Here is a 144,179-nt window from a genome sequence, read left to right as displayed (position 1 = left end):
ACTTTTCCATCACTTAAGAATTTTCTCTTGACCTGAAAATTGGATTGTCATCTCAAGATGGATCATGAAAGGAGGAAACATTGCTCAATGAAACAGTGGGAAGCAATGTCAGGGTGTGTGATGTTCATCCATCACTGTCAAAGTGTCTCGGGAACCATCAGTTTCTGCTGCCCTTTCCTGCAGCCACCTCTACATGACCAAGCTACTCCAGGTGATGTAGAACAAGCCCTGGGAAGGGGGAACTTGCTGGAAGAACAGAAAGCAAGGCAAGAAGGACAGATTTCTTTTTTCTTTACCCTTCTGACAAGTTTGGGGGAGTGTTGAGCTCACTCATGTCCTTTTTGGGGCTCTGCAAGGGAGATGATGCTGAGAAAGCGATGGAGGAACACTTTTTATCAGCTCCATGTATGAGGAGGTACCACTTTGTCCTCATACCTGGCAGGGCAAATGCAGCTTGGGAAGCTGGGCCTTATTACCTGGCTCCAGACTTTGCATTAACCTCTGCATTTCAATTCACTCCTGCTGCTGAGCAGTGCCCAGAGCTGAGGATTTACAGCGAGAGTGTTGACATGGCTTTGAACTGGGGCTAGAGACTTAAACTACAGCAGTGGTCTTCAGCTCTGGAAGAAGCACTGCATTTATAAAATTAAAAGGAAAAAACAATGCCAGTTAACCTGCAGGCCTACTCCCTCTAAAACTGTGTCTGCTTTCATCAGGAAGGAGGAGAGGTACATTTGTCAGTGCAGTGTTAAACACGAGATGCTGAGTTGCCAGGAGGAACATATTTGTTATGACAGGCAAGATGAAGTATCCACTGTCTTTTAACCAAGTAAATATTGCAGGACTGCTCATTAAAATGCAGAGATCTGTCTTCATCAGTTGTCCCCCCCCTTCTGCAGTTCTGAATTTTGAGGTGGTGAGTGACTGGAGAGGAGTTCAGCTACCAGAGCTTGGATGAGGCAGTGTGGGATTTCCCTCTGCAGCTTTTGCTTCCCCATCATCATTAAAGACAGAATGCTTGCCCTGTGCACATGAAATTAAAAATTAGTATTTCCAGTGAGAGAAAAGTGATTACAGAATGAGAGTGGAAAGGGAAAAAGAAGTATCCTACTTTTGCTGGTTTGGAGATAACTTGGACATGATGAAATAAAAAGTGATGCAGATTTTCAGATTCAATCCCTCTAAACTGAGTAAACACTAAAATGGCTTCTCTTAAAAATGATGGTTCCAGTTGTTCAGAAAATATTGCTGGTGACTCTCACCCCTCTCCTGATCCACTACTGGAGTGGAAATTAGAAAACCTTTCTTGAGGAGACCTTTCCAGCTAACATTGCAGTTACCTCATCTTCTCCTTTTCCCCATCACACCTCCCATTCAAACACTTCACCAGAGGAAAAGATGAATTCCTAGGGCCAGGTGTGGGGGTTTTTTTAGCTCTTGAATCCAACTGAGTAACAAAGAGAAGAATAACACACTTCAAGCCTTCAAATCATCCATTTTGCAGAGCCCTGCAGCTGTCGGGGGGGCTGTCAGCACATGCTGCCTGAGTTCACCCATCACAAACTCCTCATCCCACGGTACATTTGTTAAAATGAAAGGTGCCTCTTGCAGAATAAATCTCAAGGAATGTATTGCCATTAGCTGCAACCATTGTTGGTGCCTCTGAGTGAAAATCCTCTGGAAATTTCTTATTAAGGGAAGTGCTTCTGTGGCAGGGGACAGGGAGCAATTGTGTGCAGGATTTGTATGGCTTCAGTCTGCTGGGAAGCATTGATAGACAGGAACTGAAGTGGATTGGAGGAATATCCCTTTGAAAACTTCTGTTAATTTTATAATAGCAGGTTCCAGCAGCGAGGCAGGAGGGAAAGCTTCCCTAATGGTTGTAATGTGGGTTATTTTGCTTGACTTGCTGTCTCACATTAAGCTGACATGTCCATCTGAAGCCAATCTGTGACAGGCTTCTTGTAAAGGAAAATACCCACATCTAGATGCTGGAGTTTGAAAGGACCATCAAACTTGGTAAAAAAACCCAAAGTACAGATGCTTACAAAAGGTAAAGTTTTCTGAAAACACCTTTATGTGCCTTTAAGATAAAATGTGAGATTAACACCTCCAGGTGCAACAAAATCTGGATTTTCATTGAGAATCCAGACTCACCCAGCTCAGAGGTTTCTAGGCAAACCTCCCACTTCCCACAAGCTGATTTTAAATGCACAAACAAACAAATAAACAAACATTGATGGGTTTTTGCAAAATATTACTATGCTGATTCATTTCATGGCATCCTGAGTTTATTCCTGAGAGCAGAGCATTGCATTTTAAGTTTTGGAGAGCTGGGCAGGACTCACAGAGACAGTGGAAGTGAGACAAACTCTTTGCTGTGGTTTCAGTGCTCAGGTAATTAATGAATGTCTGAATGAAAGGATCTTTTGATTGTGAGAGGGTCCAAACACACAGGGCACAAACTGCCAGAGCATTTCTGTAAAACCTGGGTATTTTAGCATGCCAGGGGCATTTTTAGGAGCTGAAAAATTCAAAATACTCTCCTGGTGTGGGGAAGCAGCTGGGACACCTGGTCCCTGCTCTACACTTCCTATCTGGGTTCCCTTCTCCACGAAGCAGATGCACAGAGATTTAAGTGTTTATCCTGCCCTCCTTTGGACTCCTGCAGGAAGGGAGAGCCCTCCCAGCTCCTACATTTTAGTTTCAGGCCACTGCTGGAGCAGAGGTGGGTGTTTGTGAGGCACCCAGCCTGGATGATCAGGTGCCAGCAGGCAGGGAGATAAGGGTTATTATCTAAGGTTTGCCTTTCCTGCTAGGGGCTCACAGCCACAGCTGGGAGAGACACCCCAGGATCCCTCTGCTGTCACCTCCCCTGCCTGACAGGCAGCCCGTGCCAGGCACGGGGCATGTCAAAACATGGTGTTATTCTGTGAGGAGCACCAGGTGCCTGCAGAGGAAGAAATTGCTGGTTTACCTGGTGTTTAAGGCACGTTAATAATACAGTTACTTTGATTTCTTAAGCTCTCACTAAAGGCTGTATTCAAAAGCTGCTGTCTTCAGTGCCTTTGCAATTGAATTACAGTCCCCCACACCGTATTTTTGGATCTTAAATAATTCTCTTTTGTGATTGCTTGACAAGAATCAGACGTCCTCCCACCCCATGCCAGTGTCTACTGCATGTTTAATGTCTTTATCTGGTTCTTCTTGCATTAGTCATCTGAGTGTTTGACAGGTATACATCCCGGGCTCTTTAAGTATATTTTTATTCATCTATTCATGGGCTCAGCACAGGGTCTGATATCCATCAGTGCCATTGCCTGAAATTAAAGTTAAACTCTTCTCTCCCGAGGACTGGCACAAACAGATCCTGGTGATGATTTATTTAAACCCAACTTTTCTCTCCACCAGCAGCAGCGCTGTCTTCCAGGACTCAGACTCATCCAGCTGGCTGCAAATCCCAAATACTCTGCAGTGGGGTGGGAAATGACCACATAGAGGTGACCCTGCAGCCCCCACAGCCTCCCCTGAAGATGGTCTGAGTGCTTACATTGTCTTTTGGGTGTTTGGAGCTTTAGCTCTGCTAGGGCATTGTCCATTTTGATGTTTGGTGGTGTGCCCTGCTTTGATGGCAAATTCCAGTTTCCTTATCAAAGTTTCACAGCAGCCTCTGGGTTTTATGTTGCATTTGGAGCTGGGAAATACAGACACAGTCCTTCCAACTGCAAGATGACTCAGGAGGAATGAATCAGACAAAAAGGTTTCCATGGCTCAGTTCCTGCTGTCTGCTGCTCAACTTGTGCTCCTGCTGTGTGCTGAATTCCTGGTTTTCCAAGCACCAGGATTGCTCTCTGATGGGGCAGTGCCTCCTTAGCAGCAGCACTTGAGGTGGCCTGGCAGGACAGGTGAAGTTCAGTCTGGCAACATGGGGAGAAGTGGGGAAAGTTTGGGGGGAGGGAGAAATCATTAGGTCCCATCAGAGCACAAGGAAAGAGGCTGTGAGAGGCCACTGGTGCTTTGGGAAATGCTGGGAGTGGAAGGGGTGAGTGGTGAGGATGGGGCTGTCTGTGCCAAAGGTTTGGTGACCATCCCCAGATCTCCCTGATCCCCATCTCTAGACACTCCTCTTATCAGAGCACCTCTCCCTACACTGGTGCTCCTATCACCTCTGCCCACCACAGCTTCTCCTTCCTTTCCCCAAAACCTTGGTCTGCTGCCCTGCAAGGTGACAAAGAGCTCCTTGTCAGAGTGCCTGGATGTGCCATGGGTCAGCTCCCCTGGTTCTCTCTTGCTGACAGTGCTGTCTGCAGGGTCAGCAGCTCCCATCCCCATCCACAACCCCCTGAGAGGCAGGAGGAAGGGTCCAGGGGTGAAATGGCATTTTTGGCTTGGCCAGCTGAATCAGGATCCTGGTGATGTCTGCAGGGTCAGCAGCTCCCATCCCCATCCACAACCCCCTGAGAGGCAGGAGGAAGGGTCCAGGGGTGAAATGGCATTTTTGGCTTGGCCAGCTGGATCAGGATCCTGGTGATGTCTGCAGGGTCAGCAGCTGCCATCCCCAACCACAACCCCCTGGCAGGCAGGAGGAAGGGTCCAGGGGTGAAATGGCATTTTTGGCTTGGCCAGCTGGGATCAGGATCCTGGTGATGGTTGAGGCTCTTTGGCTGTTGCTGGAATTCTGACACTGGTGTGTGTCAGTGCCCTACGTGGACCTGAGCTTTGAGCACATCCTACCTTTACCTCAGAATTCCTGCCTTAGATCTTCCTGGAACACAGCTGGAAATTTCATCTGAGACCAGAGCAGTCACCAGGGAATTGATCCCTTACTACTCAGATTATTCTGTGAATTCAAACACTGTTCAGGGTTCAGGGCACAACGTGATGCCAAAGGAGAGCCAAAAATGGGAGAGTAGATTTTATTGTAAGGAGTCAAATAACAGGGGGTGAGAAATATTCCTGCTTTACAGACTTCACACTCCATAAGGTAAATATACATTGTCTGATTTCACTTGGAATGGACTCAGTGTTTGGCTCTGGAGAAAGTGTGGCTGCACTGGACATGCTAAAATAAGAAGAAGAAATAAACACCAACATATTTGGGGCTTGAAGTTTGTGTTGCAAATAATGTGTGAAAATCAGTCGAGGCACAGCTAAATAGTCAAATATTCATATGCTGAGATAGGTGAGACTAATTTAAATAACTCATATCTAACATCTAATTTTAATGCCTCTTTGTTTTGCACAGTGAATTCCAAATATCTTTAAGAAAAATCTCTATTGATCTCCCCAGCATTACAAGAAATGAGTCTTTTAAAGAACTGCTTTTAAGCAAGGTGCAGATGCACACAAAGGAAATACTTTTGGAAAACCTGTTGCTTCTGGCTGCAGGTCCAATGTAAAAAGTGATATTTAATTTAGGGAATTTTGAGGGTTATATGCAGATTTCCACACTTCAGCCATATTTATCCTGTTCTGAATTGTTTAAATGAAAATAAGTACTTTTTTGGCAGTTTTTGATGCTGAGATGCTTTTAATGACAGAGTCTTACTCAGTGAGGAGTCAACTTTCTTCCTCCCCTGGTGAAGCTTTTTTGGTTGACACTGAGTAACAACCAGCCTTTAAATTTGCATAGATGCCTCCACACATAGGAAATGCCAAATGACTTAGAAAAGTAAAGGCAGTTAACTTAAAAGAGGAGATGTACTCTTCTACTTGGACAATATGGGGAGCAAAACTCCACAGTTCTAGTGATATTTTATCTAGTGATAAAATTATCCAAATTAGGATGTGAAATTGCTTTAGGGACTTTTTGGATGTTATGTTTGTATGGGATCTGGCAAATTAAAGATGATGGCAGATGCTTAATTCCAAGACAAATTAGATCAGTTTTGTTTCTCTGAGATTACTCAGCTATCGATTTATTTTACCTTACCTGGCTTATCCTGAATTTTCTCTACTTCTAGGAGGAAAATTTTTTATTAATTTTTTAATTTTTGTTGAGACAGATGAATGTGAAAATGTTGTTTTTTTTTTTTCTAGGGGTACACCACTGTCCTAGAACCTGAAACACTGTAGCAGCTTTACCAACCATCCAGGCACAACAGCTAAAATTCTAGCAATGGCTTTCCCCCCTTTCTTCTGCATTTTGGGGGAGGTAGTGAAAATGCATGATCTCAAACAAGCAAACAATATCTCTGAGAATAAACACCTCAATTTTTCACTGGAAAAAAATTGGCAAATCTGTTCTTTAATGAAAATAGGAGTTTTTTAAAAAGTTAGAAATATTTTCCCATTTTAAATTTCATTTTTCCAATCTTAATTTTCCTTAGTTAAAATTTTCAATATTTCCCTTAGTTCTCCTCATTTTTGTTTCTGTAATAAAAAAAAAAAAAAAAAAACTTGGAGCAAAATCCTGTTCTTTGATTCTCCTGGGACCAGTTTCTGTCTGATACTCCATTTTTTTCCTGTCCTTTAGCAGGAATTGCCCACTCCTGATCACCCAGTGTGTAGTGCTGTCCAAACCTGCTGTGGTACACCTGGCCTAATTCCAGAGGCATTCATGGATTCACAGAGGACATCCCAACATCCCAGGGCTTTATTTGTCTCAGTGACAGCCCCCCAGAGTGCTTTGCATCTGCTGAAAAGTCATCTTCAATTCTTTTCTTTTCTCTTTGCCTTTTCTTCTTTGGAATGCAGAGGGACCAACTGGTAACTTGTATTCATGTTTTTATATCCTGAGATGATTGTGAGCAACACATCTTTTAAGAACACTTGTCCTCTTTAACAAATACCAGATTCTACTTAGATGATAATGAAATTCAGATGAGTTCTTCTGAGCATTGAATTGTTAGCATTTTGCATCCACTTTTATAATTGAATGTTGTGCCAAGTTTACTGATATTTCCTTTTTTTCTTTTTTTTCCTTTCTCTCATCTCTTCACTGTGCCTGTTTTGTCACTCCCTATTGTGGTGGTAGCAAGACACAGGGAGGGAAGGGGATATTTGCACACTGAGTTATTCTCACAGAATAGAAAAAGAGAAAATTCCAGAGTAACTCAAAGGATGATGATCAGGACAGCAATAATTTTTTATGTCTTGTTGTGCTGGCTTTGGCTGGGGCAGAGTTAATTTTCCTCTGAGGCCACTGTGGGCTGTGGGTTTGGGATGTGTGCTGGAAGCAGAGTTGGTGGCACAGGGCTGTGGAGGCAGTGCTGGTGACAGAGGGCACTTGAGTGTATCTATTTATCTCTACTCTCCTCATTGTCCTGGCTGTTTTACACAGCTATTGATCACTGGGAGGTGGGCAGGTCTGACCATCTCCTCCTTCTTTTGACAAGAGTTTACTGCTGCAGCAAGGGCTCCCTGGCACTGAACATTTTCTATGGAACACGTGTGGGATCCAGCCTTCTTCTTCTTCTGTGGCTCAGTAAAATGCATCCAGACAGCTGGATAAGTGTGGGATTGATATGTCTGATTTAACTGCTTAAAATGCCTTCAATTCCTGCTCCTCTCCAGTTGAGCTCTCATGTGGAAAACCTCACAAGCACCAGGACTGCTCTGAAGTCCAGAAAACTCTTTGTCTTCCCACTTCTGGCTCATTCCAGTGCAGCTCCATTGACTCTGTGGAGTTCCACTTGACTTCCACAAATAATTATGTAAAATTTCCATAGAAGTGAAATGGAAATGGGATCTCTGTTAAGGAGCAGGATAATGGCTTCTGAGTCCCCAGGCTTGCTATCTGTGGCTGGTGACAACGATGCTGTGACATTCCATTGACTTCCTGAAACTTTGGTGGTTAAAAAAAAAAGAATGTCTTCCATTCTACAAGGGCCTTATTTACTCCAACACATCTCAAATGCCAACGTGTTCCTACCTTTCTTATCCCTTTAACATGACACTAAGTTTCCCCCCTCCTGTGTTATGTAATTCAATTATATGCAGACCTTGAATGTCATTTTCTAATCCTCCGTGGTTCATTTGGAAGTCTTGTAAAATAAAACTTATTGGTGTGTTCATTAAAATGTCAGAAATATTTTTGACTTCAATTAGATACTACAGTGGTTTTATCCAAATTGTGCGTTTAGTACAATAACTGTGTCAGGAGGATGTAATTAACAGCAATTTAAATGAACAATTGTCTTAAATTTTTCTGGCTCTTCATGCATGATAACTTAATCAAACAGCAAAGTTCTTACAGACTTACCCATTTTAGAGAGAGGTGAAACACTATAAACTCATATTTAAAAAGTCAGATTGAAAGCCATAAAACTACTGAGCTAAGGAGGGGGTATAAAAAGGGAGTGTAGAAGTGCAGCTCCCTTCAGTGTCAGCACATTGCAGCTGGAAATTGGACAGTTTAGGGCATGGTCACCAATTTTGAGGACTGAAAGGCCAGAATCATACAATCCCAGACTGGTGTGGGTTGGAAGGGACCTTGAATATCCATCCTTTCACTGTCCCAGGTTGCTCCAAGCCCCATCCAGCCTGGCCTTGGGCACTGCCAGGGATCCAGGGGCAGCCACAGCTTCTCTGGGCCTGCCCAAGTTCTTGTTGTGGAACAAGTTCTTCCTTATGTCCAGTCTGGTGCCCTTGGTCCTGTCACTGCAGGGAATGCTAAAATTGCTTCTGACAAGCTTTTTTTACACATTGAAATGTTGCCACAAGATCTCACCAAACTCTTCACTGCTCCAGGCTGAGCACCCCAAGTCCCTCAGCCTGTCCCAGCCCTCGGGGCACCCTCGTGTCCCTCCCCTGGCACCTCCTGCTCCATTTGCTGCCATCATTGTGCCATAAACCAGCAGGCACTGCTCAGTGGAGGCTGTGCCTCCTTGTTTGCTTCTGGCTTCAGTGGCCTTCAGTGCAGCTGTGTGAAAACCAGTGCATCAGGCAACGTTTTAGACAGGATTGGGCCTGGTGGGTGAGGAAACCACGGCTCTAAAAGCATCCAGCTTTCTTTTGGAAATAAGGATCCCTCTGAGTAGTGCCACATATGGTTTTGTAACAATGACAGGACTTGGTGAGATTTATTTCTGTCATTCCTTTTCATCCAAACACATCAGTTCGTCAACAGGGACATTTTGTGGTAAAGTCTGTTTTTGTTGAGCGTTCTTGATTGGTTTTTGGTTGTTTGTTGTTTTGGGGTGGTTTTTTTTGTTTGTTTCCATTTAAGGATTGCTTGAAAGCACTTGTAAAGATTAATATAAATTTTCTTAATTCACTTATGACTTTATTCTCAACTGCAAGCTAACTGTAGGACGTGCAAAAATATGGAAAAGAAACTCCAACAAAACCTTTCCCTTGCCCTAAAGTTAGCCAGGAATTTGTAGATAGGTGACAAAACAAAACCTAAACCCATCCAAAGGCTCCTGAAATGGGGAAAAAAAAACATCTTCAGTGATCACAGCTTCAGCTGAAACAATGCAAACCACTCAGGACACGGCCAAAGCTGCTCCTCCGGCTGCTGGAGCTTTAAATAAAACCAAGAGCTGGAGCATACAAAGTGCTCTGTCAGGTGAGGTGGTCAGCATCTCCAAGGGCCTCTGCTTTGGGATGGGCATGGGGAACTCCTTGGTCTGGGAGTTTCTGAGTGAGGAAAACTTAACTCTTGACACAGTCTGGGGGCTCTCCTGCTGTCCCTGTGGTGGGAGAGCCTTTTGTGCCTGGTTTGAAGCCACTTTGCCCTTGGTGCACCCACACATTGATAATGAGCTGGGCTCCCCTGGTATCGACCTCTCCTGGCCACTGAAATTGGGTTTGGCCACATCTTCAACTTCCCAGCCAAAACAGCTGCTCCAGCTTTACCACCAAGAGCCACTGAGGTGTGGAGTTTGTGCTGTGGGAGCTGTGCCCCCTCAGGACCATTCTGCTGCTGGGCAGAACCCACAGTCACAGCTCCCACCTATGAGGAAGGAGCCAGAGCAAAAGATGTGGCTTTGTGATGTGCAAACTCCTGCACAAGTTGCACAATCTCCCCTTTTTCCTGCTGCCAGAGCATAAATAAAAGACCAGCTCTGTGCAGTGTTCCTCAGCAGAATACAACAGAGGAGAGATTAATCTGCAGTGGGCCACCTTTGTATTTTGCTGTCTCTTCTCCAAGCAATATTGGCTGTTCTGTGAGCTATAAAGGAATTTTCAGCTGCTTTTTCTTGCTGGCTTTCATTGCTGGTTTTTAATTAAAGCTTAAGGAATTAAATGAAGCAGGGATGCTGGGGTTGCACGAGAATGAGAGAAGATCAGGCAGTCAAATCCAGCGAGGGGCAGTGGGGCACAGGCTGAGTTTTGGATTATCATCCTCAGTGATTGTTTTTTCCAGTTTAAAGAAGAAACGTTGATGCATTTTAAGTATCTGGGTGAGGCTGACAATGTACAGCTGTCTGGGAGAGTTAGATCTGGAGCAGATTGGGAGCTGCTTTATTAAGATTTTGGGTGTGATTTGCAGAAGAGGCACCAGCAGAAGGCTTCTTTCTGTGCTATCGTTTTGGGGAGGGAGAAATGAATAATCAAATGCTTAATGAGAGATCTACCTGTTTGGAAGGAAACATCTATTGTGTGAGGCATAACTCTCCCTAATACAGCAGTACATCTATTTATTAGGCACAAACATTTGTAACAGTGATTGTTTTGTTTACAGACTGTGGCCACATTGTGTAATTTAGCTGCAAGGTGCCATGTTTAATTGAGATGGGGGAGAAAATGAGGCTATCAGCCACGCTCCTAATATTTACAGACATGGAGCTCTGCTTTTCCATTACTCTTGTAATGGATGCAGGTTTGAATTAATTTTTAGAACTGCCAGGAATAGCAGCATATTGGATTCTCTCACTATTTTATGTTCTGTGTCCCTGCAGTGTCTCTTGATTGCTACTCATTAGAAACAGGCTACACTTGTGTTTACCAGAACAAAAAAATATTCCCTTTCTTCACTGCACCTTGCAATCCAAACTTTGCCTTTGATTTAGAAATATGCAAATTAAATATTTAAAAGTTTCAAAGACTGTATCTTCTGCTGTTTTAAACAATGATGAGATTTTATTATGAGCTGGGAAGATTTTAAATTATATTTTGTGTGCCATAGGCAAGAGAACCGTGGTAATTCCTTTGCCTCATTTTCTTTTATGGGAATAATAATGTCTGTTTATCTGTAGATGAGCACCAGGGTTTTATTTCCATGGTGTGGTGGGATAATGACTGGATAGGTGAAGTGCTAAGCTGGGCTTGGGAGAGCCATGGGCAGTTTCTGGATCTGTTTCAAAGCTGTGGGGTTGCTCTCACATCTCTGTGGGATTTGGCTTTGAAGTCGTCCCTGTTTGTACCACCAAGACAATAATTCTGCTGGGGGATCCACAGAGAAGTGTCACGTTGATGACAATCCAGTTTTGGGGTCAAACTCCCCACATTTTGGCAGTCTTCTGGGCTCACCCTTCTTCAGGGCTCAGCTGCTCTACTCACATGGGTGCCAGTGGATACCTGCATAAAAATCATAGCACAGGGACTTGTGAGTGGCCTTCAAGCAGCTGAATTAGATTCTGAAGGATTCCTTTTAATACGTTTTACTTTTATTTTAATCTGAATTGCATTTTGAAGGCTTTGAACTGTGTTATGTTTGGATAACTGTGTAGGATTTTGCAGAACATGCAGCAGCTTAGGTTGTACCATGGAATCCCAGAATGGTTTGGGATGGAAGGGGCCTCAAAGCTCATCCAGTGCCACCCCTGCCATGGCAGGGACACCTTCCACTATCCCAGGGTGCTCCAAGCCCCATCCAGCCTGGCCTTGGACACTGCCAGGGATCCAGGGGCAGCCACAGCTGCTCTGGGCACCCTGTGCCAGGGCCTGCCCACCCTCACAGGGAGGAATTTCTTCCCTATACCCCATCTAACTCTGTCCTCCTTCAGCTTAAAACCATTTTCACTTATCCTGATGCTCCATGCCCAAATGAAAAGTCCTTTTCCAGCCTTTTGTAGGCTCCCTTTAGGCACTGGAAGTATCATGTATGAGCTTCCAAGCAGAAGGTTATTATAAAGTGGCAAGAGTGGAAAATCAGGGGGATCTCAGGAACTCCTTGACACTCCTGAATGGAGTTTGGGTTTGCAGAGTCCTGGGAGTCAAGTTTCTATCAGTGCATCCACCCTTGAATCTCTTTCTCCATCTCCAAGGGCTGGTCTCTGAACGTGTGTCCTTGGACAGGGCACACTCAGGGTCACCAGGGAGCTGATCTGGCCTTCAGTGCTGATGGAAACACTCAGATCCTTGGAGCAATTGCCTGGAATAAATTGTGTCTCACACACAGCACTGTTGAACACAAACTTTTATCCCCATCACATAGATGGACAAAAACTATTTCTCCCTGTAGATGTTGGTTGCTTGTTTGGTAATCCAACTAAAGCATAAGCTTTAATTAAGCCAAATTTCAAATTTACTGTGGGAAATAATGTGACATTGTCAGATTCTAATTCTTTATTTGAGGCTGGAGAAGCTGAGTTGCTAAGAGACACATTTTTAACATTTTTTTATAAAATGTTTCTCTCTTTCATCGTTTCCTATTTAATATTTGATGGCTGGTGTTTATATAATGCCAATCTCAGCACACCAGACAGAGTTTGCTCACTGTGAGAGTGGAAGTGGAACATGAGGGAGCCTCTCAGGGGGTGGCAGCAGGGTTAGGGAGTGATGTCCTATAGCCCTGGGCACCTCCAGAAGCTGGGGCTGTGCACTGCAGAGCACACAGGAAAGTTTCCCAGCTCTTTCTTTCCCTCTGACTTTCTCAGTCCTGCCTTTGGGTTCCCTGGTTGCTGAGTGCTTCCTTGGCAGCACTGACAGCAAGAGAGCCATTCCTCTCCATCTCATGAGTCACCACTGCCTCTTTCCTCTTCCTCATATCCAACAGCATCCCATGAATATCCAGGGGATCCTGTCATTTTTCCCCCTGATGCCAGCCCCTGAATCAGCTTCACTGCCCATTCCTCCACGTGGTCTGGCAATAATTCACTTTGCTCCTTGCACATCCCTCAGAGCCCCCTGCACAAGGGCACTCCCAGGGGGATGTTTGGATGTCTGGATGCCATTCCATTGCCTGAGCAGCACTGGACAGAGTGCAGCTGCTGGAGCAGGGATGCTGTGAGGGCACGTTCCCACTCTCAGGCATTTCCTTTCCTCCCTGGAGGCTTTTGCCTGCAGCCAGAGAAATATCTTCATTGCAGCTGAGAAATAATAAAATACCATTAACACTTATCACTGTCTGGGCTTTGTGAAAGCCATTCTGAGCTGGCAGTGTAGTGCTGAATAGGACAAACAGCATGAGAGATGCTTTAATTAGTGTACAGGCAGTTAAGCTCAATAAGTCTGGGTTCAATGAAAAGGTTGCTGTAGTGCAGTGATGCTCATTCAACTGCCCACATATTTTAGGAAAACAAACCCTTCTCGCTAACACTTGGCACTGCTTGAGTTTTAAAATCAACTTTTAGAAGTCAAATGTTTCTTTCTTTCTCCTGGACTCAGAGGTAGAAGGTAAAACATTCTCTGTGTGTGTTGTACAGGACCATCTGTATTTTAGATTTGATGGAAACAAACCTTACAATGAAATCCACCCTCAGGGATCCCATCAGAGAACACTGGTCACATCAGAATATCCAATATTTTGATATGTTTTGCTTCAGCTAAACATCCACTCCAGAAAAACACATAAGGACAGGTTCCCTATTAATCCACTTTGTCTTTAGCATAGATTTGCCTTGCCAGCTTCATTTCATACTTTGGCTATTATCTTTATAGATCACAGCATTAAAGAGTAATTTCAGTTGTGCAACCAATTTTATCTTGTCACTTTTGGTAATTTTGTGACTTCTTGGCCCTATGTATGTTGGCCTTTTTATTTTCCTTAAGGAACCCTGATAGTAATTTCCTCTTTTTTTTTTTTTTTTATCCCTCTGACACTTTATTTTTCTTGCACTGACTTTTTGGCTGGCAGTGAAAGTGAGGAATGCTGCCTGAATACCTCTGCATTGCAAATCCACAGTCAGCTCCATCTTCACTCCCTAAAATGGCATTCATTGGTGGGCTTTGCAGCTATTTATCCATTCATTCTCCTTTCATTTCCTCCCTCATTCCCTGCAAACCTTCCCTGTGAATGCCAATAAGACTGAGGGTTGGATGGGATACACTCCTATTCTTCTCACATTTCTCCGGGGGGAACCACCACTGTTCCTCATCCTGACCCCTGCCTGCTGCAATCCCAGTCTGGAATCGGTGCACTGGGATGGAATCCTCACCCTGGCAACCTGCAGGGTCATGTCCTCAGCCCTCCTGCCAGGAAACTGGAATTTATATGTTCCAAACCCTTCTCAGGCTGAGTGCTGGAAAACAGAGCCTGAGGGAAATCTGTGATTATTCCCAGGGAGAGATTTGTCTGCCAGTGGATCAGCTGGAGAGTGCTCTGCTGGGATATTCACAGTGTGTATGGATTCAGGGCTTCCTTTCCTTTTGGGGTACTGCCTGTAATTCCTCACCCTCTGTGTTCCTTTATTTCTGAAATATGAGGTGTTTAAAAACACACAGTGACCACACAGAATGGATAGAATTCTATTGCAAATTTTGAGCTTTTTTTCTTTTTTTTTTTTTTTTTTTTTTTTTTTTGCTCCTTTTTTATTCTTCCTTGGCCCCAGCTAAAAAATCCCAGAATATTTTGAGTTGACCTACAAGGATCACTGAGTCCAACTCTTGGGTAAATGCATTACATGCATTGACCCCATGACCTTGGGGTTATCAACACCATGCTCTAAACGAAGAATTTACAATGATTTTGAAGAATGCACGTTTTTTTCCCCAAGCCAGTGCTAAAAACTTTGAGAAAGATGTTGTTTTCCTTAGCAGTGTGGCCACTGAAATTCATCTGGGGGACATTATTTAGGGATAGGGGATTATTTAGCCTCATGCAAGGAACAACCAGCTCAACAAATATTACTGCTTCTGTAGACCTGTAGAAGAAAAATACCTGATGGAAAGCTCTGCAAAGCTCATAGAAAAGCTCCCTGAGCTGCTTTAGTCCTTCCACAACCCCACAATATAAGGTATTATCCAAGGACAATTTCCCTCCTTGTTCCTGCAGCATTTCCTTCTTACCACAGGAGCTGCAGGTGGTGAGCAGAGAGATGGGAGAGGCTGGGGCACAATTAATGCTCTTCCCTTAGAGTGGGGGTGTTTTCCTGAGGAAAATTTGCTGTCCTGTCCTTCACACCCAGGCTGGGGTGTGGGCACTGCCTGGAGCTCCTGCTGATGGGGGAAGGTGCCTGCAAACACCACCAGCTCTTCTGAGCTCTTCCAACAAAGAAGTCTCCAGCACATGTGAAAACATTAATATAGATTTTTAATATTTTTTTTAATATTCTGCTAAACAGGCCCTTCTTATGGGACAGAGTATTTGCAAGTCTAGCCACACACACACACTGAGCTTAGCTCAGAGAGAAAAGGGCTCTTCATGACTTGCTCCTGTTATTATACTTCAAAATGGGTTGCTTTAACTCTTTAATTTCTTTTTTCCTTTTAATTGTTTTATTTATTCTTTTCCTGCTTTGTCTTCCCCTTCCCAAGACATTGTTCTTCCAGTGATGCTTCCCAAAAGCAATGCACAATTTCCATGATGTAATGAAGTCTGAAAGGACGGGGGCCCCTGCTCTGGAGTTCAGAAAGCAACAAATACAGAAACATTGCCAAATGTCCATCTCACCAAACCCTCTGTTTGAAATCAAGGAGAGCAGTGAGGCTGATTTCTGGAGCAGGGAATTCCGACTATGGATGCATGGGACCCACCTGCAGTGCTGTGTCTGGTGTCCCCAGTGTGAGAAGGATGTGGCACAGCTGGAGCAAGTCCAGAGGAGCCCTGAAGGGCTCTGGAGCACCTCCCCCATGGAGCCAGGCTGGGAGAGCTGGGAATGTTCAGCCTGGAGCAGAGGAGGTTGTGTGGAGACCTCACAGAACCTTCCAGGGTCTGCAGGGGCTCCAGGGAACTGGGGAGGGACAACTCATCAGGAACTGGAGGGACAGGGCAAGGGGGAATGGATTCAAACTGACAGAGGGCAGGGATGGATGGGATTTTGGGAAGGAATTGTTCCCTGTGAGGGCTGGAATTCCCAGAGGAGCTGTGGCTGCCCCTGGATCCCTGGCAGTGTCCAAGGCCAGGCTGGATGGGGCTTGGAGCAACCTGGGACAGTGGAAGGTGTCCCTGCCCAAGGCAGGGGTGGCACTGGATGGGCTTTAAGGTCTCTTCCATCCCAAACCATTCTGGGATTCTGGGATTCTACAAGTTGAGATTTATAATCAGCTGTCACTGATTTTTTCCTCACCAGATGAGGTCTGATGCTGCATATTTGAGCACTTAAATTCAGATCACCACCGCCCTAAAAGCTTAGGATGTTTATGTATCTTCTCCAATGTTGGCATTGCCCAGCTGGGAACAGGTGAATCCCAACGAGAAGGAAGGGGAAGGTGCCAGGAGCTGCTTCAGGTCCAGCTGTGAAAGAAAAAGATTCTCTGGAGGGAAGGGTGGGACACAGAAGAAGAAAGAAAAGTAGATTTTTTTTCTGAAGATATTCTCACAGTATGGACACTTGGCAGGGAGGTGATCACACTGTGAGGGCCAGGTATGGCAGGTTCCAACCTGGGGCTTGTGTGATATCAAGCTATTGTAAAAATAAACTTGTCCTTGTGGGCTTTGTTAAGGATCCCACTTATTTTAAGTTAAATTGTTAGATTTGGGGGCTTAGCACTGCAAGTTCCCACATAGTTTAAGTTAAACTCTTAGATTTGGGGGTTTAGCACTGCAAGTTCTCAATGCTGAAACTGTTTTTTATCACTGGCTATAAATCCAGGCATACCAGTGACTCCTTGCTTTTCTTCCTCACCTGAGTTAATAAAGCCACTTGGGTGGGGTATTTTTCACAAAACAGGACAAAAACCCTGCACCATCCTTTGTCAGAGGCAGCCTTACAACGCAAAGAAGGGTCATTATTTTGGTATTGATTCCAAAAGATTCAGATCCACACACTTCCAAGGGTTAAACACTTCCTGCCTGTGCCACAGTTAGAGCTGGGAAGTGTTGGAGTTGCCATGGAAACAGGGCATATTGGATTCCAATGGAAAAAGGGTAAACAAGTTTCTTTTTTTATTTCTGAGCTAAATGAAATGTGGCCCCCAACTTTGTGAGGAGTTATTATAAATACCCTGAAATCACTCCAGAAAAAAATCCCTTTTTTAATAAAGTACAGCAAACAATAAAGAGAAGAGAAGAGAAGAGAAGAGAAGAGAAGAGAAGAGAAGAGAAGAGAAGAGAAGAGAAGAGAAGAGAAGAGGAAGCCTGTGGTGATGGTTCCTCCTGCCCCATGAAAGGCCTCCCAGGCCACAGGGCAGCAGGGTTTCACCTCCTGACCTCATGAAGAAGTTTCTGGCCTCTGATCCCATTCCACTTTTTATCCAAGGACTTCTGAGTCCTTTTCATCCGAGTTTGGTTTGTGTGGACACACGGCAAAGGCAAGCTGAGGAGGGGGAGAAAAGGGAAAATGCAGCAATTCCTGCTGTCTGTGCTTCCCTTCCAACCAGTGTCACGTTCCCACCCCTCTCCTCTGCCTCCAGGTAACAGGTAGAGGTTTTTAAAGGCTGCAAAGGAATTTAGGGTCAAACCAGTTGGTTTTTCATAGAGGCAAACTTCTTTCTTAATTAATAGGTGTGTCTTATGAAAACAAGATCTTCCCTGAAGGAAACTTTGATTTTGTTATGAAATCACTTCTTCCCATGTTAAGATGTTAAGAATTTGGGGAATAAGAGGGAAAACATGCAAAACATCCCTTTTGGACCAACACAGAAACATCAACTTTTCTATGTTGATTTACAGAGGAAAAATAAAATGAATGTATTTCCACAGACCTAACAAGATAAAACAATCCTTCGGTGGAAAAATAACTTTTTATGTCTTTGATTAGTGATTAAACCACACACAAGTTTGGGGTTTTTTTTTTTTTTCCCTTGGCAAAAATATATCTGAGTAGGAAGCTCTGAATGTCAGTTTGGCTTTCATATTTCTTTAGAAAAGGACTGAAAAATGTCATGGGAGGAATCAGTGCCCAGAAGCCACCCTTGACCTGAAGCAGCACTTGATGCATGGGTGAAATGACTTGTAAATGGCCCACGTGTCTGCATTTCCAGCAGGGGCATTTTCCAACAATATTCCACTCCCTAAATGACACTTGCAGAAATGAAATGAAGTGAGAGCAAATTGGTTTTTTCCCTTTTTATTTCCTCTGTCTCCTGACGCACTTTGCACCTTCTGCAGAGGACAAGGAGGTGTCAAACACACCTGAAATAAGGTGGCTTTGAAAGGATTGGCAAATAAATTGCTTGAGAAGTGGTTTTTCTCTTTCAAACCTCTGTGCTCTTTCAGGGTTTGGTGGTTTTTGCCCTGATCTGAGCTCCTCAGGAAGCTCCCACATGGCTCAGATCACCTCATGGAAAAGCTGAGGAGTGGGAGATGGAGCAAGTGTGGAGCAAAATGCAGACCCCTTCTTCCTCTGTGCTGCTGTGAGAGTTGGTGGTGCTGCTTTACCTCCTCTCCTGCCATCCCAGCACTAAAACTGTCCCTGCTGCTCATGGAGATTTGGGAAGAGCTGCCATTCCCTCTTGTCCCCGACCTCCACCCATGCAGGCTCTGAAAAATGCTCTTTTTGTGCCTTCAGGATGCTCCTGGGTCTCTCAAAAGGGGATCCAGGCAGGTGGGTGGGCCCTGAAGGGGCCAGTGGTGAGGGGAGATGGTGGGAGACTGGGGACATCAAGGAGCAGCGGGGCACAGCTGGGATTGCAGCAGCAAAAGGAGCTTTGGGGATGAGATTTAGAAGAGAAGGGGAAATAACTGATTTAGAAGAGAAGGTTGGTTGGCATAAATGGAAGGGACATGAGCCATGGGAAAAAAGGACCAGGATGGGAAGAACCCCACTGAAAGGGCAAATGAAGACTGGGTGAGAAGGAAAAAAATGCAGCTCCCAAAAAGCAGCTCCAAGGTGGAAACATCTGGGAAGAGTATTGGGCACAACTCAAAAGATTTTTGAGGTAAAACTGGGAATTAAATTTTTGATTTAGATTTTTGAGTAAATGGGAATTCTGAGCTGGGAAGTCCTGAAATTTTGAGGCACCTGTCTCCTGTGGTGACCTTTATTTTTTCCTGTGGAAAGATGGCTTTCAGGGAGTGGCCCAGGCCCCTTTCCCACTGTCAGCAGGTCTGTGTGACACCAGGATCTTTAACTGTGAGAGCTCAGCAGGCACTGAAAGCAAACCCTCTGCGTTTGTTTCACATCAGGACATGAAAGTTTCCCAGGAGAGGTTTCTCTTTCAGCCAGGATCTATTTTCAAGCTGCCTTTTCACAGCAATCTCACAACTCCTTCCAAGCCATTTTTATTTTAGCTTGCAAAGCTTTTAGGTGATGGCCCTAAATATAAATAAAACAGGTTGGGGAGGAGATAACAAACTGCAGTGGCTTCAGTGATGTTCACTTTCCTTTAAACTGTTCACAAGGAGCTCCAGCCACGTCCTCTAATGAGAAACCCTCATTAAAAGGCCAGGAAATAAAGCAGGTCTCCAACCCATGCTGCTATTTAGAAGTTTTGCTCTTTGATAGACCTGCTTTATTTGCCATGCAAAGGTTGTTGGCATGAGGATATTTGTCCAATGATAGCACTGGATCTCAGGTGGGCTTTGCTGTGATTGCAGGCAAGAATCCACAGCCACAGAGAGGTTTTCTCTCTCCTGGGGGAAGCAGCAGCTCCTCCTGTGCTTGTGGTTGTTGTGGGTGCTCAGTCCCAAAAGAAATGGCTCTGGGAACTGTAATCCGGTCTCTTGAGCCAGCAGGGAACACCTGACTAAACACAGAACCATAGTATTTTCACCAGCATTCCTCTTCCAAGAGGAGGATCATTCCATTAATTGCATTATGAGAATTTTGGGGATTGGCAGCCACTCTTCTCAGGGGCTTTTCCAGGAGAGGAGGAGCAGGAGGGAAAGGAGATCACCTGTCAGAGCAGGGATTGGAGAGAGTGACAGAGTGGGGCTGCTCCTGCCTGCCAACCCCTCTGCCTTGTGGGTGCCACATTTACTTTTCCAGGTTTTCAGCTTTGGCTGGTTTGTGCTGAATTTCCTCTCACGGATTTTTACTTTAACTGTAGTGGGCAGCTGGAAACAAGCAGGTAGATTCTGGTGGGAGGGGAAGAGTATTCCCTTTGTGTTTGTATTTGTTGGAGTTCAGGTTTGTGTAACTTCTGGAGAGGAAGAGAAGCAGCACCAGCAGCAAGGGTTGGCTGTACAGAGCAATACCCCCACCAATGGTCTGTGATGACTTTCCAAAGGGAGCATGGGCTAAACTGATTTTCACAGTTCTCTATGACTGTGGGGGCAAGATGAGGAGACATGCATCTCTTTTCCCCCAAAACTAGGTGCAGACAGCCTGTGTAGGTTTTGCAGTCTCCCTGCCCAGTAGTTGCTCTGTTTAGTTTAGCTGAGACTGGGTTTGGTAGGCTCCCAGGAGAGGGGGGCCCAGTTTTTTGGTGGAGTTTGTTTGGTTTAGTTTAGTTGAGATATGGGCTGGGTTGGTTTTGTTCTTTGTTTTCAGGTTAGAAGGAAATGAGGAGGTATTTGGGTTTTTTTTTTGTTTTTTTTGTTTTTTTTTTTTGTCCTTAACATGTGTTTTTTACAGAGGTGTTGTCGCCCTGATTTTTTACAATTTTCTAAGCCTTCTGATGTTTACATTCTTGTAACAAAATTTCTCACACACTTTCTGTAATTAACTCATTGTTTTACATTCTTTTATGGAAGAGGAAAAATTTGAAAGGCTGTTGGTTTGTCCAGTGGCATTGGAGAGGTGGCACAGTCACCCTCCAATCCACTGTCACTTTTGAAAAATCTGTAAATGTTGAAGTCAGAAAAATGAAAGTCCCTTTTTTACCTTGGAAAGATCAGCGAGCCCACATCACATTGTTTTGTGTCCTGTAGTGACAAGGTGTGTTTAGTCTTTTAGTGATTAGAAGTTTTGTGTTATATTTTTATGTAAAACTATGGCCCAGGTATTGGATGGAGCAGCCTTTCTCAGCTTGGACTGCAGGTTCTGGAGGGTTTGGATAGTGGAGAGTGCTGTGTGGCAGGAGCTGGGTTTGGGATGCTGAGCCTTCTCAGCTCCTGGCAGGCACCAGTGAGCTGGGAAGAAACACCTGCAGTGGCCAGGGGTGTAGCTCCAGGCTGGATTTTCCCCCATGAGAACTCAGTGAGGCTCCTTTATGTTAAATCCCACAGTGAGAGAGGAGGCTGTGACACTCCTCTTCTTACCCAGGAGACAGCACTCACCTAATTTTGCACTTGGTAGACGCCGTAGGTTTCATCTCACCCATACATTGTGATATGTGTGCTCCAATTTTAAACGAGCCAAGAAACACAGGCTGGCACCCTGGGTTTGTGTTTTGTGTCACAGTGGGGGTGTTGCTTGGTTTGGTAGCTGTGGTTACCCTGAGGAAAAAGCTGCTGGGAGAGCACTGTGACTGCCAGAGCTCCTGTCTCACCTCCTCCTCCCCCTACACCTTTGGAAGGAGATGATCTTGGAGCTCCCTTCCAACCCAAACCTTTCTGTGGTATTTTGGATGTAAGAGATCTCTCACCCACACTTTGTGTCACTGAAACAAATGTCTGCATAAAGCCATGAGGTGCCAGAAGTCTCTCTGCTGAGCAGAAGATGCAACATAAGATCAATTTTTTTTTTTTTTTTTTTTTTTTTTTTTTTTTGGGTAATGCAGCAAGATACTTGAGGAAATTCACTTTGGAAACAACCTGGCTGCTGTTTGCAGCAGTTTATTTCAAGATCACAGATAACAATCAGCATAAATGTTCTTATTTCAAGGAAAATTCACTACCGGAAGGGAAGGGAAGGGAAGGGAAGGGAAGGGAAGGGAAGGGAAGGGAAGCTTTCCCTTGTTGATTCCTGCTACCAGGTGGCAGAATACTGCAGACCAGTAGAAAAGCATCCTGCATCCTCTGCATGCACCTGTGTCCTCCATCCTTTTCCCCCAGGCTTGAGACTCCCCCCAGGATTTTTCCCTGCCCTGGGAGGGCTCCTGAGCCAGGGTGCTCCTCTTCCAGCTCTAGCAGGAGCATGTTGGAGCACCACTGACTTTCTCAAGCATGTGCTTTCAACTGTGGATACTTCTGCCATCCTGCCAAAGCCAGGAACTTCCAAATGAGCAGTCACAGCAAAACAAATGACAATCTCAGCTGCTGCAGGAGGTTCCAGTGAGCTGGAACTCTATTTATTATATGCTTGAGAGCCCCGGGGAGCAGCACAAAGCTGTGTGTTAATACATGGGCAGGCAGAAGACAGACAAGGCAGATGCTGCATTAAGCACAGCTCATTGGAATTGGAGAGCAGAGAGGCCCTGGCCCTGCCTGTCTGAGGTGGTCAGCTTGATAGGCTCTTTAGAGAATCCCCAGGAAGGCTGCTGACATGCAGGCAGGACTGAAAGCCTGTCTGGAAACACTGGCACGTGGAGCAGAGACAGATCCCTCCTGCTCAGCTCCTCTAACAAACCTGCTCACTCTGGGTTCAGTGTCTGATCCCAGGAGCTCACCCTGGGGGAAATCTGCTCACAAATAAGTGGATGGGATGTTTAATTGCTGGACCAGAGCAGGAGGATGTGAAAAAGCATCACTGCAAAACCAATGTCTCCTACCAGTCTTGGTGCCACAATATGAGAAAGGTCTAAAGCTGTTGGACAGAGTCCCAGGAGGGACTGGAGGAGGGTGAAGGGTCTGGAGGGGACAAATGAGGAAGAGCTGAGGGCATTTGGCTTGTTTAGCTGGAGCAGAGGAGGCTGAGGGCAGAGCTCAGCAGAGACAACTCCAATCTCTGCTAAGAATGGCCCAGGGAATGGCTGGAGCTGTTCCAGGGCAGGGTCAGGCTGGAGCTCAGGGAAAGGTTCTTCCCCAGAGGGTGCTGGCACTGCCCAGGCTCCCCAGGGCATGGGCACGGCCCCAAGGCGGCCAGAGCCCCAGGAGGGTTTGGACAAAGCTCCCAGGGTGGGATTGTTGGGGTGTCTGGGCAGGGCCAGGAGTTGGACTGGATGATCCTGGTGGATCCCTTCCAGCTCAGGATATTCCATTATTTCGAGTTCTACAGTGCTGGAGTGGCAGTTTTGGCCATCCCCAGGTGACCAGCAGGGCCCCAGCCCCAGTGCAGGGACAGGGACACGGGGCTGCTGCAGGCTCTGCTAGCTCCCTCCTGTGGAGCGGTGTGGGCGGTGGAAACAGGCCCAGGCTACAATGCCCAGCCCGTCCTGCGCCTGAGGCACTAAACTGCCCTCAGGACGGTGGCCGCTGAAACTCCGAGCCGCCGCAAGAAGAGGCGTCTCTCAGTATAATCGGGTTTATTAGGCCCCGAGGGACCAAACACTCCCAACGGAAGAAGGAGATGACGGCTGGGAGTTGAAAGCTGAGAACCGCGAGAAGTGGAAAACCTCGGGTTTTAAAGGAGATGGGAGGGGTGAGGGGTAACAAATCAGGAGAGGGAAGGGAAGGATACATTGGGGATTGACATAACGATAAAACCAATCATACACAACTAAGGGAGGGGCCCCGGCCCCTGAGCCAATCACCCGACACCCTGGCCAGAAGCTTCTGGAAAAGGAGGCAGGGGAGCCGAGTGACAGGCAGGCAACCGGGGGTGGGGAACAAAAAGATACATGTGATAACCATAGCAACTGGGGAGGGGTTTGGGGATCGACAGTTAACTGGGATAGGGGCAGGACCTTTTAACACGAACAATGGGGATGAACAGAACAAACGCAAAACGAAGCACAGCACTCCTGCACTCCAGAGCAGCCCTTCGGAGTCCCAGCTCCTCCCGGTGCTCCAGCTCTCACTCTCACTGTGCTCATGCCCAGCTCCACATTAATTGCTTCCCCTCCTGTCCCTGTACCTTTGCAAGCACAACTTCACTGCGGGATTAAGCATCTGTCAGGGTTTCAGAAGATTTGTTTATATTTTTCCCCAAACCTCATTTCAAATAGGTTACAAATGACAGAACCAAGGACTTCCGATATCCTGCTCCTTGTTCCCACTGTAATATTTCCCCCTGCATAATGCACAAATTGTATCACCACGTTTTTGTAAATTATCATCTTTATTTCTCCAAAAACTTGTATAATCATAAATCTTGCTGTGCACATAACAATGATTAAGATTAGCAGCTTGAGTTTCACCTTCAGTGCCTGCAAATTAAAGCTCAGAGGATGGGCCCAGTTAAATGAAAATGAAGCAAATTAGCTGCCTTTTATTTTGGTTAATTTTTGGAGCACATATGGTCTGTTATCTTTTCATATTATACATACACCATTTCTGGGGCTGCACACAATGATGAATATTGGTTGGTTTTCCCATCTGGTACCTTTTTTTGATTTTTTTTTTAAAGAGAGTTGTTATTAGCCAGTAAGGTCAGTCTGCTGCTTGTATTTTGAATTAAACTTGTTATTAGACTATTACTTGAGCCCCTCATGTTTCCTCCCACTGGACTCACTTGAGGCTTGAGGATCTCTATGAAAAAGTGACATTTTAAAATGTAAGGGCTTTTTTTGTGTTTTTGTTTGTTTTTATATTTAATCACTGTATTCCTGCTAGTAATGGATTTTTTTCACATAATATGTCCCTTAACAAGTAAGCAAGGAAAACAAGGATACAATTAAGCAAGGTAAACAAGGATGCAAGGAAAACAGTGGACAGATATTCTACAATTCTCTCCCTTACCTCAGATGTGACACCTGCAACCCATCTGAAAAAGTAGTTTATCATTACATGTAATTGCTTTTTGAACTTCTGTGATTTCAAGCAGTTAATTAGTGAGGTGTTGAAAGATGATTTCTCATAAACCTAAATATTGAAGGGGTTAAATTCTTCCTCCCCGAGTCCTTCCCTGTTCACACCACCAAAATCAAGCATAGTTACATTTTTGTATTCAGAAGGAAGATGAAACACAGTTCTGTAGAAAATAAATTAAAGGAGGAAAATCTGAAAAATATTTGTCCAGTGAATCCTTTCACCCATTTCTCTGTCAAGGATCAGCAGACACAAGAATACACAGAGCAGCATCAGGCCAGAATTAATGCATTTTTATGGAGGATCTCTGTGAAAAGGGAGAAGAAGGAAAACACAGGAGAGGATGGGGAAAAGGCCAAGCTGTTTTGCACATCTTTTCCATAGAACAGCTTTCCAAATCCACCATAAGTCAGGCAATTGGTGTGGGCCCTGTTCTGCAGATGGAGCAGCAGCAGCAGCCCCTGTTCTGCTGGGATCTCAGTGCAGATGGAGCAAACACCCTGGCAGGGTTTGCAGCAGAAGGTGGTGGTGTGGGTTTGTTTTTTTTTTTAATCTTCCATCAGTCTTTTGGCAATGCAGCTCTTGGCAGCAATAGGTGGATAAATAGTGATAGAGCATCTGAAATAAGTCAGATCCCTTTGTTGGATTTTATCAGAGCAGCTTCGAAGTGAATTATATCTAATCTGCTTTCTTATTTCATTGGCAACTCACTGCAGTGCCAGGAGCCCATGGAGGGGAGAGAGAAGGCCAGGGGGAATTTGTTCTTTGATATCTCAGTTAATCCAATAGAACCCTGTTTGGTGTTTTTTATTCCTTGGAATATGGAGAAACAAGGAAATAGCAATTAAATATGTGAAACAATGATATAATGTGTGGAGCTGTGCAGTTTCCATTGGACATTGATTAGTAGTATCTGTCTTCTAAAATTATAAAGAATTTTCTTGTAGTCAGACTGTGAAAACAGGGACCAGGGATTGAACTTTTGCACAAACAGAAAAGATTTTTTGTATAGGAAATAAATTCACTTCTCAATCACCCTGAGCAGCAGCTGGGTCTGCTCTGCCTGTGGCAGGTGAGAGGGGCATGTTTAAGGAATGGCAGCAGCACGGGCCACTGTAAATTTAAATAAAATTGTTACTGAGGAGTTTAACATTCCAAGGAGGAATGTTAAAAATACACAACAGAAGCTGTTCTTTGCCTTTAGTCCTGACTTCCCTTGCCACCTTCTGCAGGGGTGTGGGTGCTTTAGGAATGTGGCACTGAACACATTGTTGATTCCTCTCCAATTTCAGCTGTGACTGAATGCAAGAAAGGAGAAAAACTCCCCCAAAGGAAGAATTTAACCTGTTCTTTTGGTGTCACCTTGGGCTTTATGTCAGCCAGTGCCACAGCCCTTCAGTGGGCCTGAATGTTTTCTGTTCCTAAACAGACTTACCTGCTAAAATTGACTTTATCTGGGGAGTCAGGAATTTGTATTGATTTTCTTTGTGTCGTTGATCTTGGTTTAGAATATGATTCCAAAAGATCTTGTGATGAGGAGGGGATTAAACCTGGCCTCACGCAGAGCAACCTGAGAGGCACAGGGTGGGATTGGTGAGGAGTCTGTGCAGGGCCAGGAGCTGGACTGGATAATCCAGCTCAGGACACTCTGTGATCCCATGAAAACTGAAGAATGACCATAAACTGACCCACCACAGTCAGTGCCACCTGCCACCAGCAGACATGGATCAGTCATGTCTGATTTTAAGATCCCAGCTTTGTTATTCCAGTTGAAGGGAAAAGCCTCTCAGAATGGGTGAGAGAACCCCTTCCCCTGTTCTCAGAGAAGGGAACAGAGCTTAGTTTCAGCTCAAGAACATCTTTATCAGCCCCCTCAGTCAGCTGCTGCTTGGACAAAGAGATACCTAAAGGTCACAGCCCCATGGAAAAGGGAAATATCTGGAAGCAGGAATAGGAGAAAACCCAGCTCCTTGTCACCCCTGCACACCTGGTTTTTGGCAAGGGACAAAAGAAAGGTGTTGCAGCCCAGAAACACAGACTCCTTAAGGCTGGGAAAGCCCTCTCAGAGCACAAACATTAACCCAGCACTAATTGGAGCCCTAAAATGGGGGAGTGGGACACAGCAAATGCTGGCAGAACCCCTGAACCCAGCTGAGTGTGGCTCTTCCTTCCCTGTTCCTATGCAGAGGTGGAGATGCTCCCTGCTGCACTGGAGCATGGTTCCACACTTCCAGGTGGAGACTTGCTGGAGTTGTGCACTTCCCAAAGAACAGATTGCAAGATCCAGCTGTTTCTTTTGGCCAAAAGAAATTTAAAAAGAGAGTGGATTTTTTATACAGTCTTCTCATGGAGCCTGAGCACAACACAATCAAGGGATAAATTGAAGTAGGGCAATGAAATCACAGAGAAAATTAACAAACCTTTTACCTCCTGTTTGTTACTGCCAACTTTCATCAGACCAAAATTTCTCTGCACATCCTCAGAATCAAACGTGTTGTCTCTGCTTTTAAAAAGAAAGCATTTTATGTGTTAAATGCCTGGAATAGTTTTTTATTTGGGGACTTTCCTTGTGATGGATGATGCTTCGAGTCATCCTTTTATTTTTTATTTCAGTGTTATTTTAGGTCTTTTCAAAAATGTCTATAAGAAAATGCAAATGAACCCAGCTGCCTGTTCTTAAGACCTTTTATTTGTAGGGTTTAGAGTTTGGTTAATGACTTTCAAACTTTGTGGAAAGGACCAGCCTGGCTGCACAAAGACATTTCTGAGGGTAGATGGCAGCAGAGGAATTGCAAACACATTTTTCCGAGTACCCAGTGTAGGAAATTCCTCCCATCTGCCAAAAGCTGGCTACTTTGATGGAAAAGTACAAAGCCCTGAACCTTGCTAAGCACTGGAACCTGATTGTTTAGAAATATTAGAAGGCTGGGGCTTAACAGCTCTGTAAGTATGGTGTGTTTTGATGCTGTCCATCAATGCTGGCTCCCCTAACTGAGCTCCAAGCAGTTGGAGCTGTGTATTTTATTCAACAACAAAGAGCAGCATCAATCCAGTGGTGAACAGGAGTGGGATAATTTCACTGCTGCTCTCACACAGCCTTCATTGGGAGTTGCTGGGAGCTCAGCCTGCTCTCCTGAGGGGTCCTTGCAGATAAATCCCTGCCCCTCCCTGCAGGAATGTGCTGCCTTGTTGTGCTGTGTCACTCACCTGGAGAGGATCCCAGCAGTGACAAAGGCACGCTGAGAGGGAGCCAAGGAAATCCAAGATGTGGGAAGTTGGTCATTGAGTGGAAATTATACATACATATATTTTCACATAATTATATATATATATATATATATTCACATAATTATATATATATATTCACATATATATATGTACAATATATATTTATATATATTATATCTATTATACTATATTTAAAGGCAGGCAATAGCTGAAATGAGGTTTTAAAAGTGTTGACCATCTATGTGTATTGTGCAGAACAACACCTCAGTTCAATGAGCAAGCAAGCGAGCTAAAGAATAAAAATTAATAAATTCCCCCAATCTCCCTTCCTCTAAATAATGGTTCCTTTTTGCCTGGTGTTTACAGGGATGTGAATAGCTCCAAGTCTTCATTCCATCAGCAGCACCTGCCCAGGAGCCAGTGCCCCTCCTGCTCACCCAGACTTGCTGGATCCCTTTGAATTGCCTTTAATGTGTCTCCTTTCATCTGAACTTACCCTAATAATTGGCAAACTTTGCTACCTTGCTGCTCCTCCCCTCAGTAAAAAAAAAAGAAAAAAAAAAAAAGAAAAAAAAGTCCGTACATTTCTGTCTGAGTATGGAAATTCTGCAGCTCCCAGGAGTTCTGTTTTTTCGGGTGATTAAAGTAAATCATTCCTTTCTGCTATTTTACCTCCTATTGAAAGGCTGCTGAGTTGAGTGTTCCCCAGGGAACTTGACAAAACGTGTTTGAAAATCCAAATAAATTACTTGGACTAATTTTAGCCATTATTTGTTGCTATTCTCAAAGGACACTAAGAGAATAGAGGATTCTTGTTCCTCCACGTGGTTTTGCCCTCATGGTGACCCAGGTTTTGCTGAGATTGGAAGATTTGGGGCACAGGGAAGATTTTCTCTGTTGTTTTTAGGGAAGTTCATCACTTACCCAAACAAGATGAAGTATTGAGGTGTTTTTAGTTCATTAAAAGGCCTTAGGTCAGAAGTCATAGTTCTGCTAATTCTGCTTGCTCTGATTAATGCTGATTAAGAGGGCAGATTTAGATTTAGATTAATAGAAGGAAATTCTACCTGTGAGGGTGGGCAGGCCGGGGCACAGGGTGCCCAGAGCAGCTGTGGCTGCCCCTGGATCCCTGGAATTGCCCAAGGCCAGGTTGGATGGAGCTTGGAACACCCTGGGACAGTGGAAGGTGTCCCTGCCCATGGCAGGGGGTGGAATGGGATGAGCTTTGAGGTCTTTTCCAGCTAAAACCATTCCACAATTCTATGATTTTTCTACTAGTTCCTGGACACCAGAATTATGGTTTGTGTGTTGTAGGTATCCTCAAATGCTTTTTTTGAAGGCAAGCATGGCACCAAAGTAGGTTCTTATCAGCTGACAATAGGCTGCCAGAACCTGTGCAGCAACCTGAACACACCCTGCCGGTGTGGCACTGCCACCAGCTTCTTTGGGTTTAGCTTTTTCATGCAGTCTTGAGACTTCCAGCACTCCAGGGAACCTGACAAACCAGCAGGAGCAATTAGGAAGTCGTTGCACACCAGAATGATTTCCTAATGATTGCTGTGGTGGCTGTGCCTTTCTGCCTGGCTGGCTTTGCTTCCCTGGTCCTGCAGTGGCCATTCCAACCTGGGCTGTGCTGCAGGGCTGTGGTGATCGCGGAACAACAAGGATTCCACAGCAAGCCCTCCTGGGTTTGTTGTTTTAGCAGGACACACTCTGAGTGTGATGAGAGGACCCTCTCACTTGAACACAATCTTTTTCATTCCCCTTAGAACTCGAGAACCAATTGTCCAAGCACTTCATGTTTATTTACATCCTACTTAAAACAATGGAAACAACTCTTAAAATTGTTCTCTGGTAGCTTTGAGGTCAGTCTGCCATGCGAGAAGCAATAAAAATTCTCATGCAACCTCAGACAGAAAACACATTTGTTTTATGTTGAGAGTCTTCAGGAAGCAAAACCTTTGGGGCACTCATACTGAACCCTAGAAGGAAAATGAGATGAAGCTGATCCCAAACAAACAGGAATGATTTTTTCATTTTTCTTTAATTATTCTATTTTTTCTCTGAAGGGGTGACTGACTTGAGCTGTGCCAGTTTATCCCTGTGTATTTGTATTAATCCAGAGGGAGAAATTCCTCTCTCTGAGCGTGGGCAGGCCCTGGCACAGGGTGCCCAGAGAAGCTGTGGCTGCCCCTGGATCCCTGGCAGTGTCCAAGGCCAGGCTGGATGGGGCTTGGAGCAGCCTGGGACAGTGGAAGGTGTCCCTGCCCATGGCAGGAATGGGATGAGATGCCTTTAAGATTCCTTCCAAGCCAAACAATTTTGTAGTTTTGTGATTCAATGATTTCCCTCTGAGAGCCCCATAAAGTTGGGAATTTTGGACTAGAGCATATCCCATGTATTGAAGAACCATAATCCTACAGATTTTGTTGTCTTGCCACGACCATGTTAACCCAAGACACTTTGTCCATTGCTCCCTGCCCTGAGCAGTTCTGAGTCTCTTTTGGAGCTGGAATCTGTTTTCAAGGCCCTGTCTGTAGGCATTGCAGGAAATGTATGGCCATGGCAAAAAAAGCCCCAAAACTTTAATCCTCTTTCAACCTGTTGTTTTCAGAGCTTCTCTTGTGAAAAATAAAACTTGTGTTAGAAAGAATTGCCCTGATGGTGGACAGTGAATGTTTTCAGTGTCCCTGCTCATCAGAGGAGCACGGATTGGGTTGAATTTGTCTTTCATGGAAGGTTTCTCACCTTTTGGCTTCTGTCCTTTCCCCAGTGCTGAAGGCTGGACTCTTCCCTCTCAGCATGGCAGGAGTTCTTCCTCATTTAGCAGCAGATTCTCCAATCCAGAGGGAACCATTAGAAAGGACAAAACCCAATGTCCAGCTTAGCAAGGCCTGGGCATTGATTGAGCTGCCTCTCCTGGTAGACAATGGGTGTTCCTTAGAAGAAACTGGCACCATCCTCATGCATGGCCTTGTTTTGCCAAGTTAGGACAATTTTTATCCATTTCTCATCTCATCTATGGAAGTTCCAGGCCACTCTTGTTGCCTAATTAATACACTGCTGAGAAATTAATTAAGTTGCAAAGCGTATCGATGAGGGGTGACATTCATCTTTCATAGAGCAACTGTGCTGCAGATCACTGACAGCCAAAATATCCTGGAAAATAGAAATGATGTCATCTGTTGTGCTGGAGGCTAATGGAAAAGCTGAGGCTAAGCCTTGGAAGGCAATAAATGAGCCAATACATGTACATAAAGATGCTTCAGTCCTCAGAGTTTCACTGTCATTAAACAAATGATTTTTCCCTTCTGGGGATTTGTATTGGAGTAATCTCAGGCGATGTGTTGGGTTATGGGAAAAGACAACACTTCAGTTTGTTCACAAACTGAAATAGAAAATCTCTTTGGTTCCATTTTAAAGTGTAAATATAAACCACTTTGGCATTATCAAATTTCCAGAACGCAAGGCTTTGGAAATTTTGAACAAGGCACCTCTTTTCAGCATTGTGTTGGATGGGATTCAATTTGAAGTTGAGTTTTTAAACTTTATTTTAGTTTTTGTCGGTGACCTGTATCTTACAGAGGAATTTCTCTAATGTCACTCTAAATTATGATCACAGCTCTCTAACCCCCATGTGAGCATCTCTCACTGCTGACGTTTGGTTGCAGAATTATGAAAACATTCCATAGATTAAAAAAAAAAAACAAAACACCAACCAACTTGTCTTCTGCTCTTCTGCTGATATGAAAGAAGTAGTTGCTAATTTTCCTCCACAGGTCCTGCTTTGGAAATGTCAAGTGTTTTGTTCACACCCAATTAACATCCATTGATTCTCAAACCTATTCAAAGACTTGCTTTAGCACAATGAAGACATTGTTCCTCCACAGAGGATGGCATTTGCACTTCAAAGGGGAAAAATACTGACACTGAGGTTTGGAGAATGTTCCACACGCGCTCCTCCTCTCCATCCTTCTTCTTATTTTAATATTTTGTACATTTTTGTCCTTTTTTGCATGTGGTGCTGCATGTCTTTGGACAAACTCTGAGTGAAGATAAGGTGTGTCAAACTATTCAAAAGGCTGGAAGATATATTTCAGTTTTGTTTTGTTTTGTTTTGTTTTGTTTTGTTTTGTTTTGTTTCAGTAAGATGCATTCCAGTGGCATTTTCTTTGGTAAAGAATTGTAATTAAAGAAAATAATTAAAAAAAATTATGGGCTCGTACCAGTTCAGAGCAATTAGGCGAGGTAATTAGAAGCATGATGAAAGGGCTGCATGGGAAAAGGAATTTAAACCCTCGATGAACTGTTACATCAAAAAGTGAATAAGAAAAAGAGTAAATTAAAAGTAGGGCTTATAGCTGGTGGGCTATTATAAAGCCAATTATTCTTGAAGAAAGGAGTGCTGGCTTGTTTATCTGGAGCTGCTTTCCATTCAAGGCTCCTGAGAAAGGTTCTTGGGCCTACAGGAGGACTGGAGAGGGGATTTGGGGTTGTTCAGCCTGGAGCAAAGGAGGCTCAGGGGGCCCTTGTGGCTCTGCACAGCTCCTGACAGGAGGGGACAGCCGGGGGGGTCGGGCTCTGCTCCCAGGAACAGGGACAGGAGGAGAGGGAATGGCCTCAGGCTGGGCCAGGGCAGGCTCAGGGTGGACACCAGGAGGAATTTCTGCATGGAAAGGGTGGCCAGGCCTTGGCAGGGGCTGCCCAGGGAGGTGTTGGAGTCCCCATCCCTGCAGGTGTCCCAGGAGGGCCTGGATGTGGCACTCAGTGCTCTGGGCTGGGGACAAGGTGGGCATCAGGCACAGCTTGGACTCAATGGCCTAGGAAGGTTTTTCCAACCTTAATGAGTCTGGGATTCTGTGGAAAACAGCCTGGGGTGTCAAGACAAAGGAGAATGGCTTCAAACTGTCAGAGGGTAGGATTAGATGGGATATTGGGAAGAAATTGTTCCCTGTGAGGGTGGGCAGGCCCTGGCACAGGGTGCCCACAGAAGCTGTGGCTGCCCCTGGATCCCTGGCAGTGTCCAAGGCCAGGCTGGAGGGGCTTGGAGCAACCTGGGATAGTGGAAAGTGTGTTGGAACAAGATGGGCTTTAATGATCCTTCCATCCCAAACCATTCCATAATTCTATGAATGTGGAGGTAGAAAAGTCACTGCCAGTTTCCCTTTTGATCCCAACTTCCTGGTGTTGCTCTGCCAGGAGGGGAAAGAACACTATCAGCCTTTCCCACAACCCCTTCCCAGGGGGTGAAGGGCACAGTTTCCCAAAAGAAGAGCATGGCATGAAGCTAAACAGCTTTGAGGCTGGTTGACAAAGCTGGAGACTGAATCACCAAGTGGATATTATGAAATGGATGGTAGGAGCAAGGAAATGAGACTGAGGTCTGTTTTTTGTACCAGGAATGATTATTTTCTTTTCCAGGCACATATTTCCATGACCATCCACAGTGCATTAAGAACCAAAAGATGAACCCTTTGGTATTCAAAGGACCAACATCCTAAAAACCTCCCTCTGTGAGGAAAGCATGAGAAAAGCCAAAGTGTGAGGGAGACACATAAATTGTCACAGCCAGGAGAAAGGATCCCTGGAGCCATGGAGGCATTGGGACATCACCACTGCCATGGGACTTCTGTGATTTTGGTAATGTAGGATTGATTTGTAATTGGTGAGTTTGAGTAGTGCTGCCCTAGAAGCAGCCATTAGACATGAGCTGTCCATCTCCTCAGCTTAATTAATTATCAGATCCACTTTTATGCCTACACCACAGCAGAGCCTGACAGCCAAAGGCATTTCAGACTATTGATTTAATGGGGGGACACAGCATTTCCTTAATGACCACAAATGGGCAGATTATTTAAATCAAGAGCTCTAATAAAAGTCCCCCCTTTGTAACAACACCACCAACAAACGTTGCCCTGGTTATCAACTCATGGGTAACACAGCAATAAAGCAGCTTAATTGTGCCCTGAGTATTGTCATCCATCTCCAGGCCAGAGAGCACCTTTATGACAGACTCATCTGCACTCCAGATCACCCAGACAAGGACTTGCAGGGTAATTCCTCTGTCAAGCATCTCATTTGGTTGGAGATGGAGTAGCTCATTTGGGAGCCTGGGAAGCTCAGCTGAGCTCTAACAATTTCCACCAGAAAACTTCCAGGGCAGACTAAGCACAGTCCAGGTGAGGATTTGCTTCATCCTCACACATGCCTGTGCAGAGGAAAGCTCTTCTTGCTTCCATTCCTGAGCACAGGGATGGAAACCAGGCTTTAATCCCATAGAAATAATGTCTCTGTCCACAGGGGGAACTGGCCAGGGAACATTAAAAACTCCCATATTGGATTTTTTAAAGCACGATGAAGCTCTTTATCAATAAGATTATATTGTAGCATAGAGGCTGTTTCAGTAAAAAAATATATATTTATTTCCCTCTCAGAATCCCAGGCTCGTTTGGGTTGGGAGGGATCTTAAAGCTCATCTCATTCCAACCCCTGCCATGAGACACCTTGCACTGGAATGGAGATGACAACTTCAGTACTGAAGGAAAGGACTGGGCTGTCTTGGTTTTTTAGTTCCTCATATTTTCCTTTCTTAGCTCATTCTGTCTTGCCTTGTTGTAAGAGTAGTTAAAATCAGGGATTTAAAATCAATATTCCAGTTTCCATTGGCACTTTGATTTTTCCCACTTATACCATATTTTTAGTGGCATTTAGAGCCACAGCAACTTTAGTGAAATTAAAAAAAAAAACAATTTAGAAATCTGACTTGTGTGTTTTAGTTCGCTTTTTTAAAATACATTTTCATTTCTGACCTCTCTCTCTACATATTCCTCCTCTTCTGGGGTGAGCCTAGCTCTGCTCCGGCCTTCTGAGCAGTGTTTTTTTTTATTTTTTGTGTGTTTTCTGAGGAATACCAACTTTTCTAAGCCATTCTCCATAACACATTCCTCATCAGTGACCCGAAGCATCACCTACCCAGCAAGAGCTCTTTCCAAATTCTCTGCATAGACTTCCTTGCTGTGACAGTGTGAGAAACCAACAGGCTCCACACTTTACTGAGGTCGTCAAACAACCATTAAATCTCAGATACTTGAGCTGCTGCTGACTTCTGATGGGTTTGAACTGGTGGCCTTGGGGCAGAGCTCACTGTCAAGCTCTCTGAGCTATCTCCTGTTTTGTTTTGCTTTGTTTTCTACTTGTTTTCCTACTTTTGTGACAACTCATGAATAAAAGCAGAGACGGGGGGGAAAAAAAGCACAAAAAGATATGCCTGGAACTACAGAAAAACAGAAGGCAATTTAAGGGGTTTTTTCTTCTCAGAAGTCAGAAGAAATGATGAGAAACCAAATGCTCTGAGCAATCCAGCTTTTAAATGATTGATACTTTCTCCAGCACCCTCCTGAAGAGAAAGTGGTGGAAGTTGATTTAAGATAACTCTGTTCTTCTCGTGGGAAATCAAAACCTTTTTCATAAAAATTCTACCCCACCTCCTTTGATGTTCTGCTGCAAACATCCAGCTGGCATAAGTTTGCATTTGGAGTGAAATAAGCAGAATTGGGTGGTAGAAATGAGTTGGAAATATTATTTTATTATTGTTATTATTGTAATATCATCACTATCATCATTATCATTATAATGAAATTAATTATTTTATTTATTCCTTTACTCTAGGGCTATAAATAATACACTACTGATTATGATACTGAATGTAATTCTGGGACAGAATTTCACGTTGGCATCCTGTTGTTCTGAATGTCATTATTTATCAGGAATTTCCCTGGCACACGGAGGAGGGATGGCTGCAGGGAGAGCTCCAGGCTCTTCAGCCAGCCCTTGGCCAACAACTCTGCCTGCCCAGAAGAGCCTGCAGCTCCTGCCCAGCCTTTCTTTCTCCTGCTGGAGCTGGGCAATTCAGCATTCCAGGGGGTGCTTTCCAATTTCCAGAAGGTGAAACAACAGTGACCAAAACAAAAAAAAAAAAAAACAAACCCCAACCCTAAACAAACAAACCCCAACAAAACCTAAACCAACCAAAAAAAACCCCTTTTTTTCTGACTGAAAGAGCTATACCCAATTCCTGAGGCATCCAGAGAAGCTGCACCCCAGGGCCCAGAGATGGGGGGAACAGGATGAATTTCTCATTCGTGCTTCCTCTTCATCTTCCCACTGTCCCCATCATTAAGAGCCCAAGCTGTCACCATCCATGATTTTGCATTTCTTTCCCTCTCCACAGGGTTTCCAGGTGAAATCCTGGCACCACTGACCCTGGGGTCTCTGGGATGGTGCAAAACACCCTCAGTGCTCCTCAGGGTAGACAGCAAAGGTTGTATCAGGAGCTGCCTTGGCAGGATTACTTAATAAGATAGTTTTTTTCATTACTATCAGCCAAAAACCTCAAGGTATGCATTGAAAACCTGGGTTTGTGTAGCCTTCAACCCTAGGAGCTGGAGTTCTTTGACACTTCCAGAAGTTTTTTCTGTTTCTGGTGGAATAAAGTCAGATCTCAGCAGCCTGCCTGGTTTCTGTTAAAATTTAGATCTATTGGCAAAGGACACATTCACCTCTTGTCTCCTAAACTTCCCCTCTGTGACTTATAGGATGTTAATTTTTAACTACCCTGCTGAGCAGCACCATTCATAATAAATATGATATGGAATAAATGCATTACAATTTATTTTTACTGGCATGTTAAATTATGCTTTTATAGCTCCTCTTGCTCCCATGCCATGAAAGAAAACTAAATTTCCAATGAAGGTACTTAAGGGTGCAACATTTTCTCTACATGGCAGATGTTTCCTCTTGCCCAGACCCTCCTTTGTTTAATTACAGTTGCAATGATTTTTAAATACAGGTTTGAGTCGCTTTGCACCTACTTTGCTGCTTCTGCTGCAAGAGGGGCTTTCCAATTCAGTTTCAGTATATTCCAAAGTTTACAACATTTAAAGGAAAGTGCCATTCCAGGAAGTCAGATGCACATTTTCATGTTCAGTATCTTTGATATGACTGGTACAGAATTCTATTTCAAGCCACGCTCAGGTGAGCTGCGTCATAACTCTGTTTATATTCAGCTGATCCCTCTCTCTTCTCATTAGACTGAGATGTTATGACAAGTTACTGTAAATCTGTGTTTGCTCATCTTGAAAAGGAGAAATGAGAGTCTGAGAGTGCTGTTAAGTAATTTGAAATCACCCAACCACTTTCGTGCTTGACTGGAAAGAACTGACACTTCCCACTTCCACACGTGTCATGCATTGATTTATTTTTAATGGGCTGGCTTTGGTGGGGAAGGTTGGTTTTGAAAGGGGGAAGACTCTGGGCACTTCTGGGGGTGCCCACAGGAAGGATATTTGGGAAAGAATGTTCTTTACAGCACAAAAAAGAGGGGTTTTTAGCCAAAATTGTGATCACACTCCACAGCCCAAGAGCAAAGTGATCCCAGCATGGTGCTGGGTGGAAGATCCCACTTCAGACTCAAAGATTGGGTACAGCCCAACAAACAGCAGGGTACAGACCCCAAAATGCTGAATTTCTGCAAGTCTTGGGAAACTCAGTGCCAGTGGGAGACCTTTGTGAGTGAGAGGCACTGTGTGACCTCAGCACCTGCCAGCTCCCAAAAATGCAGCCACAGAGAAGTTGTGCAGCCCAGGTTATAGAACAGCTTCATTAGGTTTGTACTGCCTGTGTTTCAGCATTTAAATCAGCTTCTCAGATGCTGATTAAGTTAATTCAGCCTTTGAGTTAATTCAGCCTTTTTGGTCATGATAGGAACTACCACATCCTGGGAGGTTTTTACAGGAGGGCTGCACTGCTCAGGGAAGCTGCTGAGTTCTTGGAAATACTTTCAGCAATCTTAAAAATCTTTCAGCAATCTTATAGCTCGTTGCCACAAACTGCCCAGAACCTGCTGTATTGATAAAGTCCAGCCAGAGATCTCTATCTGTTCAGTCCACTGAGGAATATATTGGTATATTGGAATTGTTCCTGTCCTTTACAAGCTGCTTTTAGGCTGGGAATTGTGCAGGAGGGCAGAACTGGGGCTGTGTTTGTGTTCAGGGGATAATGTCCATGTCAGCCCCATCCAGTGCTGATGCCTCATCCCAGCCCCACACACTTGTGAGCCACTGAGGTTTCTTGGCACAGATAAATCAATTTTTCAAGGACATCCCCTGAGCTGAGGAAGGCACCACACAAAGATCACTTTCACAGGAGGTATCTTTCTGTCTCTCTGCAGTTTAATCTGAAGCATGACAGACTGTGCCAGCCTAAGGACACCTTGTCCAGCCTGCAGAGCCCTTCCAAGGCAGGAATTCTCTGCTGATCAATGGCTGTTAAAGCAGGGGGTTAACACAGATTTGTCACTTTGAGAGATGTGTGTGTGCCTGTGTGTGTTCTTTCATTACTGGACACCCTTTCTAAATCGTGTTAGAGAGGGAAAACTGTGCCTTTCTGCCAGGATGTGATGAAGTGTCAGGTAAGGAGTTTGCAAATTGTGTTCTGGAGGTGTCTAGAAGGAATTCTGAGAGTGACTGCAGCTCCATTGCTCCCTAGGGCAGAGAGTTATCCAATGCAGCAGCAGGACATCTGCCCTGATGTGTATTGTTCCAGGATCTAGGAACAATTGTTCCAGGATCTAGGAACAATTTTCCTCCAAATGGCAGAACAGTGGCATGCATTTAATCACATACAAGCAGTTTCCTTCTGGTTTGTTTTGGTTTTGTTTTGGTTTTTTTTTTTTTGTTTTTTTTTTTTTTTTAATTATTATAGCTAAGAGATTTCCCAGGCTTTTTCCTTTCCTTTTTAATATATTTTTTCCTTTTCCTTTTCCTTTTCCTTTTCTTTTTCCTTTTCCTTTTCCTTTTCCTTTTCCTTTTCCTTTTCCTTTTTTCCTTTTCCTTTTCTTTTTTTCCTTCCCTTCTCCTTCTCCTTCTCCTTCTCCTTCTCCTTCTCCTTCTCCTTCTCCTTCTCCTTCTCCTTCTCCTTCTCCTTCTCCTTTTCTCCTTTTCTTTTTCTCCTTTCCCCTTCCTCATTTTCTTTCCCTCCTTTTCCTTTCCCCCTCTTTCTTTTTCTTACTCTGTCCCTTTCTCTTTTCATTTTCTCTCTCTTTTTTTTCCCCCCTGTGGTTGACACAGATTTCTTTTCATCACATATGGTCAAAAAGAAAGTCTCTTGATAGCCTTCCAAAAATATTAATAATTTTTTAGGTTTTGCTATGTGTATCCAAGACCTATCTTCTTCATTCTGCAATTCATAGAATCCCAGAATCCTGAATGGTTTGGGTTGGAGGCACCCCAAAGCCCATCCAGTGCCACCCCTGCCATGGGCAGGGACACCTTCCACTGTCCCAGGCTGCTCCAAGCCCCATCCAACCTGGCCTTGGGCACTGCCAGGGATCCAGGGGCAGCCACAGCTTCTCTGGGCACCCTGTGCCAGGGCCTCCCCACCCTCCCAGGGAACAATTTCTTCCTAATTTCTTCCTAATCCCACAGCTAATTGGTATAGGAATTTTTCCTTTGAATTCTTCTCCTCTGAAATGTTGGCATCTTGGATGTTTGAAGCGAACCATCTGCTTTCATTAGTGCTGCATTGTCTGGTCTTTCAAAAAACGCAGCGATTTAGCAGAGAATCAGCAGCACTTTGCAGAAATAGCCCAGACCCAAACCAAGAGCTGTCTCAGCTGTGGGTGGAGGGAGGTTAACCACAGCCTACTCAGAGTATGTGCAAACAGACAAAATCATGAGGTAAGAGAAGTCAAATTAGGAGAATTTGCCATGACAAGTCGTTTCTGCTTCACAAATATACTCAATAAAATGCATCATCTTTATTTTAATTGTGCATATGCCTGAAACTGTGGGGCAGCCATGTGCAAGACAAGCTGAACATTTTAAATTTAACCCAACCTGCCATTTCTTCATGGAAGTTTGAAAGTTGTGCTGCAATTCAGTTCAGAGAGAATTGTTACATTCAGCTGTCTCTGTTACTGCAGGTTTGGGCTGCCCCTCGTGAGTGTGGTCAGAAGGTCAAGGCTGTTTGTCAGAGCAGATTTAGACACCTGATATCCAAAATAATTGCAGCCATCCAGCACTGAGCTTTTCACATTGAGACTGTCATTTCCTACCTTATTTTGGGATTTCTGTGTGTGTTCTATGAGGTTTAGCCAGAGCCACATCAGCCCAGTGCTTCCTTCCATCTCCAAATGCTGGCAAGGCTCAGCCACTGCTTGGCTTTGTGCCCACCCATTTATTGTGGTAAAAAAAAAAAAACAACACTTTCCAAGAGCTGCCACATCAAGACTTCAATCATTTGGTGGGGATTTCAGGCTGAAATCATTATCCTGTTATTTGAAGACAACAATCTAATCATCCTCTTGCCCTGGTGAAACCTGAGGTGATGGAAGTGGCAGGATGGGCTGGTGGCAGGGCTGGGACTATGTAAATTCCATCCAAAGGGGTGGGAGAATTTAGGGACAGGACTGGGCAGCTTTAGCCCAAGGGATGGAGAGTTTAGGGACAGGACTGTGCAGCTTCCATTCAAAAGGATGGGAGAATTTAGGGACAGGACTGTGCAGTTTCCATCCAAAGGGATGGGAGAGTTTAGGGACAGGACTGTGCAGCTTCCTTTCAAAGGGATGGGAGAGTTTAGGGACAGGACTGTGCAGCTTCCATTCAAAAGGATGGGAGAGTTTAGGGACAGGACTGTGCAGTTTCCATCCAAAGGGATGGGAGAGTTTAGGGACAGGACTGGGCAGCTTTAGCCAAGGAATGGGAGAGTTTAGGGACAGAACTGTGCTGTTTTCATTCAAAGGGATGGGAGAATTTAGGGACAGAACTGTGCAGCTTCCATCCAAAGGAATGGGAGAATTTAGGGACAGGACTGTGCAGCAAAGGGATGGGAGAGTTTAGGCACAGGACTGTGCAGCTTCTATCCATCCAAGAGGTCTCTCCCAACCTCGATGACTCCATGATAAGAAAGATGATCTGTTTCCCATGTTTTTTGCTGTCATTGCCACTCACTGAGCCTCTGGGCTCACCACTGCAGCATTCTGCTCCATGGCCCCCTCTCTTTGCCCTCTCTTGGAGGCTGGGAGAGCCAAGGGAACAGCAATTTCATCCCTGAGCCACCAGGAACCCATGACAAAAATCTCCTTTGGTGGTTTCCAGGGTGGGAATTGGAATGGAGGTTGGGATGTCTCTGCCAGTTTTGACATTCCAGAGTTGCTGTACCAGGTGAGAACTAAATAAAGGGTTTGTTCAGCAGTTTTTACTCAGCTGGAATCCCTCAACCAGTGCATCATGTGCTCAATAGAGGGCTAATACCTTCTAATAAGATGCTTTTTCATTCTGCTGGATTAAGAGCAGTCAGTCAGAGAAAACTATTGAATTTTATTTGGCTACAATAAGCCCGAAAGGCAACACTTCAATATCTCTGATCCTCCAAGGGCCCCTTTCTCATTTACAGTAAGTCCTAACATATTGCTGGAATTGACCTAACTGCACATAGATATTTTAGGGGGTCTTTGGGGATTCTTCACTGAGGAAAATTAAAAATCCTGAGGATGGGGAACGGAGAGAAGCCTTGCACTGCTTACAGATGGGTGAAGAAAATAAGAAAACAGATGTTTTTGACCTCTCCAGTCTGGGTCTCCATGGTCATTACATTTTTGTAGCTGTAGCTGCATTATAGAAAACATCCTTACCTAAAAATGATACCAACAAAAGAGGATCCCTCCCCTGAGTGCTGTAGTTCCTGCATTCACTAAGTGCTCGTACATGTTATTAAAAGCACTTTGTGTATTCTCTAGGAGAATGTAGCAATATAAGCAAAAAAAAAATTATGTTGCTGGAAGAAGAGAAAAACTATGAGCAGACATGAAAACCGATGTGATTTAGAGGGAACAGGAGTGAGATTGGAGCTGCTGGATTGGCAAAAAAGCAAACAGGAAGGAAAGGGAAACACAGCTCTGGAAGCAGTCAGTGCCCAGCAGGAATTACAAGGGGTGATGCTCTGCCAGCTCCAGCCTCACTTCCTTTACAATATCCACCATGATTACAGGGAGTGAAAAACTTACAAATTAGCACATCTTAAATAAAAAAAAAAAATACATAAATAAAAATAATTAATTACAAAGAAATAATAAAAACTCATGTGACAACGAGCATGTAGAAATGAGATCTCTTAGCATCAGTTTAAACAATCAACTGATTTACAGTCAAATAAATTAAATTTATTTCCTCTTGATTATACAATATATATCACTTATAAAAACCCATGCAGGGAATAATCAAAGTGCACTTTTGAAGGGCTAGCACAGCAATTCCCCTGGTTTAAAATTTCAGTTTAGGTAATGGGACAGAACTTTGCAAGCTGCCAGAACCATTGATGTGCCCCATTTGCCACGTGTGCTCCACGTGAGGAGCCCAGTGTCCCTGCCAGGGCTGCCCAGTGGCTCTGACAGCCTTGAGGGAAGGACATTGGGATTATTGTCCGGGATTACTCATTCCCTTGTGCTCTAATGAGATTGGTGATTTTCTCTGCTGCTTACAATGGGATCAGCAGTTGCTTCTACAGATCAAGCTGCTTCTTCATCCTGGAGGTGTCCAAGGCCAGGCTGGATGGGGCTTGGAGCAGCCTGGGACAGTGGAAGGTGTCCCTGCCCATGGCAGGGGTGGCACTGGATGGGCTTTAAGGTCTCTTCCAACCCAAATTATTTCATATTTCTTTGAAAAGACTCCATTTGGTGTGGCTGTTGTTCTAAATAACATCCTAACTTTTATATGGCTGATGAGCCAGAGGAAAAGTTTTCAAGGAGAATTCATTACCATAATCTTGGGAAGGGAGAGGGAGAGGGAGAAGAGAAAGAGAAAGAGAAAGGGAAAGGGAAAGGGAAAGGGAAAGGGAAAGGGAAAGGGAAAGGGAGAGGGAAAGGGAGAGGGAGAGGGAGAGAGAAGAGAAGAGAAGAGAAGAGAAGAGAAGAGAAGAGAAGAGAAGAGAAGAGAAGAGAAGAGAAGAGAAGAGAAGAGAAGAGAAGAGAAGAGAAGAGAAGAGAGAAGAGAGAAGGTCTCAGGTTCCCAACTCGTGTCTCACAAAGTTTTTTTAGCTCTTGCAGTCCTGTATAAATAGTGATTCAATTCTAATTTGAAGTGATCAACTGTGTTACATTTGTGCTGTTAGAAAAAGGTAAATACATCCTGTCTTCAAATATCAAACAGTCCCAAAAGCACCAGGACACTCTTTTCAACATTTCACTTTGCAACTGATGTTGCTCAGCAGGTGGTATTAAGGCATTTAAATATCAGTCCTCAGGGCTTTTTTTGTAAATTTACAAAAAAAAAAAAAAGAAAAAGAGAAAAAAAAGGTGCAGAACAACACTTCCTTTCAGCATAATAACCTTATGGAAGGTTTAATTGGTTCTCCAGACACCTTTGTTATTTCCACAGCCTTTCACTTCTTCACACAAACCTGATCCAGGCATTACTTTCAAAGCTCTATTGAAATGAAGCAAAATGAAAAATCAGCAATTCACTACTGCATGCCCATTTAAAAGATGTTTTTAATGTCTTAATAGAAAGAGAAGTATCTGGGGAAATATATACAGCTGTTTTACTGTAGTGAAAATCGAGTGTTTGGGAAGAAAAAGTGTTTAGTGCTATTTACCATAATGTTTTTCAAAGTCTTTAAATAGTGATTGGTGAAGAGTGATCTTAGCTAAGTGTGACTACTCCTTGCTGGAGATAAATTAACAGGCTTCATATTCATGCTAAAAGTTCCTTTTTGGGAAAAAAAAAAAAAAAAGAAAACTTTTTCAATTTGCTTTTTCCCTGCATTGTTTGTTATGCTGACAGAAAAGCAGGAGCTCCAGTGAGGATGAAATTTAAATATTAACTCTCTCAGCCCATGACTTCCTTCCAAAATTCAGGTTTCATGGGTAAATTTAAAATATTATAGTCCAAGCAGCTCTTGTAGAGCTGTCTTGTACTTGAGAGATGTGTGCACTTCTCCAAGGGAGTAAAAGAAATCCATTAAGGACTAAAATTATTAATATTATGTGAGGCACACAAGAAAAGCAGTTCAGGCATCAATGCTGAGCTCCAAAATATTACTCTATGAGAGGTTATAATGTGTATGCTTATGAAATCCTCACATCATTTTTTTTTTCCACAAATGACAGACAAATCAAACAACATTAGGAATTTTTAGGAAAGGAACAGATGGAGAAAAATTTCCAAAAATATGTAATTGCTGTAATGTGTGTAGCTGTACTGTCCCTGCACTTCAAGTATTATTTGGTGTTTTGTTCCCCTGCCTCAAAATAATAAAAAAAAAAGAGCTGGAAAAGGAGCAGGAGGGCAGAAAGGATCATCCAAGGCAGGGAATGACATTCCAGGCTTGGGGTAGGGGGTAGGATTAAGATTTCTAAACCATGAGTGGGACAGAGAACATGAATATGGGACTATAGTTCACTGCCTGTCTCCCTGATACCAGAACTGTACTAATGGAAATGTCTGGGGTTCAAGGAAAAGCAAAAAACATCTCCCCAAAACTCTGTTTTTCCATTAAAGAGTTTAAAATTACAGCAGGACGTGTTTTCTCTCATGTCAGGAATGAGAGGCTGTTTGGATCCATTTTTAGCAGGAGTTGCTGCTGCCACCAGTGTCACCTGCTGCTCTCCAAACCTCTCACCCTAATGCCAAACAAACAATTACTGGACAAATAAAATCAAGAAATGAGGCAGCTTGATTAACAGCTAAGAATATCCCTGGCACCCTGAGGAGATGCAATATAATATTTATGTATTTAACATTGTGGAGTAATTCAGGTAGCTGATAGTTAAGAAGAGAGAAGCAGGTTACAAACCCCATATTATAAATTAATGATTGATTCCACCTGCCATAAGCACCTAAAAAGATTATTATCTTGGCCCATAAAGGGCCAAAGTAATGGTGCAATTAAATCTTGAAGGAATAAAACATGTCCTGCCTGTATTCCTGTTTATTCTGTGCTTTTTTTCCCTGTTGGTGAGTGGAGGAGTGATTTGTTGCTCTGGGTTTTATACATTCTCTTTAGTTTTTTTTGGGATATGTACTGAAGTTTATGGGCCTTGTCCCGGTGTCATTTTTGCAGAGCAATTAATCCCTGGTAGGAAACAGAGAGGGGCTGGCACCCTGAGTGTCCCAGGGAAAGGACAGCAGTCACATTTCTGCTTTGGACCAGCACTAACTTCTGAGAATTGCAGCTGGCAATTCCTGTGATTGACACAATTCCCTTTCACAGTAAATTGTCCCCAGAACTGTGGGGTTAATCCAGCCCCAGGTACAGCTTCTTCCCCAGGGATTATGGAGCAGCTGCAGCACAGGGGCTCAGGGCACCTTCCACTGTCCCAGGCTGCTCCAAGCCCCATCCAGCCTGGCCTTGGACAATTCCAGGGATCCAGGGCCTGCCCACCCTCCCAGGGAACAATTCCTTCCCAATACCCAATCCTCTTTCAGTTTCAAGCATTTCTTTTTCTCCTCTAACAACACACCCTCGTAAATAAAACTGACAATGACCCCATGGCATCTGTGACAGTGCTATGGATGTGACAGGCTGGGGTGGGATTTGCAAACATTTTGTATCTATTAAAAAAAAATAAAAATCTATGCAGCAAACAAGCTCATTGGGAGCAATGGATAAAGGCAGGGAAGGAAAGTGAGACCTGCAAATTCCCCAAGGAGACACCAAGCAAGAATCCTGCTACTGCTAAAGGGGAGAGAGGGGATTAGAGAGCAAAGTGCTTTGTGTGAGTGGAGCAAATATGGATTTAAGGCACACTGTGAGGAGTAGAAGAGGACACCCATTAGCTTGGAGAGTTTATAGATTTCTTTATTTGTTTCACTGTTTGGCTTTTTTTTTTCCTCTCGTATCTTTTGGTGTTGGGGTCACAAACAAGTTGAAAAGCAGATAATACAGGAATGAGAAAACCACTGGAGGGTGGCTTTGCTTCCAGCTCAGGTGCCTTTCCCTGGTCACTGCTGTAGTCAACGTCTCTTACTTTTGTTTCCATATTTCATTTATTTAAAACACGCAAACCTCGGGCTGAGCCTCAAATCTGCTGGTATTGGTGGTTGCCACCATCAGCCAAGATTTTCATCCCAATCTGAGAATTTTTATTAGGTCTAGGCTGGGGTGAGCAGCTGCCACATGCTCAGTTAATTTAGATTGTCTCAGGAGCCGTGTGCTGGAGGACTGAGGCTGCTGTGCACAGCTGAGTACAAACAGGTAGATCTGGCTGATAAAAATTGGGTTAGCAGAGCCCAGGCTGCGTGTCAGATTTGCCAACAGAACAACTCTTCACTAAAACATAAAGTTTGCTTTACTTAGGCAGGAGTTAAATGCAGAAGCTCTGCCCCTTTCCTCCCAGCCTGGGTGCATCTTGCTCCCAGTGTGACCTCCCAGGAAGCAAATGTGGCACCAGGAAAAGTCAGGAGGTTTGCAAGCACCTCAGCTGAGGATGGCAGCACACAGGAATCCCATCCCTGGGAGTGTCCAGGGCCAGGCTGGGGCAGTTTGGAGCAGCCTGAGATAGTGGCAGGTGTCTGTGAGAGGGTTGAAGGTAAGAAAATAAAGATAGTGCAGAAGGGAATCTCACCCCTGAGGGGCTGCAGCTGCACTGATCACCAAGGATCAGGAACAAATCACCAAGGATCAGGAACAGGCCTGCCCTTAACAGCCCACAGCTGTGTCCAGTAAGGATGAGTGCTACAAAAGAGTGGGATAGCTGGGTAAGAGGAGGGCTGCACTTTGTTGGCTGTGCTGTGAGGAGCTGCCCATGAGGAATCACTAAGAAGGTATGGAAGATTTTTTTGCAAGCTAGCAAAAGATGTCCCTGTCCAGAGCAGGAGGTGGGGCTGGATGGGAGTTAAGGTCCCTTCTGCTCTGGGATTAATGGTTTTCCATGGAAAAAATTATTTCAATGGGACTGTATTGTTACAGTGGTTTTACCATGTCTGTCAATGATCCTACATAAGAACATTTTATTGTATTATTATATTTCCATATCAGGTTCCCATTTTCCCAGCATTTCATGGCTGCTCCAGTATGGGCCTTAAGCTGCACAGTTTTTCCAGTGGCTTTCACTGGTTTTCTGTTTCTTTTTCCTGCTCTTGTCAAGGACAAATGTGGCAAACTCTCAATGGTGGCCCCTGAATCCACCTTGTGGAACTGAGGTTTTTCCATTATGCTGTACCAGCCATCCTACTGGGCTGAACACTTCAGTAATCTAAATAGGATGAGGTGACATAATTTGGGGTTTGTTCACAACCCCTCACCTTTTTATTTGGCATTTCTTTCAGGGGAACAGTCAGCATGTCTCGTTCCTCCTAATCCTGATTAAAACATTCTATAAGCAAAGTGTAACATTTAAAATCAAGTTTAAACTGTTAATTGCTGTTTAAACTTTACAGCTTGTAACTGCACTTCTTTTTCTGCCTTTCAGGGTTGTTGGGTTTTGTTTTGGGTTTGGTTGTTTTTTTTTTTGTTTTGGGGTTTGTTTGTGTTTTTTTCCACTGTGATTACAATACTTATCTGCAAGAGACAGGCTGTTAAATTAAAAACCACTTCTTGGTGTAATTGTCTAACACCCAGCATGGCTGTGCAGAACGCGGATTTGGGTTCTACAGATTAAACACTCACAGTTCCTGACCCCTCCTGAAGGGCTCAGGGAAAACAGGGCTGGTTTCTCTCACACCAAGGACACCAGGAAATGGATGGCATATATTTTACTATGAAACACCAGGTCAGAAATTACTCCATGTTTGGATTTTAAACCTATGGAGAATGGAAGTTCCTGTTTCTTGGAGGTCCTGGCAGCTGCTCTTTGGTCAGGGTGGGTCAGGGGAGCTGGCTGGCCTTGCACACATGAGAAAAGGTGTTAGACCTGGGTGAGATGCAGGGAAATGTGGGATTTGGCTTGGGTGTCACAGCTGGGGGGTCACCACAGCTCTGTCCATTAGTTAAATAGGACAACATTAATAACTGAGGCCCCATTTGTAGATAATGTCCTTGCACTTGCTCAGCTTGTCCCCCCTCAGTCAGATTGGTACTGCCTTGTTAAGTGCTGTTTTCATGGTCTTTTCTACACTGGAACTCTCAAGTCAAAGCCTTTATCTCCAAAGATGAAATCATTGCTTTTTTTTTTTAAAGATGTGACTCAGGTGCAAACTGTGAAATCTTTTTTTTTTTTTTTCTGAGACTTCTCCTCCTGTTCCTTTCAGCTGGGTGATATTAAAGTGAATGCTGAATGCTCTTGCAATTGATCAGCATGTCAGAGGGAAGGAGCTGTTCCCAACTGTTTGCAGATCTATCCAAATTCAGATCTATCACTGCAGGGTGATTGGACTCCAATTTTTGGACCAGTCTCCAGGGGAATTTGTCTTGTTCTATCTAATTCTTGCTCTCTTTCCCATCTGGCTGGGGCCTTGCCATGGCCTGCAAACCTTGCAGGAGAGGGACTCTGATGGAGCAGCATCCACCTCCAGTCAGGCCAAGGGTGAGGGGCAGGAAATGAGCAGCTGGAGTTTTAGATAAGAAAGCAGATAATGATAAGCAAGATGGTTTTTAATATCCGAAAGCAGGGCAGGCATCAAAGGTTGGCTCTCGCTAGGGAAGAAATAATGCTCGTATAACTTATACAAAATGAATGTTGGAGCCAAAATGCTGCTCAGACCCACTCTGAGAGAAGGTGTAATCTTTACAAAATATCAGCTATCAGAGGATCATTTTGCTGCTTTTAGTCTTTATTAGCTTTTTGTGGACTGTGAGAATCTTGCAGATGGTGAAGTAGAAAAACATGACAATGTCTTACATGTGCTGCAATTTTTTTCCCTATTTAGAGAAAAAAGTCGTTGGCATTTTTCTGAATTTTCATCAGAAGTAAGACTTAATCCACTTCTTATAAAATTCAGGGTTAAAGATACCAAATTTGAGGGGGAAAAAGAAAGTCCCAGAGCACTACAAAATGCTGGCCTGAGATGGCTCTGGAAGGTTTAGGAACCCTCAGCCTCTTTTTCTAAACAAAACAGATCATTAAACTTTTTTTTTTTTTTAATTTCTGACTGGCTGGAATAAAGAGGATCTCCCTTTGCAAAGAAAATCTCAGTGCATCTGAGGGTCAATACAAGATATCCAAAATATATAACTGACTATTCCATGAATGTATGAGCTCAACTCCCTGTCAGGGAATGGGTCCTGCATTTCTGGATGCTGATGGCAGCAACAAACTGGAGGGATCCTCAAGGCACAGTGGATTCTTGAGCACAAAGACTGAGGAAAAAAATCTGTGCCAAAAATACATTGTCCCGTGAGAAATTTTCCAAATGCTTAGGGAGCTCAGAGCCATGGGCAGGGACACCTTCCACCATCCTGATTTACTCCAAGCCCCATCCAGCCTGGCCTTGGACACTGCCAGGGATCCAGGGGCAGCCACAAAGGCTTCTCTGGCCACCCTGTGCCAGGGCCTGCCCACCCTCACAGGGAAGGATTTCTCCCCATAATCCCATCCAAACCCACTCCATCAGTTTGAAGCCATTCCCCCCTTCCAGGCCCTTGTAAAGAGTCTCTCTCCATGTTTTCTGTAGGTTCCCCTCAAGCATGGGAAGGCCACAGTGAGGTCACCCCGAAGCTTCTCCTCTCCAGGTGAACAATCCCAGCTCTCCCAGCAGAGCTGCTCCATCCCTCTGGACTGGCTCCACATTCTCTCCACTGAGGCTTTCTGTGGAATAAATTAAGCTAAAAATGTGGTACATTTTGGAAAAAATAAAAACAACGAAACACTCAAAATGTGAAAAGGAAGAGGAATTATTTGCTGCAGCAAATCCTTCCTCTCTCTGCTCAGTATCACCCATAAATGATTAATATCCTTGCCAGGGTCATCAAAACAATCCTTCAGGGTGCCAGTGGAAACAAGAGCATTTTCTGAAACACCATCTTTGGGAACACCTCTAGGCATTTAATGAATAGATTTTTTGCTGCTGGCTTCTTTATTCCTTTCATGGAAGACTCACAGAGCAGAGTTTTGTGCCGTGTGAGTTGTTCAAAAGCAGTGCTCTCTCAGTATCTGACAAATCACTGGATTACTTGCTGTACTTAGACACTAAAATTATACAGTAATCCCAAATTAACAAGTGAGACAGGCTTTAGAAACTTTCCTGCACCACTAAAATGTCTCTTGGCTACTTATAATGACAATGGGCTACCTTTATCTGAAATCTACCTATTTCAAAACTAATTAAGTTGTCGGAATAAATTTCCATGTAGATGTCAGAGCTCTGTAACCAAAGTGTGAAACAAGCAGGAGGTATTTGTTCCTGCACTTACATTTCAAACCCTCTCAAATTCTGCTTGAATGAACAGCATTAAACCGGAGAAAAGTGCAGAAAGAAGCACAGGGAATGCTCCTGGAGGAAAAGAGGGTTCAGAAGTCTGGCTACTGGAAATGGAGATCACCTCTTCAGCCTGGGTTAGAATGGTTTGTTCATCCCAAGCTGCTCCCTGGGAAAAATGAGGGAGATGTTAAACTATTAGCTTCCAAAAGTTGGGGCAAGAGGGAGTTTGGCAGGGAGCTGCTGCCTGCTCCTTGACTGAACTTGCAGGCTCTCATCATTAGCAGCAGCTCAGCCTGAGCCCTCCCAGGTAAACAGGCAGCTCTGGGAAGGGGGACCAAAGGTTAGGTCAACAATGTATTTATTATTTTTATTGATTTTTTTTTTTTTTTTGCCATGCTAGGTGGAAGAAATAAAAGCTTTGCAGGTGATGTTGGCATTAAGTCAATTGGCTTGTCCTTCAGAGATCCCTGCAGTGATGAATCATTAAAGGATGACTGGGGCTATTGGCCAGAAACAATTCCCAAACGATCCCATCCAGGTGGGGAGAGGTGAGGTACATCCAGAAGGACTGGAGAGGCTGTAAAGCTCAGGCTGTGTCTGGATGTGGAAAACACGTAGCTGGAGGAGGAGCTTTAGGGGTGTCCTTGTTACCTGCGTGGTGTGTTTGCTGAAAACAGGAGCTTTAGGGGGGTGGAACTGTGAGACTGGAGGATATCTTGTATTTCCAGTCCTGTGGGAGCTAGAGACGGGACAGAGAAGAATTAAAGCTTGTAGGGGGATACAGTATGGGCAAATGAAGGTGGGATAGAATGTAATTGTATCCCCTAAAGAGCTGCAGTTGAACCAATTACTAAAGATTGGGAGCAGGCCTGATGTTAACAGGCCACAGCTGTAGCCAATAAGAAGAAGAGTGGTATAAAAGAGTGGATTGGTTGACTGAGGGGAGCTCGAGTCAGTGCTTAGAGGAGCTGCCTATGAGAAACATCAAAGAGGTCCAAAACTCTGGCAACATGGAATCCTTGCACTGTAATGGTAATAGAGCTCTTGATCTATAATGATAACATCTTTATTTAGATGGTAAATTAGAGGGGGAAAATAAGTGTAGGAATCTAAGTTTCACTCTCTACTCCTATCCCTGGCTGCTCTTTCTTCTGTAAATGGGTTATAAAAAATTGGAAGGAGATGCCCAGGGAAGTGGTGGAATCATCATGCCTGGAAGTGTTCAGACACCATGTGGATGTGGCACTTGGGGACAAGTTTTAGTGGAGAACATGGTGTTGGTGCTGGGCTGATGGTTGGACTTGATGACTTCTCCAACTTTGAGTCTGTGATTCCATGGAATTTTAAACCACCTGTTAATTCTTCAGAAGATGGGCAAATCCAGGATGTGGCCCAGTCAGCTCACCTCAGTTTGTGGGAATGCTGGAGAACAAATTTTCCTCAGGGACTTCCAAGCTCATGAAAATCCATCAAGGTTTGTGAATTTCCCATGGGAAAATCAGCTGACCTGAGAGCTTCCTCCCAAGGTATATAAAGTTTATGGTGCTGTGTTTAAATGTGGAAATTAATGCATATTGGTGTGTAAAATGGCAAAAGAAGAAAAGATTTTGAGCTTTAAAAATTTTAAAGCTTCAGGAGAGGCTTTAAGTCATTGAAAAATGCTGCAGCTCAAAACTGGCTTTGAGTTCCCAGTGGCTGACTCAGAGCTCCCTCCTTCCATCAAATCTACATTCCTTGCAGGATGTAGATTTCTTAACAAAATAAAACTGGCATTGGTTTGTTATGCTGAGATGGCAGGGTTACTATTATGTCCTTTTGAATAGAGCTGGGATTTTAATACAGTATTTGAAAAATGCTGCTTTGTGCCTGGGGAGCTTGTGTAGCTCATGTGTGGGAGGCTTCACACATAAGCTCCTTCCCAAAAAGAAAGGAAAAAAACCCCCAAAATTGAGGAGCACTGAAAAAGTGAATGTCCTATCCACTTGCTTGCAGTGAATGAGGGAGGAGAGCTGCTAGAGAAGAGATAGTGGCAAAAATAAAAAGGAAAAAAGCCTAAATACAGAAGGGTTTCCTTCCACCTCTGACAGGAGATCAGCAATCATCCCTATGTGCAGCTTCATGGCCTCTCCAGAGTGAGGATGAAGATAGGCTTGGAATGGGATCCCTCGTTTTCCAGTTTACAGGGCAGTTAAGTTTCTCTTCTCCCTATGGATCCCAAACCACCTTGATCCCCCAGAGCCTTCCTGAGGATGACTTGTGCAGCTCTAAAAGCCATCACTTTCTTGTTGAGATGGCATCTTTCCTGGGAAAATTCTCTTGCACCAAGTAGTTTGTGGGGGGCAATATAGATAGGTAAACCTTAAAGGAAAGCAGGTTAAATTCATGGATCCATGGAATGGACTGGGGAGGGACCCCAAAGCCCATCCCATTCCACCCCTGCCATTCGCAGGGGCACCTTCCACTGTCCCAGGCTGCTCCAAGCCCTGTCCAACCTGGCCTTGGGCACTGCCAGGGATCCAGGGGCAGCCACAGCTTCTCTGGGCACCCTGTGCCAGGGCCTGCCCACCCTCACAGGGAACAATTCCTTCCCAACATCCCATCTAAATGCTCCCTCCTTCAGCTTAAGGCCGTTCTCCCTTGTCCTGTGTGCTGGGAGAGGCTGTTCCATTAACCTTGTCCTCAGGCCATGTGCTGGAACACCTTTACCAGCCCCCAGTGTCCCTTTTCCACCCCATGCTGCAATGCTGGTGACCTCCAGGGCATGCTCAGGTGAGGTATGCCAGCACTGACCTATCCATCTTCCATGCTCCACTTGTGTCCTTTAATAAAGGAGAGCTCTGCTTGCCTATCCCTCACTCCACAGACACACAGGCTGGGGGGGGGGGGAAAAAAGCCAAAATATCCTGGAGCAGTCCAGAGCAAAATTACAAAATGAATCTGTGGTGCTGGGGATGTCCTCTGGCTGAAACAAAATGCTTGGTGAAAAACAGCATGTTTTATTCATAGTGCTGTATTTCAAAGTATATTTTAAAATATCTTCTTAATATTCCTCCAGAAGCCTAACACAGCATTTGAGCATTCTGCATATCCCATGGCTCTGCTAGGAGTTATAGAGCCCCAACTGACTCAGCAGGAGCAGGAATCCAATCCCATGGAGTGAAGGAGCACTGGCTACTCAGCCTGAGCATCCCAGGGGATGGAAGGCGCATCCCAGGGGATGGAAGGCACATCCCAGGGGATGGAGGGAAGCTGCTCTTGTCCATGTGCTTTTCCTTTCCAGCACAAAGGGCTGCTGTGACCTGTGCCAGTCTGAAGGGGACTCTGGGCAGCTCTTGCTGGTGCTGCTGGAAGAGACTCAGGATGGAGAGCTTGTACCCAAAGGTGAATATTGTTACTAAAATTATTCATTTTCCCTTGTGCTGGGCACTGCTGAGGGCACTCTTGGAATCCTGGGGGCAGCTTTGGATCCCTGATGACAAGAAAGACATGGAGGGGGGACTGGAGCGTGTCCAGGGAAGGGAATGGGGCTGGGGAAGGGGCTGGAGCACCAGGAGCAGCTGAGGGAGCTGGGAAAGGGGCTCAGCCTGGAGCAAAGGAGGCTCAGGGGGGCCCTTGTGGCTCTGCACAGCTCCTGACAGGAGGGGACAGCCGGGGGGGTCGGGCTCTGCTCCCAGGAACAGGGACAGGAGGAGAGGGAACGGCCTCAGGCTGGGCCAGGGCAGGCTCAGGGTGGATATTAGAAATATTTCTTCACAGAAAGGTCTGTCAGGCATTGGAATGGGCTGCCCAAGGGAAAAAATCACCATTTCCAGTGGATCAAAAAACCATGGCACCAGTGGCTCTGGTGCTAAGCAATGTAGCTCAGTGCTGGGTTAATGTTGAACCCCATAATCCTGCAGGACTTTTCCAGTCTGAACAATTCCATGTTTCCGTGTCAAATAGCTCCCATTTCATGCACTGTTATAAAATCCTCCAGTTCAGTTTGAAGGTAGCCATAAATTCCTGTTTTTTCCCAGTCACTCTCTTGGTTTTGCAGCATTAGCATTTGTAAGTGCCACCTCGGAGAGTTCCTGGTGCCTGTTTCATTTCTTTGTATGGAATTATTCTTGCATGGCATTTGTAATTGTTCCTGTCAGGAAAATGGAAACCTTGCACATATTCAGCAATGTGCCTTGGAGAGCAGGTAACCTTGGAGATCCATGGGATGTGCCCCTGGATAATGGAAATTCTGCAGATAGCTCCTGAACTACTGCTTCCCTCTTCATGAAAGCTGAATTCTTTCCAGAGGTAATGTTTGCCCTTGGCAAAATGAATTTTGATACAATAATGTTTATAAACAGCACAGGGCACCCAAAATCCTTCACATCTGTCAGATGTCCCAGTACAAAACTTTTTGCTTTTCAAGTGTGCACAGAGAGAAATGAAGGAAAAACCTCTGAGTGATGAGGAAATGAAGCAAAATGGGATTTTTTATTGTTTATATTTGCATATGAAAATTGATTTCTTCTTCTGGAATTGCAGTTTCCCATCTCATTCTGCCCCTTGCAGATTGGCCATGAAACAAACTGTGCTTTTCAGAACGAAGTGAAGAAGGGTTTTCCTCCTCAGACCCTTTTCAAAGGTCCTGCCAATTTTAGGCCCACTCATCAACCTGCCTTTTTATTTAGCTCCAAAAGGAGATCCTTTTTCACCTCCAATATCTTTATGGAAGTGTTTTCATGGAGAAACAATGTCTGTGTTCTTTTCAGTTCCAAATTGCAACATGCCTAGATAATATTAATAATGATAATATTAATGGTAGAATTCAGCATCATTATTATTAGTAATAACACTATCTTTATTATATAATAATAGAGGGCTATATTAAATTCCTATATTTCCTCCTAGACAAACACCATTAGAATACAATCCATTTCCAGTAGTCATGAAATTTAGGGCAGCCTTTACCCTACAAAGCAGTGCCTAGATCTGTACTGTAAAATTGAATTAATTAACAAAATTAAGCCTTTCTGTCACTCAACATTACATTGCCAGCCTTGGCAATACTGCTTAAAAAGCCATTATTTGTTTTTCTGTTTGTCAGTGTGAAATTCTGGCCAGAAGGGTGTTTCCAAGCTTTGCCAGGAGCTGCACCCCAGGACAAGCTGCACTCCTAAATTCCACAGCAGGGCCATCCTTTGGCAGCACTCCCTTCCTGACTCACAGTGCTGAGTCTCAGCACCAGGGCAGGGAGTCCTGTGAAAACATGGATTTATTCTATGACATGCAGGATTTTATGCAATTTGTTTTAATTGATGTGCTTTTTACCCGCTATACGTATTTTAATTTCTGTGATTTTGTAGATATTTCAGTAAATAAGACTTTCACCATACAAATTCACTTTGGGTCTTGATGGCTGTCAGTAAGTGAGGGGGAATTATGCTTACAAAAAAGATACCTTTGATGAAACTGTTTTAAATATTAGTGAATTGTGGAATCCCAGAATGGTTTGGGTGGAAAGAACAGTAAAACCCATCCAGTGCCACCCCTGCCATGGGCAGGGACACCTTCCACTGTCCCAGGGTGCTCCAAGCCCCCTCCAACCTGGCCATGAATATTTAATAAATCTCCATGGGTACAGCAAACTCAATGATTTTTTTGACTCCCAAATAAATATTAATAAATTGGGACAAAGAAAGACATTCAGTGCAGCATTATTAGAACACTTTATCAGAATGCTTTTCATACAGAAGTTTAGAAAAGTTTAGAAAACCATGAAATGAGAGGATTTTTAATAAAACTGCACAATGTTAGTTTCTACTCATGTACACTAAGATTCTCTTCAAAATTCCTCTAAGCACCAGAATGAGCTATCTCAAAACTACAAATATTATACAAATATTATATCCCTTTAGGCTAAAGAGAACATTAAAGATAAAAACAAATGTGAGGTTTCTTTATCCCCTTAGTCTGTTACTGTAATGGAATTCAACTTTTGTCTTGTGCATGATTTGTCTCCACAGAAAGAAATAAGAAAATATCAAAAAGTGAGAAAAAGAGGTAGAGTTTCTTCTTACTGAAATTTTTGTTTGAGGGGTGTGATTAATGCCAGGGAAAAATATGTCTCTATCCTCAAGCTCTTTACTCAAAGAAAAAAAGAGTAATTCCCAGTGGCTGTGCTGGTTCTGTTCCAGGATTCTGTGCTTTCCCAAGCCTCCCTTCCTTACAGGGTTTTTAAACACAATGCTGGGGTTTGGGGTTTTTTTGGTAGGAAAAAAAGAACACCTGTTTCAAGTACTGAGCAAAAATAGATCAAGAGAAGGGAAGACAGCAGAATTTTTATAATTTAACTTCTTAATGCAGCTTAGTAATACCAACATCCCTCCTAAACAGGATGCTTCTGATGAGGTCATGCTGAAAAAAAGGAAAAAAGAATCCATGAAATTAGAAAATGGAAATTAGAAAATAAACCAGGGCAACAAAGCTGGGAAGGGGCTGGAACCTAAATCCTCTGAGTAGTGTCTGGGGGTACTCAGGGAGCTCAGCCTGGAGAAAAGGAGGCTCAGGGGAGTCTTGGATCCCTCCCCACAACTCCATAACAAGAGGGGGCAGCCAGGTGGGGATTGGGCTCTGCTCCCAGGGAACAGGGACAGGATAAGGTGATATGGCCACAAATTGCACCAGGAAAGGTTCAGGTCAAATATTGGGGAAAAAACTTCATGCAAAGGCTGTCAGGCATTGGGTGGTGGAGTCTCCATCCATGGAAGTGCTCAAACTTCAGTTTGAACAATTAAATATTCAGTTAGAGGCTGGATTTGATGACCTCGGAAGTGTCTCCAACCTTAAGGATTCTGTAAGGAAAGCTCAGTGTGAGGGGACACAGCAGGTCAAGCCATCCTTGTGCACACAGGGAGTTAAAGCATTTGGGTGAATTAAGAGCAAATAGCACAGTGAAATCTGACACAAATTCCCAGGGCAATGATCTCAATTAATTTTGTTCCTGATCCCTCAATGGTGTTGGGTTCATCTTTGCCACCCTTGCAGCAGGTTTGAGGTTGAAAGGGGATTTTCAAGGCCCCTAAGTTAGTTTTGCTCAGCAAGGCAAGGTGGTGGATGACAGCATGCTTGGGGACTGAAAAGCACTTCTCAGCTATTGTAGATTAACAGCATGTTTACTCAGCAGGCTCTTCCTGGATGAGTTCCAAAGCTACCAGAAATGGACTTTTGTAATAATTTTCTTAAACCTATTTAATTAAGGAAATAGCAGATGTTTAAAACTGAAGCTGCCACAATCCCCAAACTCCTCGCTTTGGCTAAAACCATTCAAGCCACTCTCAACAAATACCTCATCAATCTTAAAAACCCTGTGTGCAAGTCAGTTCTGTTGGCTGCATGAATTTTCTCCTGTGTTTTCCTGGTTTTTAGCAGATTTAATTAGCCTGGTTATTTTTTGCTGGTTCTCTAATCCTTATTTTTCAAGCAGTGACTGTTTAATTGTGTGAGCAGCTCCTTGCCCATGCTCTAAAGCCCTGTTTATGAAATATCTGGGTTTAATGTCTTCCTAAAAGGCACTTAAATAATTGCCTTTAATTTGCCAAAGAAAAATTATTGGAAAATAAATCTTGTGATTTTTTTTTTTTTTTTTTTTTTTTTTTTTTGGTAATCCTAGGCAAATGTGTATTGCAAATGTCTGACTGAAGTGAAGGATCCCCAAAAGTGAAATTTGTGTTATACCATGTCATTCAATTCTGCCAAATCTGTCTGGGCTTTTCAGGTTGACCCCAAGATCTCCTGGAAACTCTCCTGAACCTTCAGCTTTACCTCACTAGATTGTAAATATATCATTTACAAGATGATTATTATGAGAACTTCTGAAGGACCTGAGAAAAGGGAATGTGGCTGTTACTGTTTGAAATCTGATTTTGGTTTGCAAGGCTGGAGGAATCTGTCTCTGAAATGGGGATTTTTTTTTTCAACATTTCAGGATTCTGCTGAAGGAAAACAAGTAAAAGCACAATTTTAAGCCCAATTTTAAGCCCAAAATACTTAGTCACAACAGGCCCTTAAAAAGACCAAGTTCTAAAATTCCTGTAGTTTGGAATTGTTCTACTTTATTTAGAGGAACTGTATCAGCTGATACCAACAGTGTTACTGCACTGCTCCATTACAGCAGGTGGGACTGTGCAAGGAATTTTTTATAAAATTAAATTACATTAGTGGTTTTTCCTCATCTAAAGGCAACTTCTGAGCTCTGACTTAACTTTATATGTTGTATTTTCTATTAAAAAAAAACCAAAACAACAAACATAGGCAATAGGGCATTTTTTTTTTTTTTGGTCTATTTTTATAATACTACAATTCAGGAATAGCACAAGAGTGGGAGGACAAGGGGGATGGCTTTAAGCTGAAGAAAGGCAGGGTCAGATGGGATATTGGAAGGAATTGTTCCCTGTGAGGGTGGGCAGGCCCTGGCACAGGGTGCCCAGAGCAGCTGTGGCTGCCCCTGGATCCCTGGCAGTGCCCAAGGCCAGGTTGGATGGGGCTTGGAGCAACCTGGGATAGTGGAAGGTGTCCCTGCCATGGCAGGGGTGGCACTGGATGGGCTTTGGGGTCCCTCCCAACCCAAACTGTTCTGGGATTCCACAGTTCTGCATTGCTAAAAGAGGTGCTGATCAGGTGAATGATTCCCAGCTGAAGGAATTAATTAGGAATCAGGAGATATTTTGGTGTTTTAAATGGACTCAGCGCAGAGTGTGAGGTAAAATGTTCCACCAAACTCCCTGGGAATTAAAGCTGAATAATGCAGAGGTTTCCACTCCTGTTCAAAGGTGTTGTGGTCAAGCTCTTTGCTCCTTGATGCCAGGAATGTCTCTGCTGTCTGTGTGTTGATTTTGGAGGGGCTGAGCAGAAACTGAACACCCAGAGTGAGCTCGATTGATAAAGCAGAGTCTCAATACAGCAGTGAGGGATGCCAGATTAGCACAGACACTGCTTGCAACCATCTGGCTGAAATCAGCCTCTCCTCAGGTGTGGTGTCCTGCAGCTCTGTCAGGGCAGGCACCAGCACTGCTCGTGTACCTGACAGGCTCTCCCTGCTTCCAAAGGCAAATTTGCCTGGATTTGCATTTCTTCCTCCTCAAAAAAGGTGGAAAAGCCCCCCCAGCTCCAAGCCATGGCTGTTTGGGAGTGCTTGAAATGGTCCAGGGCTGAGTTGTGTTTGATAATTAATGAGATGAGCCCTGCTGTGGTCACCTGTAAGGTGAATTGTGAAGCCAGGGGTGCTCCCCTCACCACTACTTCTCTTTATTCTACCAAGACAAAGGTCCTAAACTTCCCATGCAGCGAGGCCCAAATGTCCTCCTTTCTGCATGTTCCCAAGCTCTAATGAATTTCATTATTCTTTTTTAATTTCCATGCTCTTGCAGAATAAAGGTCCCCAAATCATTAACTAATTTGATATGTCTCGAGTACCAATTCAATTCTCAGGTCCCTTGAGAGCCTGAGCCATCTTGTTCAAACACCTCCTAACTTAGTTTCATAATTAGATACACCTTGATTGATGGGGTTTTGTGTAGCACTTGCAGAGGGAAGGAAATCAACCTAATTGTTATCACAATTTAGCAGGTTTTAAGATTAAAAGTCTTAACCAAATCAGTGATTTCCAAGAGGAAACAAAGCCCTGCTCTGTTGTAGCACAAGGTAAGGAAGGTCTTTCAATAATTAATTATTTGGGGAGGAAGAAATTGATATGGCAATTATGAAGAAAGTTATTTCCATGTTGCCTGCACTTGGGGTGAGTATTTATATGAAAAGAGGGATGTGTAGTTTTACCTGTTCCTAACAGCTAAGTTAGGAACAGGAAATTCATGGTGAAATAAGTGTTGGAAATTAATTGTTAGGTAGAATTGAAGCAAAAGGAATAAAGATTTTTGTTTTTCTTTTTAATGAAATTCTTTCCTTTCAGAAGAGCCCTTTTTCATTAAAAAAAGGGCATGGTTTTGAAAGCCATGTTGAATCCTAGACATTCCTGCCTTCTGCCAGGCCTGAAGAGACCTAATCCAGCCAGGCATTGTTTTGTGTCCCTACTCTGTGCACAGAGCTCACCATCCCCTAACATGAAGCTTAGAACTGCACACTAAAGCAGCACAGAATCTGAAAAACAGAAAAGCTGAAGCTTAAGGCATCACAATCAGAGCAAAAGGTCCCCACCCATGGACTGCTGTGGAAGGCTGGGCCGGGCCCATGCTCTCCTGTCAGCAGGTGGACTTTGGGAGGAGCCGGGGGGTTTGAAAGTGACTCTGGGGGCTTGGTGACTGGGGGTTTTTGATGTCTTGTCTTTGGAGCTTTTTGAGTCTGGGGGCCTTTAGGGTCTTGTTTTTGCTTTGGCTCCAGCCTGCTGAGGTCTCCTTCTGGCCCTGGCCTGTTTTTGCCCTTTCTGTCCTGGCTCCAGCCGGCATTTTGGCTCTTCTGCCCTCACTGGCTCGTGCTCACCCTTGTGTCTGTCCCTGCCTGAACCACCTGTGTCCAACCCTGCCTGCCTCCAATCCTGCCCTCATCCTTTTAAAATTTTGTTGTTTTTTTTCATTGCTGATAAACATTCTCAGATACAAGGTTGTCTCAGTTGACTCAATTCCATCCTAGACTTTTGAAATAACTCCTTGCAGTTCCCCACAGTGGAAGACAGATGCTGAACTTTGAGGTTAGCAGGGGTTAACTGTAGCCTACGTGTCTGGGTGGAGTTGTGGTTGTGATGGAGATCCCACCATTAGAATGGAATCTTTGGGAATGCCAGCTTTCACTCAATGGCTGTATGGTTGCAACCTTGGAGGAATCTGATTTTCCTTAATTTTGGGCACTTTTAGTAGCCTGTTACTTCAGTCATGTCTAGGTGATCTTTGGGTTTGCCTGGTTTAGTTTTTGGGGTGTTTTAAGCTGCTTTTATTAAAATCTTGAAGAAGTCAGTTTAATTTTGGAAGAAGTTTAGAACAAGACTCAATATGCAGTTTTTATAGACAAAATCTGTGGCCAGCACACTATGTGCTCTGGGATTTTGCACTAATGGTGGGGAGAAGGATGGGAAATGGGGAGAATTTTGGTATTTTGGATGAAAACAGGCCTCAGTTCTGTAACCTCCAGTTTAATGAATGGGCATTCCAGCTAGGCTCTTACCAGGAGAAATGAAGGAGGTTGTTTACATGCAAATTCCTGTCTGCTTTGGTGAGGAACTCCTGTCTCAGATGAATGCTCATAATCTACTGATTGACAATGGTAATAAATCTGATAAGGGTTGTCTTCAGCTCAGAGAGGAAAGCAAAGGAAATCTAGAGGGGAAATCTCTAAACTCTAAAGCAAAGCAACTTTAGTCATGGCATAAATTTGCTTATTAATTGGGACAATGCACATTGCTGAGTAGAAAAGGCTGGCAGAAAAAGGAGCAGGAAACTGGAATAGAAGTTTCAAACTGTAAAATGGGACCATTATGATGCTATGTCAAAAGATGCTGAGTGATGTTCATTTGTTACACCACAGTCATCAGAAACTCATTAATTATTAGACATGAGGGAGAGCCTGTATAAAAGCCCTGGTGTGGCACAGGAAATAAAACAATATGAAATAAACAAATAAAACTTCTCCTGTGTGGTCCAAATGCATGAACCTGGTGTGTCTTTGCTTGCCTCTTGGCCTACATATTTAATTTTTCTCTCAGAACGATGCCCACGTGAGTCCTTTCATTTGTCACAGTCTTACACACACACATTATAGTTAAGGGTTAGGAATGCCACAGAGAGCCAGTTGTATCCTATTCCTATCAAACACAGCTCCAGCCTGGAAAAAATTAATTCCTATTAATATAATTCAGCCAGTTTTTATTAATGAGGTCTATTGAGGGAGGAGGTCCAAGCTATTGGACTGTGACTCAAATAATTTCCCAGTTCCTTCTGTGACCTTGAGAAAGTTGCTCAATATCCCTGGCTGGAATTTTCTGAGATTCCAAAGGTTTTAGAAGGACAGTAAAGCTCATTGATTGTTCTGGTTTATTGGCTAAAGTGAAAAATTATGCAATAGTGAGGTGAAAATTGTTGGTAAAACAGAAAAGACAAATAAAAAGCTGGAGAAGAAATAGGTTCAGTTCAACAATTGTGTTTTGCTCTTAAAGTTCCTTTCTGGCTTTATGCCTTTTTAGTATATCTGGGAAATTCTGGAACAAATATTTTACTTGTATAAAAATTAAAATGTAACGAAAGTGTTTTCATTACTCATGCTTTCTAGAACAAGCAATTTGACTGGAATAATCTAATTAACTGTAACTTCAAATTTGACTGCTTCCTGAAGTACTATTTTTTAATAAAAATCACCGTTTCAATGCTATGCTTTTATATAGAGTGTTTAATTACAATTTTCATTATGTCAAGTTGGTAAGTTTTTAGAGACAGTGACTATACCAGTATGAAACCCTCCAGCATTTCCACAGCAAGTGTTGCATTTCCTGAGCCTTCAAGGCTTTTTGGTAATAAAGATAAATGTATGGAGCTATTTTGACTTATGCTTAGCCTAAGCTTAGGTGACAATGTAAGGAGGTGAAAGGGAAGGGATTGACTGGTGGATAAGCTTGTAGCCATAAAAAGAAAAATGCTGAAAGAAAACAACTATTTCAGTGATCTCATGATAAGTGAATTAAGACATTGGAATGCTTGGTTTCTTATTGTGATGTAGGGACAGCAGACCCAAAAAGACTTACCCTGATGTTCAAAGGTCCTTGTCTGGCATAAAACTTCCTCTGCTGGTTCACAAATCTGTCAGTCAGCCCTGAACTGGTGAGGAGCTTGGACAGGATGAACACTGCCCATTCCTCCCAGCTGAATGATTCTGTTGTATTTTTCCATGTTGCATATAAATTCTTCACACATCTGTGTACATTTTACATAAATCTGTTTCTCTTTTGCCCAAAACACAGAGACACAGTGGGAAAAGTGAGGGATATTCCACTGAGGTGCAGCTGGAATGTGTTGAAATTTGTGTCAGCTCCACACAGCTGAAGATCTACTGAATGCTGGGATCTTCAAAGGTCAAGGTGTGTAAGAGCAGCTCAGGCATGATTACACCTGACTTATCATTTTCTGGGCCTACAAAAATAAATCCAGCCAAAACCTGATTGTCTTTCTTCTCCTTTCTGTGTAAAAACTCTGGGAAAAACATGGAAAGGAACCTCTGAAGAACACAGAGCTGGTGGAAGAACATGCAAGCTTTTTAAAGCAGGCTCCCTGTTGGGAAAATTATTACTTATTAGATCTTTTTATTGAGACAGAGAGAAGCTCTTTCAGATGCCTGTTTTTCAGCTTTTAAGTGGTTTCAGGCACTGCTGATTAATAAATATTAGTCAATGTGAGGCTGTTTTGTTGGTCTGTGCACACACTTGGGAAAAAATTCTGCTGATGTAAAGCCAAAATCCAGACTGAGCCCTTCTGTTATTGAATAGTTTGCTTAGCACTTTTAAATATTCAGCCTTTGTCAGTCAAATGAATTTATAGGAAACACTGGCACAACTTTAGGCCATAAAAACCCAGCCCACTTTTAACAGGAGGGTCTAACCATCCCCCTTCTAGGAGTGTGTGGAGATTCCTCCCTGGAGTGGGGACACCCTCAAGGCCACTCCTTGAGGCTGAGGAAAGAGATTTGTCACTGGAATGAGTGAGTGACATCAATCTCTACTAAATAACTGGTTTTTTTAGCTTTATATCATTCCTTCAATAAATAGTGCTCGTTGTTAGAGCTGTCTATACCTTGTAGTAAATAATTCTGATTAAGATATTGATTATCATCACCAATTTATATAAATAATTTTATTATTCATATAAGTATGCTTGAGTTTTCCATCCCATCCAAAGGCTCAGTTACACCTGTACAATCCTTGAGGCAGACCAAGCCTGGGGCTGGGATTGTGTGGTGATGTCCACAGGGGTCTGAGGATGAGGGAAGAGATGAGAATGTTGACTCCATGTTTCAGAAGGCTGATTTATTATTTTATGATATAGATTACATTAAAACTACGCTAAAAGAATCGAAGAGAGGATTTCATCAGAAGGCTCAAAAGGAAAGGAATGGAAAATGGAATGATAACAGAACTTGTGACTCTCAGAGAGTCTGAGCCAGCTGGGCTGTGATTGGCCATTAATTAGAAACAACCACATGAGACCAATCCCAGATGCACCTGTTGCATTCCACAGCAGCAGATAACCATTGGTTACATTTTGTTCCTGAGGCCTCTCAGCTTCCCAGGAGAAAAAGTCATAAGGAAAGGATTTTTCAGAAAATATCATGGCTACAGGATTGGATCCAGCCACATCCAGAGTCCCCCCCTGGGAAGGATTTAGATGTGACTCAGCAGAAGGCTCACCCTAATAAACCTTGTCCAAAGCTTCCATTCTGCCCATATTCCCAAATTAAGTTGAAAGCTCCTTCAGTGCACAGGACTAGAGAGAGCCAGTGTGCAAGCAAGAAGGAAACACTTTCCACCACGGCCACTGCAATGATTTTTGCTGGTTTCCTAAGGACAGTGCCTCAGGATTTGCTACTGGAAAAGCAACAGGCACATGTGAAACAGCTGGAAAGAAATAGTTAAGCAGCATGTATAGTGAATAAATCAGCTGGTGTTTGGAGCAAGGGTGAAATATGGGACAAGTGTGTGGTTTGGAAAGTACCATAAAGCTCCCTAGGGAAAATGCAGATTGGACTTGGCTTTAACCTCTCCTGAAATACAGATACAGTTCACTGGCAGGTCGTGTCAGAGGTCCCCTCTAACACCCCAACACGTCTGACTGTTGTCAGACAGACTGTAAATTGGATTGCTCCAATTATCTGGGCTCTGGGAAGAATAACAGTGCAGTAAATAAAGGTCTCTGGAGGTTTGTCACAGGCTTGTAATAGCTTAGTGAGTGCCAGTGTCATCCCTAAGGATCAGCCTGCATTGGAGCACTACAACATCTATGGACATTTAACTGCTGCTCTCCCAGGAGAGGCTGCTGTTGCAGATCCTACCCTGCCAGTGTCTCCCAGGAATTTAGGGAAGTGGTGATGGGAATTGGCTGAGAATGTAATTTTCCCCTCTTCTTCCCATCACACATAAAGCACACGGCAGTGCCTGGACCAGGCAGTGTGAAGAATTAACACAGGCACTGCACAGAACACCTGCAACAACTTAGAGCCGCTTGGGAGTACAATGCAGACATTCTAAAGGAGAAATTTTCACAGCTTTCTTCTTAGATTATTCTACCTGACAACTGCCAGGCTTCGTTTGGGGGGTGCTGTTGGTGGGTGTCAACATTTCCTGTGCAGGGATTCTTAAATAAAGCAAAAAACCAAATAACCTTTGGACCTGCTGAAAGCTGAAGTGGAAGTTATTTGGGAGACTATTTATTTTCTAATTATTTTTATTTCTTATTTTATTTACTATTTAGTTTTTATGATGGAGTCTGACCCCTGTCCCTGCCCAGACACCCCAACAATCCCACCCTGGGAGCTTTGTCCAAACCCTCCTGGGGCTCTGGCAGCCTTGGGGCTGTGCCCATGCCCTGGGGAGCCTGGGCAGTGCCAGCACCCTCTGGGGAAGAACCTTTCCCTGAGCTCCAGCCTGACCCTGCCCTGGCACAGCTCCAGCCATTCCTCTGTGTCCTGCATCCCTCATTTATGGTCCCCTCCTCTCCAGGCTGAAGGAGCCAAGTGCCCTCAGCTGTTCCTCATGCAAATTCCCCTCCAGATCTACATCAGTGAGTTGTACTGTGTATCCTCCAAACCACTGTTATGTTACCTAGAGGAAGCAGAAGTTCTAAATAGATCCTTGGACACTAATTACAGGGAGAAGAGAAGAAATTTTGCCTTGATAATGTTCTCGGTAATTATCCTTTATGACATTATAAATCTGATTTTTTTCCAAAGTTTTATATCTGCTCATGTTCCTCTGTGAAACGGTGGAGTTTATTTAAAATTAGCAGCAGTTTTATTAATGACATTCAACATTTCCAGTAATGGCTGTATAATGTAAATCCTGTAAAGTGCTTAATAGGACACAGCTTCTTGTTTGGATGTGTGTGGTGATAAATTAGAAAGAAACTAATAAAACATGGAGCAGAAGGAGAGAAAGCTGGGGAAATTTCAGGGCAGTGAACAGAGAGATGTGGTTAATAATGATGTATATCACAGGACAGTGAATAACCTTTGTGTTTTTACAGAATTTTTCCTAAACTATTTTAAATTTGTTAAGTTGGTTTTTTTTTTCCCCACCAGCAGTTCTTGGATTTGCACCTGAATGGATTAGGAAGGAGAGTGCCAATAAGCTATGCCCTGAAAGTGCTCAAAGCCAGGCTGGATGGGGCTTGCAGCAACCTGGAGCAGTGGAAGGTGACCCTGCCCAGGGCAGGGAATGGAATGGTGATTTTTATGCCCCAGACCAAATTGCTCCAAGCTGGCCTCAGCCACCCCTTCCAGGGGTAGCACAAGATGTGGGCACATCCAGGATTTTGGGATATGCAGTGATTCACCTGGAGCTGCTTTGCCAACGTGTACTTTGGGCTACAGAAGATTAAGGGACTCTTTGAGAGGCGTGAAGGAAATCTGAAATTCTACCTAGAGAGAGAACTGTCAGTGTTAAGATATTAACTATATATTGCTTGGTCAACTATTAAATTTCCATCAATACTTGGATTATTTAATAGAAAGTTCTTTTCTTTGATAAAACAGAGGTTTCACTTTTGCCATACCTTCAACTCTCAGAAGAATTCTGTTTGTGTCAGTGAAATTTGACATCTTTGCTTTGACATGAAGGGAGTTTGTTTTAAGAATTGGCTGACTGGTAGGGAGATCCCTGAACATCCATGTAGCAAAAATGAGAGTGGGGTAGTTAAAAACTCAGTTTAAAGTCTTCTGCTAAATGAGAGTTCACTCTAAAACCTGCAAAACAAAGTAAGCCCAAGTCCATTAGGCTGCCACAGATTTCTATTGCTGTATGATTTTAGTTGTCAGCAAAAGTATAAATACTTTTGGGAGGCACAAATCTTACTTTCAGTGCTAATATAAATCTATGATTTGTGTTATTAGCCAGCTTCTTGCTGACCTATAAACTTTGTGGACTGTTTTTTATGACAGTAGAGCTATGCAGGGTATGGGGGAAAAATCAGTAATTTTAAATATATTAAATGGAAGTGATTGATCTCTTCTAGTAATATAAAATAATAATGTTTGAAGTGACAGGGAAATCTGTGGGAAGCTCTGAATAATAGTATATACTAATGTTTAAATATATTATGACAATCCCTCTTTAAAAATCAAACTGCAGCTCTAAATCATGCTCTGATAGCCCTTATTATCTGAATTATGAGCAGCCATTGCCTAGGATTTGAATGCAGATATATATGGGGTTTAATTTTGTCCTTTTTTAGCACTGGTCAGTGTTTGGAGATATTTCCCTCCACTGACAGAAGTGTTTCCCTCTGTCTGGCAGAAACCCCTCTCCCTGTTTCCTGTAGGTCAGTGCCCACACAGAGCACACATATTTGTCCTGAAATGTAGGCATTGCCCTAAAACTCGACTGGCTGGAATTTTCAAACTTGCCTTAAGGATATGGATGCCCAGCTCTCATTAATTTTAATTCAATTACTTAATTTGGTTACTCATTTCCCATTTTAATTTTAATGGGAATTGGGCATCCAAATCCCATAGGTAGGTTTAAAAATATCTGCCAGAAGATAATGAATATGCAAGGGAATGGAATTCCAGAGCAAGTTGGAACTTCTCTGCTGTGAAAGTTCTGCTGAAGAGCCACTTTGCTGCTTTGTGTGGTCAGGAGTCACAATTGAGGTTCTTGCAGAAAAAAACTCTGATAGTTCTTCAGAAGTCAACATTCCTGTCTGAGAAAAATACTAAGAAAATGTCAGGGTTTTTAAGCACTTTTCATGTTATTCAACTTTTATTTCAGGGAAATTTTAAATAATGGTACAAAGAGTCTGTTTATTCCTGCTGTTGTATCTGATATCTTTCATAAACCAAAGTATTCAGAACTTATTGTCAAATTTAAAGCTGGTGACCAAATCAACAGGAGCTATTATTGGTCTTATTTTTCTGAATGGCTTTTCTCTATTTTTAATGTTTCTGGGGAGCAATGTTCCTTTTTCTTTTAATTACCAGATTGCAGCCTCTTTTGTGTACAATAGAACTATCCTGGAGAAATTAAATTTCTCAATTAGCAATGGAAAAAGAAGAGCAATTTAAATGGCAAAATAAGCAAGTCAAACCTCCCTTAATTAATTTTATCGTTCCTTTTTTTTTTAAGAAAAAAATGCAGTTTGGCTTCACAGGGGAAAATGTCACTTAATCATGCTACATTTAATTGGAACAAATAATTATAGCGAAATATTAATCATTATGCACTGAAGGCCCATTTGAAATGCAGTCAGTGTGAATGGAAGCCAGCCTGCTTCCTGAATTTATTTGAGCTTGGATCAGGTGTGTTTCCCAGGAATCTCTGTCCAATGCTTGCAGCCATTGTAAAGCTTGAGTATAAAATTCCAGATAACTGAGGCAATGGATATGAAATTCCCCACTGTGAGAGCCTCTACACATCCTGGAAGAAATATCAGTATGGTGTTTTCAAAGCCCTGGGTATGTGCTGTCAGTATCCATTGTCATGCCAATCCCATGTGGAATTTTGCCATTAAATTCCATGGAAGTGGAGTTTCTCAGTGCCATGGGCTTGTAAAGAGCTGCTTTCAAGAAATAGGAAAAAAAAAAAGAAAAAGGTAAACACTGATTGCATCCATCAGTTTCCATTGCATCAATCAGCTTCCATTTAAACGCCCTCTGTTGTTAAATTGAAATGAAGATGGATTTGTTGTTCTGGATGGTTTAGACATCTATTAATTATACATGCACATAATATTTAATTATTGTGAGTAAGTGTGGCAATTTTCTTGAATTAGAGATTGATTATTCCATTCAGATCCTAGCAATTGGACTTTATGATGTTTGTCAGTTCATAATTATCTTGGTATTGCTAGCTATGATGTGGGTTTTAGGAATTTTGGAAATTCTTGGAAATCCTACAATTTGAGGAGCCTCTTGTGGCTCACATGGCCTCCTGGATGCCCATGGGAAGTCTGAGGCCATGAAGTTTATTTAAAAAGCTTTTTCCAAGCTCCTGATTGCCTCACCTTGAGCTGGGCCAGGGGAGGGTCTGGGTAAGGTTCTTCCCCAGAGGGTGCTGGGCACTGAACAGGGCATGGGCACAGCCCCAAGGCTGCCAGAGCTCCAGGAGGGTTTGGACAAAGCTCCCAGGGATGCACAGGGTGGGATTGTTGGGGTGTCTGAGCAGGGACAGGGGTAGGACTCTATGATCCACGTGGTTCCCTTCCAGCTCGGAATATTCTGTGATTCTGTGACCTCTGGGAGAAGGGCAAGCAAGAAAAAGGAGAAAAGAAGACACACCCAGAGGATTTGCTGGTGCACAAGATGAGCTCTCCAATTTCAGCAAGCAATGAAAGCATTGAGTAATTTCCTCCCCAGAGAACTATTCAGATGCTATGCAGTGTTTCCCTATTAAGAAAACTCTTTATGCTCCCTTGATTTTCCATGTGCCTCTGATGCCTCAGGTTTCAGGTTTTATATTTTTCAGAGTCTGTGCTGCTTTAGTGTGTGGGTCTGATCTTCATACTAGGGGATGGTGAGCTCTCTGTACTGAGCAGGAAGACAAAACAATTCCTTCTCTAGCTGGGGACCAAGGACAAATGATCCAAATCTCAGGCCCAAGAGCACAAACAACGTGGGCTGAAGAGATGAAAACAAGAAGGATGGGGCTTCATAACCTAAAGCTGTAACTGGACAATGAACTCCAATATGCAAATGGAGCAGAACTGATAAAAGTGAGAGACCCCATGACCAGGTGTCCATTTTGGGGCCATTTTGGTTCATCTTGGGTGCAGCCCTGGCTGGGCTCTTGTGCTGCCCAAGGTGCATCCATTGAGGCTTTTTAATAAATCCCTGCTTTATTCTTTAGCTCTGCCCAGCCTCTGTTCTAGGCCAGCCTTCTCAAGGCATCACCTCAGCACCAAGGCTCAGCTGAACCTGTGCAATCAGAGCGAGCTCTGCTCACTTTTCCTCTCTTCCTGCTTTGGTCTTTCCCTTCTCCTTAAGTTTTCCAGGTGCCTGCCAGTGTTTTGCTGTCCCCAGGAAGAGCTGTGGCTGAGCTTTCCTGCTCAGGAATTGGCAGCTTGCAGCCAAGGTGTGAACAGAAAAATGTGTGGGAGAGGGGAAGAGAGAGGGGTGGAGAGGCAGAAAGCTCATCTAAGTTCTTTTCTGGGAATGCTTTGGAGTTCAATCTTTCTGCCAGGTGCCTTTGACAGGAGTCAGGACTCACTGAATGGATGAAAGGGAGAGGAGAAAAAAGCAAGGCCGAGGCAATTTGAGATAGTATCCGGTGTGTCTTGGAGTGAGACAGCATTCAAAGGCCAGGTTTAATTTAAGCAATGGCTCTGTGGAGTGTATTAACCTTTCCACTCTCCCTCCCCCATGCTAACTGTCTTTTCTGGCTTTTTCAGAAGTATCTTTCCAGCTCTGCTGCACCATTTTTCACCTTCTCTTTGAAGGAGATGTGTCCCTGAAATTATCTATTTGAAATCATGCTAATCCATGTGCTCCATCCCCCAGTCAGGAAGGTAAATATGGATTGTAAATGGGGTTACTATGACAAAAGCTGGGAGGTGGGAGGATGGAGAGGCAGGACTAAGGATGGCAGCAGGGTGGATGGGAATGATGGAGTTAGCAGGGCAAAATGAAGGGACCAGGGGGAATGTGGGTCAGATATTCTGCCAGTGGAAATGTCATAGGTGTGCTGGCTTTGGCAGGTCTGTGCCCATTTATTCCAGCAGGAAAGTCAGCCATGCTTTCTAGTCCCAGCTAATTATAGCTGGTACCTCAGGCTCCTATCCATGCATGGGGATGACCTGGGGTTTATATCCTCTTCTTTGCTTCTCTGATCTCTGACCTGACTTTTGTAGTGCCTCCTGAAATACTTGCTGGCTTAATCTACAGAGTTTGGCATCTGTGACTTGGACAGGACTAAAAAAACACCCCTCTACTCAGTATTTGAGTAACCAAGTTCTAGGATAAATTTTATCCAAGTTTTAGGATAAATTGGGCTTTAAAATAAATTTTTGTCCCTTTTTTTATTATTACTGACCTTTTCCACTTACTTTTTAAATTAAGCTCTAAGAAGAGAGACAAAAACAAACCATCATATGTTGAAGCTTGATAAAACATTTTTTTCACTTAAATGGTGTTTTGATATGTAGAAATGCCTGACTCTTGTCATGACTCTGTGCTGGCACTGCTGAGGGACCTCGAGTGCTGTGTCCAGTTCTGGCCCTCGTGGCCAGAGAGACCTTGAGGGGCTGGAGCGTGTCCAGGGAAGGGAACGGGGCTGGGGAAGGGGCTGGAGCACCAGGAGGGGCTGAGGGAGCTGGGAAAGGGGCTCAGCCTGGAGCAAAGGAGGCTCAGGGGGCCCTTGTGGCTCTGCACAGCTCCTGACAGGAGGGGACAGCCAGGGGGGTCGGGCTCTGCTCCCAGGAACAGGGACAGGAGCAGAGGGAACGGCCTCAGGCTGGGCCAGGGCAGGCTCAGGGTGGACACCAGGAGGAATTTCAGCATGGAAAGGGTGGCCAGGCCTTGGCAGGGGCTGCCCAGGGAGGTGTTAGAGTCCCCATCCCTGCAGGTGTCCCAGGAAGGCCTGGATGTGGCACTCAGAGCTCTGGGCTGGGGACAAAGAGGGGATCAGGCACAGCTTGGACTCAATGGTGTTTTTCCAACCTTAATGATTCAGCCATCCTGTAACATTGCCCTGAGCAGCTGTGGCTGCCCCTGCATCCCTGCAAGTGTCCAAGGCCAGGCTGGAGGGGCTTGGAGCAGCCTGGGACAGTGGAAGGTGTCCCTGCCCATGGCAGGGGTGGCACTGGATGGGCTTTGGGGTCCCTTCCAACCCAAACCATTCTCACAGGTGCAGCAGGAGGTACCTTTGTGTGTCACAACAGTAACAAATAACAACTTCAGCTGTGTCCAGCACTTTAAATAGTCCATACTGTATACATAGACCTTCACTGCCATTTCTTTTCAGTAAAGAGTGAAAAAGAAGCTGGAAAATCAATGTACCAACAACTGAATCATTATGTCTGGAACTGTAACAGGGGGAGCGGGTTGAAATTAATTCGTCCAGATGGCACCAGAACTTGCAGGCTGGAATAATTTCTCTAATGCATATTAGGAACTGGCAGAATAGCTTCAAATAAGGGTCTGGATAAAAATGGCTTGATGTATTTTCAAGCAGCTTCAGTTCCTCCTGAGTTTGTGTAATGGATAAGTTCAGACACTTCACTTCTGACAAAGTGGTCCATGAGAATTTTTTAACGGGCTCCACCATGGAGCTCTCTCTACATGACAAATGGGGCTGCAAGAGCTCTCCTGGTCTGCAGACAAGCCACAGATGAAAAACACTGACAGCACTGCCCACAAAAAGAACAAGTTGTGTAATTTACTGTGGGTCACACATTTTTAATGTTGTAAAGTTATATCCAAAGCTGTCACCTTCACAGATTGAGTGACCTCTTGTGATAGTAAAGGTTATGAAATAAAGAAATGCATCTTGCAACTCATTAATCATTAGAGAAACAGCCAGAAGGATTTCTGACTGCTGTTTGCAGGTACCAAAAAGTATGAGACCAAACACTGCTGTGAAAGTTTGTGGGGAAAATAAATCAACATTTTGGAACAAAAAGATGTTGTATCTTCTTTCTGGGTTGGAGTGACTTTGATCTTTAACTACTTACAAATGAATCCAAATAGAGTTTGGGGCTTTCTGAAGTTTGCAAAAGTGATTTGCATTTCAAAAGGCCCTGCAGTAAACACCTTTTGGTTAAGGTCCCAAAAGTCTTCTAAGAAGATGATTAACTTGAGAAATCCTTTGCTAATAATTAGTGAGGCTGACTCCTAGGTGAAATCACATATGGTGGAAAAAAAATCGTGTAACGATGCACTGGAGAAGGACTCGGAAGTCAGTTTCTTTATGAAATCACAATTAAGTTTGTGCTGGAACATTTACATTTGGGTTCCCAGAAATGTGGAGAAAGAAGAATGAAGAATGTTTAACAGCATTACAAAGATGCACTTTACTTTTCTGGGAGCTCTCTAGAGCCACAGGAATTGATAAGCAATACAATGGTTGTGAGGCACACAGTGATTTTCCTGCAGGAGGTTGGATCCCACTCGCTGTGCCAGGAGCCCCCAGAGGTGCTGCAGCACTAAAATGCATTTGCAAATGCAGCTCTTGCTGCCTCGCTGGAAATCTACTGAGACACCGAGCCTGGCAGGACACGGGCTTGGCAACAGCAGCTGAAACTGCAGATCCCACAGCCTGGACACTGCCTGCCCTTGGGGCTCCTAGCAAAGCAGCTGCTGGCTTTGTCTTTGCAGCCTCAGGCTCCTGCTCGCTCCCAAAGGAGCAATTGCCAGGAGATGTGTGCAGAGATGCCCGGGCTCCCTGAGCAGGCCTGGCAGCAGCTGCAGCACATGGGGTGGCAGCCCAGCCCTGCCAGGCTGGGAATGGCTTGGTGCTGGCACAGAGGGGAATGCTGTGGGCTGAAAGGCTCCCTGTTTGCCACAGTGTTACAAAGGAAAAGGGAAAATCCTCCTGAACTCAGCCAAAGGGCCCTGCAGCCCACTGAGGTTGGTGCTGAACACCTCCAGCACCAATCTGGTGCTAACGACCAGAATCCCAAAATGGTTTGAGGTAGAAAGAACAGTAAAACCCATCCAGTGCCACCCCTGCCATAGGCAGGGACACCTTCCACTGTCCCAGGTTGCTCCAAGCCCCATCCAACCTGGCCTTGGACACTTCAGGGATCCAGGCTCTGGCACAGCTCCTCTGGCCACACCCTGTGCCGGGGCCTGGCCACCCTCACAGGGAACAATTCCGACCCAGTAGCCCAACTAAGCACTCCTCCACTGGAATATTCACCATTATTTCCTCTTGTAATTTCCCAGTTTCAACTGGAGCTATGTAAACATAACAGTCATTTTGGAATTATATTCCAACAACTCATCTCTGCAGTTTTTTCCTTTGCCTCCTGAACCGCATGAGTTTCAGTGAGGAGGGTGTGAATGAGGGCCCAGCTCAGGGCCTGCTCTCACAAGCAGAGGCTCCCCCCAGGGCAGAAGCAGCAGCTCTGGGCTGGGCCCCGGCGGCAGCAGCGAATTCCCTTCCCCGAGCAGCAGCTCCGACCGTGCTCCTCCAAAACAGAGAGAGACAGAGCCAGCAGCTGGCCCAGCCCCATCTTGTCCCTGCCCAATTCTCCCAGGATCTCTGCCCCTCCCTCAGGGAGAAACTCCTGAGGAGAGAAGCCCAACCAGATGCCCTCCTCCCCGCAGCCTGGCCACCACTTTTGTTTCTCTTAAGTAGCCAGCTCTTCGTGTTCCCTAGTCATTTATGAGAAGAAATTCTAGAAGTAAAAAGGAACAAAAGGGAAGAAAGCTAACTCCCAACAACAATGTAACAGCTGTGCATGATGTAGAAACACACGTTTTAAAGCTGTGGCCTAAGCACTGCTTTCCTTGGCAGTCCCTGATGTGTCAGTGCGAGCAGCGCTGGGACAGCGCTGTCCCCGCACTCTGCACACGCTCCTGTCCCAGCCGCTCCCAGCTGGTTCCAGCCGCTTTGCAGCTGGCTCGGAGCCCCCCGCTGGCCTCGGGGTGCTGGGCACTGGCCCCGGGGACAGCAGCGCCTTCCAGGGCCCTTTGTGACACGGGGCTGCGTGTGCCCAGAGCCCATTGTGACACCTGGGGCCGCGCCCCGGCCAGGAGGGTCTCCAAGGGCGCAAAGAGCCCGGGGGTGGCACTCCCAGGAGAGCAGCTCCGTCAGGAGACAGCAGCTCCCGGGATTCTGCAGCGCCAAGGCGAGGCAGAGATGTCATCAAGCCAGGAGAAACCCAGGGGCGTCCAGCCCAAGCAGAGGCGGCTGCCCTCTCTGAGGAGGGCCAAGGTGGGCCATGGCAGCACGCAGCTGCCCCGGGGCCGGGCCGGGCCTGCCGGCACGGAGGGAGCCGCTGTGCCAGGGCAGCGCTGCGGCTCCCCCGCGGCCGCCTCGGCCTCAGCCTTCTCCTCCTGCGTGCAGGTGCAGAGCTCTGAGCCACGGGCAGCAGCAGCTCCGCAGGCCCAGCAGCACCGGGACTCCCGTGCTGGCCCTGGCGCGCAGGCGGCAGCAGCAGAGAGCCGGGCAGCGGCCCCGCACAGCCCCAGGGCCCGCGGCCGGGCTCTGCTGCGCTCGCTGCGCCGCGGCTGCCGGGCCATCCTCAGCAGGGTGGCGGCTGCCATCCGGCAGCCGGGGACACAGCGGCCCCTGCACCGGGCCACGGGCTCAGCCACGGCAGCAGCAGCTCCAGCAGCGGGGGCACAGAGCCCGGCAGCTGCCCCGCACTGCCCCTGCTGCGCCCCCGGCCCCTCGCCCGGCCAGCTGGAAGCTGTCGGTGCCCAGGGGGCAGGGGCAGAGCTGGGGGCTCTCCTGCCAGCAGCACACAGTGCGGAGCAGCCCTTCCCCAAGCTGGACAGGCACTGCCTTCTCCAGACACTGCCAAAGGAAAGCAGCAGCCAGCAAAGTCAGAGCAGTGAGGGAGAGAGGCCCCCCGGGCCCCTCGCACACGGAGCATGGGAAGAGCCCTGGGAGCTTCACCCATGCCCAGAGCAGGGCCCGGATGAACCCCCCAGATCCCAGCCCGAGCGGACAACGCCCGCAGGCCCGTACCCCTTAGAGCGCTGCCGCACTCCCAGGCCCTCGCTCGACCAGCTTCAAGAGCTGGAGCTGTGTGGAGCAAGGTCAGGACTGATGGCACTCCTTGAAGAGCTGGGCAACCAGAGGCAGGACTGGTCCACGCTTTGCCAGGCCAGCATTAGTGGGGAAGACAAACCGGAGTCTGACAGCGGCCCAGGACAACTCCAAAAGCTCTTCCTCCCAGACACAGATCCATCAGTGTCCCATGGGGAGGACAGCAAGGCCCAAGACTTCTGGCAGAGGAAGAACAAGGACGTCACCGTCCACACCATCTGGGTCAACCCCCTCTACCCAGCCCTCATGCAGGAGTCCAGCTCGCTGGAGGCAGAGGAGGCAGACTCTGACCTGCCCAGCACATCTCCTGACCCAGCAGCTTCCACGGGCACCCAGACAGAAAAACTCCAAAAGCTGTTTCACCAAGACACAGATCCATCAGTGTCCCATGGGGAAGACAGCAAGGCCCAAGAGCTGTGGCAGAAGAAGAACAAGGACGTCACCATCCACACCATCTGGGTCAACCCCCTCTGTCCAGCCCTCATGGTGGAGCCCAGCTCACTGGAGGCACAGGAGGCAGACTTTGGCCTGCGCAGCACATCTCCTGCCCCAGGCTGGCCAGAAGACACAGACCTGAGCAGGAGCGCTGAGGAAGAGAGCGCCTCATGGTCCCTCCAATCTGAGCCACTGCCAGAAGACACAGAGCCAGGCAGGATGGCTCAGGAGGAAGAGAGCGCCTCATGGTCCCTCCAAAGTGAGCCACTGCCAGAAGACACAGAGCCAGGCAGGATGGCTCAGGAGGAGAGCACCTCAGGGTCCCTCCAAAGTGAGCCACTGCCAGAAGACACAGAGCCAGGCAGGATGGCTTGGGAGGAGAGCTCCTCATGGTCCCTCCAATCTGAGCCACTGCCAAAAGACACAGAGCCAGGCAGGATGGCTCAGGAGGAGATTGGCCTCATGTCCCCACCACACGAGGCTTGGGTGCAAGACCAAGACCTAAGCCACAGCACGGAGATGGCCACCATGTCATGGTCCCTCTCATGGGAGTCAGAGGAAGAAGACCAAGGCCTGAACCCGAGCAGGGAGAATGTGAGTGTCTCAGGATTCCTGCTGTGTGAGACACAGGCTGGGAGCTGGGGCATTAAAGTCTGCACAGCCACCCACGATGGTGTGGATCAGCCACAGGAAGTCCTGCTCTGCCCACATCATGGGAAATCCCTGCTCTTGCCCAGGGGCACAGGCACGCAGTCAGGAGAACAAAGCCTGTCCCAAGAGGAGGATGCAGGGAGGGATTTCAGGGACCTGGAGGCTGCCATGGGGCCCACTTGGTGGGAGGCAGAGTTGCTCAGGAGGGACAGGATCACATTTGAGCGTCTGCGGCGCCTGTACTCAGCTGCAGCTGTCCCCGTGCAGCGCCCGTCCCGCTCCAGGAGGGCACTCAGGGCTCTGCTCAGGGTGCTCAGGAGCTTCAAATGCCTCATTTCATGCCTCCACCCATAGAGGCCATCCCACCGTGGCTCCACACTGCCTGCGATAAAACACCCACGGAGGCAAAGCGAGACCCAAAGCTGATCAGGGTTCTGCCCCGAGTAACCCTGACCATGGCCTGGACATCTTCATCAAGGACCTGGACAGGACAACTGAGGACACCCTCAGTCATTCTGAGCAGAAGACACCAAGCTCAGTGGCAGTGTTGATCTGCTGGTAGGCCAGGAGGCTCATGGCTGAGGTGTCATTGTGGCTGCTCCCTCAGGAATTTGTGGAGGAGAGCTAGTAGAACTAAGAGAGTTAAATTCTGTAGGTTAAAGTTAGGTTGACATCTGTAGGGTAAAGTTAGGTTGACTTCTGTAGGTTAAAGTAAGCTGAGTTTCCTAGGTGAAAGTTAGTTTAAATTCTGTAGGTTAAAATTAGGTTGACATCTGTAGGGTAAAGTTAGGTTGACTTCTGTAGGTTAAAGTAAGCTGAGTTTCCTAGGTGAAAGTTAGTTTAAATTCAGTAGGTAAAGTTAGGTTGAATTCTGTAGGTTCAAGTTCAATTACTGAATTAGAAGAGGTTAGATAAAATGCTTTTGTTGAAATAAAATGATGGACTTGATAAATCAGAAGTGCTTGTTGTTTTCATTGCACTGTGGTCATTGATTTGGGGGAAAATCCTCAAGGCTGCAGTGTTGCTTGCTGTGCGTGCAGTGCCAGCTGTGTGGGGCAGAGGAGAAAGGCGCTGCCTGGGCCGGCGGGATGTGGGGACACCAAGTCCTTGTGGCTTGTGGCACAGGCGGTTGTTTGATGCAAAAGCCCCTTTATTTGTGTTGATTTGCCAAGTTGCCTTTATTTCATTTTGGTAAGGAAAACCACAAAGGAGGAATCAGGAATTGTTCTGTCCCCATTCTGTGGCCTTGCTGCACAGACCTGAGCTCAAGAGGGACAAACTGCACTCCTCATCTCATGTGGTGAGCTCAGAGCTGAGCTGCACCTTCCCCACTGGTGCAGGAAACAATTTTGGAGTTGGCCTGTCTCCCCATCACCCCAGCTCTGTGAAGACATATTTAAACCAATCCTTGTTTTAAATATTTCTGTCTCCCCCTGTCACTGGACTGTCACAACACCTCCCAGATGTCAATCTCTGTGATTGCAGCTGAGTGCTGACTTTCCAGAATTCATCCTTTGCAGAGTGACCATTTCCTTACCAAGAAGGAAAGCAACTGCTCTTGCTGAAGGTGCCAGAAGAGTTCAGAGTTCTCTTTAAAAAAGGCTGAAGAATATGCCATAAACTGCCTTTTTAATATATATATATATATATATATATATCTCCAGCAAAAGAAAACTTTCACACTGCTTTCCATAGCAGCAACAGTTCAAATGCAGACACTGCAGAAAGGGAAAAAGAGAAGTAAATCGTGAGACTATAGAAAAATTGCAGGGGAAAGCAGGGTTTAGATCACTGAAGGCTGGCACGGTGAGTGAACCTAAACATTTCACTGTTTCTTGCTCACTGGATAAATATTTAAGTTTAAAGTCAGGGGAAACTTATTCTTAAGGGTAAAAAAAAGCAAACTCTGAAAGGGTTTTGACAATGTAAAATACATCCTCTCCCAAGCTAGCTGATATAAAGAATGCAGCCTTTTAACATGCCTGGACAAGCTTTAAAAATGACTCAATAAATTGTAGAATTCAGCACATTTTCTTCCCAATTATTTTTGAAGAGATTCTGACAAATGTTTTCTAAAGGAGGAATGGCAGACTGTCTATTTTATTTTAGTTTTATGGTACTTTTATTTTTATCCTGTCATGAGAAGCAAATGGCAGAGCTATGATTAGGATAAGCTGTGTAAGAGGGCTCAATCTGCACAATTTATAGTGCAGCTTGCTTTAATCTGTCAGGGAACGTGTGTTATATTGCCTTTCAATAGAGGAGAGAGCTCTGGCTATATATGTTAATAAATTCCAGCCAGACAGTCCTAAAAGATGCCAACAATTGCTGGAAGTACTTGGAGCAGAAACTGTCTGCATTATTGAATCCTTGGAGGACTCTTTTGGATACTGTGGATTTCTTGAGCAAAAAGCAGACAAACAAAGAAAGCCCCCAGCAACTCTGCTACTCAAAAAACCTTTGGGAAAAACATTCAAAATGTAGTTACCATGATATTTTTATTAATTGGGTTTTTAAGATTTACCAGCCTGACAAAATCACAGTGATGATGATGATGATGGTTGCTATTATTATTATTACCAGTGATTTCAAGAATCTTGGGTAATATTTTTTTTACTATTTTTTTTCTTTCCTCTTCCCAGTTTTGAATTCATATGCTGTGAAACCCCTGAAGCTGTGACCTCAGTGCCACCCAAATCACAATGCAGGTTTGTTTATATATATTTGGTAAATCTGGAAATCCACACTTGACACGGGGTGCTTCCCCCTGTTTATTTATGGTTTTTATTGGATTGCCACTGCCATCTATTTTCAAATCTTCCCCTTCCTGCTGGATTGATTTCCTGTGCTGAGGTGAATGTGACAGGAAAATGAGATGTAGTATTTGCACTGCTAGTTTCTGGGTTTGGATTCTACAACAAGCTTTGAAAGTTGAATAACAAGATTCTCGAAATGCCATGGAAAATAATTGAGGGTTCTTACAAAAAAAAGGGCTTTTCACATTGTTCCTCGTGGCTGTTCTCACAGTGGGAGTTGCAAGAAAAAAGTCACAGGTGTCAACACTGAATGTTACTCTAATCCCAAAGGAGAAGAAACAGCCTCTTCTGGTTAAGGTTATGAAAATGAAATGTATGGTATTTTCCAACTTTAATGATTCTATGATTCCATAGCCATGATAATTTTTAAATGTATAATAGGACACGCTGTGAAAAGGAGATAATATTTTTTATTAGACCCATTTTTTTCCCTATAGAAAAAGCGCACAAAGTTGTGGATCACTGGGATTGATTTTAAAAAAGCAGGTCTGGTCTGTCTTGACTGAAGCTCCAGCTCAGCCTGCTTCTGCAGTGCTCAACTCAGTCTGAAATGGTGAATTTAAAACCCACCAGAATGGGAAAGCCCCCACAAACAGGTTGCTTTTGGTGTGCTATTGTCTGAGTGGAAAGCACTCCCTGAACCCCACACCATCTGAACCATCTGCTCCATAAAACCGCAAACTCGCCTCGCAACTCAAATTCGACAATTTCATCCCAATTTATTGCCAAGATATTGCCTTTTCAGTGGTTGACCTCTGGAGCTGGATGTCAAGCACTCAATTATTTTCTCACATCAGAAAGTTCTCCCAAGAAGTGATTGAATTCTTCTGGAATGAATTTTTGCTGAGGCACACCAAACTCTCTTATGAGGCGCTGCGGGTTGTACGGCGCTAACGCTGTTACGGGCTCCCTCCCTCAGCACTGCACCTGCCTGTAAAACGGGTTATCCTCCCAAGTGGTGACCTTACCAACAGCCCAGGATTAAAACTTACCTCACTGTTTCATTTTAATCTTTCCAGGAAGCTTTCAGACTGTTTTAATAAAAGATTGTCTAACAATTTAATAGAGAACAACTCGCTGCGCAATGTTTTTTTATGAGGGGCTGTGGAAGTACTAAGGATATTATTACAACCTCTGGTAAGAACTTGGGATTCATTATAAAAGTTACAGCTTTTACAGTAATTTCTGCCAAGCCTGGCTGCTATCATCACTGCTGTATCATAGCAGAGGCTGCAAAGAGTAACTAAAACCCTGGGAAATTGAGATGCAGCCCCAAGGCCTCTGGACCTCATTTGCTGTCAGTGTCCATTGCACTTCCACATCTTGACACATCTTCCAGCTAATGAGCAAGAACAAAGTTTACAGGCTTCACTCATTAAAATGCAGAGCCCAGTTCTCATTTGCATGAAGCCCAAGGTACATTTTTACCCTTAACAGTTCTTTAGGTGCTCTCTTTTGGCTGATCACATAAAATGAGGGAAAAGAAGGGAAACTGCACCTTCCACTAATTGAACAAAGGGAGGAGTTTAAAATGGGTAAAGGCAGCATTGCACTGAATTCCCAGAGAAATGGAGGCAGTTCCTTTGGAGCGCTGCCTTCACTCTGCTCCCCTCTCTGCTGGCTTTTTCCACTCCCCAAAGCAAAATTTATAATATCTTCAAATTATAACTCTGTACCTCATGGCACTTCCAGCCAGCTTGTAAAAAGCAATTAAAATAGAATATGCAGAAGGAATATAAACCCTCTTGATTCAGATCTTAACTAAATCTCCAATTAGAAGTTACAAAAACACTTTTCCTGGAGGTGAGTTAGTCTGTAATTGTCTTATTGCAGTTATCAGGGACTTTTCCCCTTTCTATCCAAATTCTTAACAGGGTGAAGGGTTTGGGGCTTCCAAAAACTAATAGAGATCAGGCAAGCTGTGCAGTGTCACTGTCACTTTGTCACCAGGTTTGCTCAGTGTTTCACATGAGCCTCAGCCAAATGCTGAGGGTGGGAGTCACGCCCTTCACTGGATGTACCATCTTTCATGTAACATGAAAAACTCACCAAATATGGTATTCATTGTACCCAAATTTCATTATTTTGGATGCAAACTCATTGGATCTGGAGCTGGTGACTCTCAGGGAGCTTGCCTGCATGTTGTTTTTGTAATTCCAGCAATAATATCTCTTTTCTGGGAGTTGGTATAGGAAGGAACTGACTTGTCCTAAAGTTTTCCTTCTCTTCTCATTCTCTTTTTTCAAGCCAAAAATCTTCACCAATGATTACTTTTAATGGAGGATTCTTTTTTCTTCTTTTCTTCTGAGTTAATTATAGGCTATTAAGATGAATTCTTAAAAAAATCCTGAATTTTTATTTTGAATTTGACACATTTTGTGTAACTTTCCACTATACAATCAGTGTTGCATCTGAAAGAAACTACTTGGCTGCATTTCCTTTTTTACACAAAACCAGGACTTTTTTGGGTCATGTTACATTTTTAGTTAGTTTACTGGAACCAAGCCATTTTACTTGATTCATTTATTCATTTCATTTCATTTCATTTCATTTCATTTCACTACTTGCTTATCTGCTGAAATACAGTCTATAATTTCTGTTCTTTACTGGATTCACAATAATTATGTAACATATTACAAGCTAAAGATTTTGTCTTAAGCTTATGAATTAAAAAAATAATTAAAGCAGTCTGCTTTTTGTCTGAATGAGGTAAAAGTACACAGGATAAGAATCCCATAATTTCCAACTAAAGAAAGCAGTATGAGGATCTTAAAATTACTAAGAAAAATAAGAAAATGAGGAGGAATAGAAGAAAATTACTTTATCATTAGAAAATAAACACATATTGATCCTGTCTAGCACAAATACACAATTCATATTGCCAAAAATATCAAGAACATTTCAGACTTTTATCTTTGCAACATACACAGAGAACAATTACTCTTTGTACAAAACCAGCAAGGTGTATAAACTAATTTACTGCCTCAATGCCTGTAATTAATGTTTCCTAACTCAGCTCAGGTCATACAGACCACATTACACCTGTAATTCCCCCAGGTCATTGGTAGTACATCTCTACAGAGCTGCTCAAAACCATTCCCAGGCCATGTTTTCTCTCTGGAAAGTGAAGATTACTGATCCTGCTGTTTCCCTGGAGGACTGTAACACCACCAACACCATAAATTCTGTAAAGACTGAGTAATTTGACAAAGAATTAAGCAAATTACAGGAGAAATTGGAGAAATTATGGTAGAAGGAAAATAGTGCATTATTTTAACTGCCAGAAGGCAGGTCTGGGTGGGATGTTGGGGAGGAATTGTTCCCTGTGAGGGTGGGCAGGCCCTGGCACAGGGTGCCCAGAGCAGCTGTGGCTGCCCCTGGATCCCTGGCAGTGTTGTTGGAGCGATCTGGGACAGTGGAAGGTGTCCCTGTCATGGCAGGGGTGGCACTGGACGGGCTTTGAGGTCCTTTCCAACCCAAGCCAGTCTGGATTATGTGAGACCAGGTGTCAGTGTCTTTCTGATGTGGAATTTCTTGTAAGAGTAGGGCAGGACTGTGCAGACTGGCTCCTTGCAGTGAGGCCTGGTGTGGAGAGGAGCTGGGATTTGTTGGGTGGACACTGCACCAGCCAGGGAAGTCTTGCATGTCACCAAACACCCCTTGGGGCCTGGAAGGAAATCTTTATACCTACCAAGGGGTTCTTTCTCTTTTCTCCCCCCATTCATCCCACATCTCATTAGCCCTCCCACAGCTGAAGCTGTGAATATCCCTGCTCAGTCTCTGCACTTTCCCTTTGAACATTGGCTATGACAGACAAATGATCCTGCATTAATTCCTTCCTAATGTGCTCCATTGGAATGTAGTCCACCATAGGTTTTAAAATTCCTTCAGTGGATGCAGGAGCTCATTATCCATCTTCCTTTGCAGCTTGAGCACATGTGGCTGGGGTATTGCTCTATTAATCATGAGAACCCAAAAGCCTGTCTTGATTTAAGGACCCTGAACTCTCCATTAAACTAATTTCTGTCTGTCAGTCATAACATTAATGATATGATTAACACATGTTAAAGTAACATTAAAGGCTCTGATTTCAACTTGGAAATGAGAGGAAGTGTGTACAGAAGGGTTTTTTCTTGGCTTTTGTCTCGTGGAAGTTTTGGTGATTATTTTAAATGTTTTGCTAGTGGCTATAAGGGAAGAAAAGACATTTCCAGCCCAAAAGTGATCAACAGAATTGCATTGTGATAAGAAATGGGTAGTTTAATATTCAGGTGTCTAAGCACGGTTAGAAGGACTGTTTTTAATATGACATAAATTCCAATTCTACTTTCTCTTTGAAAGTAAAATTTGACATTAAATAATAATGTGAAAAGCTCTGTGCTCCTATTGGCATATGGACAGTGTAATATTCTCAGATGTTTCTGTGGAAATCCTGGCTGAAGCCATATTCTGCATTTATTGCATCTATTTACTGTATATATTAAGTATATAGATCATATACCTATTGCAGATATTGCATAAATGTTACAAAAAGCAGAGAGAGAGAGAAATATGTCACACACTGTTGCATGGAATATGGTGGGATTTTATTGTAGGCCTGGCTTTGATTTTCTAGATTTTTATACATTTTGGTACTCTTAATATAAATTTTGCATTCATTTAAACAATTTAAATGGTTTTTGCTCAATTTGAAGGAAAATAAAAATGGAGAAAGTATTTAGAAAGAGTTGTGAACAGAATTTAAGCCATTGAAGCTGTACAAATATTGATGAAACATCTGCTGAAATAAGGTCCCTAAATATCTTTAAGAATCCAATGGATTTCTCAAAGGCAAAGGAATAATTCACACTGAATCCAAACACAGAGCCTAAGTACATCACAGGTAGAACTGAGGCCCTTTGGAAGACAAGGGTAAAATTACATTTCTTTGGAGCCAAGGTCACAAAGCTGATTCTTCCTTCAGGGCCCATTCTCAAAGGCAATTTTATTCTTCTCTTGCTGAAGCTGATTAAAGTTTTTCTGTAGTGATACATAGCCCAGTAACTTGCAGTAAGCCAATTCTGCTATTATTTTACCAATATTTGGAATTTTCATAAAATCATTTAGGTAGAAAAAGACCTCTGGAATCATCAGGCCCAACAGTTAACCCAGCACTGCCAAACTCCCACTGAGCTATTCCCTAGAAAATGACATTTTATGATCCTGCATTTGGCACAATGCAGTGATCACATCCCATAAACACCCAGTCAGAGCTCGGCTGCTGGGCAAGCAACATTTTAGGCAGAACAGCTGAATTTTGTTGGCTAAAATTCTCTTTGTCCGTTCTCTCTCTTGATGATTATCAATTCAGGGAAATACTTTTTTTACCCCTCTTACAGAATGATGGAATTACAGAATGGTTTGGATTGGAAGAGACTTAAAGATCATCCAGTGCCACTCCTGCCATGGCAGGGACACCTTCCACTGTCCCAGGTTGCTCCAAGCCCCATCCAGCCTGGCCTTGGGCACTGCCAGGGATCCAGGGGCAGCCACAGCTTCCCTGGGCACCCTGTGCCAGGGCCTGCCCACCCTCACAGGGAACAATTCCTTCCCAAAATTTTCACTTTTCATCTACCTGAACCCCTGAGTGCTTCTCCACAGTGCTGCTCTCAATGACATCCTCTCCCAGCCTGTGCTCCTGCCTGGGATTGCTCCAAATCAAGTACAGCACCTGAATTTCATGTTGAATTCCATGAGGAATTTTTTGTTACGGTAGGATTGGTGCCAGAAAAGGACAGACAGTCAGCTCTTTGAACAGCAGAGGGATTCCTAGTGGTTATTCCAATTTTTCTCCCTATGGGCACAGAGATCTGGAGATTCCTTTCACCCTCAGAGGAGCCAATATCGTGGCAAACGTTGTGTCAGAGTTATTTTTGGAATTGACCTGAGCCTCATCCCTAATTAGAAGATGGACAGTTCACCTCTGCTGGGTTTCTTTAGGCTCAGAGTGCTGAGATTCCAAACTCTTCCATTGCATTGCACCACCACTCTCTGTGTTTGCTTTAGGGTGGCTGTGCTCCTTTTTCTCCAGGCTGAAAGAGAAGTTCCTGTTATCTCTGGTGCTCAGACACTTCCCAAAGTGTTGAAATATTCCAGGGATGATTGCTGGTACACAGACTTGTACACAGGCTGTAAGAGAGGACTTCAAACACTGCTAAAGGCCTTAGGGTTTTCCTGGGAAGCATATCCTCATCTGCTCATTTGCATTTAGAGCTTCAAACTCCAAATATTTTGCCTTTTACATCCCAAGTGACTGCTTAAGCTATGTTTAGTACAGGGATATTTTCCATCATTCTCCTTATTCCCTTTGTGGAGGACAATGATTGGGATTATGGCTTTAGTAACGTGTCCTGGAATATTAAATCCTTTCAAAACCTCAAGGCAGTTCACTTTTGATATGAAAGGGATGTGCACTTCAGAGGTGCTTCACTGGCTTGTCTCAGCAGGGATTCTCCCCTGGGTTTGATGTGAAGCCCAAGACTGAACTGTGCTGTGCAGTAAATAAATAAACCATTCCAAAGGTTTTTCTTGGCATGTGCTGGCTGCACCTACAGATTCCTGTGTTGAGGTGGAAGGCACATTTCTAGCTCAGCACCCAAAACTCTTCTTATCCCAAAGCAGGGATGGCTTTAAATGGCAGGAGCATTAATTTAACTGGGCTTTTATGTGGAAATCTTTTCATTTCCTGTACCCCACTTTGAGGAACTCAATATTTTAAGTGGAAATCTTTGAGGGGAGATGACTAAAGGAGAACTTCATGGTTTTTTTGAGTCTCCTCTCATGCTGGTACTGGGTTTACAGACGTTCCAAGGGCTGGAGCCAGGCTGGCAGAGCTGGGGGTGCTCACCTGGAGAGGAGAAGGGTGTGGGGAGACCTTACAGCTCCTGGCAGTGCCTGAAGGAGCTCCAGGAGAGCTGGAGAGGGACCTGGGACAAGGTATGGAGGGACAGGGCACAGGGAATGGCTTCCCACTGCCAGAGGGCAGGGTTAGATGGGATATTGGAGAGAAATCCTTCTCTGTGAGGTGGGCAGGCCCTGGCACAGGGTGGCCAGGGAAGCTGTGGCTGCCCCTGGATCCCTGGAAAGGCCACTTTGAGCCAGCTGTCCCTACTCATTGCAGGGAACTTGGACTGGACAACCTTGGAAAGGTCTCTTCAGCTCAAACTATTCTGTGAATCTGAGATTTTCTTTTAATACACTTTTAAGGGTATTAAAGCTGTGGATGGAGCATGAAAGGTGACACTGCTGCACCTTTTTCTGGTGAACAGACAGAGAAGTTGTGTCTGAAGTGTGAGGATTCAGGTGATTTCACCAAATAAAGGCAACTTCAGCTCAGATTGGGAGTTTTTTTTTAGTGGGAGGTGTCCCTGTCCATGGGAAATGGATGAGCTTTAATGTCCCTTGCAACTCAAGCCATTCCATGATTCTGTGGTTCTGTGAACTCTGGAATGCCTTCAGTTATTTTATTATAAACTTTTATTATAGCTTTGTTATTTTATCATCATGCAAAGCCAGTGCTTACAGAAAAGCAAATGCTTTGAAATGGAATTCCTGTAGTCATAGCATACAATATTAAGTGTTTACAACATAATAGTAAAGTCATTGAGACAGAAACTCTTAAATTTTACTGTGTGTTGGGGGGAAGGTGTACTGCTATCAATGATTGCAATTTTACCCTCATAATACTTATCTGATGTCTGGAATTTTATCAGATTTGGAAAAAAATAGGTTTAACTGTTTTTTTTTTTACCTGCTTTCACCTGCTTAAACTTTGGCTGAACTGTGATTTATTCAGGCCTCTTCTCTGAGTTGTGCAGGGAACATTGCACTGTATAAAGTGCAGTTCCAGGATGGGGGACATTAATGGAGCTCTAAAGGTTCCTAATGCCATTAAACTTCTTCTGAATCCAGGTTCTGGATGAAGCTGTCATGCTGATTAAGTTATCCCAGAGAAAGAATCTGTTTTCTTCCTAAAAGGCATTGCAAGCCTTGTGATCTTTGCAGAAGTCCTTACAAAGATGTTTTCCTTGCAGCATATCTGAAGATTGAAACAATTGCCTTTTTAAGAACAATGGGGAATGTTGCAATTCCTATTTAAAAAAGCTTTTCTTGCCTTCCCTTTCTCCAGTGCTGTAACTTGGAGGCAAAAGGGGTTGTTCAGCCTGGAAGATGCTGACAGAGGAGGATGTGGGATGAGAGAAGGTGCTCCAGGGGTGGAAATGATTTACTGATGATAAACCCTCTGAGCCTTTTTGGGACATCACAAATGCAAGCAGCAGATCCTGCCTGAAGGCCTTGGTGTTTTTGCTTTTAATTTGGATGAGGAAAGTAAAGTGATCAGCAGTTTGTCCTCAAAGGCATTTAGTTTTAAAATAAAATAGTATTTTCTCTATTTTTTTTCTCTTTGCTAGTGATGGAGAGGGGGAGGAAGATTCCCCTGCAGCCCAGGGAAGGAGCCAGACAGGAGCAGGTTTTTTTCCAAAGGATTTGTGGCCCATGGAGAAGAACCCTGAAGAACAAGGGAAGAGTGTAAAGAAAGGAGCAGCAGAGGGGAGCTGTACTGGACTTGTCACAGCCCCCATTCCCCATCCCTGGCACCATGCAGGGGTGATGTGGAGCCTGGGGAGAAGGGGTGGGAAAGATTTTGTTTTAATTTGGTTTTGTTTCCCATGATTTAAGTCTATTCTTATTGGAAAATGGTTTGATTTTCCCTGAGTACATTGTGCCCATGAAGTGATCTCCTTGCCTTTGTCTTGTGGCCCTGAACAGCCCCTGTGTGCCACCAAACATGGATCTGCTCAAGGCTCAAACTCCTCACCCATTCCCAAGGCGATCAGAGGGATGGAGCAGCTCAGCCATGAGGAAAGGCTGGGAGAGTTGGGGTTGTTCGGGCTGGAAGCTTCAGGCTGACCTCAGTGTGGCCTCCAGTACCTGAAGGGGCTGACAGGAAACATGGAGAGAGGCTGTTTACAAGGGATGGAGGGACAGGACAAGGGGGTATGGACTCAGATTAAAAAACAGTGGGTTTAGATGGGACATTGGGAAGCAATTCTTGGCTATGAGGGTGGGCAGGCCCTGGCACAGGGTGCCCAGAGAAGCTGTGGCTGCCCCTGGAGCCCTGGAAGTGTCCAAGGCCAGCTTGGATGAGGCTTGGAGCAACCTGGGATAATGGAAGATGTCCCTGCCCATGGCACTGGATGGGCTTTGGGGACCCTTCCAGCCCACATAATTCTGGGATTCCATAACACCCCAAACTGCTTCCTGTAAATGAAATATTTCTGAACTGTAGAGTCAACTGGGCACCACAATCTATAATGAAAAGAAAATGTTAAAAGACACAGGTGGAATGAGGGAGATAATGATGTTTTTAAAAAAGTTACTGGGACTTCAATTTGTGAGCTTTTCACAGAATATAAATGTAGTGTGGATCAGGACAGCCTTATTCACACTCAACGAATCTAGTCAAAAATAGAAAATAAAATTCCTTTATATTAAAAATAATGAAAACATTCCAGCTTGAAAGCATGTAGAAAATGTAGAATTGTTCACTTGGATTCTCAGAGTCTAAAATGTTCTTTTTTTTCCTTTTATTCGTCTAGTCCTGAATAAAAACCCCTTCACTGCTATCTTAGGAACTTTTTCTGAAATAGGAGCTGCAGATCTTCCCTCCTGTCAATCAGCCAGGATCAGGAAAAGTACCACAGCAACACAGGAGAGACAAAAGAGAGGGTGCTGCTCATCTGAAATGGGATATTTTTTCTCTCTACATACATGCTTGAAACTTCTGGAAGATTCTGTCCCTAAAAGCTCAAATAAACATTGCAGACCCAAATTATTCTACCCACTCCATTAGTCCTGGTAAGATCAGACTCCTTAAATGAGGTTCCATTGCATTTTTCATGGTTTAGACATGATTTATGAGGAAATTACCATCATCTGTCATCCAGAATGTTCCTAGAGGGCACAATAATCATGGCTGTCAATTACTCTGTTGCTGCATTTTGGAGATTTGTAGAATATATGTATTTTCTGATACTTTGAAGATGACAGCACAATTGTGTCCTTTTTAGGACTAACTACCCAAGTATAAACACACATTAAATGTAGGGACAAACCCGTTTCTGCTAAGAAAGTTTGTGGATTGCAGCAATTAAATTGTCATATCATTGTTCTGTACAATGAAACCACAGGAAAAAGGATCTCTATGTTAATTTTTCCTAAGGTGCTTCATAAAAAATGGCAAAATTTAAATTGAAACTGGGTGTGTTGGGTTCTGTCTGTAGTGGAAGATGTCCCTGCCCATGGAAGGGTGTGGATAAGATGATGTTTAAGGTTTCTTCCAACCCAAACTATTCCATGATAACAATCTTTAATTTTTTGCATCCTACGAAAGAATTAATTTATTTTTATGACTCCCGTGATCTAACCAAGAATTTCAAAGGCAATTATTGCATTTGGGTGACCAGACCTCCTGGGCTCCTTTCAAAGCCCCCAGTTTGGTTTCAAGGGCAGGAAAGAGAAGCTCCCCTGCACTCTCCTTGGATGCTCAGCCCTAGTGAGGAGGTGTCGGGCTCCACAGGGGCTGGAAGTGCTCAGCCTCTCCATGGAGAACTCCATGTCACTGTGAGTGGAGTCTTCATTACAGTCCAAAGGCCACTGGAGTTAATTGAACAATCTGATCCCTCCTGTTCCCAGCAGGAATTGAATGAGGCCCCAGGACACACAAATGTGTCATGGTGATGCCCTGTGCAGGCTGCCCTAGAACAGAGGCTGGGCAGAGTTAAAGAATAAAGCAGGGATTTATTAAAAGGCCTCGATGGACACACCCTGGGCAGCACAAGAGCCCAGCCAGGGCTGCACCCAAGATGAACCAAAATGGTCCCAAAATGCACGACCGGGCACAGGGTCTCTCACTTTGATCAGTTCTGCTCCATTTGCATATTGGAGTTCATTGTCCAATTACAGCTTTAGGTTATGAAGTCCCACCCTGCTTGTTTTTCTCTCTTCAGCCCACATTGTTTATGTTCTTGGGGCTGAGATTTGGATCATTTGTCCTTGGTCCCCAGCTAGAGAAGGAATTGTTTTGTCTCCCTACTCTGTGCACAGAGCTCACCATCCCCTCATATGAAGCTCAGAATTACACACCAAAGCAGCACAGAATCTGAAAAATAGAAAAGCTCAAACCTGAGGCATCAGTGGCATTTAGCCATGGCCCCCTCATTAATTAGGAGAGCACCTGAACTGTTGTAACCCCACCTAGCACGAGGCACTTGGCCTTTTCCACATTCAGACTGCCTTTGTCATGAAGACATTTCCATCCTTTTCCCTTGAGGAAACCTCCAACCTGATTGGCAGCTCGTGGGAAATCAAAACCGGAGCATTTGCAAACATCCCCTTCGGTTTGATGGGAATATTCGGGGAAAATCCCGAGCCTGGATGTGCTCACCAGAGCGGTTTGTTTGCTTGTCCTGAGCGAGGGAAAGGCTTTGCTGGGAGCCGTGTCCCTGTTTTACCACTGGGGTGTAGGAGAGTGTTATCCTAAGGCACTCAGCCTGGAATGCCCGGTGCTCCTGCTCCAGGACTCGGGATGCTCTCAGAGCAGCACTGATGGCAGCTCTGTGCTGATTGCCTTGTTGATTGAAAACTTAATTAGGGAGAAATAGCTAGCTCTGGCCTTTACATCCCTGTTTAATTCTTGTTCTTCCCTGTACAACACTCACACATTCGTGTCTAAACATCTATATATATATATTTATATATGGTGATTAAAAAATTAGCCAGTTTCTAGGCAGTGATAGTTTCTGTCATGGTTTGTGTTTGATGTATTTTTTTCACCATAAAAGTACTTACATAACAACCTCAACTTAAATGACTTCCAAAACAAGTGGATTATTTTTAATTCCTCCAATCTGCTAAAATTAGACCTGTGCTGCAACACGAATCATTTCCTAAGAAGCTTTATGGAATCAGACAATTGTTAAGGTTGGGATATATTTTAAATATCATCAAGTCCAAATATTTTTAATGTCACCAAGTCCACCACCACCGTGTTCAGCACTAACCCTTGTCCCCAGGTGCCACATCCAAACGATCTTCAAGTATTCCAGGGATGGGGATTCCACCACTGCCCTGGGCAGCCTGTGCAGAGCTTGACAGCCCTTTCAGTGATTGGATTTTTTTCCAATATCCAACCTGAGCCTCCCCTGGCACAGCTGGAGGCTGTTCCCTCTCCTCATGTCCCTGTTCCTGGGAGCAGAGCTCATCCCCTCCTGTCAGGAGCTGTGCAGAGCCACAAGGTCCCCCCTGAGCCTCCTTTGCTCCAGGCTGAGCCCCTTTCCAGCTCCCTCAGTCTCTCCTCATCAGACTTTTCCTGGAGTCTGTAATCAGTGTTATCAGTGTTATCACCTTGGAAAACAATCCCAGTTTCTTTTGGATTTACTTCCTAGGCGATCAAACATTCAAAAATAACCAAAACCCCTGAAACAAAACCTCAAAACCTTTCCTCTCCCCACACCTCTTCAAACATGTTGAAAAGGCTGCTTGAAAGATTTCCTGTTGTGGTGTTCAAAGGTGTTCTTTTGAGGGTTAAAGGTTTCTCCATCCCTGGATAAAGATGACATTTTGCATGGGATATGTGGTCCTAAACTCCATTATCCTTTAGAGGCAGCAGCTGCTTTGGTGTCTGGTCACCTTAACTTAAAATAGATGAGCAGAGCAGACGAGTTCTTACATCTCAGGTAATTTAATACTGCTTTTGGAAGTGTCAGCTTTAATTAATGAGTAAAAAAGAGTAAAGAGACAACATCATGGGTTTTTTTTTCTAAAAGGCTGAAGTACAAATACAGTCGCTTTTCTGGTTTTTTACTGATTTTCTTTTTTTTCCTTCACCTCTAAACTTATTTATTTCCAGGACTTCCTGGACCCAAACAAGTACATGAAAATGACAGACTGTTTAGTGTGATCAAGACTTCAAAAGGTCTTGTTTCTTTAAAAATAAAAATAAAGCAGCAGACAGATTAATTGTAGAATTTAAGACTGCTTGATGATAAACTTCCTAAGAAGCCTAGGAAATTATGCTGATTTATCTTATAATTTTTGAATTGGCAGAAATAACTAAAAGAAAATACAGTCCATGTTTTTTACCTTTACACTTCAAAAATCATTTTGCCATATATAACGTTGTTGTTTCGTTGTCTGAAAAAGCAGATGAGGATAAACTCTTGGCAAAAAAAGTGATGGAATATTTCCCCAATCCATATTTTGTCATTAACTGAAAACCCAAAAAGATAAAATTTGTGAAGACAGTAGGAAAAGCACAAAGTAAACTGAAAAAAGCACAAAGCAAATTGAAGTTATTTGGGATAAGGAGGAATTTCAGGAAGAAATAGGCAAAGTGAGGGTTTGGGGCTGCTTTCATGTGGGATTGTGAGGGGAGCAGCATCTCAGACCCAGGGAAACCAAGTGATGCCCTTTTTATGTCCCTGAATCTTTGTCCTTCCCAGTGGGGCTAGAGCTCACAACATTGGAATAACTGGTGATGAGGTCACTTCTATTCAATAAGTGAATTTTGGGTTAGGGTTCCAGCCTTCACTACTAAAAAGTGTTCCCAGGATCCATCCTGTGTATCCCTTTCTGCATTTTAAGCCCCAGAGCACTGTCAATTCCTTTTCTTTTTTATGTGTTTTTTTTTTTTTTTTCACTTGTCTTTCATGTGTTTGAGGACCAGTATAATTTTATTGTTATATATTCCTTCAGTCTTATTTCTAGCCTAAAGAATTCTCATTCCTTCTTTCATTCTGCTGACAGGAATTTATACCTGTAGCAGTGAAAAAAAAAAAGGGAAGACTTTCAAACTATCTCTTTGGAGCATAAATTTCAGTGCCTGCCATAGATTAAAGTTTCTAATTCAGTCAGGGTTTTCGACACCTGCCTCTAAAAAGGTCCTCTTGCTTCTGGAGCCATCGATTCCACCTGTGACACTTGGCTGTGCATTGATTCATAGACTCCATTAAGAGGATTTTACAGGAATGTTTGCACGGCACATGGGAGAGAAACCTCCAGATGAATGATTTATAAAGGGCTGCTGTAAAGAAATGGCAATGAAACCTCCAGTGTGGGCTTTTAAAAAAAAGGCCTAATTATGATTTGTGCAATTGCTAATAAATAATAGTGTGAGCTAGAAGCCTAAATCTTGTGCTTCTTGGGCAATATCAGCCTTTGCATATTTATATTTCAGGCCACTGCTTTTCAGATTGTGATCAGACCCATAATAATGGGGCACATATATTATGTGTACATATTTTATATATATATTTATTGGGTTCATGTCATATATATGCAGTATAATATATTTTATCCAAGTGTTGTTGATGAATGCTGATTTAATAACAGGAAAGCAAGTACAGGGAGAATGTAGCCTGTCTTTATCACCAGGAGTATCACACTACAATTCCAGAAATTTCTGATTGCTCCTCGCTGCATAAGTCGTTGTTTCTGTGCAATCAGACATTGAATGCCACAGAAGAAAATTCATTAATATTTACCTTATGGATTTAATGATTGTTTATTTTGTTTCATGTTTTAAATGGTTGTGGAACTTTAACAACTTTAACAACTCTGAGGCTGAAATGATTAGCCTGCAATAAACTTAGCAAATCCTCTAGACAGAGAGAGCTATTCAGGGCCACGTAAATCCAGAAGCATATCTGAACTAGCTCAATATTTTGGAATGTCATGATGTATTTGGAGAAATTTTTAATTCAGTTGAAGATAGTTCTTTTCAAACTCCTGGGCAGGAATGAGTCTCCAGAGGCCAGAGCTGCATTTATAACAAGCTCTTTAAGGGCCTTGCCTGATTCTAGGCTCCAGCAAAAAAAGAGCAAAATATTGATGAGTAGGCAGTGCAATTCCCTCTCCAGAGCCTTGTGGTCAAATTAATGGAATCAATGCACCACAAACCAGGAACCCCTTTGTCATATTTATGTCACTTCTGTAGCATTTACCTATAAGACGAAATGCAGCCATTAGAATGTGGCTGTACTGCATGGGCACATGGGTGAAATGGAAGAGGATTTTAAATCACCTTCCCCTTCCTTATTAGCTTCATATTTCCTATTTGCAAAGCTTGTGGGCAGAGCAGGTAAGGAGCACAAAGGGCAGGAGGAACAGGGAAGGGTCTGTGCTGGCATGGCAGAGAGCTCAGCCTTGCATTTTGACACTCACAGAATCCCAGACTGCTGTGGCTTGGGAGAGCCCTTAAAGCCCATCCAGTTCCACCTCCTGCCATGGGCTGGACCAGGTTTCCACTGTCCCAGGTTGCTCCAAGCCCTGCCCAGCCTGGCCTTGGACACTCCAGGGAAGGGACAGCCACAGCTTCTCTGGGTACTCTGTGCTAGGGCTTCACCACCCTCAAAGAGAACAATTCCTTCCCAAAATCCCAATTGACCCTACCCTCTATCAGTGTGAAGCCTCTTGTCCTGTCACTCCAGGCCCTCGTCCAAAGTTTCTCTCCATCTTTCTTGGAGCCCTTTCCGGCACTGGAAGGTGCTCTAAGGTCTCCTCAGAGCCTTCTGTTCTTTGGGCTGAAATGCAGAGAGCAAGGATGCAAAAGGATCTAAAAAGCTTCTTTGGTTTAAAATATTTGCTGTCATCTGCCAAGTGTCAAACTCCCATGTTGGTATCAGTGTGATAAAGATATCTCCTGCCTGTCCTCCTTCCTGCCATGTTCCTTGTCAGGATGGAGGAGGAACAGAAATAACTTTTTTGGATTAGCAACAGCAAAGTTGTTAAATTTAATCCAAGCCCATAAAAAAAGCTCTCTGAGGTCTTGTGCATGCAGAGACCCAACACAGGGAGCCTGAGCAATGCCTGTCTGCTAAACAAAGGTGATTAATGCAAAAAGCTGCCTGATGTGTTAATTAGAAGATGATCACAGAGGTTTCATTCATAGCTGGATCCATCCCTGTGGCCCAAGCTGATGGGGCAGCATTTTAAGCGACTCAAACCATGGCACAGACTGAAATCCTCCCAAACTCTGTCATTAATATCACTCCCAGTGAATCCTTTCCTTTGATAGACTCAGCTCCCAGTGATTTACCCAAAAGAAAAGTGTTTTGACATTAGATTCTGGAAAACTTAAGGCTTGGGGTAGACTTTGACAAGTGAAAAGCGTTTGGAGTGGGAATCATTCATCTTGCACTGAATGGTGGATGGCTCATGGCTGGGTGGAATTAAAAATAAAGGGAAGAAATTAACTTGCTTTATGGGTTATTATAATCTATGATGTCTCTCTGATAGTGTGCTTTCCTAGATTGCTTTAATATTCACCTTAAACAAACTGGAAACTTTTCACATCCTGCAGTAACATAGGAAAAATTCGGCCCAGGAAAAAATTCTGATTACAAATTGTTCCTTATCTAGCTGCAATGGATTTTAAGGGTTGTTTGTGGTTTTGTGGTTGCTGCTGGGGATTTTCTTGTTCATTTAGAGTTCTTTTGGTTTTGATTTATCTGTTGTTTGTTTCTTTTTTGGTCTGCTGTATTCATTATCAAGAGAAAATCCCACTTCTGATACCAGTCCAGAGGAGGCACCAGGATGATCAGAGGGATGGAGCAGCTCTGCTGGGAGATTTGGGATTGTTCAGCCTCGAGAGGAGAAGCTTTGGGGTGACCCAGTAGTGGTCTTCAAGTGCCTGAAGGAACCTACAGAAAACATGGAGAGAGATTGTTTACAAGGGATGGAGGGACAGGATAAGGGGGAATTACTTCAAACTGCCAGAGGGCAGGGTCGGATGGGATACTGGGAAGGAATTGTTCCCTGTGAGGGTGGGCAGGCCCTGGCACAGGGTGCCCAGAGCAGCTGTGGCTGCCCCTGGGTCCCTGGCAGTGTCCCAGGCCAGGCTGGATGAGGCTTGGAGCAAATCTGGGATAGTGGAAGGTGTCCCTGCCCATGGTTTGGGGTGGAATGAAGTGATCTTAAAGGCTTCTTCACACCAAACCAATTCCATAATTCTGTGAAAATGAAAATTATGTAGAAGAAGACTGCCAGCAGAAACTCAGATTAGCTGGGGATTGCTGTGCTTTCTCCCACTCTGTCACAACAAATCAGCAGCCCAAAGCAAGCCATGAACAATTCAGCAATTCAACATTTCACTAATGTTGGTCACAGGAGTAGAAAAATTTTACTTCACTTCCAGGGATGGAAGAACTCTTGTCAGTATGTTTGGTTGGTTTGTTGATGCTGTTTAATTTGAGTATTCAAGCAAGGTGTGTTTGGCTTTTTGAACAAATATTACTGTGGTGCATTCTGCATTTCATCAGAGAAACATCAGCCTCAAAGTGATGTCCCCAAAGCTTTGTCATCAGCATCATCAAGATCTACCATCAGCTGGAAAAGAAATAGGGATTGATGGACAGCATCCCTACCAAGAATGGTTTGAAGCATCAAAACTCTCTGCTAGGGCAAGTTCTGTGTTAATTCCATCACCATTTCTCTCCGAGCGAGCCCAGCTTGGCCAAGCTGAGTTTATTCTGTTGTTCTTCCACTTGGTTTTCCTTGTGCAAGGACTCTTTTCAGGGCTCTGTGGTGCACAAAGCAGGACTGTGCCAAAGGGCTAAAGGGGGCAGAGAAGCTGACCAATAATCATCAATCTTGTGAGGAGTTTCTCAGGCATAACAGAAAATAAGTGGCAGTAGCTGTGCTCTCTGATTTATTTTCTATGCTAATGAGATCAAAGTGCTGCTTCGTGCAGCCCTCGGAGCTGAATTAATGGGGAAAATCTTCATGGCTGTGATTGCGTGGGGCTGTGGCAATTAAAACCATATTGTTTAGCAGGAGTAAGTCACTAATTAAAGAAAGCAAGAGCAATGAGATGAGTAAAGCCCATTTTTAAGGATTCATTCAGAAAAACAGGAAAGTTTTTGGTCTGTATTTGCAGTCACTCTACAGCCAAGGTCACAAAGCTCCTAAGAACCCCAGCTCAGAACAACAACAATTACACTAGTCAAACCAGTAATGTTGAAGGAATTCACAATATAATTTTAAAAATAACCCTCCAAAACCAAAACCAGGATTCTAAACCACCCAGAAAGCCTGAGGGTTAATGGGATTAGAGATGGGAGTAATGGGATTTGTGGCTCTGCTTCAGGAGCAGTGTCACTCTCCCTATCAACAGGGAGTGTATAAGAGGGAATCAGATACTGTGCATTCCCAGGGACCAATTCCTAGTGAAATTCTGCTGGAATTGCAGTCACTGGGAATTCCCAAGAAGTGAGGGAGCCAAAATGAACCAGAGCTTTATAATCCTGATGTACAGTATTGGCAAAACCAGCCCCCCTATTGGACGGGTGGCTTTGGGGAAGGACCTCAATGGTGGTGGTGGTGACAGACAAAGGGGTTTTCTCTTCTCAGGCTTTAGGTGGATTTTGCTTTCATTGCAGGCTCCACATGGCTCCTTTGTGGTCAGCAATTGTGGCTCAGGAATCCATCCCAGGAGGCTGCACGTGGCCTCCAGGAGGAGCAGCACCTGCAAGGAACCAGAAGAGGTGTGGAACTGCTGCCCTGAGCCAGCTGGGGGTCTGCTCCAAGGATGTCTTGGCTCAGGGAAAATTATGAATAAAGAGAGGAAAACTGCTGTGATCTGGCAGAAATGAAGGGCACAATCTCAAGAGCCATAGCAAAGTCCAGTTTAGTCAATAATCTACGTCACTTATGGGTGTAAAAAACAATATCGAAGCAAGAAACCTTTAGGGACTTATGACTAATCCATTAAAATTTTGAAGATTTACTGAGGAATAAGGAGCTTTGGGGAAAAAAAAGAGTATTCTTTCTATATATATTAATTGTGGGGTATGGCTGATGCTACTTTTGAGCCTCACAAACTAACTGCAGTTCAAATATTACCTGCTTTAACTCCTTCTTTTCCATTTACTCCCATTATCTCCTGCATTTCCTGACCTCGAGGAGCTCCCAGAGTGTTTAAATGCAGCTTTACAGTCCATTGTTTGCTAAATTACACTTTTGGTAACTCAAGCCTGCGTTGGAACTCAGCTGCTGCTCTGTGTTCTTTTCCTCCTCCTTCTGTTTTTTGAAGGGGTATCAGAACTCTCGTGGCCCATGTGCCAGCAGCAATGGATTGGCCAGGGTGGAAGCTGATCAGCTCCTCAAAAAAATTAAAAAATCATACTTGTCAGAGTGGGAAAAGGAAAGGTTTTTTCCAAGCTTTTTGAGATCCTGGGTATCTTCTTGGTTTCTAATCCTACTGAAACAAGCAGAGTCATATACTTAGGGAAGTTTTAAATCACCAGGGTGATTTTCACCCCCTGGATTTGCTCATAAACAATCTTTTGTGTTTCCTTTGAACACGTTCACTTCCCTGGATTTCCCCCCTCGTGCTTTCCAAGAGGAAGGAGAAGCAGCGTTGGGTGTGACCCTTTCCCTGCATTTTCTGTGTCTTGCTCCTTGCTGGCGTTTCTGCCAGCTGCCCTCAAAGGCTTCGTTCCTGCTCGAAACACGGAGCCTGCTGGACTCCTGACCTGGGCTGATTTAACAAGGATCATTATTATTCCATGGACATGGATAATTGCAGCTCCATCCCAGGAACAAAGCCCTGGAGTTTGTAGCCCATCCAAGGAATGTGCTCTGCCCTCCTTGCCTGAACGATGTGAAGTGAGCAATTCCTTCCTTGCTGACTCCTGCAAGGAGTGAAACCAGGAAAAAAAAGTAATTAGCTGCATGAAATATGAAGTGTCTTCCCTTTTCTGAGCATTACAAGCATTTCTGAGTATTGCTCCTTTATAAGATGCCTTTCCAAAAGCTTTTAATGAAGGCAGGATGAAAGCCAATGGAGTAGTAGCTGAATGCTGCTTTTTTCTGGTTTAAAATAGACATTCATTTTCTTTTTACCTCTCGCTCATGTCCATATATCATTTTGCCTCGCTCCTACAAATGTGCAACTCTGGAAAGTGTTCTCATTACTTTTACCTTCCTATCACACAATTCCAAGATCCATTGTATCAAAGATGCTACATAAAAAAGGCAAATTAAAATTGAATTGCAGTAAAGCTCCTAAGAGAATTCAGTGCACTTCAAAGAGTTTACAACTGAATGCACGATGTGGTGGGAATGGACAATTAAGTGCAGGGAATCAGTATTAATGTGCTGGTTTGTGTTAAGTGGTGAATATGGGATTATGTGTATTTTATTTGGGACCTTTAATTGCAAATAATAGTGCTGGGTCATATATGTTCAAACGTGTGGAAAATCTGCTTTCCTGCAAGGTGAAATGGAGGATTTGTTTATTGACATACACAGTAAGGGATTGTTTGGCAATAACTCCCCAAACAACCACTACTTTTATGTATCTTTATGTTTTCAGATCTGTTATGGAAGACATTAATAATTAGAGATTTCAGGAAGTCAGGAGGGTGAGGTGGCACCGAAGTGGGGGCTGGTCTCTTCTCCTAGGGAACAAGTGACAAGATGAAAGGAAATGGTCTCAAGATGTGCCAGGGGAGGTTTAGGTTAGATATTCAGGAAAATGTCTTCATGGGAAGGGTGGTAAAGCATTCCAACAGGCTGTCCAGGTCAATGGTGGAGTCACCATCCCTGGAAATGCTTAAAAAGAGAAAGAATTTAGGCAAGAAACTGCCTGGACATCTATCAGCATAAAATTTTATTATTATTGCTCTTATTAATAAGAATAATGCTGTTTTAAAAGAGGTGAATATTATCGTTTCAGTCATTCTTACAGAGTCTGAGTAGTGGAAATTAATACAGCTGGGCTTTACCCAAAAATAATAATCTGACAATTCCGGGATTTAGCGATTCTTTTGGAACAAATCCTCACTTTTAAAGTCAGAATAGAAGGCGGTTTTGTGAGTTAGTCAGGCTATAATCTCTATCCCAGCGGGATCTGCAGTTCAGAAAAGCCAGGTGGGGAACACTGCTGCCTTTCCAGAGGTTCCCACTGAGGATAACAGCAGTAATTATCCTCGGGATATCTATGGCCATCTCAAGTGCACCAATTAGTGACACTTGAGCCTGAAAGGAGGTGACATTCCTTCCTAGCAAATGGTCCTGTTGCCAGACAATAGGAAACTGTTTGTGTTTCCTGGCCACTTACAGACTTCCTTGGTTAATTAAGATCCTTATCCTTGTCTGAAGCCCGCAGCTCCTTTGGTGTGCTTGGGAAAGGGAAAATGTAACTTGTACCTTCTACATTTGCTCTTTGCCCTGAGATGAATGTCTCTGATATGAAATTCAGGGCACTGAGCTCGTGCTTGGAGACTGAACACAGGAGGGAGTCAGGACGGTCCTTTTTGGAAGTACCTCTGAAGGTATCTCCACATTTTCCAGCTGGGACTGGAAATCAGAGGTAATTTTAGCAGAATATTAGAATAAAACAATATCACAGAATGGTTTGGGGTGGAAGGGACCTTGAAGATCAGTCCATCCCACCCCTGCCATGGGAAGGGACACTTTCCACTTGGAGCATCCCAGGGTGCTCCAAGCCCCATTCAGCCTGGTCTGGGACACTTCCAGGGATCCAGGGGCAGCCACAGCTGCTCTGGGCAACCTGTGCCAGGGTCTCACCACCCTCTGACACCACATTCCAAACCAGTCTATGATTCTGTGATTCTGGGGATCTGGGGAAATTCAGAAAAAAAACAAAAAATTGGATATATATGTATATGTACATGTACATGTATATCTATATCTATATCTATATCATCTATATCTATATCAAGCATCAAAAATAACATCAGCGATTAAGTTAATGAGCTATTTAAATAAGCTAATTAATCTAATGATTTTTAAAATGTTGCAATGTGACGCAGAGCCTTGGAAGAGGCGTGTCCTTCCTTTCAGAATATCAGCAAAAGTCCCACAGAAGAAAGGAAGTTGTAATTTGTAAAAATAAATTTAAAAAATATTTTCTGATGGAAGAAAGGAAATGCAAAGCAACCCTGGTTCTGCCCAACCTGCCAAATCACAGCAGGGAAATGGCAGGACAGGAACAAGGAATTTTTCACCTTCTTGGTTAAGAACCTTAAACACTTCTGTTCACAGCCCTTACCTCCAGAACCCCACAACTTGAGGCAGATTTCAGAGTCTGGTTTTGTTTCTCTAATGGCAGTGTGGGAAATGGATTTGTAGATACTTTGTATTTGTAGATACTTTGGAGAAATAGAATTATGAAAGATGTATTGTAGTAGAACCTATGAAAGGGAATTTTAGATTATTAGTTTTAAGGCATTTACAGCATGGTATAGTTAAAGTTGATAGGCTAAAAAGTTTATAGTGTATTGTAATTAGGAAATAGGTGGTTTTTGATTGTGATGGTGTGAGTTACAACATCTGTATTGTCTCACTCTTTTCATGAGACTGAAAATGGAATAAAAGTTTTTAGAAGGCTTCTGAGTTGTTTCACCTCTGGGTCAGAAAAGGGTAAAATCCAATAGCAATGAAGAAAGATCTGGAGAAGAGAACCAAAGAAACCCTTCCTGTCTCTGATATGAGGTGCATTTCTTCCACATCAGCTGCACAGGCAGTTGTGCAACAAATCCATGGAAAAATGAACAATGAGCTCTGGGAATCAGGTGCAACAAACTGGTAAGTGATGCACCAGTAACAGATTGTTAACATTTAACACCACCAATCAAATCCACAAATTTCCAGGGAGCAAATCCCTTCTCTGCAGGGGCCCCTTTGAAGGCCTTAGAGCGAGTTAAATTCCGGCTCCTTGTGTGCTCCAGGTGGGAATCAGCTCTGTGTGAGATGCACATTTCCCTGCAGCTCCCTCTCAGGTGCACATTTCCTGCCCTCCCCTGTGCCCTCACTCCATCCACACCTTGCCCAGCAGAACAGGGGAAATCTCCTGCCCATCCAGGCTGCAATCCTGATTCAAGTGAATCAGAAAATTGCCTCTACACGGTTCAATAATGAGATAATTTGAATTCTAGTCTGTTATTAAGCCTTTGAAACAGTGCAAGATGGAGTTAAATGGGGATATATTCTGGGTTCTTTCTTATCCTTTATGTTTTCTCTTGACATCTACCTACTTAAATTTTCTTTCCTTAAAAAATAGAAAAAGAAATAGCCCTGAATGTGCCACAGCTTCTCCTATATCTTTGTTATGCTTTGTATGGTGCCACCGTAGGAAGGAAGGTTCTTTCTTTCACATTAACAGCAGTTTCTCCTAGTTACAAGTGGAATTTAAAAGATTAATGTTCTTTTTCTCTATTATTTCCATGATGACGATGCTGCAAAGGCTGTTGGTTTTTTTTTTAAATCTGCTTCACACTCTAAATATACAATACATTCAGATTTTCATCCTAGGGTTTTATTTTGTATATACTGCGAGGTACATGTCACTGTGGGAAAGAGAAATGTGAATTGTAAGGCTAAACTGTGAATTATAAGTCATTATTGTGAAAACAGAGGTGTCCTGCATGTCTAGGAAAATGGGGAAGGAGGCAGTAAAGAAAAGGGGGAAAATAAAATTAAGCATTTGGATTTTTTTTCACCATTTTTTATATATTACACCTGTGTAAACTATTGGCATTTCTTGTGGGTTTAACATTTGTGCCTTGCCTCTGAGTGCCAAGGAAACTTTCTTTCGGCTTGCTTGCCCTCCTTAAACATTTCCAGATTGGGAAAAGTTGCCTTTATGACAATACTTTGCTTTATGGCAACAAGATCATTACCCTTTGATGTTGCTGCAGTAAAATTAGGGGATGTGATGAAGTTAAGTGCAGAAAATGTTACCAAAGCTGCATAAAAAGGTCATAAAAAACTGTCTTAATAGACACTTTACTTGAAATTTGAGGAGTGGGAGAAGCAATGGAAAATATGTTTTGCTTTTGGCTTATACGATCCAATTTCTCAAAACTGGATCATGTTTCTAATGGCACAATCCCCATGCTTTTTACAGCATTACTTTTCCTCCCTCTAAACAAGTTAAAATCTTTATTTTGCTCCAGTCCAGATGAACAACAATCAGCTGGAATGTTACCTGTGAACTTTTGAGTGATCAGATCCTATTATTTGAGAGTGATGGCTGAATTTCATCCATCCTTCCTATTATTTGTGATTAAAAATAATAAGGGGAACTAATTAATAAAGTTCTTTGTAAGTGGCATCTGGAAATCAGATCCCCAATTTGAAAAAGCAAACTAATTTCAAAATAAACTCCATTTTAGCAAACTAAGTTTATCATTGACATTTGTTATATTTATCTGTAGAGTAGATCCATTTAAGTAGCTCTAATTCCAGTTCTAAATCTTCCGCTGATGGATCTGGTGCATCTTTGGAATTCTGTCACTTGTGCTGTCATATTTTGAGGAAAAACTCTAGCACAGATACCTGTTTTTTTACACCTGACACAGGCAGAGAAGAAGAAATACAACAGAAACAAGAGGAAAAGATTAAAATGGAGCTCCCTACTTGATCATGTCAGTGGTTTTGGTCTGAAAATCTGCAGATTCAGGAGACATGAAAAAGCTACCATGTCCCTCAGACAGGGATACTTGGATTTGTTCCTTATTTAGTTTGCAGTTTGGGGTCAATGTCATTATCAGACCTTGAAGATTTAATTTTTTTGTTTCACAGCAAGTTTTTTAGTAAATGCTATGAATAGAAGGAGGAAGGGAATGATACTAACACTGAGCACTGGGGCCTGCTCCAGTGTATCCCTTTCATCTGATATGTAGGGAACATTTCTGTGGAAGTTTTTAACCAGATTTGATAGCAAATGGGTTTGGATCCTCAATATTATTCAAGAGAACATGAAGAGAAATGTGCTGAGTTTAGAGCTGAAACTTTGGTTTCTGTCTCCACATTTATTGATCCCTCCTACATTTCTCCCTTATGTGTCTCATATAATTCCATGAGATAATTCTGGGAACGTTTCTGATTAACTTCCAGCTGGGAGCAGGCACCATGTGGCTGCTGAGCTGACACTCCCAGCTCAATAATTAAAGTGATGTCCATTACAGAGCTGCAGGCTTGGGACACCTTTCCCAGTCATGGCAGTCAATCATCCCCGAGGGCAGCTCAACCTTTCCTGCATTCACTTTTCTGTGGATTAACATCTGCCCATAAAAAAGGCATTGCTGTCAGAGCTCAGCTGAGATGCTTTCATGTGGAGCTGCAGATGATTGAGAGCCCTGCACACCAAAGTAAAACAAAGTTTCCAGGAAAAACCATTTTCCCATTTCTTTAGCCCAAATGGGAATCTTTTTAAATCCACTGGTGCTGATTCAGCAGTGATACAAAGATGGGGCTGTGGCACCAGACTTCTTGAAGTGCTCACAAATTTTCTTCCGATTGCATTCAAACAAACATTTAGAGACTTGAGAAATTAAATACTTTTTTACTATTGCAAAAATGAGATTTAGTTTGATGAAAGGAAGTTCCTAGAGCATTTTATGGGGGGAAAAAACTGTTTCTGAACATGGTTTTTTAAATTTTATTTCTTCATTCTATGAAATTTTGGTGAAGAATGGGAATTAGAAACACTCCCTCTCCCAGAGAAGAGAAAGTAGAGAAAAAAATTGGATAATTTATGCAATGGGATCCTTGAACGTTTTAAAACTTTTCTGCTCTTGCTGTAATGTTTTTGCTTTGTGGTGATATGGATTGGAATGGCCAAATCCACTCCTGTTTTTTCCCTCTCCTAGTCTCACACTCACCTGGCTTCCGGAGGAGTTCTCCCACAGGAGAGTAGGACCAGGTCAGAGTTGGGCTCTTCTCCCAGGGAACAGGGGACAATCAAAGAGGGAACAGCCTCAAGTTATGCAGGAGAGGTTGGGATTGGGTATTAGGGACACTTTTTTCGTGGAAAGCCCCAGAACAGGCTGCAGTGATGGAGTCAGCACACCTGGAAGTGTTCAAAAACCACGTGGATGTGGCACTTGGGGACATGGGTTAGTGGTGAGCCCGGTGGTGCTGGGGTGATGATATTAAAGGTATTTTCCAGGGTTAATAATTCTATGGTTCTATGGTTCCATTCTTATTTCTCTGGGAATAAGGACACCACCATCCTCTCTTTCACAGTAATTACCTAAAGGCCTGATGGAGACTGGGATTATCTTTCCAAGTCTCCCTTTGCTGGGCAGGTTCCTCTTCCTAAGAACATCTCTGCTGAATACAAAACAATATCAGTCTCTTACAGATGTTGCACCAAAAGATATTTCAGGAGAATGAAGAAAGCAAATTAACCTTGGCTAGGGATGAGCCTCTCCCTTCTCTAACAACCACTTGGTGCTCCTCACCTTGGGGTCTTTTCACAGAATTCACAGATTTCACAGAATTCACAGAATTCACAGAATGACTAGGTTGGAAATACCTTAAAGATCATCGAGTCCAACCCATGCCCCAACACCTCAACTAATTGCTCACCCAATTGCTCTCCAAAAAGGCCACATGAAATGAGGCGTCAGGGGCCTTCCTGCTGAGGTGTTCCAGCTGGGAAAGATGGGACAGAATTCCAAGCAAAATGAAACCTAAACCACCTAGAATATGTTTAGTGTGTGTGTTTGTGGTGGTGCATTCTCCCTGCCCTGCCCAGGCTGCTCTGGATCTGAGAAATCCTCCTTAGGCCTCGGCCTTGAAGGAGCCCCTGGGCTGTTTCAGCTCTTCCTCAGCCCATCAGGATCATGGGGAAGGGGCTCTGTGAGGCAGAAAGAGTTAGTTGAAGAAGAGAAGCTGATAAGAGTTGCCTTTGACCCTGAAGGAGTTCTACCAAGGCCATCAACATGAAAATGGGGCAGAAGAAGAGATAAACAAGGTGCCCGCAGTTAGATTTTGGTGCAAAACGGTGGAGACCTCTTTGCACCAATGAACATTATGTTGATTTATTGTAGCCAATATATAAATTTTGTGAGAAGGTATAAAAGACAGTGTGCTGCTAAAATAAACAGAAAAGAAGCCTTCTTAAATACATTGTGATCTGTTTGTTAGATCTTCTCAACAGTGACAGGAACACTCTCTGCTCCCAGCAACCGCTGCTGTCTAAGGAACTCGTGTTTTCCTTAGGAACAGCCTTGGAAACTGTTTTTCTTGCCTGACATTGTTCTCACACTTTCAGAGAAAGCACCTGCTCGCAGTGTGGCTGGAAATGAAACATTGCTATGAGCAAAGCCCCTCTGTTGGGGCCCCATGAACAGGGCCCAAAATGGGGCCCTCGGAGCTCTCCTGGGCTGCAGCAGGCTGTGAGCAGAACCTCCCTCTGAGGGATGCCTGGCAGAGCCAGAGAACTCCATGTTTCTGTACTTCTGTTCTTCTGCACAGCATCCCCAACCAGAGACAATCTTGGGAGAACACCCCTCACTTCTCAAGGCCTGATCCTTCCCCTGGTGGGAGATAGAAAGGCACCCAAAGTGAGCATTTCACTGAGCTCTGAGGGGCATTCTGCACAGGGGCCCTGCTTGCACTGACTCTTTGTGTATGTGTGCGTGGGCTACAGCAGATATTGGGAGACATGCTGCTCCCTTAGTGATGCCTTGTGAAGGCTGACCTTGAACAGAGACTACACAGAGCTGAAGAGTAAAGTAGGGATTTATTAAGAGGCCTCAATAGAATCATAGAATCACAGAATCACAGAATAGTGAGGTTGGAAGAGACCTCTAAGATCATCAAGTCCAACCTAACCCCTAACACCTCAACTAGACCATAGCACCAAGTGCCATGTCCAGTCTTTTTTTAAACACATACAGAGATGGTGATTCTAGCAATAGATCCACCTTGGGCAGCACAACCCAAAATAGCCACAAAAATGGACGACCAGTCACGTGGTCTCACACTTTTATAAGTTTTGGTCCACTTGCATATTGGGGCTAATTGTCCAATTACAGCTTCAGCCCATGCAGTCCCATCCTTCTTGTTTTCTCTCTTCAGTCCATGTTGTTTATGCTCTTGGGCTTGAGATCTGGATTGGCTGTCCTTGGACCCCAGCTAGAGAAGGAATTGTTTTGTCTACCTATTCTTTGAAGAGAGCTCACCATCCCCTCATATGAAGCCTACACACTAAAGCAGCACAGAATCTGAAAAACATAAAAGTTAAAACCTGAGGCATCAATAGATGTTTAAGTACCATGGATATCTAAGTAAGTTATGCCTGTAAGGAAGCTTGTGACTTATGACTTTACCTTACTTAAATGCTGCTAAGTGTTGTTCTTCACTAAGTTGTTAAGTATAACTTTAAAACTATAAGTTAGGTAAACCTTGTTAAGTGTTATTCCTCTGTTAAGTTGTTAAGGTTAAGCTATAAATTAAGTTTCAGGTATAAGTTAAGTTAGGTATAAGTGTTACTTTGTTAAATTGTTAGGTTTAGGTTGAATTAAAGTGCTGTTATGTTTGAGTGCTCTTATGTTTTTGGGTTGTGCTCCTTTTTATTCTTGCCCTCATGGTCTTTTGTCACACACACACACATGCACATATACACAGCTCTTGACTCATTTCTATTTTGATTGCTTGGGGTTTTTTGCTTTTGTTGTTGTCTGTTTTCCTTTGTTGTGCCTTAACTGTCCTGTAAGTAGTAGAGAGAATCTTGCCAACAATCTTGCCATGCTTTCATTTAATATTAGATCTGGTTTTTGCTCACACACTTGCCAATGATTTTTTTTAAATGATCTGAAACACTCATTTGTAACAGTCCTGCATTGTAGCCCCCAAATCTTTAAAGTGCTTGCTAAAGATCTCTTGTTGAAGTACTTTCAGCCTCATCTGTTAATAAAGGAGCTGTCCGTGTTTGTGGTGGGAGGAATTCCTTCCCAGTATCCCATCTAACCCTGCCCTCTGGCAGAGGGAAGCCATTCCCTGTGTTCTGTCATTCCATCCCTTGGAAATTGTCTCTCTCCGTGTTTCCTGTCAGCTCCTTCAGGCCCAGGAAGGTCACAATGGGGTCACCCTGAAGCTTCTCCCCAGGTGAACAATCCCAAATCTCCCAGCAGAGCTGCTCCATCCCTCTGATCACCCTCATACTCCTCTGGATTCTCCAACAGGTATTTGTGGTGACTGAACTATTTTGGAGAACACCACAATCAGTAATTAATTAGACCACATTAGTTTTGTAATCTGGCTGTTTCTGGAGGTGCCTTGGATGTGCCAGTGGGAAATGAAGAGAGAAAAAGAAAAAATCTCAAATATATAAATGTGCATGGACAACACTATGGTCAGAACAGGATTAGGTGAGCAGGCTGGAGAGAAGAACCACAGTTTAATTTGAAATGCATTTGCTCCTAGACTTGATAATAATGAATCTTGTATGAATATTGCTGTTAAACAATTTGCCTTTTGCTATTTCTCCATTGATAAAACAGAGATACTGATCATTATGCTTTATAAAATCTCCTGCAATCTACTACTGCTATATAAATACACATAACTATATGGAGATATGCACATCTTTAATGATTGTAAATGAGCACGGCAGTAGATTGACATTTTATGCATAATATGTTTTCAATTTACTTCTTAAATGACTTAACTATGATGATGATCTGATGTGAAAGAGCCTAATGAACTGATGAGGGCCAGCATGACACCAAACCTATCAAAAATAATTACCAAATCCTTCTATATGTGATGAGTAACTCCAGAATAATGTGACAGGAGCACCGCCATGCCAGTTCAGGAATTTCCATTCCACAAATGTATTTCAAATTGAACAACCTATACACTGAATTTTTCAATTTCTTCCCTGATAAAATGAATCCTCACACCTTTATTTCACAAATCTACCTCTGTACCTTGAATTGCTAGTTGCAATCCAGGGCATTAATTTAAAAGAAGATGTAAAATAAGCCTTTTTGGTTTTTTTTTCTTCTCACCATGTTTTTTAAAAGCTGCTTTGAATCGAGGCATGGAGTGTTCTTTTTTCTTCCCCAGAAAAACCCATTCCAGCAGGTGCAAACTCCACTGCTTTATTCAGGTGTTGCTCCCATCCCTTGGAACAGATGTCAGAGCTTTCCCTGTGTGCAGGACACTGGAGGCTCCCATATGTTCTGTGTCACTGCAAACCTCTGATAAGGCAGTTTCTACTTTATTTTGATATCACTGGCTGGTATTTCAAATGCAAGCAAGCTGTAAATCTTGACATTATAAATAACAGCTGTAGCACATGAATTCTGTACTGATTTCCCAGTCTAGGAAAAAGACCCAACCTTCCCAACCTCCTTTTTGGTTCATCTGCAGCTTTGATCTCTACTAGATTTTCTTCTCAGAGTGATGGATACACTTTGGATATCATGGTGACAACTTTTTACTACTGTTTATTTGCCTTCAAGGCTACCTAAAGGGTTGTATTTAAATTTAATCTGCAATTTGCCAATCTGGCTCACCACCTAAAATTCCTCTGACATTTTGGTGTGCTCTTTGCTATTGAGCTGTGACAGTGGCAGTTCTGCTGCCCTGTCACCAATTTTGTGTGGTCTGTTCTGGAAAAAAAATGTTCCTTAAATAACTGAATATTCACTTTCCTAAGTTTTAGGAGTTTTACTAAATATTTTTCTCATCCTATATCCCTTGAGGACATGAATTCCACCAGAGCCCAAGCCACCACCAGTCTTGATCTGTGCAATATTAGTGAACAATTGTTGTCTCTCCCTGGGATAAGGATCTCATCTCAATGCCCTCCAAGGATGTCCTTCACTGCCTGCAGCCTCTTGTGCCCCTCTCTCAGGATCCAGGGCTATTGAGTCCTCCAGCAGGATCAAGGATCTCTAGAAATTTCCTCTAGGTGTAGGAAAATTTTCCAGGCTGCATCGAAGTAGTCATGGAAACAAATTCCTCATCCTCAAAAATTGTATAGGATCCCCTGCACTGTTAATATGTTTTTCAGACTGGTGGTGTGAGGAATTTCAAACCAGGGGTGTTTGATATCTTAGAAGCAGCCTCAGGTTGAAAGAGAGCTTTCACTTCACAGGGAACTTGAGAATAGAAACAATAAGGCAAAGAGATTACAGAATTATTGTTATTGTTGTTGCTATTATTATTGTTGCTTTGATTTATTCAGCTCCTTTCTAGGAACTGCCCATTGAAGATCCTCAGCTGTCAAATAACACTGGAGTCATAAAATGGACATTGGCAGCTAATTAACTGAGGGGAAAAAACAAACAATCCAATAATAATTATGTGAGCAACTTCTTGCAGAAAGCTTCCTTCTGCAGACATTTCTGCTGCTTTCATTTCTCTGATTATTACAAGGCTACGTATGGCAAGTGGCTCCTGGCTGTGCTCCTCATCCCCACAGCTGCTGGTAAGAACTCACAATGAATTACTCCATTTGGAAAATGGGATGAAAATATGGAGAGAAGTGCTCCAGGGGCCTTGGCCACGGTGGTGTGTGAGGAGAGGAGGCTGTTCCTGTGGTTGTGTGTAATTTCCTTGGCTCCCACTTGTGTACATTTTCCATTGATCTTCAGAAAGCCTCATGCACTCCCTTTCAGATTTGGGTTTAGCCTGCTTGCTTTTGTAGATCTCTCATTTCTGCTATGACCTGTGGCTGAAGGTTTCATGGACATCTGCTAAATGAGATTTTTGCAATTGCTTCTCTCGTGCCTTTTTTTTTCCCTTCAAAGTTATTTTTTCCATTTGCTCTGAAATCTCAGCCATGTTCTTCAGCTACTTATTAATTCAGGTTCAAATTTAGTTTTTGCTTTACAATAAATGTCCTTAACCAGCCATTCCCTCACATTTTGGGTTTCTGTTGTAGCCACCAAGTTTTGCCAGAGCTCAGTGACATCTCCCCCACCCCTCTGCATCTCAGTGAATTGCTGCACTTATCAGGGACTGTTACATATTTAATATTTGCCTCTCTGAATACTTGTTGAGAGAAGGGAACTTTATTTTGTATGGGACTATTTTTCCCTTGGATAGGGCTGAAACTCAAGCGATTCTTTCCTCCTGAAATGGGAGTATTTTAGAGCATCTTTACTTCTCCTTGAAAGCAGGAGAACGTCCCAGTGACGGCACCACCTTCCCTGGCATACAGAGCCTTATGGCAGCTTTGTTAATTAATCTCTGTGTTATTTCTGGCTCCTTTCTTAGAGGTCTGATAAATATGTGTGAAAGTCTCATCATCACAACACCCCAGCATTTCCAGCAGCACTTTTCCTCAGAGACTGCCTTCCACAAGTATTTTAAGCCTCTTCCTCGACTTTGCTCTCAATGTGTGAGGGTTCTGCATGGAATTGTGGTGGCTGCATTTCTTCCTCTCTCAGGAGCTGTCTCACTGCTGGGAGACTCAGGGTTTAATTCTTCCCAGTTTTTGCTCATTCCTTTGCTGCAGATCCATTTTTGACCTGTCTTACATCAAAATCATTTTGGCTGGAGGTTACCTGGGGGCTCTGCTTCCATTCCTGTGTCAAAGGTGTTTTGTAAAATACTCTCTGATCTTGTTTCCAGGCTTTTGATGTTTTTACAGCTAAAACTGCCTGGGAATCATATATAATTCCCCATATAACATTGCTGCATCATTTAAGGATTGGCTTTCAGAAGTTTGGAGTGGTTTTTTTCCCAATAATGGTATATGATTCCCTATATACTGACTCAAGAAGAGAAGCAACAACCAAGAAACATTAAAGTACATTGTCAGGCTGTGAGAAGAAATAAAAATCAGATTTACTTGCCTTGGAAACAGTTTTCATAGAAAACCTCAAAATAATTCTCTGGATTTAGACATTAAGTGAAGCCTACAGAGGTTAATGTCCATTTTTATATTAAATTACTGTTTTAAGGATGACCACTCTGGCACATCATTGGGGCATATCCCTCCCTTTAGGGCTCAGCTGTTTAGATGAGTGCAACACAGAGGTTCAAAGGATTTTTAGGAATGCACTCATCTCAGAAAATAACATCCACCAATTATTTATAAAAGAGATAAAATTCAGCTGATGCTCCTGAGAGGTCAGTATGGAGAGTGAAGAAGCTCTGCAAATAACATACTTCCTAAAACAAAAGTGTTAAATATGATTGTATTTCTTTAGAGATGTTTTTGACAGAAATTTCTGTTGCTGTCCTTGTTTCAGAAGGATGAAAATGGGAGACTTGAGGCAGTGCTTGCATGGTTGAAGGTTTCTCATCGAGTTCAGGCACACAGTGGACAGAATATCTGATCAAACCCAGCTTTAACCTTCCTGCAACAGAAACATTCCTTCTCCCAAAGTTCCCACATCAAGAAAATCCACTCATTTACTGCAAGATTAGAGCTCCAAAATTCCTTTTCTTTAACCCACAGTGGCACTCAGACTTTTGTTAGGTGCTACCAGCTCTGTCAGAGCCATTCTATGTCAGTTTTGGAGCATTTTTGAAAAATACAGTCTGTTCAGCTAATTATTAACTATTAATAATTACCATCAGAAGATTTAATGCCCTGTTGAATTAATCAATATTCACCTTGAGCATCAGCATTCTTTTGGTTTTTTTTTTCCTCTTGTTTTTATGAGTGTTGCCCAGTAAGATTTATTAGGGGAGCACATGCAAAGATAAGTGCAAATTCTGGGGAAGTGCAGTGCTCAGAGGCCAAATAATGCTATTTAGGACTCCCAGGCTGCAAGGGGAGAAAGTGTGATGGGGAAAGAGCCTGTCACACGTTCCTGACACGAGGGATGGACAGAACAATAACAGCTGGAGGTGCTGGAGGAAGCACAGTGATGAAAAGCTTTGGAGAGGACAACAGCAAGGCATGATAAGCCCAGCTGAGGTAAGCAGGACAGGCAGAAAGCAGAGACAGACACGCCTGCTGCTTGGCTTCTTTTCTTTATTTAGAACTTTGGTCCATGGCAAAGCCTGCAAAAAATGCCATCTAGTAGTGGAGATGATGAAAGGAGGGAAGATCCCAGGCACATTCAGAGCACAAACCCACCAGAATCATGCAGGATTTATGAGGTCTGAAGTCAGAGCCTGCAACAAATCTCGGCTTTTGTTTAAATATTGAATCATTTCCCACACTTCCACACCCCATTTTATGGATTTGTGTTTGTTTCAGAGGGAAAAGGCTTCTTTCCTTCTAGTGGACAAAGATGCAGCTAGATATCATATGTGTGGACTTGGGAATCTGTGTTTTAATTCATTTTATTTCATGTTTAAAGACCATTCCTTGCCTGATAAAAATGAACTGGCCCAGTGGAAGCTACAGAACCAGATCCATGAATGTAGTAATCCCATGGATGTGAAAGGAGCTATTGTACTATGGAATCAGCTTATGATAAACATGTTTGTTTTTTCCTACATCTATATACATTTGAGCATATTTTTATTATTTTTATTATATAATTTTATAATTATATTTTTACTTATATATATATATATAAGTATATATATATACTTTTATATATATATAAGTAAAATATATATACTTATATAAGTATATATTTTTATTTTTATTATTTTATATTTTATTATTATATATTTTTATTATTTTTAATTAATTAATTAATATTTTATTATTATATTTTTATTAATTTATATATATAAGTACATATATAAAAATATATATACTTATATATATATACATGCATATATATACATTTTATATATTATATTTTTATATATTATATATATATATATATATGCATGTACCTTTGCATTACTTAAACACATTTTTCCTGCAGTGTTATATATCATTTATTTCCAAACAATGTGGCTGCAAGTAATAAGAAAAGAGATTCTGAAGCAATTTATCAGCCTTGCTTCTGTAGCACCTGAGTTTCTCAAGCCCACATAATGACTGTTGTTTTTTTTTCTAAAATTAGAAGCTAATTCTGCCATCCAAGGATTTCAAAAACTGCTTCTGTCTGGGGTGCATTTAAATGTATTCACTGGATTTTCTTCTGTGCACTGAACAAGTTATGGAAAATTTTAGCCTTTTTTTTCCTTAAAAAAACATATATTTCTAATTCAGGAGAAGGCTGTGGTGAAAACACAGGAGCAGTGAGGGTGATAGGACATCTGGTCATGGGCAGTGAGATAACACAGCTGGATCAGCACAGAGTCACATGCTCAGCCCTGATATCAGGAATCAGGAGAATGGTAGAAGCTCTAATTGTGAAGTCTGTTATAAAGGGTAGGTAACAGACCTATTAATACAGGTCTTTTGCCCTCAGTGAAATATTAACTTTCAGATACTCCACACAGAGTTGTTTTAGGGCAATCCAGCAGGATGTGACCAGAATTACCTGGGTAATGGGCAAAACTGTGTGCAGAGGTGGCTTCTGCATGATTTTGGTGGTAGAATATGCCCTTATATCAGATTTCCAGCTTTTCTGACTTGCCATGAGCAGCTGGTAGCATCCAAAGGGTGATGTGCTCAGATGCACCCACTAATCCTCTCTGGGAGACACAGGCACCACCTCACAGCTTGGCAAGGCTCCTGAAGCTGCAGTGAGGTATAAAATATCTGATTTATCCCTTGCCAGCACTTTAATCAGCGATCTCAGGGAAAATCTCATCACTGAGACAGTGGCTGAAGCACTGGGAGGGGCTGCCTGGGGCAGTGGTGGAGTCACCATCCCTGTAAGGCTTCAAGAAACCAGTGCATGTGGCACTTTGAGATACAGTTCAGGTTGGGTTGAAGGCTGGACTGGATGGTCCCAGGTGTCTTTTCCAACATTAATGATTCTGTGATTTTAGGATTAATTTTTTAGTTGGTGTAGGCTGTGATATGAGTCATTCCCTGGAACGGAAGAAGCTGCATCTTCTCTGTCTCCCACAATGTGAACAGCCAAGGGAGGCAATGTCACTGTAGTGATAACAGCAGAAATACTAAATTTGGGTGTGGATTCTGCAAAACAGGAGCTAATGGACAAATAATAATGAGGAGCAAGATGTTTATCTGGGTGGCAATTTAGAAATTGCAGTGCTGGAGGCTGAAGGAGAGCCCCTGGGTTGAGAGAGGCTGGGAACCAGCAGCATTTGTGTCTATTAGGGTAGGGGAGGAGAAACTCCAGGACAGGAAGGAGGGGTTAAAAGAGAAACTCCATGGCCAGGAAGGAGGGATTTCAACCCCAAAGCCCACTGGCCTTGGCAGCTTCCTTTCCATAAGCAGCAATTCATCAAAGAGAGGTTGCTGAATATAATAAAAAAATGAATCTGTGGTTAATGTGAGACTGAGATGGATCTGCTGAAGATTTTGCTTCTCAAACATGTTGGCAATCAATAAGAAAGCAGGAATTCATGCAGTCAATGAGGCAAAATGAGACAGAGACAAAGTATATGGCAATAACTGGATGAAGAACTGGGTGAGCAGAGGGAGAGGAGGGAGACAGATACAGTGTAAAATGAAGATGGTCAGTGCTGTTTGCTGGTGCCCAGGAGCAGCAGTTCAAGGAATACATAACAGGGCTCTCAATAAAAACCTCTGTGTCACATACTACAAGCTGCTGGCAAACTGAAAGACAAATTCATGAGGATACAGCTGGAAGACAAATGGATGATGGTGCTGCAGAGCCTTGTTGGGGCACTTAATACATCCACCAAACACGGCAGTGCCACAGCAACAGCCACTTGTCACATAAACAACTCAGAAAAAAAAAAAAAAAAAAGGGATTTTTGGAAGAATAATTTCTACCTGCAGTGCATCATCACAACAGGCTTGTAAGAAAAGATCAGCCAGACAAAATATTGGTGGAGGTGTTCATAAAGTCTAATTTTAGTCCTGCAACATCAGGTGTCCTCCTGTGTTCCAGGCAGGAGCTGGTGTCTTCTGGGAGGTATTCTGGGAGGTATTCCCACCCCACATGGAAGGGAATAAACCCTGCTGGGCATGGCTGCTCTCCCCCTCCTCCCTCAGACCACAGTGACATCCCCAAACCGCTGCCACCAGCCAAGCCCTGCCCAGGGCCTGGCATTGTGCTCTGGGACATGGGCCAAAGTCACACCAGGGGTGTCACTGACTGCTGTGCACAAAGGGCAGTCTGGAGGACACCCAGGGACATCACCCTGGCTCCTGTGAGGTGATGTTCCTGCCCACAGGCATTTTCATGTGGGCTGTGATTGTCACTGTCCCTGGGCTCTGACAGGGTGCAGTGAATGAGCCCTGTCACCCATCCCGAGCTCAGCTGGACATTCCACACTCTTTGTTTCACTGTAAACGAGGGATGAACCAGGACAGGAGCCTGGCATCTGCAGGCACAAGAGATGAGCATGGGATGGAAGGTGCATCACTTCAGCATCCCATTTTATCAAGTGTGGGTACACACAGAATCTCAGAATAGTCTGAGGTGGAAAAGACCTTGAAGATCACCTAATTACAGCCTTCCACTAGCCCAGGTTGCTCCAAGCCCCATCCAGCCTGGCCTTGGACACTGCCAGGGATCCAGGGACATCCACAGCTTCTTTGGGCACCCTGTGCCAGGCCCTTCCCACCCCCAAAAGGAAGAATTCCTTCCCAATATCCCATCTAACCCTGCCCTTTGGCAGTGGGAAGCCATTCCCCCTTGTCATGTCCCTCCATCCCTTGTAAATAGTTTTTCTCCATGGTATGATCCTGTAGAGAATTAGAAAGTGAGAAAAGACTCATCCACTGCTTTTCTCCACTTCTGAGGCAGCATTGCTGCTAATTAACTGCAGCAGTTAATTTGGGCTCGTAGAAACATGGAGGGAAACCTTCCAACAAGGCTCGTGAATATGATGGGGAGAGGTCTCCAGGTGGGAAATGGTGACTTGGGAACTGCTTTAACCCTTCAGCTGAGGAACAGACATGAACCATCTATAGAATAAAATGAGAATGGCCTAAAGAGACATGTCAGGATGTTTAATTGACCTCACTCATTTACAGTGACCTTTAGGGAGAGCTGGGGAAATGGGGCACCGTTACTGACACCAGGGTGACACTGCAAATACATGTAAAAAAAAAGTGTGTGTCAAGGAAAATGTTGTTTTTGTGGCAGACTTTTTGCTTTAGAGAGAAGATCTTTTAAAAAAGAAAAAAAAAAAAGAGGATTAAAATAGTAGGTTCTGGGTGAGACATGGTCTCTATCTACTAGAATCAAGCAAGGATAAGAAATCCATGGATCCAGAAGGGTTTGAACAGCCCCCCAGGTGAGTACCACAGCTAATTCTTCCAGCCAAGCTTCACACAGTCACTTTTTCCCTGGCTATAAAAGCCAAGATTTTGGCTATTCTAACTCATTTTGACTCCATGAGGACGATTTTAAGGTCACCACTGCAGAAAGGCAGGTGAACATATCTGTTTTTTTTGTCTGTGATGAAAATAGTTGGTGAAGGTCTCAGAGCTCTGTGCAAAGTGACCCAAAGGGGAATGACAGTGACACTGTTCTCTGCATTTTCCCAGCAGGCAGAGCCCTGGCTTTGAAATGCCCAGGCTGTGCTGGACTCACCTGACAAATCACAGATATGTGGGTGTTTGTGTGTGTGTGTGAGTGTGCACATGCAGCTAAAACCCCTCCCTGGGAGAGCTCTCTTGGATTAGCACCCACTCAGCCCTTCCAGGCATCTCTCAGGGGTCTCTGTGGTCCTGTCAGACCCTGAGATTGTCAGAGAGTCTCTTTTCCCAGCCTGGCAACCAAAGAAGGAGTCAGGATTCTTCTGTTCTGGTTTTCAAGGCTGTTTATTTTCTGTTATCTATAACATTTTTCCCTGGCCTGCTGAGGTCTGTTCAGCAGGTCAGTCAGTGGCACTCTGCCTGCCTTCAGAGGTGGTGTTATCTTTTTGTACTAAAAACTACGTGTACATTATTTACAATAATTTTCCAATACCTATCACCTAGGTTAGACAGTGTGTTCCTACCTTAAACCAATCCAAAAGTGCCACCATCACCTTAAACCATCACAAAAGTGCCAAGATTGAGGCTAGGAGGAAGGAGAAAGAAGGACAAGCTTTGCCCAAATTCCTCTGTCTTGGGACCCTGAACCCCCATCCTAAAAAGCCCAAAATTCTACTTTTCACCCTGTGAAAAGGTAAACTTTTGTGACTTGCAGATGCTCATATGAGGTTGGTAATTTTTTCCATCAAAGGCACAGGTGTTTTGGGCTCTGTGCCAAGGTCTCTGAGCCCCCTGGCAGGGGCTGGAGCCATCCAGGACAGCCAGAGGGATTCTCCTGGGTTCTGACAGGCCTCTGTGACTTGCAGGGCTCAGTGCTGTGCTGGGATCACGCTTGAGGAAGCTCAGAGCTGATGGGCTGAGCTCAATCACACATTGCCCAAAGCCAGAGCAGGGAAAGCCCCAGGAGCAGGATGGGCTGAAGGTGCAGAGCCCAGCCCTGTCCCACCAGGCTCTCAGCTAAGGAACTGCCTGGGGAACAGTCCAGGGAGGCTGAACTGCCTTGAGCTGTCAGGGAGGCACCGTGGTGCAGCAATAATTACAGCACTTTGTCCCCAGAGACAGCAGAGAGTTGTGACAGGTAATCCTGCCCTTGGCAGGTGCACAGGCTGTGCTCTCTAATCCCCTGCCCAAGCCTCTCCACGAGGGAGAGCCTCTCCAGAAGCCTCCCCTCCATGAATTGCATGGATGTGATTGCTTCCACTTGCTATCCCTCTCTTTAGATTCAATTAAAGTAGAATAAAAGGGGCAGATGTGGAAACAGCCACTGATAAGACAGAGGTTCTGCTCTGCCATGTGACTCCTTTTTGGGAACTTTCAGATCAGCTTGCAGGCAAACACTTTTACAAAAGATCATTACTTTCACTCATGTTTCTCTCAGTCACACCTCTATGAAATTCAAATCAGATTTTTCTGTGTTCAATTTGTGGTTTAGGGGAAATATATTCTGTGCCTGAGTATACTGTTCTTTACTTTTGTACTTCTAGAAGGCATGTTAATATAAGTGCAATAAATTATGTAGTCTCTGGGAGTTTGGGCAGAATAATGAATTCAGGATTTTTGAATAACAGTAGTATGAGGAATATCTCATCAAATGGTCATTTTAAACCCCCCTTAAGCACAGCAGTGCTATGACCCACTTAGTAATGGGGGAATAAAAGTTATTTAATCCTAATCACTTTCATTGTGGCTCCAGTCCCTTGGAAGCCTATTTATTACAGAGGTCATCTTTTAAGCAATATTGAAAAACAAAAAAAAAGATTCAGAGCACTGCTTCATCCCCCAAATAAGCTGCTGTCTCCTGGGAACAGCTGGCATCAGCTGTCTTCATGACCCTGTAAATGCAGGCAAGAGTAACCAGCAGCAAACAAACTCAAAATTAAAACTTTAGGCAGGTGCCATTTCTTTTCCTAAGATGACATAAATCAGCCCCAGGTAGATCTAGAGAATATTTCTATGACTTCTCACCAAACTAACTATTTTTTGTTATCTAGGTGTTCCCCTGGCTGTGGCCTGAGGAAGGGCTGTAACAGTTTATGGCATAGGCTGAGCCAAACTGCTTCCTTTTCCCTATTTTTCCTAAACCTAAACCTTTCCCCAAACCAAGGCTAAGTGGGACTTTAGGGACCCACATTTCCCACTGACACCATTACTGCCCTGGGGACCAAGTGGGGTTTTTGTTTCCTGCAGCTCCAGGAACACACAGTAATAATTTTACCTCCTGAACTCTGAACTTTCCTTTCCCCCCAGGTCTGACTTGGAGCATCAGGGTCTTTCTGTCCAGGAGCTCATTTTGCTTGTCCAACATCACCTCTCTCCCAAGTCTTTTGACATGGAGAACTCAGGTCCTTTGTGAAGCTGCTGCTTTTTTATCCTGAGCAGCATGTGCACCCTTAAATCCAAACAGTTGCCATGGGAGATGCTCCTGCTCTTCAATCAGCTGTTCTGTCTCAGGTCCAGGTAGCACTGAATCCTTTCCTCAGCCCTCAAACTATCAACACACCTGAAGAAAATCAGCACTTGAACCTTGAGTTTCCTTGACCTTCACTGAAATCTTAGCAGTGAGGACTTAGAACTGAATGTGCTCAAGAAAAAAAGACTCTTCCATCTAGCAACCCCTAAAATACAAAATAGGAGATTCTCCTCTGAAATTTTAATTTTTCTAGTCGTGATCTAAATCTGAGCCTGCATCTCAACCTGTAAAATTACTGATTTTAAAAGAAAACACTTCAAAATAGCTTAATATTTGAATTCACTCCCAGAGTGCTTTTCCATGGCTTTCTGTTGTGTACTGTGTGAGCAGGGGAGAGCAGGTGTGTTTTAGCTTTGATAGCTGCAATCAGCTCTCATCTGGAAAGGTAGATTTTGTAATAACCTGATTAGGCAGAAGCATCACTGGCTGTATTTGCTGGTATAATTCTCTTTCTCTCTCTCTACTTTGTTTTTTCTTTTTGGCAAGTTTCAGTTTTTGCTTGAGAACCCCATAAATTTCAGATAAACACAGTGCAAAGCATTTATGACTTGCCATAAACAACACTTAAGGATGTTAGAGCCATATTCTGTTTCCTGTTTGGAATCTGTTTTGTCTCTGGTGCCACAACAATCTGTCTCACTCCTGTGCACAGCAGCACTAATTGCCCTTAATTGAGAAGAGTGGAAGCTTATATGGTCCAGTGGGTTTCTGCTGGATTTGGATGATGAGGGAATGCAGCCACTGGAATTATACCTGTATATTGCTGCTTGGACAGTCACAAACCCTGCAGCATGAGAGACCCCCTCCCTTTATAGGCTATATTTTGAAGCTCACATAATTGTCGACAGTTATCCAAAGGTTTTAATATTCCCTTCCATCTTCCTGACTGCTGAAATGCAATCTCAGTGAATATAATGAGGAGGAAGCAAATTGGTTTCGTTACGTGGAACTCGTTTTTCCTCCGCGTTTCTGCTCGCCGTTAAGAAATAGAGGGATAATAAAAATATTTCTGCCAAGGAAAGTTGATCTGAGCAGAGCTTTACACTCTCCATATTTCCCAGGTGGCCATATAAAGGAAGGAAAAGATGGAGGCATAGATCCAATGGTTTCCACTAACACCCATTAAAGCCTGATACAAACACAAGCAATTTCAGCCCAGGATGATTTGTGTGGATACACTCAGGTTATGGTGCTGCTCAGGAGGAATTTCTCCATGGAAAGAGGTGGTGGAGTGTCCAGGTGGCAAACATTCCAGGTGGTCTCCTGCCAGGGAGCTGGTGGAGTCCCCATCCCTGGAGGTGTCCAAGCAAGGCCTGGACGTGGCACTCAGTGACAAGGTGGGAATTCTGATCCCAAACATCTTTCCCAACCCTAATGGTTCTGGGATTCTTCAGTGGGGTCAAACTCCAGCTGTTTTCAAGGTTTCAATACCAGAACCATTTCTGTTTATAACAGATTCATCCTTTACCCTTTCCTCTCCTATGTGTTGGCTGCTCAATGTGCACTTAAGTCATGGTAATTTGCCAGAGAAATTTTATTTTTTATTGCTGAGTCCACCTCAGGAGCATTAGCAGCTCTGAAACACTCGGATATTGCCACTCAGATATTGCTATGCTTGTTTTCAGTTCTGCATCCTGCTCAGCACTGTGATGGTTAGGACTAAAATTCTGTAGTGTGGCCTTTTCAGCACCTTGGTAATGTCAGGGTGGGAATGTTCCCAGCAGGATCTGAGTGTGTGACATGCAATGTCTGCTGGAGATCTTCTCTGTGATGCCTCAGGAAGCAACAAAAAGTGCCAAAATACAGTAAAATATGTATTTATGTGAAATATGAGAATATACCAATGTACTGTAATTTATAAACATAAGAAAAAGCAGAAATTAAAGCCAACAGGAATCTGAAATTGCCCAACTTCTCCTAGGCTCCAATGAGAGACTGTTTGCTGGTGCCTCTACAAGCAGTAATTGGAGAAGTTTTCCAGCTCCAAAGAGGATTCATAAATTAATTCTCAGAACAGAAGGTTATCATCTCACCAGAGGGATGAGCATTTGGACTGGCCTAAGCTACAGTATCAATTCCTCTGGCATTAAATAACCTTTCTCTCCCTGACACACATTAATGGCCTTTCAGGCAATGGCTTGGAGTTTTCCCTGCCATTTTCTCTCTGAGAAAATTCTTATATTGTTCCCAGTTGTTACAACTCAGTTGAAATCCTGCTCCAGATAGGGTAAAGACAAATAAATCATCAAGTCAAAGCCCATTAAAGGCTCAGATGGTAAAAAAACCAGTGCTAAAAGTACAGGGCTTTGTTAATTGATCATTTGTATTCTACCCCAGCAAGGGAGGGGAAATTTGCTGTGGAAGAATTCCTATGTCTGTGCTAGGAAAAAAAACCCCACAGACTGGGGAGAAAAGTCTTTGGGAATTTGGAAAGGGCAAACAATTAATTTATCTCCTAGGCATGGCTCTGGGTGCCATCTGAAATCAAACCACTGGGCCCCTTTGGCAGATGGAAATGGCATGGAACAAGCAGGATATAGCAACAAGGATGGAATGAATAGGCTACATTAAAAATAATCCAAAAGAAGACTCCTAAAACATCATACAGATGGATTTAATATTTCCTAGGGGATGCTCACAGAGTATGGAAGCATGAACTGAAAATACTGTCATTTCTGAATCTACATTGCAATGCAACACAACCTTTGTTTAACAATATCGGGGCCAAAGATACCAAGAAACTGGAGCAGTAAAAAAGAAAATAAAGAATTTCTCCAAAAAAAATGCAAAGGTGACAAGCAAAGACCAAAGAAAGGTGGGGAAAAGAAACTTGAACAGCTTAAAATTCACCTCAGTTCTTCTGTCACTTCCTATTTGCTTTGGGGGAATTTCAATTAGCAAAACTTAAACTTAGAAGTAATAAAATATTATTTACAAGGGCCTGGAGTGAGAGGACAAAGAGGAATAGTTTCCCACTGCCAGAGGGCAGGGTTAGATGGGATATTGGAAGGAATTGTTCCCTGTGAGGGTGGGCAGGCCCTGGCACAGGGTGCCCAGAGCAGCTGTGGCTGCCCCTGGATCCCTGGCAGTGTCCAAGGCCAGGCTGGATGGGGCTTGGAGCAGCCTGGGGTCATGGAAAATGTCCCTGCCCATGGCAGGGGTGGGACTGCCAGGGGATGAGCTTTTAGATCCATTCCAAACCACTCTGGGACTCTAACAGAGCCAGGTTTGACAGTATCAAATGTTTTATCATATGGCTTGGGTTTGGGTTGGGTTTGGTTTTGCATCCTCCCTTGCTGCTCCCTCTTTCTCTGTCAGATCTATCTGAGAACAGGATATTCTCTGCTGTATAATGCTGATAAGTACCTGTCATTTTGTATTTCTGCATTAAGAAATAGACTCTCGGAATTGTGAAGGAAAAGATTTCATAAAAGATATGTGTATCCCTGCTTTTCCAGACATCATAAAGCAGAGAAACAGCTTTTATAAAAGCATTTTATGCAGTTGGTTTCTGTTTTGAAAGCCAGTGAGAGAGTAGGCAGTGGTCTAAAGTTCAGTCTTGTTGTATTTGCATTTCTTCTCTTTCTAGGACTAATTAAGATGATGTTCCTGCCTTCTACTACAAACCAACATGAAGAAAACGTGGCAAGTTATTAATATTGCTGTCTCAGATGAGGATTGTCCCTGTACAAGTCAGGCAAGATAAACAGGACAGTGCTTAATAAACAGAGATAACGGGAAGGAATTTGTTCCTCCCCTCCCTGTTGAGCAGGGGACGTGTCCCCCTACACAGCATGGGGGTGTCCATGGAGACTGGGAGACAAAAAACAGCTTCTCTTTCCCCTGATTTCTTCCCTATTGGTACAACATTCCAGCTAAAACTTTCATCTTCTGGGTATCTGCAGGGAGAAAACTCCAAAAGCCAGAGCTCCAGGAGGGTTTGGACAATGCTCCCAGGGGTGCCCAGGGTGGGACTGTTGGGGTATCTGGGCAGGGACAGGAATTTGACCTCATGATCCTGGTGGTCCCTTCCAGCTCAGGATATTCCATGATTGTATGGAGGTGTTTTTCTGCCACAGCAGTGAACTGGTGAAATCGAAATGAAATCAAAACTTGCATGCTTTGTCAGCGTGGAGTTTGTTTCAGGTAGAAAAATCGCGAGGCAAAAAGAAAACAACAGAAGAGCAATGAAACAGAATCTGCTGTGTTAAATACAAATTATTGCCTTTGAAGCCCCAGTCATGCAGAAAAGTCACCAGAGCTGTTGGAGGGAATGACAGGTGGAAGGGGATCATTCCTGAGTTTCCTGACCATGTTGAAGGCCTGAAGCTCATAACTTTTAAAAGCTTTTTCCAAGCTGAATGATTCCATGATTCTGTGAGTTAGGCATTCCAAAAATTACCAGAGGGGATAACATCACAAAGGCAAATGAACAACTTTAATTTTTTTTTCCCCAGAAAAATTCTATTGTCCCTATTTAGAGAATTAGGTGGATCTCTGGAGGCATTTCCATGTTCTTCTGAGCTATAGGAACAAATATACAGAGGAAAAGGAAGACTAAAACTGTCAGAAACAAAACATCCCTTTAGGAATAGCTCTGGCTGGAGAATGTGGACACACAGATGTCCACCATGGTTAGTGCAAAGCTGAAGTTGTTTGCAGTAAACAGAGAAAAAGAAATCCTTTTCTGAAGAAATTCTGTCCTTGGGGTCTCCTGTCCTCTTCCCAAAGAAAGCAAAAATGCTATAAAGGCTGCACTGATTTTCTTCCCAGCTCATCCCTTGCCATGAATGATTGCTGCATGCAGTGGCAAAGTCCCCCAGAGGAGATGTCTGGAGTGAAATCCCTGGGATGGGCTTTGGCCAGAATGTCTGCAGTGAAATCCCTGGGATTGGCTTTGGCCAGAATGTCTGCAGTGAAATCCCTGGGGTTGGCTTTGGCCAAGGTGTCTGCAGTGAAATCCCTGGGATTGGCTTTGCAGAATGTCTGCAGTGAAATCCCTGGGGTTGGCTTTGGCCAAGGTGTCTGCAGTGAAATCCCTGGGATTGGCTTTGCCCAAGGTGTCTGCAGTGAAATCCCTGGGATTGGCTTTGGCCAAGGTGCCTGCAGTGAAATCCCTGGGATTGGCTTTGGCCAAGGTGTCTGCAGTGAAATCCCTGGGGTTGGCTTTGCCCAAGGTGTCTGCAGTGAAATCCCTGGGATTGGCTTTGCCCAAGGTGTCTGCAGTGAAATCCCTGGGATGGGCTTTGGCCAGAATGCCTGCAGTGAAATCCCTGGGGTTGGCTTTGGCCAGAATGTCTGCAGTGAAATCCCTGGGATTGGCTTTGGCCAGAATGTCTGCAGTGAAATCCTTGGGATTGGCTTTGGCCAGAATGTCTGCAGTGAAATCCCTGGGATTGGCTTTGGCCAGGATGTGTGCAGTGAAATCCTTGGGATTGGCTTTGGCCAAGGTGTCTGCAGTGAAATCCCTGGGATTGGCTTTGGCCAAGGTGTCTGCAGTGAAATCCCTGGGATGGGCTTTGGCCAAGGTGTCTGCAGTGAAATCCCTGGGATTGGCTTTGGCCAAGGTGTCTGCAGTGAAATCCCTGGGATTGGCTTTGGCCAAGGTGTCTGCAGTGAAATCCCTGGGATTGGCTTTGGCCAAGGTGTCTGCAGTGAAATCCCTGGGATTGGCTTTGGCCAAGGTGTCTGCAGTGAAATCCCTGGGATTGGCTTTGGCCAGAATGTCTGCAGTGAAATCCCTGGGATTGGCTTTGGCCAAGGTGTCTGCAGTGAAATCCCTGGGATTGGTTTTGCCCAAGGTGTCTGCAGTGAAATCCCAGTGAAATCCCTTTGCCCTCCCATTGGTGCTGAACTAACAGGTGTGAAGCTGGTGAGAGACTGAAGAGAAGCTGATGCCCCTGCCCTGGTTTGGTTTTACTCTCATGGCCAGGATTTCCTCACAATTCCAGAGGTAGAACTCCATATTTAGAGAAAGGTTATTATTTTCTCTCTGTAGTAGTTCTGAGCTTTACCTTGGCCATTTACCTCTCCAAATTCCAGGCTCCATATCTGAGTCACTGTGATCTTCCCTGAAAAATGATCCCTTGGGTGCCCCCCTTCAAATCCAGCTTGAAGTGAAAAACTTCCAGGGGTTTTGTTAGAAGGAAAAAGACAAAAACAGTGAAAACAGAAAGGCAGAATTATTTTGCTAAACAATTTTATTTGTGTTCCTCTAGATACATAATATCACAATATAGTGATTCTTGTGTGAAACTATAACTTGGTTTTTAAACCACAGATCACCCTCTGTCTCAAAGCTCTCAAAAGATAAAATTGTGATTCCATTAACTTGATGTTACCAGTGAATGATTTATCAGAGGGTTAAACTGAGTCCAGCTGCATTTCTCTGGCTGAAATGAACATTTTCAAGTCACAGAGATCCTGGCACTGCAGAGATCCCAACTCTACAATAATCACAGACCCCCAAACCTGCAGTAAGGAGAGAACCCACCCAGCCCTAAAAACAACCCTGTATTTTAAAGAATGACAGACTTGGGATGAGACAGGGACTGAATGGAGCTGCCCTGGCCCACAAATCAAACACCAAAACCAGACCTGCATGGCCCCCTTTGAACTGCTAAATGAGTGTTCAGGACTGTTATTTTGTAACTGAGGGATAAAGCAAGGTTCTGGTCACAGCTCCAAAGCACCCAAATAACCTGGCAACTGCTGCCCTCACTTCAAAACTGGCACAGGAGCTGAAGTCCTGCTGAAATTCACTGTTCCGGAAGAGTTACCCTTTGATCAGTAAATCTTATCAAAATGCAGATATTTCCAAAAGGGATTTCATCTCTTAAAAAAAAAAAAAATCCCTCTAATCCTATCTGACAAAGAGCCTTCAGAATTTGACAGGGAATGCTAATGACTCCCACTGCAGGGACCCCTTAAACACACTGCATGGGTCTTTTTGGAGGCAAAGCACAGAATCACAGGATCATGGAATGGTTTGGGTTGGAAGCGACTTTAAAGATCATCCAGTTCCACTCTGCTGATATGGACAGGGATGGCACTCACTGGACCAGGTTGTACCAAGCCACATCCAATGTTCAGAAGGAAATGGGAGTTCCAGGTAAAGTCCCTTAAATTATTCTGGTTTTCCATTGTTCCAGGGAGTACAGCTGAATTTTGACAACCAAATGGGGAATTTGTTTGGTTTGGTTTGAAGTTTTTTGTTTGTTTGTGTTTATTTGGTGTTGTTGTTTTGTTTTGTTTTGTTTTAAATTATATTCTATTCCTTTTTGTTAGATTAATAATTAAAAAATTAATATCTCCAAAACCTGAAAATTTTTGGAAGAGAGTATGTAACAGCATCAAGGAAAACCAAGCAGAGCTTGTGCTGTGCAAGCAGGCCTCACACTGGAATCACCAAGCCAGCTTGAGCAGAGAGGAAGAGTTTGCCCCCAAAGCTCCATCAGAGGTGGGCTGGGATTCAGTTCTTTTCCTTAATTGTGTTCTGTGGTGCATGAGGTGCTTTTTGAAGGCCATTCACAGATTTTTCCATTAAATTCCTGCTACTTTTATCTTTCCTACTCTCCTACTAAGGATCCATTCAGTACCTGAAGGAGCTGACAAGAAAGATGAAGAGACACTGTTTACAGGGGCCTGGAGGGACAGGAGAAGGAGGAATGGCTTCCCATTACCAGAGAGCAGGGTCAGATGGGATATTGAGGAGAAATCCTTCCCTGTGAGGGTGGGCAGGCCCTGGCACAGGGTGCCCAGAGCAGCTGTGGCTGCCCCTGGATCCCTGGCAGTGTCCAAGGCCAGGCTGGATGGGGCTTGGAGCCACCTGGGACAGTGGAAGGTGCCCCTGCCCATGGCAGGGGTGGGATGAGCTGGGCTTTAAGGTCCTTCCATCCCAAAGCATTCCATGGTTCTGTGACTCCATGATCATTACAGTTCCAGTTACAGCCTCCTGATTTCTTTGGCCTCTTTCTTGCTCTGCTCACTCACTGCTCCCTGCTGGAACCTCCCACTTGGCTGGAAAATATAAAGGAAAGTGGACTAAGAAAAAGAAGTGTTTTCAGCCACCTCTGCTTCCATCTGTGACTGCACTCCATTAATGTTCTTAAACTTCCCTCAGGAGTTTTGATGTGGGTAAAAAACCCAGAAAAAGAACTCAGCCTCTGTTTTCTCACCCCTGTGGGTGCTTGTGAGTTAAATCTCCACTGCTGCAGATGGCACCATTTCCATGAATGAGTCTCTTCATGTGCCTGGATGCTTTTTATTTGAAATATCATCTCATGCTCCATTGGCTCTGTGTTTGCATGTGCTGAGGCCCCGTTTGGTCCTGACTGTTCAGCTTTGTGGGAACTCCTGCAGGGAAAAAATGGTCATGAACTGTTTTTCTGCATCTGGTGCCTACAAATCTACCCTTGAGCCAGGAAAAATATTGTTCAACTCAGGGAGGTCTCCTGGTAAGCTCCAAGAAGAGTCTTCTGCTTCATTATAAACACTTTTTTCCTTAAAGGAAACACTTATTTCTGTGCCTGCCTGTAACAGTGTTCACAGGGGTCTCAGGTTGAGGGAAGAGATGAGGATCTGACTCCATGTTTCAGAAGGCTTGATTTGTTATTTTATGATATATATTACATTAAAACTATACTAAAAGAATAGAAGAAAGGATTTCATCAGAAGGCTGGCTAAGAATAGAAGAGAAAGAATGATAACAAAGGTTCTGTCTCGGACTCTCTGTCCGAGCCAGCTGGGCTGTGATTGGCCATTAATTAGAAACAACCACATGAGCCCAATCCCAGATGCACCTGTTGCATTCCACAGCAGCAGATAACCATTGGTTACATTTTGTTCCTGAGGCCTCTCAGCTTCCCAGGAGGAAAAATCCTAAGGAAAGGATTTTTCATAAAAGATGTCTGTGACACCTGCCATAGTCTGGGAAAATCATCCCTGGACTCCAGTTGTTTGGGAACCAGGATGCACTACAGTACTACTGTGCAGATTCTCATTTTTCTCAAAGAACTTCTTTTTCATAAGTTCATTTCATATACCAGATACTTTGAAATGAAATATCTGGCTAAATACCTGAAGTCCTACTCCCAAGAATCTGTCATATGAGAGAAAGGATAATCACAGAGTCACAGAATGGTTTGTGTTGGAGTGACACGAAACTCATCCAGTGCCACCCCTGCCATGGGCAGGGACACCTTCCACTGTCCCAGCTCTCTCCCAGCCCTGTCCCACCTGGCCTTGGGCTCTTCCAGGGACGAGGCAGCCACAGCTCCTCTATGGTATCCCTAGTGCTATTTCTATTTCCTAACTGGTGCTTCCTTTCCCTGTTTCATCATCTTGGATGGAGATCCATAAGAAAATAAAGCAGTAATGACATTCACAGTGTGTCTTATTGCCTCTGTTGTCACTCAGACACGCTTAGGTCATGTCATCAGCTGTGACAAAAGTGGTGAGCAGGCCATATTTTGAGTGTGGTCCAGTTTTGAGCTTCATTCCTCCTCAGCTGAGTCCTTTGAACCCAATTCCACACCATTTGATTTTGATATCTGAAGCATTTTAACTGCAGTCTTCTCTCTGAATTATACTGTAAAAATGGGACCCACCCAGGTTTTTTTTCCCTCCTCAGGTGTGTGCTCCTGCTCTGCCTGTTCCATGGTTCAGGGCTGGGTACTTTTCTCTCTTTAGCAGAGCATGGGGCCATGCAAACAGCAGCAGCCATCCCTCATGCTGTCAGGCCTTTCACCCCCAGTCAGCCTTGATATTATTTATATTCTGCTTGGTGAATGAAAGTCTTTTTCATCTCTCTTATTCCAAACAGGGCTCTGCATTTGTCTGGAATGAAGAGTGCCAAATCCCTTCGTTAACATTTTTAGGACAATGTGCTCAAAATACCTGTCCAAACCTGGGTGTTGTTTTCAACCCTGGGATAAAAGTCTGATTTCCAAATATTCTGTGGAGCACAGGGGCATAGGGCAGGGCAAGGAAGGATGGGGGAAACCCCAAAGCTCAGTCTCTGTACTGAGAGACCATTCTGGTGGCACTTTCTGCCATGAGTCACCTCAGGTCACCTCATATCTCTGCCCAGGTCACATCACATCTCTGCCCAGGGGAAGAGCATGTGGGGGATTGTATAAGATTTATGGGATGTTTAGGAAAAGGCTCGGAGCTTGATGTATTTTTGTAAAGCACGGAAGATATTTCTGAAGTGATATTCTTGCCTTATTTTTACATGGAAGTGTGGCACAGTGGGAAGAAAGGGGGAGGAAAAAAAAAAAAAAGAGGTTTGTTTGCTTTTGAAGAGCTGAGGGTTCCTCAGATAATGAGCACTTCCAGTCTACTTGCATCTGTGTAGGCAGCCCTGCCAAGGCTCCACAGTCTGCTGCTAGAACCAGGATTACATTTCTCAGCCTGCCAAGCTCTAAATCTGAGAAACACCACCCAGCACAAGGAGGCAGAGAGAGGCAAACAGGGCACAGTAAATCCACCAAGCTGGGAAGGATGGGAAAGGGGGGAGTGGATTTGCATGTTGTGAACACAGGGTGCTGTTCCCTGCCCAGTGCTTTGTGATTTAGGGATTGCCCTGCAAATATTTCACAGCCATAAAAGGGAGCACACGGCAGTGCCAAGGAGATGGAGATAAATCTATATCAGAAATCAGGGAGTGCTGAGAGATGGGGCTGAGATAGACTCGAGCATAGAGATTTATAATAAAAACCTGACAGAAAGCCTGCTCTGGATATGTACACTGGTGTTAGAACAGCTGACAATGTGAAAACCATTTATTGTTGATAACAGCACGGGGAAATGCAGCTTTTGTCCATGCCAAATTGTTCCTTTTACACAGCAAAACAACCCATGTCAGCCAGTTCAAGACACTTGTGTTTAAAAAATGCCACTTGGAGACAGGGTACACACACACAGACACCAATCTGGGCATGGGATTGCCCTGCTGATGGAACAGAATTTAAAGGAGGGATATCCAGCATCAGTCTCATGAAAGGATGGCAAGCAGCCTTTGGATGGTGGACTCATAAAACTTACATTTGGTGTGCATTCTGCCAGCTGTTTGACAGAGTGCTGATTCAGGACTGAAATTTTTCAGGAAGGCAATGGAAAGGTCAAGACACGACACTAAAAATAGTTGTTTGTCCCATCTGGATCTTATCACTTCTATTCCCTGCCTATATAATCTTTTCTTGATGAATATATTATACAAATGAACTCTTCAAACTGCTGTTTGAAAAATCAGACCTTTTGATGCTTTCTGACCTGTGTGACAGCCTCCCCTTTCCATAGAAGGTGCAGGAGGAGCAGGGCAGGGGTGGGACAGCCACAGCTTCTCTGGGCACCCTGTGCCAGGGCCTGCCCGCCCTCACAGAGCAGGATTTCATCCCAGCACCTCATTGAAATGCTCTCATTGTGTTTGAAGGCATTAATAAAAGCAGCAGGATTGTGATTTGGATGAAGCACACCCGAGCTGTTCACCCTCACTGCAATGTGTGAGAATGCCTTGACTCATTATTACCTCTGCTCCTCTGAGCTACCAGCTCCCCTCTGCTGGCAGGGCCTGCAGCAGCTCATGGTCTGTTAGGGGAGCTGATTATGAGTTTACACTCCAGGAGCAACATTTACATCTTTGTTTTTATTTGCATGCCTAAAACAAACACAAGAGGCGACCTTGCGGCTGGTTTTCCTCCGTGTCAGGTCCCACACATTCCACAAAGTTCAGTGTCACAGAGAGAAATGACAGAGCATTTCATTTGTGGTTGTCTCACTGGGGACAGGCTGGGAGGCTCAGAGATAAGAACAGCAGCTTCTAGCTATCAAATGAGCTCGGGTTATGATGCAAATAATTGTTACTGCCATTATCTTTGAAGGCAGATGTTTGGTGTTCCTGTGAGGAAAAACTAGGATCTCTCTAATACTTCTAAAAAACCTTGTTTTCCCACATTGTAATAACTCAGCAGACAATGATATGACTGAGTTGAAATATGAAGGGGGAAGAAAACATTTCTGTAAGTGACAGAAAGTATTAATATAATTCATCTCCTATTTATTAGTGGTCCTCTGTTGTCAGGAAGCGCTAAAAAGCACACATCAATGGAAACAAACTGTAAATTATCTCAGCAATGTTCTGTCAGGTGAACCTGATAGGGAAACTCCAAAATAAATCACCTGGTGTGTTTATAAAGCAAGCAAACAACCAAGCAAATCTCAGTGGAGGCAGCTTGCAGCTGTTTTTTTGCACTGATAAATGTGGGACAGGGCTGGGGAGCAGCACCCAGGCAGGTCAGGGGCTGAGCTTTCCCTGGACTTGACACCAGAGCTGAGGAAAGAGGGCAGCACATCCATCACAGCCAGGAGGATGGAGCTGGATATGCTCACCTGCAGGTGGAGGAAAGAGAAGGCAAAAAGAAAAATAAGCAGCAAAGAAAGTCCCCAAACTCACATCCACAATGTCCATAAAAATTGGGAAACATTAGTGGTGAGCTTTGGGGATGTTATCCTCCCTGGCTGTTGCAAGTGAGATCCATTCCTGAGGACTTGAGGACCTTGGAGGCCCACTCCAACCTTCCTGATTCTGTGGGATAGAGGCCCCTGGTGGGTTATCAGCCACCACCTGTCTGGAGGGGACACCAGGACATGGCTGTGGCCTGGACATGTCCCAGGCTCTGGGGATCCCTGCCCAGTGCCTGGGACAGGAGAAGAACCCTGGGACACCTCTTGGCCACAGACACCAATTCACCAGCAGGGCTCTGCAAGGGACAGCCTTGGGAGCTGCTGTCCCAAAAAACCTCAGCAGGAATCCTACAGTTCTCATTTTACAGCTCTGTCATTGAGGGCAAAGCTTGGCTCTTTCCATACCTGTCTCAAGGCTGTTGTGTCATTTCCAACCATCTTCATCCTAACCAATAATTTGGGAATGTGACACTATGCCCAATACTTCATTGAAGTCAAGATCATTTACTTAATTTCCCAAATCTAAGGTGAAATAAATCAGAGAGGTGCAATATCCAGTAGTTTATGGTCAAGTATTTTACTTGACCAACACAAGGGATTGTTTCAGCAATGCTGAAGGAGAGGTTTAATATACATGTCCTCTTTCAGTCTAATAATTTTCCTTCTTGTTCATTACTCTGAATAGTTTTCTTTTGGAATTATCCATTTTGTTTATCTCTCATCTTGATTCACAGCTTAGACCATTTTTTTTTTGGTGTGTTTTGACCAAGATGTGCAGTTCCAGATGGAGTGATAAAAATAACCAAGGCATTTTAGGTCAGGATGGAAGTGTTTTAAAGCTGTTTGCAGACATTGCCACGATACCTCCTCATATGAGCACGAAAGTTAGATTTCCAGCTCTCCTTCCCAAGCTGGAATGATCATTGCTTCAACACCTTGGGGCTGTTTACTCTAAATTAGTCAAATCCCAGACAGAAAATTTTAGAAATTTGGTGGTGGAAGAAAAAGAAAACCCCAAAAGTTTTCAAACTCTGTGTCACTATACAGAAGTGTCAGGGTTTTTGTTGTCTTTTTTTCAGAATGGCTCTAATTTTGTCATGACTCATTTTTCCCTCGGTTGCCTGGTTTTAATTTAATGCTGTGTGATGAGTTTCAACAATAAGAAAAGAATTGACAGGGTTTTGCTGCAACTCCCACACAGTAAATTATTTGTCAGACAATCCAGTGGCTGCCCCCAAGAAAATTTTAAAAAAATCACAAAGCAGTCATTATTTTAATAGCTTCTTTAGGGAGTTACACAGACAGAAATCATGTGTGACTTGCAGGGAGGAATTATTCCAAGTCCTCTGAGAGTTGTTCCATTGTTGAGGACTCTGGAGCTGCAAATCCCCAAAGTATTTCCAAAATAAAGTGCAGATTTGACTGCCCTTTGCAATTGTTGGTGCTTCTGTTGGCTTTAAATCTCAGGCAAGGACTAGTGATTGAAAAGTGTTTCCTCAAATTGCAGCTAGAACCTGAAGAGATCCTTAGAAAACCCTTTTAAGGAAAAAAAAACCCCAACAAAACAACTCATAAAGTTTTCTCCCTGATTTTAGCTCACCAATTTTGACACCATTTGAGTATCATTATGTTGTTACTGTGACTAAGGCAGGAACAGATTTAAAGGTTTCCTTCATTTTCAGGGTATTTCTAAATGATTTCCAGTGCAGAAAGGGAATTACTGAGAAGGGAAATTCAGGTGCCTTTTGGATTTTTGACAGCATCCTGTGCTCTGCTTCTGACATTATCAAAGGTGGGAGCCTGTGAAGGTGAGAAACTGCTTTAAATGTCACAAGTGATTGACAAAGCCAAGCCTCCAGCTGGCTGTAGCTTGGTGTCAGCCCCATGCACAGGCTGAGATCCTGGTGTTGGCCCTGCTGAGGAGAGGCTGGGTCAGGATTGTGCCATTCCTTTATCATACAGGCAGATTTTTGCTTTAAACGTGCAAACACACAGAGTATAAATTCATTGTTGTTTAAGATCTGCATTAATGACACAGATGATGGGGGGCACGCTCAGGTTTGCAGTGACACCAAGCTGAGGGTGCAGTGAGAGCCCTGAAGGACAGGGGGACATCCAGAGGGCCCTGGACAAGCTCCAGGAGTGGCCCTGGGAACCCCAGGAGGTTCAGCCAGGGCTGCTCAGGGTAGGCCCTGGGGTCAGTGCAGGCTGGGAGGAGCAGCTGGAGCAGCCCTGGGAGAAGGATTGGGGGTGCTGGGGGTGAGAGCTGGAGCTGCCCCAGCCCTGAACCCCTGCCCTGGGCTGAGCCCCAGCCTGGGCAGCAGGGGAGGGATTGGGATGGTGCCCCTGAGCTCAGGTGAGACCCCACCTGCAGAGCTGCCCCAGCACAGGCAGGAGCTGGAGCTGCTGCAGAGAGCCCAGGGCAGGCACCAGCATGGGCAGAGGGATGGAGCAGCTCTGCTGGGAGGAAAGGCTGGCACAGCTGGGATTGTGCAGCCTGGAGCAGCTTTGGGGTGAGCTCACCGGGGCCTTGCAGTGCCTGAAGGAGCTGACAGGAGCCATGGACAGAGACAATTTCAAGGGATGGAGTGACAGGACAAGGGGGAGTGGCTTCCCTGAGGGCAGGGTTGGATGGGATTTTGGGAAGGAATTGTTCCCTGTGAGGGTGGGCAGGCCCTGGCACAGGGTGCCCAGAGCAGCTGTGGCTGCCCCTGGATCCCTGGCAGTGTCCAAGGCCAGGCTGGATGGGGCTTGGAGCACCCTGGGACAGTGGAAGGTGTCCCTGCCCATGGCAGGGGTGGCACTGGATGGGCTGTAAGGTCCCTCCCAACCCAAACCATTCCATGATCCCATGGTTCTGTGACACATACAAGCAGCAATATGAAGAATAGAGATTAATGCCCCCAGCATTCAGGCAGAACAAAGACTGATTTAAAGGCTCCCTCAGTGTATTTTCAGGCATTATGGTATTTGCTCTTTGAGCTAGAAGACAAATACAATTGCCCTTTAGCAGCTTAACCTCTAGACTTTCAAAAAATTAAGGGGCTGCTTTAATCTCATCCAGAAAAAACATTTTCTGTGCTTATAGAAGCAGTTCCATTTACACTTAATTAGTATTAGTATTACATCTCTGGTGGTACCATGTAGATTTTACCAACCTACAATATGAGGTACCAAACCAAAAGGGTTTAAAAGTGCTGTAGAAACAAAATAGATGGTATGAGATGAAAAAGAGAAGCAATTTGCCCTGAGTAAAAATGAAAGTCCCTGGAAGAGGGGTAATTTGTTTCTAGAGATCTATGCAGCTGTAGGGCTTCTCAATTTTCCTATCTCTTTTACAGTTCCCCTTGGGCACCTTGCATTAAGAGGAAATATGGAGATTCAGAATCCCAGGATCATTAAGTTTGGAAAAATATCCAAGATCATCAAGTCTAAGTCTAACCTTGTCCCCAGCCCAGAGCTCTGAGTGCCACATCCAGGCCTTCCTGGGACACCTGCAGGGATGGGGACTCCAGCACCTCCCTGGGCAGCCCCTGCCAAGGCCTGGCCACCCTTTCCATGCTGAAATTCCTCCTGGTGTCCACCCTGAGCCTGCCCTGGCCCAGCCTGAGGCCGTTCCCTCTGCTCCTGTCCCTGTTCCTGGGAGCAGAGCCTGACCTGCCCACCTCCACACTCCTGGCAGGTTATATATCTGGAAATTCAGGAGGTGAGCTGGAACACTGTCCTAGCGGAGCCCATCTATTTCTAAACATCTCTGACAGCTGAGGAAGTGCCTGATGACAATTCTATTCCATTTACATTCCAGGATTCTGCTGCTCACGGACTCCTCACTGCTCATCCTCGTGCCATTAGCAAGATGTGTTCTCCTGCTTGCTGGATTTTCCCACAGACAGCTCCCAGTTCCACCAACTGGGCTGCAGTTAAATGATATCAAATAACTCCCAGTTCCTTCCCTTCCAACCAAGTGCCTTTTCCTCCACATCCCAGTTTGATAGGAAAATTGGAAAATATTTTAAGCAAGTGTTGTTAATAGAGCCCAATTTGGCACTTACATCCTATATTAACATATCAAACACAGTTTAACATTCAAAATCTCTCCTGTCTGGCAGCCAGGAAATTATGCCATAATGTTAATGTACATGGCCTTATTAAATTGTGCCTCTATAATAGGGAGTCTGTTATAAGGCAAAGGGAAGAGCAATATATCACAGATATTGCAACACACACCAGCACTGCAAAGATAAAATTTCAGATATGTACTTATGCAGCTGCTAGCTGAGTATCTTTATTTTGGATATCTTTATTAAATAACTTTGTTTTTCCTGAAAGTAAAGGAAGAACTCAATAAGCCACTATAGACAGATAGTGCAGGCACCTGGAGAAAGGGGATGGCAGGGGTAAAATAATAAGGAAGGAATGCTATGGGCATAAAACAGGGTAAAATCACATGAAATTGGGGCAATCCTGCCTCCCTTTTCCCTTCTCCATCTCTTCCCACTGCTGTCCCACCCTTGGGTTAGTGAGGCAGATCAGTTCACTGACCTGATTGGAATTTAACTCTGGAGGGAAAAATGCTTTTTGCCAACTCATGGAACATCTCTGCGTTGTCATCTTAAGAATCCCAAGGAAATAAGTGACAGAGACAAGGGAGGGGTGTGAGGGGGAAGAGGGAGATAAATCCTTCAGCAGAAACTGCTTGTGAATGAAACTCACAGCAAGGAAATGCCGTCAGTTGTAGAAAAACCCCCAACAAAACTTGAAATTCAAGTTTTGCCAATTTAAGTAATTTAAAACAAATGCCTACATTTCCTAGAATTGATATTTCTAATTTCCAAGCAGAATATTTATTGATTGATTGATGTTGAATTGAGGCTGTCCTTACAAACCCAGCTCAGAGCAGCTTCACTACGTTCCCACTCCTGCAGCTCCCAGAGGCCCTGATGAGATGCAAACATTGGGAATTAGCATCCCAGCTGCCTGTGCTTTCTGCAGGATAATATTTCTCTGGAATCACAACATCTGGGAGCTGTGGAGTCACATTGCTCCTTCTGCTGGCACTGCTGCCAGGGAGCTGCATGGTTTGGGACTGGAATTCACCAGGAATTCACTGCAAGGAATTACACATCAATTCTCTCTATAAAAACATCCATTCCCTGAGACTTCCACAGCAATCTGAGCAAGGAGAACCCAGCCAATTGGGAAGAAAGGGACAAAAATAAATACTTGGGAGATCTGAACAAAACTGAGAAGTCTCTAACCAACTTTCACTACTGAAGTTCAATTTTCTTACTCTTGGGAAACGGGAAGAGGGGTCCTGGAGCATCCTGTACCTGGGAGGGAGAGCTGCACCCCCATTCCTGGGTCTTGGCAGAAGTGTGTAATATCACATGGTGGAAAACGTAGAGTTTAAGGTTTTAGAATATGGTAATCCACTGCCTGTGGTTCCTTGGCCTGGCTGTTCACAGTTTACCTGCAGAACACATGGTTTTGGCATCATTTTAAAATAAACCTGGATAAACAAAGCCTTGCTGATGAATCTCCTGCTCCTGGCCTTCTTGGGCTGTTCCCAGGACCCACAAAAGTCAACAGAATTAAAGCTTCCCCATGAAGCCACGGGAGCTTTAGATCTTTCTGCTGTGGCTAATTAATCTTGTTCATTAGTTACTCCCCAGCTCCCCTTGCCTTGTCCTCATCACTTCGTGCTGGTGCACATTATTCTTGTCTTTTAAACATTAATTGTTGCTGTGCAGGCCCTTCCTGGAATGCATTAAATGAAATCCCCCAGATCTCCACCTTCCTCCTTTTGCCAGTGCCTCAGAGGCTGGGGAGCCAGGATGTGGCAGGTGCAATACAGGCCAATTAAAAAGCAAATTTGTGCTAACTGATGGGTAATCTGCACTGGGAGCCACCAGTGACATTAGGGGATGCCTGGGGAAAATTTTCATTAAGCAAATTCCTCCACTGCTGGCACAGCTCTGACACCTCCACATGTTGTGGCTTTTGCAAGGTGAGTTTCCTACACTTTCACCCTTGGAATTTTTTCCTGTTCTCACTGAATCTTGTACAAACCGATCTTGTACTGACCAAGGGACAAAGAAAGGCAGAGGTGAAGTGAGTTAAACCAGGCATTAGTCTGCTTTTTATTTACCTAATTTTTGTAGCTACAAGAAGTAAAAAAAACCCAAAAAAACCAAAACAACAACAAAAACCACACAAAAAACCCCAACAGCAAGCCCAAAACTCTTTTAAATGTCTACTTATTTAACAGATAATGTTGTTTTATGTACGTTTAAATATATGTGTATATATTTATATATGAGATTGAAATTCATATTCACTAAATGGCAAAACAAGTGTGGTACCAGTTGAGCTTGTGACCTGCTCAATTGCACAGCTGAACCCATGGTTTGGCACCTCAATATATTCAACATTTACCATATATTTTATTGGTATAGATGATGTATCACACATAATGTATGGTATATGATGCATAAAGGTTCTATATTCATATAGAGCAGAAAATAAATAGTGCAAGTACCTCTTTTCCCTCTCTACAATCCAACACTGGGAACGTTATCCCAGATTTGCACCACACAAAATCAGAATGAAATGGAATTGTGTGAGCCAAAATCCTTACTGAGTGGCAATTTCCACTTACCACTTGCAAATATTGATCCAAGATTAAATTAACTTTTCCACTTTCATTGTATGGAGATCTTCAGAAGATGTTTGCTCTGTTTTGTTACTTTGAGAGAGCATAAAACCTTGAAATGAAGACTTCCAAAGCTCAGGGTCTGTTTGAAAATGGTCTGTGCACAGAGGAACTGTCCTGTACCACGCCCTGGATGGTGATGCTGGAGATATTCTATTTCTTGTTAGGCAGAAGTGCTGTGGCCCAAGGTTCCCTGCACTTTGGCAAGCAAAAGGGTGAGGATTAAATGTGTTCATGTGTTGGAACCCTGGTTACTCAGAATTTTAGACATTCTGTGCTGACCCTCAAGAGAATTTGACCTGAGGCCATGGAGCAGGCTTCCAAAATTGGATAGAACTGGGATTATGGGTGTGGAGTTTGACTAGAAGTGTGTGATATCCCATAAAAACTTAGAGTTTTTAGAATATAGCAATATATATAAAGCAAGATGGAGCTTTTAGGGTGGAGGCTGGTCCTTCTTCTCTACCTGCTTCTTCACCTTCTTCTCCATGGGTTTGGGTGGTTTTGTGCAATTGCATAAAAAAGTCCACATTGCAGGGCATGGGTGGTTGGTTATTGGGTTAAAAGTAAAAATAATTTAGATGTCATTTCTTAGTTGGACAGTTTATCCTTAAAAGGCCTTGTAGAGAGAGAAATAGGGCTCCATTTTTAGTTTGTTAAAGTTCTGCAGAACTCATGGTTTGTGAGACTGTAACATAGATAGGAACTAATAAACATCTGAGTCCAAACAAGAAATATCGTCTCACTCATTTAATCCTGACCCTGGCAAAAAAGAAGTTAAGGCCCAACACTCATGCCTGCTCAGGTATTTGTAATCCATCAGAAGGCAGAATGAATCCTTGCCTGTGTTTCTTCTGCAGGTGTGTCCCAATCCTTCTGGAGCACAGCTCACAGCAATTCCAGAGCTCCTTGGCTCTGTGTAGGGACAGTCCTGGAGAGACAAAATCACTGGGGAGAGCCTGCTACTGGAGGTTTGGTAGGAACTGTACAGAAGGCTACAAAAAAAAGGCCAAGAAAAGCCAAACTCTCCAAAGTCTTGAAATAAATTGAAATGAACCAAAACCTCCACCATATTTACATTTCTCATGGTTCAGAGAAGGCATTTTGTGTTTGCTGACATAGAGAGGGTATGGAAAAAAAAGGAAATGCTGAAAACAAGGATTGAGGTGGACAAGTGAGGAATTGGAGTGTGAAAGATGGGTGGTGTGTGAGCAGGAAAGGACCTTTAGAGGTCATCCAGTGCCACCCCTGCCATGCACAGGGACACCTTCCACTACCTCAGGTTGCTCCAGTCTGATCTGGAAGAGTTTTAGGAGCAGCCACAGCTTCTCTGGGCACCCTGTGCCTGGGCCTCCCCACCCTCACAGCAAAAATATCTGTAAAATATTGGGCATTAACACATTTCTAAATTACTCTGTATTTTGCTGTGTGGATATAATTAATGAGTGCTTGTTTTCTGAATATTGCTGATCATTTAGCAAACTGAGGGGCTCAGTTTATATGAACCAAATACAATTTCCCAAATGCTCAGGTAAAGGGCTCTAGAGGTGTCCACTCATGTAAGAAAGCATTCAGTGTAAATTCATGTGGGTGTGACATCAATATATAATACCACATCTATATGCAGGGCTGGATTTTATGCTGGATTTAAGGGGTTGTGCTAAAAAGCCCAAATCTGAGCCAAAGATTGGTGCTGTTTGTTTTGACACACTGTGCCTGCATAAGAAGCAGCCTGTGTTTGTTTTACAGATGTGTTTTCCATAATCACCCCCACCAGAGATGGGGAATGAAAAGCCCCAGAAGTGTTGCTCTTTTATTTCTTTGACTGATCCACCTAATTTTAGTGGTGTCTTTTATTAAGGAGAGATTTTAAAACAAAGCAGCATCTCAGCTGCTAAATCAGCTTCAATCCAAACATCTAAATTCTAATTTTCAGCTAAACCTGAAAAAAAAAAACAACAAAACTGCTGCAGTTTTTAAGCAAAACCAATGTATTGAGTGCCAGGATCTGATCTCTTTGTGCTTAAATTATCACACTCCATCATTTTCCTCTTATTACTTAGTTCCTGAGGCTGGGGGCAGCTCAGTCTTTCTCTCCTATTGGAGCTGGAAGGCAGGAGGAAATAAATAACATCTTTTACAATCCCACGCTGTCGATACAGATGCCAGATTAATGGCTCTGGAGAGTGATGAGCTCTGATACAATCGAGGGGGAAAAATTGTGTCTGCAGGAAAAATAATAGGAACAAAGTGCATTATCTGCCTTTCTTCAGTATTTTTCAACTCCTCCTTGCCTGATTGGCTGGAGAGAGATGGAGCTGGGAGCAGGATGGCAGGGGAGCCATGGTTTGCATAACCTGACATCAACTTTGACAGTGTTCAGCACTAATTTTCTCTTTTCTCTGCTTTTTAAATGCACATAGAAATTATGGGTTCTATCAGGCGGGTTTGGCTTTGATGTGGCTGTGGGGATAATGGTTGTGCTTCAAAAAAAAACTTCAAATCAGAACAGATATCCTGGAAAGAGCTTTCTTGGAAAATCATGGCAAAGATTGCCAGGTTCTCATTTTCTTACTTCTGTCTTATTGAATGACCCTTTCAAGAGATGGATCACACTTTTTGTTCCTGAATAATAATTTTCCCTTTTTTTAAATCTTAGGGAGGAGGACACTTCTCAGATTATCCCATTACATCCCATAACATGCTGTCACTTGGTGGTTCCTTGTTTTAGTGGCCAGGCTGCTCCTTTAGTGTCAGTCTGTCCTTTGTGAATAACAACACTAAGTACCTGGAATAAAACTTTGGCATCAAAAAAGAAAAAGTCAACTAAAATATCAAATTCTTACAAGGAGGAGAAGAAAGCAGCAAAGGATTTCAATGAAGTCTGACAAACCAAGCTATTATACACTGTTAAAAAAAACCCCTTCTGGCTGAAAACCTCAGTGATAGGTAATTATATTTCTAAATGAGGCAATCATTGTTAAGCTATGAAGAATATAATTAATTTTATAACATTCTGTAGTGTTGTAGTCAATACAGATAATAGACTTTTTGAGATATTAGCTGTCCAAACACATCCAAGTCATTTAAAGATTCTCATTGTGCATTCTCTTACCCGAAGTCAACAGTAATAAAGCTCTTTTCTGTCACTCAGATAAACCCAGACAGGGGCTGAAATGAATTACTGAATTTAAAGAAATGGGGGCAGCTCCACTTCACAGACATTCCACCAGTTTCCAGCTTTATTTCAGAAGTCTTTTGGTTTGCAAACACAGCACACTTTAGTTTGCAGCGGGCCAGATTTGTCTGTTATATAATCACACTGATTCAAGCTAAAGATTTATAGGAGAAGGGGGAAAAAAAAGAACTAAGCAAACCAAAAATCTAAGAAACAATTATTCTTTCAGATTAGGGACCATCAGAGTTGCTTTTGAGGATCTTATCAGGGACAACAGAGAATCCACCAGAGGAAAACTCATGAGGTGAATTGCAAATGTTAAAAAAAAAAAAAAATTAAAAGTAGGAGTTACTCTTTAGACCTCAGTGAGCAAAGCTCTGAGATCCTAAAACAAAAGCTTTGACATGTAAAAATACTCTTCTGCTTGCAAAAGAAGATTGATTTTGGTGCCAAGATCAGTCCACAGCTACAGTCTCTGAAGAATATAGAGAGGATCACAGCTCAAACAAGAAGCCAGCAGTTCACATCTTAGAGCAAAGCTGAGGTCTGCAGAGGCTTGTGAGGAGCAGATTGCAGTGTCCCAGTCCCCAGCCCACAGAGAGCATCACTCCCTCTTTTTAACCCCTCTGCAAAGCAGGACTGCCCCACACCTGAGTGTTTTGGGGTGGACAGGGTGATGCTCAGGGAGAGAAGGCCAGTGTGGCACCCAGCTGCTCGGGACAGGAGCTTGGAGCTGCAGAGGAATGGTTGGGTTTGCCCTGTGCAGAGCCAGGAGCTGGAC

This window comes from Agelaius tricolor, unplaced genomic scaffold (assembly GCF_023055355.1).
Source record: "Agelaius tricolor isolate 1412-34295 unplaced genomic scaffold, bAgeTri1.0.p SCAF_11, whole genome shotgun sequence".
NCBI classification, from domain to species: domain Eukaryota; kingdom Metazoa; phylum Chordata; class Aves; order Passeriformes; family Icteridae; genus Agelaius; species Agelaius tricolor.
The sequence above is the reverse complement of the archived record's forward strand: the minus strand, read 5'-3'. Positions refer to the sequence as shown.